The sequence below is a fragment of the Lutra lutra genome, chromosome 2 (genome assembly GCF_902655055.1).
Source record: "Lutra lutra chromosome 2, mLutLut1.2, whole genome shotgun sequence".
In the NCBI taxonomy this organism is placed as follows: domain Eukaryota; kingdom Metazoa; phylum Chordata; class Mammalia; order Carnivora; family Mustelidae; genus Lutra; species Lutra lutra.
Window position 1 is genome coordinate 5,350,925 of NC_062279.1, and position 144,179 is coordinate 5,495,103.

Below are 144,179 nucleotides of genomic sequence, written 5' to 3' on the forward strand. Positions count from 1 at the left end.
CCAATAAAATTATTTTTAAAAGAAGAATTCTTGATATGCTAAAAGATAAAGGTAAAACCATATAAAATGCCCAATTAAACTAAGAGAAGACAGAAAATGAAGGGGGAAAGAAACAAAGGAAAAAAATGGGCAGAAAAGTTACAAAATGGTAGTCATTAATCCAAATTTATGAATAATTTCTTTAAATGTGAATGTTCTAAATATAGCAATGAAAAAACAGAGACTGTCAAGAGGTATTTAAAGAAGAAAAACAAAACACAAGGAAAAACTAAAAAACTAAGCTGCACTAAATGTTGTTTTCAAGAAATTCACTTCAAACATAAATACTTGATAGGTGAATAGTAAAAGATAGGTAAACAGTGAAATGATATATCATGCTAACATTAATCAAAAATGACACGAAGTAGTTACATTAATCTCACAGAATACAGACTTGTGGAATAAAGACAGACATTACATATGACATAGAGGATCAATGACCCAAGAATACATAACAATCCTAAACATACATATACCTGACAACACAGTGTTTAACAGATGAAGCAAAATTGTACAGAATTAAAAGGAGAAATAGAACCTATTATAGTAGGATACGTCAACAGGCTTCTTTTAAGAAATGATAGATCAAGCAGTCAAAAATATCAATAAGGAAATAGATGACCTGAAGACAGGTATCATTAAGCTTCATGTAAATGTTATCTACAGAACACTGTATTCTACAACAAAAGAATAGATGTTTCTTAAGATCACCTGGAACATTCACCAAAATAGGTACAATTAAGGGCTACAAAGCACACCTTAAATTTGCAGGAACAGAAATCATCAAAGTATCTTCTCATACCACAGTGGAACTAATCTAAAAAATAATAGTGTAAAGAGAAATTGAAAATCCTGAAGTATCTAGAAAGTAAGCAACACACTTCTTTTTTCCCTTTTTCTTTTTTTCTTTTTCTCTAACTAGGACCTGTGCCCAGCCAGCATGGAGCCCAACACAGGGCTTGAACTCACACTTCTGAGATCAAGATCTGAGCTGAGGTCAAGAGTTGGGAGCTTAACCAACTGAACCACCCAGACATCCTATTAAACAACACACTTCTAAATGACATTGTCCAAAGAAAAAGTCCCAAGGTCAATTCATTTATTTTGTACTAAATGAAAATAAAAGTTATCAAAATATGTACATTGAAAACAGTGCACATGGAAATTTGTAGTACTAAATGTACATATTAAAAAATAAAAATGTCTAAGACCGACTAGGTGGCTCAGTCGGTTAAGGGCCCAATGTTTGATTTCTGCTCAGGTCATGATCTCAGGGTTGTGAGACCAAACCCCAAGTCATGCTCCAGGCTGGGCATGGAGCCTGCTTAAAATTCTCTCTCCCTCTGCCTCTGCCCCTCCCTCCACACTCCTACACTCTTTTTTCTTAAATAAATAAATACATCTAAAATTAGGAACATGAACTTCCTTTTTTGGAAACTAGAGAAAGAAGAGCCATTTATGCTTAAAAGCTAGCAAAAAACAAATTCCAAATCAAAGCAGATATAAATGAAAGCAACAGAGAATATCAATGTGTGATAAAAATTGCTCCTAGAAAAGAACAGTAAAATTGTCAGACCTCTTAGCCATGCTAACCAAGAAAAAGGGAAGACAAAAGTTACCAATGTCAGAAATTAAAGAGACAAATCTACCGATCTCTACAGATCCCACGTACCCTGAAAGCATCATGAAGAATATTATAAACAAACCCTATCCACTGATTTGATAACTTAGATGAGGACCAGTTTTTAAAAGGTACAAACTATCATAACTCACACAAAGAAAAATGAATAATCTGAACAAGTCTATATCTGTTAAAAAAATCAAACTCACTAATTAAACCTTTCAATAAAGTAAAACATTAGGGCCAGAAAGCTTCATTGGTGAATTCCACCAAATATTTAAGAAAGAAAGGAGAAAACCAATTCTTCACAATATCTTACAGAAATTAGAAGCAGAGGCGCCTGGGTGGGTCAGTTGGTTGAGCAGCTGCCTTCGGCTCAGGTCATGATCCTGGACTTCTGGGATCGAGTCCCGCATCGGGCTCCCAGCTCCTTGGGGAGTCTGCTTTTCACTCTGACCTTCTCCTCTCTCATGCTCTCTCTCACTCATTCTCTCTCAAATAAATAAATAAAAAATCTTAAAAAAAAAAGAAATTAGAAGCAGAAGTAACATTCTAATTTTAAGAGACATTTACACTGATATCAAACGCGGTGTCTAAGACAGGAAAAATACAGACTAATATTTTTCATGAATACTGATGCAAAATACTCAACAAAATATCAAGAAATAAAAACCAAAGTGTATAAAACTAACTATACACCATGACAAGGTATCCAATATGGGTTCATCAATCAAAAATGATGCTCTACTACATCAATGGCTAGAGAACAAAAATTATATGATCACATCAACTGCTTCAGAAAAAGTAGTCCACAAAATCCAATAGCCATTCATAATAAAAACTCTCAGCAAATTAAAAATAATGGGGAACTTCCCCAAATTGTTAAGGATCATCCACCATAAACCTTCAGCGAACACCACACCATAATATACTCCCAGCTAATAGCAGCGAGATACTGGACACTTTCCCATTTTGAGGAGCAAGGCAAGGATGTCCCCTCTCATACTTCAATTCAACATCTACAAGAGGGACTTCCAGTAGCACAATAGAAAATAAAAGGAAATAAAGTAAGGAAGACATAAAATAGCCTTTATTTGTAGAAGACATGCTTGTCTGTGTAGAAAACTCCAAACAGTTGACAAAGTAACTCCTGGAATTAATAAGCAAGAAAAACAAGGTTACAGGATAAAAAGTTAATATACAAAAGTCAATCGCTTTCCTATTTTCCAGCAATGAACTACTGTAATTTAATATTAAAAAATAAAACATTTACAATATATCAAATAAAATGAAATACTCACATATGAATATAACAAAATACACATAAGATCTCTCTATAGAAAACTACAAATTTCTCATCAAAGATATCAAAGACAAGCAAAATAAATGGAGAGATAATCCATGTTTCCGTGTTCACATATTAGAAGAGTCAGTATTTTTTTAAGATTTATTTAATTACTTTGGAGAGAGAGGGAGCATGGCAGGGAGGTCAGAGGAAGAGGGAAAGAGAGAATCTCAAGCAGCCTCCCCGCTGAGCTGAGCAAAGAGACTGATCTCATGATCCTGAAATTATGACCTGAGCCAAAATCGAGAATCAGATACTCACCCAACCAAGCCACCTAGGTGCCCCAGAAGAGTCAGTATTTTTAAGATGTCAGTTATCCCCAATTTGATCCATAGCTTCAATGCAATCTGACTCAAAATCCTAGCAAGCTGTTCTGTAGGTATTGGCAAACTTATTCTAAAGTTTATATGGAAAAGTAAAGCCTCCAGAACAGCCAATGAAAGCACAACAGTTGAAAGAAACCACCTAAATTGAAGACTTACCGTAAAGCTATACCCTTATCCTAGACAGCTTTATGCAAGACAGTGTGGTATTGGTAAAAGAATGCATGGAGAGAAGCAATGCAGCCCCACCAGCAGTGAGGACAGCCGGTGCTCAGACACTGGTTTATAACACCATCATCCCATGAAAGCAACCAGGGTTTTTGGGACACATGGGTGATTCTAGGGCTGCGGCAGGACGTACATAAGATGAACCTGAACATCTTATAGGGCAGAAAGTAAGAAAATGCTCAAAAAAAAAAAAGTCTAAATTGTTCAGAGTATGTCAAAGGGACAGAGGAACCAAGTGAACAAAATCCTGAGGCCAATCATGGAATAATTAGATCAACAAGTAATTAAAAACAAATTATACAATATCGCATTGAACAGCACCCGAAATTACAAAATACATGACTATGAGTTACCACGGACACAAATAAATGATTTACTAAATAAAAATGTATAAATAGAGGACAGACAGGGCTCCTCTGCAGAATTCCAAATGATATAAAAATATATTCTGTCATCAAGGAGATAAAGCCCATCTTACCATCCCTGACGTGTGGGCAACACAGCCTAGCTTCCTTCCATAATAAACAATATGGAAAACGGAGAAAAGAGAGAGAGAGGGAGAGAAATGTTATACTGGGGAAACAGAGCAAACTCTAGCTGAACCAGGTGGATAAAGGTCAATGTCAGTGAGAAGCTGCGCTGGTTCTCCACATTCTTCATCAGATGTGATAAACATGGCCCTTTACCACCTACGATGGTCTTCCTCCCTCAAACCCACCACCCCTGTCTTAATTATGAGAAAAACATTAGACAAATCCAACTGAGAGGCAGTCTGAAACACCCTCACCAAATGCCTCAAAACTCCCATACGTCAAAAACAAGGAAAGTCTGAGAAACTTGTCACACAATAAGCTAAGGAGACATTACAGCTAAATGTGGTTTGGTTTCCTGGCTGGGATCCTGGAACAGAAATAGTTAAAACCTGAAGATATCAGAATGAACCCTGGACTTAAACTAATACCAACACATCAATATTGGATCACTAGTCATAAAAAATGTACCATACTAGTATGAGATATTGGTAATAGGAAAAACTGAGTGTGGGGTACATTGAAACTCTCCATGTCCTATCCTCTTGACTTTCTCTAAATATAAAACTATCCTAAATTAGTTTTTAAAACAAATAAATGAATTAAATATGCTTACTATATTTGTGTCTAATGTCAGATAAACTCATACTTCTTAAATATCTTAAAGTTTTGGGGAGATATAGAAAAAGCTCTGTATTCAGCAGGTTTAAATTCTACCCCCATCATTCTTCACCTGTGTCATGACATGCAAATCTGTGTCTCCTCATTTTCTACCTCGTGAAGATGAAGTGATGAAGTGTGTAAATCCTATCTAGCTTTCCCTCTATAGCTGGCAGCTATACCTTCTAACTTCATCCTCTAACATTACTAGAAGAGTACTACTTTCTTTGGGATAAATAGTAAATATCCATCAACTGAATGCTCTACTTGTCTTTTAATTCTCATGAAGACTCATCAATTGACATTATTGATATAATAATAAAAAGTTGTTTATGCAGCTGACTCAAGATGACCAAAATAGTGGGATGTGATTAATTTTTAAATTATAGAATCACAGACTATCAGTGAAAACAAGCTGTTTTATAGGTAAGTTGACTGAGTCTTACGAAGAGAGGACACTGCCAACGTTTTTAGTTTAGTGGAATAAATCTTTAGGCATCCAATACATCCACCAAATTTTAAATAAAAAATTATCCATGCATTTCTTTAAAATATTTCATCATATGCTTATGAAACTCTTCCCCCTAAAATAGCAAAGAGATGGAGACATTCTTTGACAATTAACTCTACATGTGTATATATACACATACATACATGATCTATATATACCTTTTAACAGTTTTCTACGAAAACACCTGTCCAATTTACTCATCTTACTTCTGATTATAGCCTTCATGTGCATGCAACCATCACAGGCTCCTTCTTGGTTACTCAGAGATGAAGCATGAACACGACTTCAGCTTGGACCCCGGAAGTTACTTGCTCCTAAAGGTTATAGCCCACTTGACGCCCATTGGGGAAGCACTCTCTGGGTTTAACAGAATGACTGTTGGGCTGCATGATACAGTATTCATGAAATGTGTTTCCAACACAAACAGAATTAAAGCTCTTGAGGAAATAAAGGCAACAAAAGATTCATGTTTGCTCATTAAAACAAACTCCTTCCCTCCACCCTATAGAGAACACACACAATTACATGCAAATGATATGATTGTAAACTTCTGGGATAATCTATTCTTATAATTAAGCACCGTGCAACAAAATTTTAAACAGCTCTCACAAATCACCATGAATCATGCGGACCCTGTAGTGCACTGTTATCAAAAATAAAACTCCAAGGACACAACATAATTCTAAGCTTTAGGAGGAGAAGGGGGATATAACAGACCAAACATATATAATTTATAGAACCATGAGAAAGAACTCAGTGCTTTTTTTTCACTTTTTTTTCCCCTTTTTCTATTTTTTTTAAACCATTATAGGAAACCTCAGGCTTTCATTATCAAATGTGGAATCCCCAGGAGATACTGTGTTTAATATGGTTTTCAGAATCTGGCACTGGTCCAGTAGAACTCTCACTTAAAATTCCTACAATTAAATCGGCTAATGAGAATCATGTTAACACAAAATTGCTCATGCTTTCGTGTTGAGAAAGGATCTTCACAATCCTAGTTAATGGAGGTTAAAAAAAAAAAACAGAAGGACAAATTAATCCAATTACCTTGTTTAATCTTTCCTTATTCCAAGGAAAAAGAGTACATTTCTTTACAATCAACATTCAGCACATTTCCCTAATTAATGCAATTTGATAAAATGAAACAAATTCATGATGTCATTAGCTGAGTTCTGCCTAATGAACTTGGGTTATATGAAACATTAACTACAGAGCAAAATCCATTTCTGTGGCCAGGGAAACACACATTTATCATTTCAGTACATTTACTTTGGAAGTACCAATCATGAAGGCTTATCACTACAATCATCATGTCTTGATAAATCAACATAAATTTACATTTTGATCAAGGCCATCATTCAGCCCAGGCTGTAGAGAAAGGAACCCACTGCTTGGTAAAGTGGCCTAAGTTAACTCGGCCTCTTGACAAAATGATAAGGGGCTGCCTGCTGGACAACCATTATATTTTTTCATCTGGAACTGTATTTATCTTACCAGGTATGACAATAACCATCAATATGCTTCAAATCATGGAAAAGATGTTTACTTCCATCTTTGCATAAAGCAAAGGCTGAAAGTTGCTACAAGTTACGTGAAAATCACTAATACGCTTATTCATCCCTTGTATCTTCCATGGAGCCCTTTTCCCTTTTCACGCAATTTATACATCACATATGAGACAATCTACTCACTGGGATGATGAGAAGGTAAGTTCAACATTTCTACGTTCTTCATCTTCCAAAGGAAAAACAAGTATTATTGCAAAGTCACTTTATCTCTTGTCAGGAGATTATAAACAAAATAAAAGGAAATATTCCTTCTCCCTCCTTCTAATTCTCTTTCTGTTAGTGTAGCATGAATGATGTTTCTAGCCAGCTGCTGGTCATCATTTTCATTATTATGGGAAAAGTCAATACTTTGTTCAGATTTTCTTAGTTTTTAACTAATGCTCTTCTCCTGTTGTGTGGTCTCATTCAAGAAACCATAGTACAGCCTCTCCTGGCAGTTGGCAGCCTCTCAGTTTAACTGACCTTAGCAGGTTCAAAGAGAACTGGCCGGGCAAACTGAAGAATTCTGGATTTTCTGATGTCATTTTCCCTATGATTTTATGTAAGTTAAGGGTTTTCGAGATGAAGAGCATAGAGGCAAAGTACCATTTTCAGCACATCCTATCAAGACACTATCCAGTAGAACTCTTTGTTAAAATTCATACAATCGAGGAGTGTCTGGGGGGCTCAGTCATGATCGCTAAGCATCTGCCTGGGGTCCTGGGATCGAGCCCCGCATGAAGCTGCCTGCTCAGCCAAGAGTCAGCTTCTCCCTCTCTCCCTCCGCCCTCCCCCTGCTCATGTGTGCTTGCTGGCTCTCATAAGTAAATAAATATTCACATGATTGAACTGTCTAATGAGAATCACGTGGACACGAAGTTTATGCTCTCATGTTGAAAAAGGATCAGCATGACTTGTCACCATCAACACTATTCGTTACTATTGTTTACGTGGACAACTGGCTGAGGTAACTGCTTTCAGCTTTCCCCATGCGGAGTGTATATCCCCTCCTTTTCCACGCTGTACTCTTTGGAAGTAAATCACGTTGTGTGCCCCAAACTTAAGGAAAAGAGAGTTACAGTCCACCTCCCTTAGGGTAAAGCATCTACAGGGATTATTCTCAATTCTTCTGCTATGAGATTTGTCCGTCCTCCTCCATTAGCTGGCTTATTTAGTTACTTAGTGGTATCAGTATGGAGTCACGGGTATTTATAGTTAACTGTATAGTTAACTATAAACTGTTATAACTATATGACTGTTAACTGTATAGTTAACTGTTGGGTTTGACCAACAGCCAACTCATTCAGTTGGCTCTCACGCCCCTTTGACATATCCCCATCATTAGTGCGTATGCATGAGTGTGTGTGTGTTTGTGCGCATGCGCTCATGTCAGCTCTCGCTGTCAGGCACTACCGCATCCTCTAGGCATAGAGTCACGCACTCCTCCAAGGAGAAACTCAAATGAGACCTGCTCAGCCAGAGATACATTTTCGCACTAAACTGACCTAAAAATACTGCCTCTTCTCAGAGTGGCATTTAAGACATTGTTCCCTCCTCATGTCCTCCCTTATGGGTCCCTCTACAATCAGAAATCTGCAACAGGGGCAACCACTGTATCAAGCATTCAAATGTATATTTGAAATGCATTATTTTCCCAATCACCTCTGTTATGATGAAAATATGAAAATGTTATGAAAGGCTAATTATTGACTTCTAATATCTGCTGTATACTCTTCCTTTTACCTGCACACATGACCACCCTGAATATATATATCTTCCAGACTCCTGTAAGTGGGCAAGACCAAGTGACTGATTTCTGGCCAAGAGGATAAAAGCAGAAGTGATTTGTTTATTAATTTTAGGGAAGATATTTGCTTCCACCTCCCTGTCCCACAGCTTTTGGCAAGGCTGCAGGAGAGGTGGGGAATGACCCTGGATGATATGGCAACAAAGCAGAAGCAGCACTGGTCCCTGACTACACAAAGTTGCCAAACTTGCCCTGTGTTTTTAAAACTCTCTTCTATGGGGCACCTGGGTGGCTCAGACCATTAAGCATCTGCCTTCAGCTTAGGTCACGATCCCAGAGTCCTGGGATCCAACCCCGAGTAAGGCTCCCTGATTAGTGGGGAGTCTGCTGCTCCCTCTCCCTCTGCCCCTCCTCCCGCTTCATGCTCTCTCTGTTCACTCTCCTTCTTAAAAAAAAGAAAGGAAGAAAACAGAAAAACCACAAACTCTCTTATATGTTACAGCAAATGATGCATGAACTTGACTAATTTCCCTGAGTTCTTGGCACTTCAATGCTACATTAAAAGTAGTTCTACGTTGTGGTATAACCAACACAGCATCCCTTAGGCAGCCGTTTTTAGCCCTATGCCTGGTAGCACTGCCTGCAACTTTTGCCATGGATGTGTTTAGGCTTTTGAATGCCTCCTAGAACTTTCTCCTTCTAATCTAGTTAACTATTCCAAATTGGACTGAGACCCCATTGTTGAGTCTGACATTAAAGCTACTGTCAAAGTTGTCTGAACATTAGAATCATCAGAAGCTTTGAAAAGTATACACTCATTCTGAGATCCCACACTCAGACATTCTGATTTAACTAGACAAGGGTGCGGCTTGGACAGTAGCATTTTTAAAATCTCTTTAAGTGATTCTTACGTGCCATCAGGATCGAGCACCAATGCTCTAAATGCTGAGACCACCTACAAGAGCGCAGGATTAATCCCCAGGATTACCTACTTACCCTTCCATGCAGAACAGTATTTCGGGCAGTTGACTTAACACTGGCCTGCAGAGCTGAACAAGAACCTGTACTCATGGTCTCCACCACATCGGAAGTTCGCTGCTCTGTGCTTTGCTCTATTATGAAATTTTGATCTTATCGCTGCCTGCTTTTGACATGTTATTATGAAAAAATTTAACAGTAATAACCTGCAACTTAAGACAGTCATGTCTGTTCTGTAAGGCACCTGTCGATCCGCTGGTTCGAACTGAATCCTTGCGTCAGCTCCGCACACTCACTAACACCTGCTGCCTTCTGCAGGGGCTTTTCTGCACTGCTCTGCTCCATTGCCTTATGTACCTTCCTGAATAAATTTATCTAGAAGAGTCAGGAGAGAGAATACACATCATCAGATATCAACGCTGTTATAAAGCTCTGGTAATTAAAAGACTATTGTTTAAGAGTAGGTACACAGACCATTGAAGTACCCTGGACAAATTCTAACAGGTCCTTGCATCCATGGGAGCGTGTAGGAATGGATGTGGTACCACTAGTGGGAAAGGACTGAATGACTTAGGGTGGGTTAACTGGCTTGCAAATTGGCAAGTATAAAATTAGATTCCTACATTACTTGACTCAGAAAATGCATTTCTAAGGTATTAAAGATCAAGGTAAAACTTAAAAAAAATTACAGAAAACAGAGGGAGGAGTCAAGATGGCGGAGAAGTAGCAGCTGAGACTACTTCAGGTAGCGGGAGATCAGCTAAATAGCTTATCTAAAGATTGCAAACACCTACAAATCCAACGGGAGATTGAAGAGAAGAACAGCAATTCTAGAAACAGAAAATCAACCACTATCTGAAAGGTAAGACTGGCGGAGAAGTGAATCCAAAGCGACGAGAAGATAGACCGCGGGGGGAGGGGCCGGCTCCCGGCGAGCGGCGGAGCAACAGAGCACAAAATCGGGACTTTTAAAAGTCTGTTCCGCTGAGGGACATCGCTCCAGAGGCTTAACTGGGGTGAAGCCCAGGCGGGGTCAGTGCGGCCTCAGGTCCCGCAGGGTCGCAGAAGGATCGGGGGTGTCTGAGTGTCGCAGAGCTTACTGGTATTAGAACGGGGAAGCCGGCTACAGAGACAGAGCCGAGGAGTGACTCTCAGCTCGGGGTTGCCTTGAACCGGTCGCAGGCTTGGTCAGCTCGGAGCGCGGCCGGAGGCCAGGGTGACGGGAGTCATTGGGCGCTGTTCTCTGAGGGCGCACTGAGGAGTGGGGCCCCGGGCTCTCGGCATCTCCGGGCCGGGGACCAGGAGGCCGCCATCTTCATTCCCGCCCTCCGGAACTCTACGGAAAGCACTCAGGGAACAAAAGCTCCCGAAAGCGAACCCGAGCGGATTACTCAGCGCGGCTCCGGGTAAGGGCGGTGCAACTCCGCCTGGGGCAAAGACGCTTGAGAATCACTACAACAGGCCCCTCCCCCAGAAGAGCAATGGGAAACCCAGCCAGGACCAATTCACCTACCAAGGAGAGCAGTTTCAATACCAAGGAGAGCGGCGGAATTCCAGAGGAGAAGAAAGCAAAGCACGGAACTTATGGCTTTCTCCCCGAGATTTTTTATCCTTGCAGTTAATTTAATTTTTTTTTTCTTTTTCAATTTTTTTTTCTTTTTCTCTTCTTCTGCTAATTTTTTTTTAACTTTTACCGTTTTCTTTTTTAACGTTTATTAAATAGTTTATCTAATATATATATATATATTTTCCTCTTTTTATATTTTTTCTTTATCGGCTTTCTTTTTTTTTTAATAGTTTCTTTTTTTTTTTTCTTTCTGAACCCCTTTTTATCCCCTTTTTCCCCCTCACAATTTGGGATCTCTTCTGATTTGGCTAAAGCATATTTTCCTGGGGTTGTTGCCACACTTTTAGTATTTTACTTGCTCCTTCATAAACTCTTATCTGGACAAAATGACAAGGCGGAAAAATTCACAACAAAAAAAAAGAACAAGAGGCAGTACCAAAGGCTGGGGACCTAATCAATACAGACATTGGTAATATGTCAGATATAGAGTTCAGAATGATGATTCTCAAGGTTCTAGCCGGGCTTGAAAAAGGCATGGAAGATATTAAAGCAACCCTCTCGGGAGATATAAAAGCCCTTTCTGGAGAAATAAAAGAACTAAAATCTAACCAACTTGAAATCAAAAAAGCTATTAATGAGGTGCAATAAAAAATGGAGGCTCTCACTGCTAGGTTAAATGAGGCAGAAGAAAGAATTAGCGATAGAGAAGACCAAATGACACAGAATAAAGAAGCTGAGCAAAAGAGGGACAAACAGCTACTGGACCACGAGGGGAGAATTCGAGAGATAAGTGACACCATAAGACGAAACAACATTAGAATAATTGGGATTCCAGAAGAAGAGGAAACAGAGAGGGGAGCAGAAGGTATATTGGAGAGAATTATTGGAGAGAATTTCCCCAATATGGCAAAGGGAACAAGCATCAAAATTCAGGAGGTTCAGAGAACCCCCCTCAAAATCGATAAGAATAGGTCCACACCCCGTCATCTAATAGGAAAATTTACAAGTCTTAGTGACAAAGAAAAGATCCTGAAAGCAGCCCGGGAAAAGAAGTCTGTAACGTACAATGGTAAAAATATTAGATTGGCAGCAGACTTATCCACAGAGACCTGGGGCCAGAAAGAGCTGGCATGATATATTCAGAGTACTAAATGAGAAAAACATGCAGCCAAGAATACTATATCCAGCTAGGCTATCATTGAATATAGAAGGAGAGATTAAAAGCTTCCAGGACAAACAAAAACTGAAAGAATTTGCAAATACCAAACCAGCTCTACAGGAAATATTGAAAGCGGTCCTCTAAGCAAAGAGAGACCCTAAAAGTAGGAGATCAGAAAGAGAGACAATATACAATAACAGTCACCTTACAGGCAATACAATGGCACTAAATTCATATCTCTCAATACTTACCCTGAATGTTAATGGGCTAAATGCCCCAATCAAAAGATACAGGGTATCAGAATGGATAAAAAAACAAAACCCATCTATATGTTGCCTACAAGAAACTCATCTTAAACCCGAAGACACCTCCAGGTTTAAAGTGAGGGGGTGGAAAAGAATTTACCATGCTAATGGACATCAGAAGAAAGCAGGAGTGGCAATCCTTATATCAGATCAATTAGATTTTAAGCCAAAGACTATAATAAGAGATGACGAAGGACACTATATCATACTCAAAGGAACTGTCCAACAAGAAGATCTAACAATTTTAAATATCTATGCCCCTAACGTGGGAGCTGCCAACTATATAAACCAATTAATAACAAAATCAAAAAAACACATCGACAAGAATACAATAATAGTAGGGGATTTTAACACTCCCCTCACTGAAATGGACAGATCATCCAAGCAAAAGATCAACAAGGAAATCAAGGCCTTAAATGACACACTGGACCAGATGGACATCACAGATATATTCAGAACATTTCATCCCAAAGCAACAGAAGACACATTCTTCTCTAGTGCACATGGAACATTCTCCAGAATAGATCACATTCTTGGTCCTAAATCAAGTCTCAACCGGTATCAAAAGATTGGGATCATTCCCTGCATATTTTCAGACCACAATGCTCTAAAGCTAGAACTCAATCACAAGAGGAAATTTGGAAAGAACCCAAATACATGGAGACTAAACAGCATCCTTCTAAAGAATGAATGGGTCAACCAGGAAATTAAAGAAGAATTGAAAAAATTCATGGAAACAAATGATAATGAAAACACAACGGTTCAGAATCTGTGGGACACAACAAAGGCAGTCCTGAGAGGAAAATATATAGCGGTACAAGCCTTTCTCAAGAAACATGAAAGGTCTCAGGTACACAACCTAACCCTACACCTAAAGGAGCTGGAGAAAGAACAAGAAAAAAACCCTAAACCCAGCAGGAGAAGAGAAATCATAAAGATTAGAGCAGAAATCAATGAAATAGAAACCAAAAAAACAATAGAACAAATCAACGAAACTAGGAGCTGGTTCTTTGAAAGAATTAATAAGATTGATAAACCCCTGGCCAGACTTATCAAAAAGAAAAGAGAAAGGACCCAAATCAATAAAATCCTGAATGAAAGAGGAGAGATCACAATGAACACCAAAGAAATACAGACAATTATAAGAACCTACTATGAGCAACTCTACGCCAACAAATTTGACAATCTGGAAGAAATGGATGCATTCCTAGAGACATATAAACTACCACAACTGAACCAGGAAGAAATGGAAAGCCTGAACAGACCCATAACCAGTAAGGAGATTGAAACAGTCATCAAAAATCTCCAAACAAACAAAAGCCCAGGGCCAGACGGCTTCCCGGGGGAATTCTACCAAATATTTAAAGAAGAACAAATTCCTATTCTCCTGAAACTGTTCCAAAAAATAGCAATAGAAGGAAAACTTCCAAACTCATTTTATGAGGCCAGCATCACCTTGATCCCAAAACCAGACAAGGATCCCAACAAAAAAGAGAACTACAGACCAATATCCTTGATGAACACAGATGCAAAAATTCTCGCCAAAATACTAGCCAATAGGATTCAACAGTACATTAAAAGGATTATTCACCACGACCAAGTGGGAATTATTCTAGGGCTGCAAGGCTGGTTCAACATCCGCAAATCAATCAATGTGATACAACACATTAATAAAAGAAAGAACAAGTACCATATGATACTCTCCATAGATGCTGAAAAAGCATTTGACAAAGTACAGCATCCCTTCCTGATCAAAACTCTTCAAAGTGTAGGGATAGACGGCACATACCTCAATATTAACAAAGCCATCTATGAAAAACCCACCGCAAATATCATTCTCAATGAGAAAAACTGAAAGCTTTTCCGCTAAGGTCAGGAACACGGCAGGGATGTCCGTTATCACCACTGCTATTCAACATAGTACTAGAAGTCCTAGCCTCAGCAATCAGACAACAAAAGGAAATTAAAGGCATCCAAATCGGCAAAGAAGAAGTCAAACTATCACTCTTCGCAGATGATATGATACTCTATGTGGAAAACCCAAAAGACTCCACTCCAAAACTGCTAGAACTTGTACAGGAATTCAGTAAAGTGTCAGGATATAAAATCAATGCACAGAAATCAGTTGCATTTCTCTACACCAACAACAAGACAGAAGAAAGAGAAATTAAGGAGTCCATCCCATTTACAATTGCACCCAAAACTATAAAATACTTAGGAATAAACCTAACCAAAGAGACTAAGAATCTATACTCAGAAAAATATAAAGTACTCATGAAAGAAATTGAGGAAGACACAAAGAAATGGAAAAATGTTCCATGCTCCTGGATTGGAAGAATAAATATTGTGAAAATGTCTATGCTACCTAAAACAATCTACACATTTAATGCAATTCCTATCAAAGTACCATCCATTTTTTTCAAAGAAATGGAACAAAGAATCCTAAAATTTATATGGAACCAGAAAAGACCTCGAATAGCCAAAGGAATATTGAAAAAGAAAGCCAAAGTTGGTGGCATCACAATTCCGGACTTCAACCTCTATTACAAAGCTGTCATCATCAAGACAGCATGGTACTGGCACAAAAACAGACACATAGATCAATGGAACAGAATAGAGAGCCCAGAAATGGACCCTCAACTCTATGGTCAACTCATCTTCGACAAAGCAGGAAAGAATGTCCAATGGAACAAAGACAGCCTCTTCAATAAATGGTGTTGGGAAAATTGGACAGCCACATGCAGAAAAATGAATTTGGGTCATTTCCTTACACCACACACGAAAATAGACTCAAAATGGATGAAGGATCTCAATGTGAGAAAGGAATCCATCAAAATCCTCGAGGAGAACACAGGCAGCAACCTCTTCGACGTCAGCCGCAGCAACATCTTCCTAGGAACATCACCAAAGGCAAGGGAAGCAAGGGCAAAAATGAACTATTGGGATTTTATCAAGATCAAAAGCTTTTGCACAGCAAAGGAAACAGTGAACAAAACCAAAAGACCACTGACAGAATGGGAGAAGATATTTGCAAATGACATATCAGATAAAGGGCTAGTGTCCAAAATCTATAAAGAACTTAGCAAACTCAACACCCAAAGAACAAAGAATCCAATCAAGAAATGGGCAGAGGACATGAACAGACATTTCTGCAAAGAAGACATCCAGATGGCCAACAGACACATGAAAAAGTGCTCCATATCACTCGGCATCAGGGAAATACAAATCAAAACCACCATGAGATATCACCTCACACCAGTCAGAATGGCTAAAATTAACGAGTCAGGAAATGACAGATGCTGGCGAGGATGCGGAGAAAGGGGAACCCTCCTACACTGTTGGTGGGAATGCAAGCTGGTGCAACCACTCTGGAAAACAGCATGGAGGTTCCTCAAAATGTTGAAAATAGAACTACCCTATGACCCTGCAATTGCACTGCTGGGTATTTACCCTAAAGATACAAACGTAGTGATCCGAAGGGGCACGTGCACCCGAATGTTTATAGCAGCAATGTCTACAATAGCCAAACTATGGAAAGAACCTAGATGTCCATCAACAGACGAATGGATAAAGAAGATGTGGTATATATACACAATGGAATACTATGCAGCCATCAAAAGAAATGAAATCTTGCCATTTGCGACGACCTGGATGGAACTAGAGGGTATCATGCTCAGCTAAATAAGTCAATCGGAGAAAGACAACTATCATATGATCTCCCTGATATGAGGGAGAGGAGATGCAACATGGGGGGTTAAGGGGGTAGGAGAAGAGTAAATCAAACAAGATGGGATTGGGAGGGAGACAAACCATAAGTGACTCTTAATCTCACAAATCAAACTGAGGGTTGATGGGGGGAGGGGGTTGGGAGAGTGGGGTGGGGTTATGGATATTGGGGAGGGTATGTGCTATGGTGAGTGCTGTGAAGTGTGTAAACCTGGCGATTCGCAGACCTGAACCCCTGGGGATAAAAATATATGTTTACAAAGCTGTAAAAAAAAAAAAAAAAAGGAAAAAAGAGAGGATGAATAACCAAGTTTTGTAGCAACATGGACGGGACTGGAAGAGATTATGCTGAGTGAAATAAGTCAAGCAGAGAGAGTCAATTATCATATGGTTTCACTTATTTGTGGAGCATAACAAATAGCATGTAGGACAAGGGGAGATGGAGAGGAGAAGGGAGTTGAGGGAAATTGGAAGGGGAGGTAAACCATGAGAGACTATGGACTCTGAAAAACGATCTGAGAATTTCGAAGGGGTGGGGGGTGGGAGGTTGGGGGCACCAGGTGGTGGGTATTGTAGAGGGCACGGATTGCATGGAGCACTGGGTGTGGTGCAAAAATAATGAATACTGTTATGCTGAAAAATAAAAAATTATAAAAAAAAATTACAGAAAGCAATGTAGAATATTAAAATGGATACACTAAGAATATAGAAGAATTTCTTGAAAAAAATAGAAAAAGCACAAGGAATAATAAAAAATAGGCAAGTTATCATACATTAATAACTACATTAGAAGCTATCTGAAATGTATAAATCAACAATGTATTAGTAGTGTAAGTGAACAAAGAGTTACTAGACAAATAGATGCAACTCTATCTCTCTTATGAGTTTTTATGTTAAACAAAAAGCAAACTATCACAAAAGGTGGGTAAAATGAGTTGTCATTATTGTACATCTCAAAAGAATAACAAACCCATTCTGGAAAAGAAGTACATGTACAGTAAGTGTATAAAGGCATGGTAGTAAGGACACACTGATCTCAGAGGCAGCACTGTGATGGAATTTTGGAGGGTGGCAAAGGACATTTCAGTAATGTATTTGACATTTTATTTGGTAAATTTATTATTTGAAGAAAATAGAGAAAAAGGCAATGAACTATGTGGGGGATAAGTGCTTTTTTAGTCTATATTTTTCTCAGAATACTTGAAATAATGTAATAATTTTGAAAAATGAATTTGAAAAGAAAAAAGCAAAAGAAATACATAAAAAGAGGGTGAATATCTCAGAGTGCTTAGATTACTGGTGATTTTATTCTTTTCTTCTAACTCCCATATTTTCTAAACATGTTAAAATAAAGATGACAGCCATTGTAATGAGGAAAACCATTATTTTTGAAAGTGAATGTCTTTTACGAAATTTTTCCTTTGAAAAAAATGAATTAACCACTTTCTCTCTCTCTCTCTCTCCTTATTTGTCTGTTTCTCTCTATCTAGCTATCTATCATGTATCTGTCTCTAAGAAGAAGTGCACAGACAGGCTTATAATTTAAAGCATAAAAATGGATTTCCTAGGCGTTAGTGTTTTCATGAGAACAAATGTACTTTTCATTGCCCTGTTTTGCATATTACCATTGTCATTCTGACTTTTACGTTCTGTAGAGAAAACCATCTTCTGTATTTGAAGTACAAATTAATTAATCATATATTAAGAAAACCAATTACTCCCAAGCAAGGCCCTAGTGAGGCTGAAAAGATAGTACTGAACTAGTCTGTGTTAGAAACTGAAAAGTGTGTCTCTAAGATAAAGGGGTACTAAGACTTGCATTCACTTAAACAGAAATATGAATAATTCTCTTTCCTCCTCTCGCCATTCCTTTCTTTTCCAGAATTATGGGGGCATAGATAGCTACCCGGTAGCATGGTTTACCTGTCCGAACACACACAAGTCAGAATGCCCACGGCACTGTCACTGCAGACGTGCAGGAATGGAATGAACGTCGCAGCTCAGAGGCACGCCGTGGGAAAGCGCCAGCGGACGAAAGATCAGACGCATCTATGTCCACTCTGGGCCACTCAGTCTGAGACAGACTTCTACTTCCAATGAGTCTCTCTAAAATTAATAATGCCTGGTTTAGGCAGAGAGGGTGGTATAACAGTCCGGGGCGTGAGGAGAGGTGCTATGAAAATGCCTGAAATGCGGCATTACCCAGCCTCTCAGCGAGCTGTCCTGCACATGCTCCTGTAGCTCGTGTCACCGTCTCTCCACCGAGGTCCAACGGTAATGCACTTCCTCCTCACCACGACTCCTGAAATGCCAAGCTTTGCTGAGCTGCAAAATGATTGTTGATATTGTGCACTTGAGATCTGTCCTTGTCTTGACAAAATAAACTGATCATTTTCCGCGTGATTACACTGTATTCTATACTGCCTCTTTCAGGTTGGGCACTTAATTTTTTGAGGACTTTAATTGTATTTTTCACTCAGTTCCCATTGATTCTTTGTGTTTTTTTTGTTTTTGTTTTTGTTTAGTTTTTTACTAAAAAAGATAATTGAAAAATTGCACCAAGGGTGTTCATAAACTGGGTTGCTGGGTAGGGATTATTTGCTTCAAATAATGTTCTTCGATTCAGGCAGCAAGATCACGTGTGCTCTTTGCTTGCCACGGAAGTTCTTTTCTGTTGAGATGACGTGGTCCTGAAGTCCTGCTTTGTTTTGAGTGTTTCTCTGTTAAGTGTGGTCTGTCTGGGGCCTCGGTTTGACACTTAGCATGCACCGAAGGATCAGACACTCCTAGATGCTGGTCTTGGCCAAATCATCCACTGATAAGAATGTGAGGTAACCTGACTTAGTTCTTTAGGCTCCAGTGGTCGGGGTTTTGCTTAATCATGCCATAGTCATAATATTCAATGAATGGTGTATGTTTTTTATAATTATGTTTCTATATTCTGTATGTTTTTATTAAATCCACTGAAAGGTAATGTTATGGCTACTGAATCTTATGATAAAATTTGGGTTTAGGGGCACCTGGGTGGCTCAGTCAGTTAAGCAACTGCCTTTGGCTCAGGTCACAATCCCAGGGTCCTGGGATCTAGTCCCACATCATGCTTTCGGCTTGGTGGTGAGTCTGCTTTTCCCTCTCTCTCTCCCTCCTGGTGCTCTCTCTCTCCCCCTCTCAGATAAATAAATAAAACCTTTTTTAAAAATTGGGTTTTTATTTCATGTTTTTATTTAACCTTCCAGTAATTAATCTTAATTGTATTTTATAAAATATTAGTTGAACTTCATCAAAATTAAAACAAAACACTGCTCATTACACCACAGCTAATTTAAGAAGCACCACTGTATGCCACAGTCAAACTGAATTACTCATTTTCACTCCTTCCCCAACTCTCCCCATTTATTTAAAAAAAAAAAACCCTATTGGTACCAAGTATCTTACCTTAAATACAGTAGAAGGCAGTATTTAAGAAATGCTTCGAATCAAAGGTAGGGTTTAGACTGAGACCCTCTCTCATGCCCCTAGATCAATATTCCTCCCTAAGTTAGATTATCGGTTTTATCTGGTCTCAATGGCAAACTTCTAGAGAAGGGGAAAAAAAACTGATAAGAACAGGCAGGCTTGGATGGGGGCTGGATCTACAGGATACCAGAAGGAGGTATTTGGACTGAGGAAAAAAGAAGAAGCAACAGCGGGAGCAAATCACACAAAAAAGCTCTGGCTTCCGTTCCTCGGAACAATGTTGTGCAGGACTGAAGTCCGAATGCGGTGGTTCATCAGCATTTCACCCTCCAGACAGCTTCCTACACCTACAAATTATTATCCCACCTTGCCACTTCATTGGTTTGGAAAATATTCTTTTTATATTCTCCCTTATGATATGAGTAATAATTCTGCTAGACAGATGGTTCCAAACTGAGATCCCTCCCCCAGAGTCTTTGTATTTTGTATGTATGTGTTATTTCTGAAGTGACTTACTCATTCCAGAGCTGGAAGCCTGTATCTCCCTCTTCCTTCACCTATTTTTCCTATTCCCAAATGCCCTTCTCATCTGGAAACCATCAGTTTGTTCTCTGTGTTTATTTATGGTTCTACTTTTTGGTATTTATTTGGAATTCCACCTACAAGTGAAATCATAGGTATTTGTCTTTCTCAGTTCAGCACATTTCACTTAGAATAATATCCTCTATGTTCATCCATGTTGTCATAAATGGTGTGCTATCATCCTTTTTGATGGCTGTTTAATATTCCATCACCTAGGCACACCCCCCCCCCCACATCTCCCTTATCAATTTGTCTATTGACTGACACTTCAATTGCATCCATATCTTGGCTACTGCAAATAATGCTGCAATAAACCTGGGGTGCACATATCTTTTCAAGTTAATGTTTTTGGGGCGCCTGGGTGGCTCAGTGGGTTAAGCCTCTGCTTTTGGCTCAGGTCATGGTCTCAGGGTCCTGGGATCGAGCCCCGCATCGGGGTCTCTGCTCAGCGGGGAGCCTGCTTCCCCCTCTCTCTCTGCCTGCCTCCCTGCCTACTTGTGATCTCTCTCTCTCTCTCTCTCTCTGTGCTAAATAAATAAAATCTTAAAAAAAGAAAAAAGTTAGTGTTTTCATTTTCTTTGGGTAAGTACCCACCAGTGGAATTACTGGATAATATGGTATTTCTATCTTAATTATTTGAGGAACCCCCATACTGTTTCTCCAGTGGCTGCACCCATGTACATTCCCACCAGCAGTGCACAAGGGTGCCCTTCTCTTCACATCCTTACCAACACTTGTGATTTCTTGTCTTTTTGATTTTAGTTATTCTAAGAATTGTAAAATGACGTCTCATTGTGGTTTTGGTTTTATTTCCCTGACAATAATCATGTTGAACATTTTTTTTCATGTGTCTGTTGGACATTTGTATGTCTTCTTTGGAAAAATGTCCACTCAGGTCCTCTGCGATGAAGAGTTTATGCACAGCAAAGGAAACCATCAACCAAACAAAAAGAAAGCCTACTAATTTGGAGAAAATATTTGTACATGATATATATGATAAGGGGTTAATATCCAAAATATATGATGAATTTATAAAACTCAACACTAAAAAAAAATCAATCTGATTTAAAAGAAAATGGGTAGAGAACCTGAATAGATATTTTTCCAAAGAAATCACACAGATGGCCAACAGACCCAGGAAAACGGTGCTATTTCCTTGACTCTGGATCTCAGTTTCTCTTTCCCTGCCTCCATCCCTCTCCCTCTCTCCATTATTATCTACATCGTCCATAAAGGTTATGTTCTATCAAGTTTCCCTGTGAAAAATACTCTACAGTTGTATTTTTAGTTTGCTTCTGCTAAAGCAATAAGGGTTTTTCCAGTTCTAGATCCATTTTAAGGGTTTTTTAAAAAGGTGATGTATCATGAAGATACTCTAAATTCTGACCCTTGTATGCTACCAGCAGTCTAGGATTTTTTATTTCTCACTACTTAGTCTGTAGCCAGCTGTGGTCTCATTTGGTTGGAATCTTCTTTTGCCTTCCTTAGGATGGTGAGCATGTTTTCCTTCTATTCCTAGTGTCATGGACAATGTAGACCTTAGGGGTGGGAAGCTTGTACCTGGCATCTGTTCCCACCCCCTGCCTCACTGCCTGAGGTCTCATTCCCAGAGCCACCTCAGTATTCATCCCACTTTCCCCCTAGTTCCTACACGTGAGACCAAAAACTCTCTGCAATTCCTTTGTTCATTCTGAATACACACTTGAAAAAAATACACTTGAAAAAATGTGTTTCTTTTGAACTCAGCCATTTTATATTTTATCAAGAATGTCTATGAGGTTGGGAGAGCGAATGACCTATTCACGCCAGTGTAGTTCATTATATTAGCCTGTATCCGGCGGCAAAGATGTTACTCTCCCAAATATGTGGACGAGATGTTGAGACTATTTTAAATAAGTCTGTTTAATAAAGACCTTTTCTCCTATAAGATGACTTGCAGCATATGTGGGTTTGTGTTTTTAATAGGCAAGAAAAGGAAATTGAACAGTTAATCTCATGAAGCTCTCCACAAATGCTAGAAAATTGCTTATTTTCTTCTTCACACATGACTGAGCTACCATTAACAGTGTGACTGATATCTGTGCTTTGTCTTAGGAGACTGTGTACTTGGGAACAGCTCGCTTTTCACGTTGATAATTACATCCAGCAGAATTTGTTTCTTTATGAATGTGTGAGCCCGAGCGCTCCATTCCTGAGTCTGCTGTGCAGCACCAGACCTCCTCTAACAAACAACATGGCTGTTGGGGTGTGAGATCCATTCATGACTGGCCATGCCATTTTCCAACTGACTGCTTTCATTTCTTTAGCACCTGATTTGTTATTGTCGTGCATGATTTCACTTTCTCCTTATAACATATGGATGTAGGCCTACCATCTTCTATATTCTCCAAGGTTAGGGCTGAGGTCCTTGTATATATTCACTACAGTTTACAGAAAGGTTTTGCAAACTAGGTATTATTGGGACGTACGATGGGGAAATGGATGTACAGAGAGGCAGGAAGGAATATGTGATCTGAGATATACAGAATACACAGGGATTCTCCATGAGAAGCAGAAAGGAAAGAATGCACCAAGCAGAGAGAGTAGCACAAGCAAAGTGATCCTGGCAAACATTTGGTGGTGAGTGTCGATGCCATAATGGGGAATCCCTGACCAGAAAAGGGAGAAAAGGCAGGAAACCTGACTTCCAAGAAATTCCCACCCCCAAGTAAGGAATGTCTCCCCCTGCCTTGTTAACAACTGTGGATAAAGCTAGAAACTCAGCCCCAGGGCCCACAGGAAGAGTGTACTTCTGCTCTGATAAACTTTGACCCTTGGGTCGCTTGTTAGCTGTGCTGTGTGTCTGTCTTTGAATTCTTTCTTGTGATGAGACCAAGAATCTCTGGTGATATATTTGGGGTGGGTTGGGCTAGGGGCTCGGGGCCTGGGGTCTCCAACAAGCTCACATAAACTGTTTTTTCTACTGCAGAAAACTGAGCCCAGCTTTCTTCCCCTAAGAATATAGACCTTTCTGCTCACAGTGAAAATCAACATTCCAGAAACCAGATTTGAGGCACTTTGATGAATTATTCTACATTCAAAAAGCAGTGATATACCAATGAAGACACCCCTTCTTAATTTAGAATTTTATGCTTGTTTCTGAAATGACAATAATTTTCTGAGTGGTGGTGATAAGTTTCCCTACCAACAGTCACTCTGACCCTGAATTTCTAATAGATTGCTGATTTGTGCATTATGTTTGTCAAGAAAACAAGACCAATCACAGACAAGACAATCAGAGAAAACTGAATACAGCATTAGCATGCATTGAGGTTCGGCAGAATAAAAACTGAAATAAAACAAAACCACAGAAGCCTAAGTCCAACCCACAGTAGAAACGGACTTAGTTGTTTTGCTTCCTAACAACAGTTAAAACTTCTGGGACTAAATCCCCCTTTTCTGAGTATTGCTGCACCTTCAATGTATGTTTGCTTCTTTTTGAGCACATGTATATATCACACAGCGAGCACTACGTGACCCATACTTATGTGCAAGTGTCTTGGTACTAGTCAGCGAGGGCAAGGGATGCAGCTCTCTGGGCTGTATCCATCGGTCTGAAGACACGAAGCTCCCAGCCCAACTGCTGGTAGAGACAGCGCCTGGAGAGATGGTAGTAAAGACGCAGATACATGGGAATAGGACGGCGCGGACAGGAGGAGGCAGTGCGCCAGCAGGGGTGAGGCCATGGTGGTGTGTGACAGGGAAGTGGGCGTAGCTCTCGCTGTAGAAGAGGAGTCAGTGTTTTATACCTACTTCTCTAGAAGGAGGATCTGGACCTGATTTACTCTCTCTCTGCTTCACCTTATAAAGGTTTTAATACATTCACAGCATTGTGCAGACAACATCACCATCTATTTCAAAAGATTTTCATTATCCCTACAAGAAAACTTGTATTCTGGGGATCGCCCTGTAATCCCTCCGCCCCAGGAAACCACTGATCTACTTTATTGCCTCGTCTGGACATTTTGTATCAATGGAATCATGTATGTGACCTTTGAGTCTGGCTGCTTTGGCTTCACGTAGTTTTCAAAGTTCATTCACGTTGAGAAAGAGTCACTACTTAATAGTTATACACTTACTCCACATTTTGGTTTCCCATTGATCAGTCCAAGGTTTTTATGAACAATTATATGCAAGTTTACATGTGCACATATGTTTTTATTCAGTCTAGTGGTGGAGTTTCTAGGTCATAAGATAACTCTGTGTTGAACATTTTGAGGAATCGTACGACTGTTTTCCCAATGGCTATTACATTCCTACCAGCCGCATGTGAGACTTTTGATGTCTCCATGTCCGCACCACCACCTGTTAGTGTCTGATGTTTTTTAATCTGGCCATCCCTGTGGGCAAAAGGTGATGACCTTACTGTGCTTTGTTTTCATTCCATAATGACTAACGGTACTGAGCATGTTCTCATGTACTTACTGGCCGTTTGTAAATCTTCTGTGGAGAAATGTCTATTCACATCCTTTGGCCGTTTTAAATTGCGTTTTTTTTTTTAACCCTTAAGACTGCTAGAATTCTTTATATGTTCTAGATAGGCGTCCTGATTACAGACATATGATGCATAGACATTTGCTCCCATTCATCTGTACTAAGCTATGGATGTGCACAGACACTCAACCGTCAGCTAAAGAGAAAATATAAAAATGAATTTCATGGCCAAGTGGGAAGAATTCCAATACAGAATATCTAATTGAGCATGAAAAAACAAACTCTGATCTTTTTTGGTAGTATTATTTCTCTTCCCTTTTTAGGATTAGTTAAATCCTAATTAGTAGGTAAAAATTATTAATTTAATCTCTAAATTGATTTATTTCATTTTTCCCTTCTTCTGTTATCTTCCATATTATCAGGATACTAAAATATCTTGTTTTAGTGTTCTAGAAGACTGGGGTATCTTAGTCCATTGGAAAGGTATGTCAGCTACCAGCATCCAATTTTTAAACTAAAGAACAGACTGAAATGGGATTTTATTCCAACTAGAAGACAGAACTGTTTATTTAATGACTTGCTTCTAACATTGCCTGAGATACCTTCCAATGATATAAACAAATGAAATGTGGACAAGGGGTAGATTTGTCAACGCTGAAACGCTATCAATCCAGGCCCGTAGAGACACGGACATGCGTATGTGAAAGTCACTAATAAATGGACACAACCAAAACCTACGGAATACACAGATTATCTTAAAAGAGAGAAAGCTAGAAACAGAAGAAAGAAGTGAGAACTCAAACCCAAGGCTCTTAACTACTTGGAAGTAGGGCATTTGAAGACAAACTATAAAAAATTATGGACAGGAAACAGCCAATATTCCAGGGGGATAAACACACAGTTGAGACAACAAGTAAGCCTAGACAAAATAGTTTTCAAAAAAGATGGAGGGCACCTGGGTGGCTCAGTCAGTTAAACGTCTGCTTTCAGCTCAGGTCATGATCCCAGGGTCCTGGGATCTAGTCCCGCATTGGGCTCCCTGCTCGATGGGGAGCCTGCTTCTCCGTCTGCCCTCCCCCACCCCTGCCCCACATCCCACTTGTGCTGGAGTATGTGTGCAAGTGTGCTCTTTCTCTCTTCTCTCAAAAATAAATAAAATCTTGAGGGAAAAAAAGGAGGTAATGGGCAAGCAATGCTGGCCCCATCAGAGTCACCAACATAGCATTCTGTTCTGTTTTTTTACTTTGTCTAGTGCATTTTTAGGGATGCTTTCAAGAAAGAAAGGGAAAAAAGTTCCAATGGACTGTGGAGTGAATCAAAATAAGATAATTAAAGTAAGGAACAGAGAAGTTCACCATGAAATGGAGAAGATAAAGGAATGACTGGCTGGAAAAGTGGCCACAGGGTCCATCTGTAGGAATAGTTCTTGGTTGGTTGTGGTGGTCTACTTGGAGGCTAACAAGAATCCCGTTCAGAGGGTCGGATTAATGAAACCAGATAAAGAGGAGATAAATAAAGAGTGAAATCTTGAAAAAGACAAAGTGAGTAGACTTTGTGAAATACCAAGAAAGACTTCTGGGGAAGGATCCAGAGGCAGAAAGAAACCCTAGAGAATACATCAAGGGAAATAAAAAATGGGCTTGCTTAGTAATAACTGAAAACCAAAAACCACATATTTGACGCTGTACATTTCATCCTTTTCTGGTCTCAATGGATGATCCAAACTGGTCCCCTTGTTTCTCAGTTCACAATTCTTTCTCCTTTCCAATGTTGTCTCCACAATGCTCAAATTCCCTGCCCTGTGTGTTAAGGGTGTGTGAGTGTTCTGGAGGGTCAGAATCAATCTAAAACATACTCGACATGTGTAGAAGGTGATCTCTGTCCTGTTCAGAATAAGACTGAAGCCCATCTTGTCACCATCAAGGGTTCTCTTTGCTCGGTATACTTGGCCTTTTCTCTTTTCCTTCTCCACTTGGTGGAATTAATATGGTCCTGGAAGAGCCCCAAATATTTTTTCTGCAAGTGTTCATCCAGATCTTCTACCTGTCACCCTCAACATTTGTGCAACATTTGTGCTGGTGAGTAACTCACATCTCTGTGTGGGTGGAGTTGAGAGCTGATATAAGCAAGATGTGATGGCATGATTTCGTGTTCATGAGCAGCAGGGAGAATTTCAAGTCCTGATTTAGAAACACTGACAGGCACAAAGCAGAGAGGTGATGTATCCACACCAGAGTCATGGTCCAAAGGAGTGGCTTCATCTCCAGCCTCCCCTGTGTGTGTTCACACTCTACATCCCCCAAGTGAATGTGCCATCGCTTGACATAATACATCCACTCACAACAGAGTCAGAGGCTCCTTCTTAGAGTTTTGGGGGATGGAAAAAAGACAACGTCCGTGTTCCCATTCTTTTCAGCCTCTTCATAGTTTTGTGACCCTGAGAAAGTTCTTTAGTCTGTCTGCATTTCAGAGAGAAACCAATGTCATTGGTTTATTATACACAGGGAAACTTTCTTACTTCCCAGAGTTTGGGGTAGGTTTAGTGAGGTCATAGATGTCTTCACATGTCCAAAAAGACATAGATGTCTTCAAAATAGCTAAGGCAACTCACACCAATAAGCACATTTTTTTTTTTCCTAATCTGAAAACCAACCCTATCCCAAATTGATGTTCTTTTTTGGAAAGTGAATTTGGATAAAATGTGTACTAGGTGTTATGTCATGAAAATAATTGTGTCCATTATCTCATTTCCTATTGCAGAGCTACTTCCATTTTTTATAGAAAGTTAGTGCTACTCTACTCCTACGAACACCTTACATTCCTGGAGTGCTGCGTGTGAAGTGTTCACCCAGTGTTCTATACGTGTTACATAATAAATCCTTACAATAATCCATTACGGCAGATGCTACCAGTATCCCTTTCCACAGATGTTGAAACTTAGGCCCACCCAGGGAGGATAAATACTTTTGTGTGAGTTTCTAATGATGTTAACAAAATTCTATTAGAAAGAGGGGAGGGACCTGCCTCTGCCTACTTGTGATCTCTCTGTCAAATAAATAAATAAAATCTTTAAAAAAAAAAAAAAGAGGGAGGGAGTAAATGACTCACCAAATAACCTGTAACTCAGGGCCAGAGCATCTTATTCTGAACTCACTTTATAAATTAATTGCATGAAATTATCCAGATAGCATTTTTTGGACTACATGTCTCAGCTTCTTACTCAAAATAATGATATAATGAAAATTTCTCCATTATTTTATGAGACAGTTATAAGCATCAAATGAGATTTAAAAAGAAAAAAAGCTATAAATGTGTTCCATATATCTTAGAACCTATCTGTGGTGTTTTATATTATCCACTCAAAACTGAAGTACATGAATTTCACTCATAACCTGCGTTAATGGTCCCATTTGGAAGTAAAGCTGTCCCTTTGATTTTCACATTGTTATACCTTAGTGATACTTACTGTTTATCACTCAACTCCCATTCCTTATCTCTGGGACTACAAAGTGATTAAAATGTAGAGACCATAATAGGAGAGAATGACTCATCTGTGCACTGAACTACTTGAAATGAAAAAAAGTATTAAAGGTCAATTTAAGAAAATGTTTAGCACATGGGACATGAGGGAAATAACTATTGAGTTTATAATTTGATAAAGATATAATCAGGCACCGGTGACAAAACACACAGCGGCTAAAGGAAATACGAAAGTCAACTAAACGAGGAAGAAAAGTGTGAAGTGGGAGACACGCAGCATTCTAATTATTATTTTGATTTTGCTCAGTTGTAACTGCAATATGGTAGTAAATAAATCTAATAACTTAGGTGTGTTTATAAAAACTATCCTCTGAAATCGATGTTTGACTGGAACGGATCATTAGCAACAACAGCAATTGGTGGGATGATTAATCAAACATTTGCAGAGTCTTTAGGCTACGGAAATGCAGTTGTGAGCGTAATTGATAAGACATTCACATTTCATAGGCATCCTGTGAATGGTTGGGACTGTTTTATATTTTAAGTCTAATTTCCCTTCCTTGAGCTCTTTTCTACTGTACTCCACAAACATATCATTTTTTTACAGATACATTTTATTCAATTGGTTCTTCTCAAAAGATTAATCTTTTATCATTCATAAAATGGGAGGGAGATAAGTGGATTCAAGAATATCACATATGCGATTTTTGGAATGAGATTTCTTTTTACTTTCTTTTTCTCATAGGATTCATAGAAACTTAGTAATCTGTCAACTACTATAATAAAGTGAAATAGAAGAATATACAAGAACCCCTAAATTAGTAATAATTATGAGTGTGGTTCATACCTAGCCACAGCAAATGTGGTAATAATATGTTCAGTTCAAATATTTATTATACCACATCTTCTTTATCCATTCGTCTGTTGATGGACATCTAGGTTCTTTCCATAGTTTGGCTATTGTAGACATTGCTGCTATAAACATTCGGGTGCACGTGCCCCTTCGGATCACTACGTTTGTATCTTTAGGGTAAATACCCAGCAGTGCAATTGCAGGGTCATAGGGTAGTTCTATTTTCAACATTTTGAGGAACCTCCATGCTGTTTTCCAGAGTGGTTGCACCAGCTTGCATTCCCACCAACAGTGTAGGAGGGTTCCCCTTTCTCCGCATCCTCGCCAACATCTGTCATTATGGACATTGGGGAGGGTATGTGCTATGGTGAGTGCTGTGAAGTGTGTAAACCTGGCGATTCACAGACCTGTACCCCTGGGGATAAAAATATATTATATGTTTATAAAAAATATTTATTAAGGAGAGAGCTGGATAATGTAGACTGAATCCCAGCTGTGTGATGGAGGAGGCACGGGATTCCGTACAGAGTGCTGAGCCTGGCTAAGGCTCATATCTGATCGAGTCATCTTACAGACATGGTGTGTTGGATCTCTCCCAAACGCTGAGTGTCTGCTAAGGAATATTCTCCTCCTCCTCGGGCCAGGCACTCTGGGACATATGACAGAAAGTTTCTAGTTTTCCATCGAGGGGTAAGTCAAATGCGAAACAATAACAATTCTTATTGGATGATTTTACAAAAGTTTATAATACTTGCTATTATTATTGTAATTCATGAACTGATGATGTGTTTTTTTCCAATGTGCTATTAGCATAACAAGGAACCCCTCTCTGATAGCAATATTCCTAGCATGGTGAGAATCATGAAAGCCTGAGATGGAGACATCCCTGTGGGCCAACTTAACTGCAGAGTTCTCCTGGGAACAAGGGGAAATTCAAGCAGGACCCTGAGGCCTGAGTAGGTGGGCAGAGCAGATCAGGATGGTGGGAAAAGACTGAGGACCTCAGAACTGCATTAATCGCATAGGATTCAAAAACTTGGTTTGCTCACAGTTTTTTTTTTTTTATAATTATTTTATTTTTTGTAAACATATATTTTTATCCCCAGGGGTACGGGTCTGCGAATCGCCAGGTTTACACACTTCACAGCACTCACCATAGCACATACCCTCCCCAATATCCATAACCCCACCCCCCTCTCCCAACCCCCTCCCCCCATCAACCCTCAGTTTGTTTTGTGAGATTAAGAGTCACTTATGGTTTGTCTCCCTCCCAATCCCATCTTGTTTCATTTACTCTTCTCCTACCCCCTCAACCCCCCATGTTGCATCTCCTCTCCCTCATATCAGGGAGATCATATGATAGTTGTCTTTCTCCGATTGACTTATTTAGCTGAGCATGATACCCTCTAGTTCCATCCAGGTCATCGCAAATGGCAAGATTTCATTTCTTTTGATGGCTGCATAGTATTCCATTGTGTATATATACCACATCTTCTTTATCCATTCGTCTGTTGATGGACATCTAGGTTCTTTCCATAGTTTGGCTATTGTAGACATTGCTGCTATAAACATTCGGGTGCACGTGCCCCTTCGAATCACTACGTTTGTATCTTTAGGGTAAATACCCAGCAGTGCAATTGCAGGGTCATAGGGTAGTTCTATTTTCAACATTTTGAGGAACCTCCATGCTGTTTTCCAGAGTGGTTGCACCAGCTTGCATTCCCACCAACAGTGTAGGAGGGTTCCCCTTTCTCCGCATCCTTGCCAGCATCTGTCATTTCCTGACTTGTTAATTTTAGCCATTCTGACTGGTGTGAGGTGATATCTCATGGTGGTTTTGATTTGTATTTCCCTGATGCCGAGTGATATGGAGCACTTTTTCATGTGTCTGTTGGCCATCTGGATGTCTTCTTTGCAGAAATGTCTGTTCATGTCCTCTGCCCATTTCTTGATTGGATTCTTTGTTCTTTGGGTGTTGAGTTTGCTAAGTTCTTTATAGATTTTGGACACTAGCCCTTTATCTGATATGTCATTTGCAAATATCTTCTCCCATTCTGTCAGTTGTCTTTTGGTTTTGTTCACTGTTTCCTTTGCTGTGCAAAAGCTTTTGATCTTGATAAAATCCCAAAAGTTCATTTTTGCCCTTGCTTCCCTTGCCTTTGGTGATGTTCCTAGGAAGATGTTGCTGCGGCTGACGTCGAAGAGGTTGCTGCCTGTGTTCTCCTCGAGGATTTTGATGGATTCCTTTCTCACATTGAGATCCTTCATCCACTTTGAGTCTATTTTCGTGTGTGGTGTAAGGAAATGATCCAATTTCATTTTTCTGCATGTGGCTGTCCAATTTTCCCAACACCATTTATTGAAGAGGCTGTCTTTTTTCCATTGGACATTCTTTCCTGCTTTGTCGAAGATGAGTTGACCATAGAGTTGAGGGTCCATTTCTGGGCTCTCTATTCTGTTCCATTGATCTATGTGTCTGTTTTTGTGCCAGTACCATGCTGTCTTGATGATGACAGCTTTGTAATAGAGCTTGAAGTCCGGAATTGTGATGCCACCAACTTTGGCTTTCTTTTTCAATATTCCTTTGGCTATTCGAGGTCTTTTCTGGTTCTATATAAATTTTAGGATGATTTGTTCCATTTCTTTGAAAAAAATGGATGGTACTTTGATAGGAATTGCATTAAATGTGTAGATTGCTTTAGGTAGCATAGACATTTTCACAATATTTATTCTTCCAATCCAGGAGCATGGAACATTTTTCCATTTCTTTGAGTCTTCCTCAATTTCTTTCATGAGTACTTTATAGTTTTCTGTGTATAGATTCTTAGTCTCTTTGGTTAGGTTTATTCCTAGGTATCTTATAGTTTTGGGTGCAATTGTAAATGGGATGGACTCCTTAATTTGTCTTTCTTCTGTCTTGTTGTTGGTGTAGAGAAATGCAACTGATTTCTGTGCATTGATTTTATATCCTGACACTTTACTGAATTCCTGTACAAGTTCTAGCAGTTTTGGAGTCGAGTCTTTTGGGTTTTCCACATATAGTATCATATCATCTGCAAAGAGTGAGAGTTTGACTTCTTCTTTGCCGATTTGGATGCCTTTAATTTCCTTTTGTTGTCTGATTGCTGAGGCTAGGACTTCTAGTACTATGTTGAATAGCAGTGGTGATAACGGACATCCCTGCCATGTTCCTGACCTTAGCGGAAAAGCTTTCAGTTTTTCTCCATTGAGAATGATATTTGCAGTGGGTTTTTCATAGATGGCTTTGATAATATTGAGGTATGTGCCGTCTATCCCTACACTTTGAAGAGTTTTGATCAGGAAGGGATGCTGTACTTTGTCAAATGCTTTTTCAGCATCTATGGAGAGGATCATATGGTTCTTGTTCTTTCTTTTATTAATGTGTTGTATCACATTGATTGATTTGCGGATGTTGAACCAGCCTTGCAGCCCTGGAATAAATCCCACTTGGTCGTGGTGAATAATCCTTTTAATGTACTGTTGAATCCTATTGGCTAGTATTTTGGCGAGAATTTTTGCATCTGTGTTCATCAAGGATATTGGTCTGTAGTTCTCTTTTTTGTTGGGATCCTTGTCTGGTTTTGGGATCAAGGTGATGCTGGCCTCATAAAATGAGTTTGGAAGTTTTCCTTCTATTGCTATTTTTTGGAACAGTTTCAGGAGAATAGGAATTAGTTCTTCTATAAATGTTTGGCAGAATTCCCCCGGGAAGCCGTCTGGCCCTGGGCTTTTGTTTGTTTGGAGATTTTTGATGACTGTTTCAATCTCCTTACTGGTTATGGGTCTGTTCAGGCTTTCTATTTCTTCCTGGTTCAGTTGTGGTAGTTTATATGTCTCTAGGAATGCATCCATTTCTTCCAGATTGTCAAATTTGTTCGCGTAGAGTTGCTCATAGTATGTTCTTATAATTGTCTGTATTTCTTTGGTGTTCGTTGTGATCTCTCCTCTTTCATTCATGATTCTATTTATTTGGGTCCTCTCTCTTTTCTTTTTGATAAGTCTGGCCAGGGGTTTATCAATCTTATTAATTCTTTCAAAGAACCAGCTCCTAGTTTCGTTGATTTGTTCTATTGTTTTTTTGGTTTCTATTTCATTGATTTCTGCTCTGATCTTTATGATTTCTCTTCTCCTGCTGGGTTTAGGGTTTCTTTCTTGTTCTTTCTCCAGCTCCTTTAGGTGTAGGGTTAGGTTGTGTACCTGAGACCTTTCTTGTTTCTTGAGAAAGGCTTGTACCGCTATATATTTTCCTCTCAGGACTGCCTTTGTTGTGTCCCACAGATTCTGAACCGTTGTGTTTTCATTATCATTTGTTTCCATGAATTTTTTCAATTCTTCTTTAATTTCCTGGTTGACCCATTCATTCTTTAGAAGGATGCTGTTTAGTCTCCATGTATTTGGGTTCTTTCCAAATTTCCTCTTGTGATTGAGTTCTAGCTTTAGAGCATTGTGGTCTGAAAATATGCAGGGAATGATCCCAATCTTTTGATACCGGTTGAGACTTGATTTAGGACCAAGAATGTGATCTATTCTGGAGAATGTTCCATGTGCACTAGAGAAGAATGTGTCTTCTGTTGCTTTGGGATGAAATGTTCTGAATATATGTGTGATGTCCATCTGGTCCAGTGTGTCATTTAAGGCCTTGATTTCCTTGTTGATCTTTTGCTTGGATGATCTGTCCATTTCAGTGAGGGGAGTGTTAAAATCCCCTACTATTATTGTATTCTTGTCGATGTGTTTCTTTGATTTTGTTATTAATTGGTTTATATAGTTGGCTGCTCCCACGTTAGGGGCATAGATATTTAAAATTGTTAGATCTTCTTGTTGGACAGTTCCTTTGAGTATGATATAGTGTCCTTCCTCATCTCTTATTATAGTCTTTGGCTTAAAATCTAATTGATCTGATATAAGGATTGCCACTCCTGCTTTCTTCTGATGTCCATTAGCATGGTAAATTCTTTTCCACCCCCTCACTTTAAACCTGGAGGTGTCTTCGGGTTTAAGATGAGTTTCTTGTAGGCAACATATAGATGGGTTTTGTTTTTTTATCCATTCTGATACCCTGTGTCTTTTGATTGGGGCATTTAGCCCATTAACATTCAGGGTAAGTATTGAGAGATATGAATTTAGTGACATTGTATTGCCTTAAGGTGACTGTTATTGTATATTGTCTCTGTTTCTTTCTGATCTACTACTTTTAGGGTCTCTCTTTGCTTAAAGGACCCCTTTCAAGATTTCCTGTAGAGCTGGTTTGGTATTTGCAAATTCTTTCAGTTTTTGTTTGTCCTGGAAGCTTTTAATCATTCCTTCTATTTTCAATGATAGCCTAGCTGGATATAGTATTCTTGGCTGCATGTTTTTCTCGTTTAGTACTCTGAATATATCATGCCAGCTCTTTCTGGCCTGCCAGGTCTCTGTGGATAAGTCTGCTGCCAATCTAATATTTTTACCCTTGTACATTACAGACTTCTTTTCCCGGGCTGCTTTCAGGATCTTTTCTTTGTCACTAAGACTTGTCAATTTTACTATTAGGTGACGGGGTGTGGACCTATTCTTAGTGATTTTCAGGGGTGTTCTCTGAACCTTCTGAATTTTGATGCTTGTTCCCTTTCCCATATTGGGGAAATTCTCTCCAATAATTCTCTCCAATATACCTTCTGCTCCCCTCTCTGTTTCCTCGTCTTCTGGAATCCCAATTATTCTAATGTTGTTTCGTCTTATGGTGTCACTTATCTCTCGAATTCTCCCCTCGTGGTCCAGTAGCTGTTTGTCCCTCTTTTGCTCAGCTTCTTTATTCTCTGTCATTTGGTCTTCTATATTGCTAATTCTTTCTTCTGCCTCATTTATCCTAGCAGTGAGAGCCTCCATTTTTGAGTGTACCTCATTAATAGCTTTTTTTATTTCAACGTGGTTAGATTTTAGTTCTTTTATTTCTCCAGAAAGGGCTTTTATATCTCCCGAGAGGGTTGCTTTAATATCTTCCATGCCTTTTTCAAGCCCGGCTAGAACCTTGAGAATCGCCATTCTGAACTCTTTATCTGACATATTACCAATGTCTGTATTGATTAGGTCCCTAGCCTTTGGTACTGCTTCTTGTTCTTTTTTTTTGTTGTGAATTTTTCCGCCTTGTCATTTTGTCCAGATAAGAGTATATGAAGGAGCAAATAAAATATTAAAAGGGTGGCAACAACCCCAGGAAAATATGCTTTAGCCAAATCAGAAGAGATCCCAAATTGTGAGGGGGGAGAAAGGGGATAAAAAGGGGTTCAGAAAGAAAAAGAAAAAAAAAGAAACTATTAAAAAAAGAAAGCCGATAAAGAAAAAATATAATAATAGGAAAAAAATGTATATATATTAGATAAACTATTTAAAAAAACGTTAAAAAAGAAAACGGTAAAAGTTAAAAAAATTTAGCAGAAGAATAGAAAAAGAAAAAAAATTGAAAAAGAAAAAAAAATAAATTAACTGCAAGGCTAAAGAATCATGGGGAGAAAGCCATGAGTTCCATGCTTTGCTTTTTTCTCCTCCGGAATTCCGCCGCTCTCCTTGGTATTGAAACTGCTCTCCTCGGTAGGTGAACTTGGTCCTGGCTGGGTTTCTCGTTGATCTTCTGGGGGAGGGGCCTGTTGTAGTGATTCTCAAGCGTCTTTGCCCCAGGCGGAGTTGCACCGCCCTTACCCGGAGCCGCGCTGAGTAATCCGCTCGGGTTCGCTTTCGGGAGCTTTTGTTCCCTGAGCGCTTTCCGTAGAGTCCGGAGGACGGGAATGAAGATGGCGGCCTCCCGGTCTCCGGCCCGGAGGAGCCGAGAGCCCGGGGCCCCACTCCTCAGTGCGCCCTCAGAGAACAGCGCCAAATGACTCCCGTCACCCTGGCCTCCGGCCGCGCTCCGAGCTGACCGAGCCTGCGACCGGTTCAAGGTAACCCCGAGCTGAGAGTCACTCCTCGGCTCTGTCTCTGTAGCCGGCTTCCCTGTTCTAATACTGGTAAGCTCTGCGACACTCAGACACCCCCGATCCTTCTGCGACCCTGCGGGACCTGAGGCCGCGCTGACCCCGCCCGGGCTTCACCCCAGTTAAGCCTCTGGAGCGATGTCCCTCAGCGGAACAGACTTTTAAAAGTCCCGATTTTGTGCTCCGTTGCTCCGCCGCTCGCCGGGAGCCGGCCCCTCCCCCCGCGGTCTATCTTCCCGTCGCTTTGGATTCACTTCTCCGCCAGTCCTACCTTTCAGATAGTGGTTGATTTTCTGTTTCTAGAATTGCTGTTCTTCTTCTCTTCAATCTCCCGTTGGATTTGTAGGTGTTTGCAATCTTTAGATAAGCTATCTAGCTGATCTCCTGCTACCCGAAGTAGTCTCAGCTGCTACTTCGCCATCTTGACTCCTCTGCTCACAGTTTTTAAGGGTATTTGAAAATTCGGGTTCACTTGAGTTTCTTGTCTCAATCCATTATTTCTTCCCACAAGAGAGTCATAGGAGATGGTGTTCACATAGATCAGCCCTCTGCACCCCAGAGAAGGAGGCAACAGCATAGACATGATCCCCGCAAAACTTTAGTAATCCTGGACTCAAATTCTTTACCACAGGATATTCCTCTCAAGTGTGACGTAATGCATGAATGTATCTTCAGTTCACAGATTTCCTTTTCAGTTCTAAGTGATGTTTCAGTGATATATTGGTTTGGGTAATTTGAACATGTGTTTCACTCCATTAGCACACACATTAAATGAGATTCAGAAACTGAGTCCATACTCTGGGCCTAGCCCAGAGCCTTGAGTATAGCAGGGTTTTAATAAATATTTGTTAAATGCAGGGGTGAACTTACAAGGTGACCGCATTTCAAATTAACCTCTTCCAAGAACCTCCCATAATCAATCCCCTACCTTACCCCCAGGCATCTCTGCCTCTCTTCCATCCCCAGCACTTGGGGACAGTGTGTCTCCCATCACTGCCATGCTTATTTTCTGAATTTCATGCTACAAATTGGATTTTCATATATCCAATTCAATGGTAGCAACACTCTTAAGAGTGTGGACTCAGTTTCCGAATCTCATTTCTTACATGCCCCTGGCAGTTGGCAGATTGAGTTGTAATCCTCATTCTCACACTGAGCACCACGGACAAGGCAATTTAGTGACCTGTATTCATCACGGTGGGTCTGCTTACTTCGGGGGGGGAGGGCAGGGGGGTCTCCACACATGAAAGTATATCGTGTAAATTATAAGCTACAATAAAATTAGAAGATGTAATTAATCAAGTAACTCTATATGTAGAACGATGCATCAGTACACATCATGATTGTTGAGACAAGTAGGTAGGCTTCTTACTAATCTTTTTTAAAGTCTTCCTAGGTGATGCAATTAGGAAACTCAAAATATGAATCTGGTCACACACTTTGCCATTCATTCAATCAAAGATTTCATCATGTGGATACTTCCAGAAGACGTGATGCTGTGTGTGTAAAGCCCTGCGTAGTTATAAAGTGGTTATCAATGTTTAATGCTCGCTCGGAGAATGCATTATACCTCATTAACATTTAACAACACTATAGTGTTCTTTAATTCAAGATTCATTTTTTTACTACAACAACTACAATATAAATAATAAACCACTCAGATTTGGCACTTATAGGTACTCCATTCCCTTTTTTAAAATAGTTATTATCTGAATGCAACACTCAGGCAGCTGTGTGAATGTTTTATATTTAGCTGTTGACTCATGCTTGTACATAAATGGGCCTATAGGTCTGAGCTGGTATCTAATTCACAGAGTAGCAAAGTTTTGATAAACTTCGACATCAGTCACAAAACTGGAAATAAATAAAATTCCAAGATATACACTACAGATATATTTTTATATTTACCGATGCCAGTTACCCAGTTCTAGATATGATGCGTATGTGTATGTGCAGATACAGTCCAACTCTCCAAAGAGTTGGCATGAGCTATAACACAGTAAGGGTTAGTTCAATGAGAACATGTTCATTGTCAAGAGACTTCATCACAAGTCCTAGGAAACACATATGGCAGTTTCAGGAGTATATGTAAGTTTTGTCATGCCCTCCCAAATATTTCAGTTAAAATCACTAAAATAGTCACATTAAAACTCAAAAGATGTTTCAAATAACATAACTAAGAGAAGATATATCAGTGAATATTGTATTTTTGCTAATATCTGGAGGCAACAAAGTTACTAGGGATGATTGCATTAACTTTGCCCAGGATGACCCCTATAAATGAATCTATCTAAACCTGATATCAAATTATACAGCCAAACTTCTAGCTCTAACTGTTTGCAGATGCTGGTGGATCCCAAAGATACCTACATATCAGAATCGCAGGAAAGCCTCCTTTTTAAAATATAGAATTCTGGATATCTTGGCTCTGAGATTTTGATTTTATGCATCAAGAGTTGGTTCTGAAAATCTGTACTTTTAGAAGCTCTTTCATGAATTTTAACACAAAGTTAGAAATGAGAACTACTCGATTAAACTATTCTCAGAAAAAAATAAAAAATATAAGTACCCACTTATACCAGATATATATATCTGGTATGTATGTGTGTGTGTGTATACATAGACACACACACACACACACACACACACACACATATATATATATATATATATATGCAATATATCTGGTGTATACACTTATACAAAATATATATATCTGGTATAAGTATATATACATATATAGTATGAAAGAACAGAGAGATACAATATATCTACAATATAGATACAATATAATATAATACTATTATATATATATATATGTGAAAAGGCAACATTAATCCATCTGTAATAAGAGCTTACATCTGTGTTAAGCATCCTTGCTCATTTTCCTGGGAGAAAACACCTATATGTTGAGTGCTATCTGTAGGAGACAAATTCACATTAACTCTGTCATTGGTTTTCAAGGTGCTTCTGATGCAATTGAGAAAAGTATATTAGAAGATTGTTTCCTGTGTCTTCCACAACGCCTTCCTCTTCCTTTTCTACCTAATATACCTCTCTTCATATTCCGACAGCCACACAAATTATCACCTCCTCAAAGACCAACTCCCACATTATCTGCTTATCGACAACCCCTGGCCCTCCAGGGTGAGCCAGGCACTTTCATTTCTGTCCTCCGAAATCTGAACAAAGCACAAAGGACTGGAAATCTGGAAGTCCTGGAGATGGGGATGGGGGAAACAGCTGCAGGGGATGAAGGGGTGCACTTGCCTGATGATCGCTGGGTACTGATGGAACTGCTGAATCCCAATATTGTACACATGAAATTAATATGACACCATAGGTTAACTAACTAATTTAAATAAAAAACTTATTTTTTTAAAGTAGCTAGAGCGGCAAGGTTTATATTTATTGTTTAATTAATTAATTAATTAATTTTTAGATTTTATTTATTTATTTGACAGAGAGAGACACAGCGAGAGAGGGAACACAAGCAGAAGAAGTAGGAGAGGGAGAAGCAGGCTTCCCACTGAGCAGGGAGCCCGATGCGGGGCTCGATTGGGATCATGACCTGAGCTGAAGGAAGATGCTTAATGACTGAGCCACCCAGGCCACCCAGTAATGTTTATATTAATAGAATTACTTCTTAACCTCAGTCACCATTCACTCTGTCATCCCCACACATTTAATTCTTATATTTTTACTTTCTTTCTTAGTACGTTAAGTATATTAAGACTGACTGTCTTTCTCTTGGCTCTGCTCTAGCTATGTCCCATAGGTTTTAACATATAGTTGGTTTTTTACTGGTTATTCTATAGATTCCCAATAATATTCTATTTTGGTTTTCCACTTGACCCAAGTGCTATTTAAGGAAAATATTTTGAATTCCCAAGTAGTAGCATCATTTTGTTTTCTGATTATGTTGTGATTTTTTTAAGGTATTGAGCTGTAATGAGAGAATTTGTCAATGTCTTTTTCAACTTAGCTGAATATATTGCTTAATTTTACCTTATTACAGTTTCTTGCTTCTTAAAATGATGATTGGCACTATGAGAGAATGTATTTTCTGAATATTTTTAAAGATTTATTTATTTATTTGAGAGAGAGCGAGCACGGGCAAGCGGGGGCGGGAGGAGCAGAAGAAAAGAATATGCAAGCATACTCCCCCTGAGCATAGAGCCTGACTCAGCAGGATCTCAGGAACCATGAGATCGTCGTGACCTGAGCCTAATCCAAGAGTGGGTCACTTATCCGAGAGCCACTCTGTTGCTCCCCGCTTTTTTTGGTGTGTATTTTCTGAACTTAGAGGGTGCATACATAACATTATACATAATATACCTAGTATACACAATATAATAATAATTTACAGCATCCTGTTACTTAGTGCTTTTTGTTTGGGGGCTGTCCCTTCCCCCATCTCTGTAGTTGCCATCATGGGTGAGTCTCATAGACTGGGGCCGGCAGACCGTTTCCATAAAGAATCAGGCAGTAGCTACTTTAGGCTTGTCTGTCATCCAGGCTATGTTGCAGTGACTTAGCTCCTTCACAGCCCAAAAAATGAGGCTGGGAAACAAACAGAAGGACACCACCGTGTGCGGACGAGACTCTCTTCACAAAATCGGATGGCAGAAGACGCCGGCTCCTGAGCAGTGACTGGTCAATCCCTACTGCAAACTACTGTTTTCCCATACATTTACCTTTACATTTCCTCCTATTTTTGCATTAGGACAGTGCCATGTTATTGGGCATCTAGCTATCCAAAAATGCTGCATTTCACTTTCAATATAGGTTTTAGATACTTTCACTAATTGCTCAGTCTTGATCTCTTGATAGCCTTTTCTCCTGAATTCAACCTCTTGTGGGATTAAGGTTTGTGGTTTTCTGTTTTCTTTCTGTTTACTTTCAACACTTTTAAGTCACTTTTCAGTGGGGATAGATGAATTTTACTAAGGTATATTATCTTGGAATTCTGACCCCTAATAGGTAAATCTAGGTAGTTTATTTTTACAGATTGGACACATATAGCCACTGTTAATTTTATACTTTATATTTTTTTCTATTTTTCCTTTTAAGAGTTTTCACTGCTTGACCTGTGTTTTTTTTTTCATTTTGTTTTCATATGTTTTGTTTTCTGTTCTGTTGATCTAATTATAGAAATTTATTTTTGTTATAATTATTTCCATAATATTAATTCTCTATAACTATACTAATTCTTTATTTTCTCACATAATATCTATTGATCCGCTTTGGTGAGTAATGAGGATATTCATATGTTTCTAGGTCTTTTTTTCCTCGCCCTCCACTGTCAATTATGTGTAAGATTTTTTTCTCCTTTTTCCTTAGTGCATTCCTTTTAAAGATAAATAGATTTACATGACCCTGGCTATCTCTCAGTTTCTTTGCAAACTCTCAACTTTTGCTATTTACGCTTTCAGCTTTTGCAACATCTGTATTCCACATGTAACATGAGTATCCATTTCAAGTAACTCTTAACCCCACAGTTAAATATTTTTAATTGTCCCCCCGCCAATTTTTTTTTTTTAGTTCTTTGCCAGCAAAATTTTCTGCCTGGTATTTTCTACCAGAAAAGCTCCTTGCAACTCTACTCCCAGAATTCCTCCAATATTTTTGAGTCATTCTTTTCCATGAACGACAGTCGGGTTGGCTGTAAGAGGACTGGGTGATACTTGAGTTGATTTCATCGTTAGCACTGTGACTCTTCAGCACTGAAGGGTACCACCAGCTCGGTATTTTCCTTCTTACAAGTCAAATAGTATGACTTGATGCCCAAAGGCCTTCTGTCCTTAATTCAGTGAAGCAGTAATTTTACCAGAATTTCTGTGCCCTGTTCTTTTTTCAATGTATACTGTAAAGATTCTCATATTTCTTAAAAATAATCTTTAAATTACAATTGTAGTTATTATTATTATTATTATTATTATTTGCTATGGCTTTAATTCTCTATTCACGCTTCTTCTCCCTGTGCAATTTATTCACAATATGTTCTAACTATATATTTATTTTTAATTTGGTATACTCATGTTTCTGAGTCCTTCCCTCTTTCTCACACACTGAGTTCTCAGTGGTGCTGTTTCATCTAGATATTTTAGCTTTTGCCACAACGCCATCTCAGGGAGAGTTGTGTCCCTTCCCCTCCCTGCTGAGCTCTGCCAGTCCATGGCCCAGCTTCTGTGCGGTCTTCCCTAAGCTTTTGCACGGGGGATCTTTCTCCCATTTTATAAAAGCAATTGCTTCATTAAAATTTCATTCTCTTAATTCATGGCCACATATTTGGCCCTGATTGTCATCTGCTCCCTGGCAGTGTTCTTTGTTGCCATGTGTGTTTCCCTATCTTCATCCCCTTTGGCATGGGTCTTTCTGTACAGTGATCAGAGGCTAGCTCTTTTTTCATTTCTTGCCTAGTATTTCTTGAATGAGCCATTTACAAAAGAAAACAGATATGGATGAGGAATAAAGCCGTGCACCTGGCTAGAGAAATCTTTTCTCACCCCAGAGTTTGGTATGCGTGGGACATTTTAACCTTTACTTCTCCTTAGAGTGGGAGCAGCACTGCTGGCTCGCTCACAGTGCGGAAGCTCCTTCCCCCTGCCTTCCCGGAGAATGTGGACATGTGCCAGGTGTTCTAGAATGAATGGTCGACAAAGTCTAAGGAAATTTCCTGCACTAGTCCACTGTGAAGCAGGGCTGCACTTTCGGGTTCATCACCCGCTTTGAAGAAATACGCTTTGCTGGATTTTGCTGGGCTGTCACCAGGGGCCATGGTTATCTGCTTCCTGTCTGCTGGTGTGGCCTTTGTTCTTTTAGCATCCCTTCTGGAATATAGCTGAGAAACACAAACTCAGCCTGCCCTGAGCAGGACAGTTTCTCTGATTATTTTTATTATTTTTTGAGACAAAAAAGAGTGATTTTTCTTTTTATTCTTTATTCTTTGTACTTTTTCATATTTTAGAAAATTTTATATAAAACATGCCATTACCTACTTACAGGAAAAGTACAATAAGTAGTTTGAGGTTGGAAGTGGCTGTAAGAGGCAAAACTTCCCTGTGGTGTATTTATCATATCCTCTATGTATTATATCTTGAAGATAGTTCTCTTATGCCTAATATCTTATATTTATTAGTAGCTTTTGACCAGTGAAGACCACTAAAACTAGTACCTTTAAAACACTTTGAAAAAAATGCTAATTTTAAATTGTAAGAAAATTTTAAGAGTAACAAAAATAATCATATATTATATAAAATACAATAGTTATAAATTTAAAATTATAGAATAAAATTATTACAGTATTAAATTATAATCCTAACCAGAAATGAGACATTAAAAATCTCACATACCGAACACCTAAAACTAGTATTATACTAAGTAGAATTTAAATAAAAACCTTAAAAAATAATAAATAATAAAAAAATGCCACAGATGTTATCTAAAAGGAAATTATTCAAAATGGCTCACAAGCCAATAATGGAAAGGAGTATAATGCTGATGAGTTTCTTGATGAATTCAGTAAGTTCAATTTTGATTTTAGTTCAGGAAAAAATCAAATTTTTGTTCATAATCCTGTGTTATATCTACCTAAAAACTTGTAACATGAAGACTTTAGTTGTCATTGGGGTTGACAGAACGCAAAGGCGAACTCTATCACATGAGTGAGACAAGTTCCTCGGGGGGACGGGCAGTTGCTAGCCCTTGTCCCTCGCAAAACACTTTACACGAAGGAGAAATGGCCAGAACACACTTTGCTGGAATTCTGAAAACAGTCAAAGGCTCAGAGCAACCAAGCAAACCCCGCATTAAAAGAAAGGCCATGGTAACCAAGCTCCAGCCCCTCATGGTCCCACTGTAGTCTTGAAGGCCACGGATCATGTTCCCAGTGAGGGGTCATGGTCGCTGACTCCAAAGGCAGCAAAGCAGAAGCCAGTCACAGATTATTGTGCAAGGCTGTTTCCGTCTGTCTGGGGCTACTGGAGGACAACACGAGGTGCTCTTCTCTGTGTTGCCCACCTTGGCTCTCACCCAGGCTGAGGAAGCATAAGGCATTAACTGAAAATATTGTAAACTAGATGAACATGCTATAGATGCTTGGATGAAAGATACAGTTGAGACCCACAACAGATTATCTAAGTCCTGGGAGAAAGAGAGAGTCACTTGGGTCAGAACATCAGAAGCACAGCACACTAAGAAGGGATCTAAAAAGCCACAAGCATGTCCCAGGGCACTAGGTAGGTTCCAAAAAGGTCTTAGAAGTCCTTGTGCTTTCCCCTTGGGTAGATCTTAGGCTCCGTGCAGATCTGGCTTCGTGGTGAAGCGCAGCCCCGGCAAGAACCAATCTGCAAAGATTAGGAGAGATTTGTGGTGTTGTGTCTTCTCTCCTGGCATTCACAAAAAGCATGAGCAGAATGCCAGCTCAGGAGCAGAGCCTCAACGACCACACCCGGAAAGGAAGGCAACGTCTGCAAAAACCGCTGTGGCATCAAGTCCCTGCACAGAGTGGTAGACCTTCAAGACACAACACACAACAGAAAACTTCGGGGAATGGAAATGATCTGACTTCTACCACTGCCCCATTATAATGTCCAAACTCTCAGTTTTCAACACTAAACAAGTTATGTGGCATAAAAAGAACTAGGAAAGTTTGAACTAGGAATGAAATCGGTTGGTGAACAACACCCCTGAGGAAGTCCAGATATTGGGCTTACTAGACAAAGAATTAAACCACTGTCTTAAATATACTCCAAGAGCTGATGGAAAACAGAGAAAAGGAAGTAAAGAAAAATGGTCCAGGTAAAACTTCGTATTTTGTATTATTGTAGTTGGGGTCTGTGATGCTATTTTTTGTTTCTTTCAAATAAAAAGTCAGGTGCATAAAACATCATAAAAATTACAAATGCATATATACTGGGCATGCAATGTATAAAGATGTTGTTTGCCATGACAACAACACTAATGGGAAAGAGAGTTGAGTGGGAGTAGAATTTTCATATGCTACTCGAGGTAAGTTGGTAACACTCTAAACTAGATTACTATAAATTCAGGAGATTAAATATTAATCCCCATGGAAACTATAAAACATCATTAAAAGGAATTAATTAAGACATAAATAAATGACAGGACCCCATGTTCATGGATTTGGAAGACTTCATATTATTAAATATCAATTGAAAAATAAGCCACAGATTGAACACAATCCTTACCAAAATTGCAACAGCTTTTTTACCCCAGAAATGGAAAAACTGATCCCTAAACTCATACAGAATTGCAAGGACCCAAAACAATCAAAAGAAATCTTAAAAACCAAAACCAAACAAAACAAAAAAACAGAAGACTCACACTTCCCGATTCCAAAACTTAATACAAAACTACAATAATTAGATTAGTAAGGTACTGACAAAGGATGGATAGTAGAAAAATACAATAGAATTGAGAGTATACTAACAAACCCATGTATCGATGTCCATGTGATTTTGATAGAGTGCCTGGCCCATTCAATGGGGGAAAATTTGGGTCTTCAACAGTTTGTATCATGCAACCAGATCTCCACGTGGCCAAGAATGAAGTTGGACTCCTACTTCAAACCATATATAGGAATTAACTCAAAATGGGTCAAGAGCTTAAATATAAGAGCAAACACCATAAAGTTCTAAGGAGAAAATATAAGGATAAATCCTCGTGACCTCAATTTTGGCAACACATTATTAGATACGATGCAAAAGCATGAGCAACAAAACAAGTAAATTGGACATCTTTAAAACTTAAAACTTTTGCACATCCAAAAACACTATCATAAGAGGAAAATATTTGCAAATCATATATCTGATTACAGTTTATATAAAGAATTCCTGCGGCTCAAGAACAAACACAAGCAGCCAGATTTTAAAAATGGGCAAAGGATTTGAATAGACCTTTTTTCCAAAGAAGATATGCAATGGGTCATGCAGCACAAAAAAAATGTTCAACGTTGTTAGTCATTAGGGAAATGAAATTCAAAACCATAATGAGATACTACATCACATCAAAAAGGATGAACATAATTTTTAAAAAGAAAACTAAAAATAAAATATCAGTTTGATAAGAATGTGAGGAAACTGGAAGCATCACTCATTGCTGGTGAGAATGTAAAATAGCATAGTCACTTGGAAAACAGTTGGGTACTTCCTCAAAAAGTGAAACACAGAATTACCATCAGACCCCAAAATTCCACTCCTACATTATGTACCCAAAATAACAGAAAACAAGGACTCTGACAGATTCATGTACACCAATGTTTGTTGCAGCATTATTTGCAGTAGCCAAAAGGTAGAAACCAAAAGTCCATTAACAGATGGAGAATAAGCAAAATGTAGTGTATATATACAATGGAATATTATTCAGCCACAAAAGGAATGCCATTCTGATTTTTGCTACAATAAAGATGCTCCTTGAAACATTATGCTAAATGAAATGAGCCAGACACAATAGAATAAATATTACATGATTGCATTTATACAAATCTTGAAAATTCATGCATTTAGAAACTAAATATTACCTAGTAATATTACTAGGTAATATTTGGTTTACTGGGTACAGGGCAGAATGGGAAGTTACTCCTTATTGGATACAGAGTTTCTATTTGGGGTAATACAACCTTTGGAAATAGATGGTGGTAATAGTTGCACAATATTTGGAATGGAACTAGTACACAGAATTGTACCCTTTAAATGGTTAAGATAGAAATTTTTGTTTTATATATTTCACCACAGTAAAAAATATTATAAAAACAAATTATAGGAGTAAATTTAATTTATTTAATGACAAAATAAAGGCAATGATTTTTAGCCTTGTTACTGTTATACGGAACAAAAAATGGGATGTTTGTATAAAGTTTTGAAAGAGGTATTTTAAGACAAGTGTGATGGTTTCATAATCACCACTAACCAGCTGTTCTTTCAATATCTTTAAATATGAATATCTTCATCTGGAAAATCAGATTCTATAATTTCTATAATTCCCTTACTAAATTCCCAGGGCATTTTGTGTAAGGGAAGTTGTTCAACCGGTAATACTTTGAAAACAGTAAAAATGTTATCCATTTTAAGATAAGGTTATTCATTATGCAATTGTATGTTTTGCATAAATGGCATAATAGAGTCCATGGGCTGTATGTGATTTTTAAGCTAAGCAAAAAGATCCCTCAAGTAGAATTTTTGGAAAGAGATTATAGAAATGTATGTGTATTGATCTGAGTTAACCTTACAAACAACTTATCTGCACAAATTACATTGGTACATTTCTACAATAACGACACTTTGTAAACTCCGGTATCTAGCAAGAATACTAATTTTTCTAAGCATGCAGGGATCCATTGTAATCATTTAAATTCCTCAGAGAGCTTTGTTCTTAGACTCTTATTTCACACAAGATAGTTCTCACGTTTCCAGCTTAAACAAAATGGAAGATCCTGAACTTAAAAAACAAACAACGGCAACAACAACAAAACAGCCACGCCGCTGTCTGATACGTCATGCATTTGCTCCAAATTACCCGCGGCTTCTTTCCACCCCACAACCTCACATCACTGACATCTGTCCTCTTTTCTAAGCTTCTAATTTTACTTTTTTCCCCCCTCATGATGTGGCTTTACTTGCATAATGAATGGAAAATAGTGCCATAACAACTTATAAGACTGCAAAAACCATTTCATGTTTCTTCTAAAATAATCTATAATCTACCTATTTTTGCAAAGGAGTATGTTGTGACAATTAAAATTATGTTTCTCAGCATGGAGGTTCCTCCAAAGTTGAAAATAGAGCTACCCTACGACCCAGCAATCGCACTACTGGGTATTTACCCTAAAGATACAAACATAGTGATCCGAAGGGGCACGTGCACCCCAATGTTATAGCAGCAATGTCCACAATAGCCACACTATGGAAAGACCTAGATGTCCATTAACAGATGAATGGATAAAGAAGATGTGGTATATATACACAATGGAATACTATGCAGCCATCAAAAGAAATGAAATCTTGCCATCTGCGACGATGTGGATGGAACTAGAGGGTATTATGCTGAGCGAAGTAAGTCAATTGGAGAAAGGCAATTATCATATGATCTCCCTGATATAAGGAATTTAAGAGACAGAGTAGGGGGCCTGGGGGGAAGGGAAGGAAAAAATGAAACAAGATGAGACTGGGAGGGAGACAAACCATAATCTCACAAAACAAACTGAGGGTTGCGGGGGGTGGGGGTAGGGAGAGGGTGGCTGTGTGATGGACATTGGGGAGGGTATGTGCTATGGTGAGTGCTGTGAAATGTGTAAGCCTGCGATTCACAGACCTGTTCCCCTGGGGCCAATAATACATTATAAGTTAATAAAAATAATTTTAAAAAATAAATTTAAAAAATAAAATTATATTTGTAACTCTTAACCTTTTAGTAGGAATAAAATCATCTCATCTATTTAACCTAAAACCCATTTAGAAAAGAAGGTTTATCTCCAAGGGTACAATGTAAAATTACCTCCTGTTTATTTGTAAAGGACAATATGAGGTAACACTGTCCATGGTATAGAGGCAGGGCATCAGAGGGACAAGAGCACAAAGGGGGCCAATGGATCCAAAGGGCGAGGGGAAACAGGAAGAACAAACAGCAGTCTTCTGGTTAGGCAGAGGGAAGATACTGGTGAATAAGAAACACCATTTCTTAGGACCTGGATGGAGTTATCTTTAATCTCTTAAGGACTCCGCATGTCCCTCTGCCCCTGAGGTGACACATGGGGATAGAAAACTTGGATGATATTTGAAGACTTTTAAATAAGCCCCTCAATGGTCATAAGTCTAGGACATTTATTTTAATATTGCCCAGAATTTTGCTTCATTTATTTTAGGAAAGCACGTGGAAAAAACCCTTAATACTAAACTTTAATTTATTAAGAATTGTAAGTTCAAAATTATATCAAACATCAATGAAAGAAGTCAAAGATCTAAATAATGGAGACATATTCCACAGTTATGAATTGGAAGATTCGATACTGGTAAAATGTCATTTTTCTTCCTAAATTAATCTCTAGATTCAACACAACCTTGATCAAAACCCCAGAAAGCTATTTTATAGATATTGACAAACTGACTCTAAAGTTTACGTGAAGAGGCAGAATTCTAGAATTACAGACATGATACTGAGGAATAACAAAGCAGGAGGACTGACACTATTGCATTTCAAGACTTACTCTAAAACCACAGTAATCAAGACAATACGGTATCGTGCAAGGAAAGACACATAGGTCATTTGAACACAAAAGGCATTCCGAAAATAGAACCACTTTGAAAAAAGTGCAAAAGCAACTCAATGAAGAAAGGAAAATCTTTTCAACAAACAGTGCTGGAAAAATTGGATGTCTATAGGTAAAGAAATGAACTCATACAGAGAACTGGTATCTTTCACAAAAATTAACCCAAATATCTCACGGACATAAATATAAAATGTAATCTTATAAAACTTACAGGAGAAACTATGGGAGAAAATAGAAGTATCCTTGGATTTGGTGATGAATTCTTAGATACAACAACTAAAACACAATCAATGAAAGCAAAATCTGATGAGTTAACTTTATTAAATTTTTTTTTTACATTTTTTTAAGTAGACTCCACACCCAATGTGAGGCATGAACTCACAATTCTGAGATCAAGAGTCCCATGCTCTACTGACTGAGCCAGCCAGATGCCCCAAGCTGGACTTTATTAAAATAAAAAGTTCTGCTTCACAAAAGACAGTGTCAAAGAATCAAGAGACAAACAGCAAACTCAGATAAACATATACAAAATGCATATTTGATAAAGGACTTGTGTGTAAAATAAGTGAATAACTCTCAAAATTCACAAGGACAACAGACTCAACTAAAAAGTAGATGAGACATATAAATGGTAAGTTGCTGAAGAGTACAAAGAGATAGCAAACAAGCACAGGGTAAGGGGCTTGACATCATCCGTCACTGGGGAAATGCAAATCAAAGAAATGAAGTTCTAGAACGCACCCCTTAGAAAGTTAGGATGGAAAATCCGACAACGCCCAGTGCTGATGAGAATACACAGCAACAGACCTCATTCACTGCTGGTAGGGGTACAAAATGGCATAGCCATGTGGGAAGACAATTGGATGATTTCTTACAAACCAGTAAGCTTACCATACAGCAAGCACATTATGTGGTACCTTTCAACAGATTTGAAAACTTATGTCCACATAAAAATGAATGCTTCTAGGAGCACCTGGGCGGCTCAGTCAGTCAAGTGTCCAACTCTTGATTCTGGCTCGGGTCCTGATCTCAGGGTCTTATGGATGGAGTCCTATGTTAGGCTTTGCACTCAGCAGGGAATGTGAATCTCCCTTACCCTCTGTCCCTCTCCCCATTGATGTAGTCTCTCTCTCTCCCTAAAATAAAATAAAATTTTTAAAAAATGAATATTTCCAGTAGTTTTATCTAATTGACAGAACTGAAAGCAACCAAGATGCCCTTCAATAGGTAAAAAAATAAATAAATAAACAAAGTGATGGACCTCCCACACTGGGATATTACTGAATAGTGACAGAGAACCAGCTGTCTAGCATGACAAGACACGGATGAATGTCACATACATACTAGTAAGGTAGTCTGAAATACTCTACTTACATTTCTGTTCCTCTAACAAAAATACCATAGAATGGATGGATTAAGCAATAAGCATTTATTTCTCAGTGTTCTAGAGACTATGAAGTCTAAGAAGTTGGGTGCTGGCAGACTGGGTGTCTAGAGAGAACTCACTTCCTGATATGCTGATGGAGATTTTCTAACGGTGTCCTCACATGGCTGAGAGCAAGCAAGCTCTTGTGTCTCTTCTAAGGAAGGCACTGATCCCATCAGGATGGCTTTATCATTTCCAAAGTCCCCAATTCCTATTATCATCATCCTTAAGGGTTAGGACTTCATCACATAGAATTTCAGGAACACAAACATTTAGTCCATGACAGTAACATTCTAGAAAAGGCAAACTATTGCCCTGGTAAACAGATCAGAAGTTGCCAAGGTTCTATTTTTTTGTGCAGAGTATTCTATATGATACTCTAAGAGTGAATGTATGACATTATGCATTCATCGAAACTCATAGGACTTTACAGCATAAACAATGTAACTTAAAGTATGCAAATTTTAAAAAGTCACTGGTTTCCCCCATTGGGGTGGGGTTAATTCTGAAACTCTCTTTTTGTACATTGTATTGAACAATTAATGGTGGTGGATGGTGGGAAGCTAGATCCTTTTGTTGGAGTGGGAAGTTACAAGAAATCAAAGAGAGAAAGTTGCAACAATGCATATGGGAGTGGGAGAGAGCTGCAGACATCAGTATGGACTCATACACCGATTAACACAGACAGAGATGGCCACATTATAGAAATACGTCTTGATATGTGCAAATGTCAGACATAGCACACAAACATACTTTCCTTTGGTCTGTCAGATGAGAGGGACCCAAAATAATAAAACCCTAGTAGCAATAAGCACACGTAACTCACAGATCTTGTTTGTTAATACCCTTCTCCAACAAAGAACCAGGGATCTTTGGAGAAATGACTGCTGCTGGATCTCAGAAAGAAAATCTATGAGTATGCCTAGAGCATCTTACAGTGCCAGAGAGTGGGGAAGGACTCAAAAATTTCTCTCTATAGACACACACAGACACACACAGACATACACACACACACACACACACACACACACACACACACAAAGAAAAGAGAGCAGGTCAAAGAGATTCTGCAGCCAAATGAACACACTCACAGTAGCCACAACTGCAATAGTTTCAGCCACAAAATTAATAAAGTAGTACTGCATTATAATCCAAATTATAAAATAAATATCCATAAAACCACAGTTATGTGGTTTTATGTTATGGAAATTACCAAATATTTTCTTAAATAGAGGAGAACACAAAAATCTCCCATGTGGAAGAATTCACCATCAAAGAAACAGAACATGACTCTTCACCCCATCAGTGTGGACTATGTGCGGTGACTTCCATCTGAAGAGAAGAGTATGGAAAAGTCGGGGGAGAGAATTACTTTATATTGGAGAAACTGACAAATGCTACCTCAGCTGGGTGATCAAGGTCAACGTGAACAGTCATACATCATCTTCACAGTACATACCTACATACCTCTGACATAATGTGATGGGAGGGGCATCTTACCTCTGTGGTCTTCTCAGAGAACCCAGAGCCCCAGGTCTGATCATGAGAAAAACAGTAGACACATCTCATTCACAAAACATTCTACAGAATAACATGAACCACAGTCCTAAAAAATCTGTCAAAGTCATCAAAAACAAGGAAATCTCAATAAGTGTCAGAGCCGAGAGACTGAAGAGGCATGATAAGCAGGCATGTAATGTCGTGTGGAATACTGCATGAGATCCTGGAACAAATCACAGATATTAGGTAAAAGCAGAAAAAGGGAATCTGAACAAATCATGGACTTTAGCTAATAGTAATGTGTTAATATTATTTTGTTAACTCTGACAACATAGTACAAAAATGGAAGAAGTTGTGACAAAAGTATCATACTTATATAAAGTGTTATATTAGGGGTGTTACAATAGAAGAAACTGAGTGCAGAATATATGGGAACTCTCTGAAGTACCTTCACAAATATTCTGTAAATCTATAATCTTCTAAAATAAAAAATACTATTTATAACAAAGCAGAATTGTCCAGGAAGTAAAGTGCCAGAGTTCCTTAATTAACTTTATGCATAGAAGAGAAAAAAGAAAAGTTTTTCTTTACAGGACAAAATAAAAGATCACATTATTCAAGTGATGACTGTAACGTGCAACAGAGATTCTACGAGTATGATTACCTGAACAAGGCTTTACTTTTACCAAGTGACATGATGTCTCCAGCAGAGCAGTAATGAACAGCAGAGTGGCTCAATGACATTAACGATAAGTTAGGAACCATTCTATCATCCTCAACCTGAGTTCCATATCCTCAAGATCACAAGACTGAATTCCTTCCTATGGTCATCCCATGTAGAGTCCAAAAAGGAATAAATATTAAAAGGCAGGAAAGCACCAGATGAGCACATTGTTGATATTCAGGTAAACAACTGCTTTCCCTGACAATCTACTCCATAAACCTACCATCCACCACAATGAACAGATTTTTTTTTTTGCAGTGACCTGTGTAACAATGTGCCTCAAAAATATGTATAAAGAGGAGGAGAGAGGCAAGATGGCGGAGCAGCAGCAGACTGAAACGACATCAGATCCCAGGAGTTGAGCTAGACAGTTATCCGATCATTCCGAACACCTACAAACCCAACAGGAGATCGAAGAGAAGAAGAGCAGCAATTCTAGGAACAGAAAATCGACCACCTTCTGGAAGGTAGGAGGTGCGGAGACGTGAATCCAAAGTAACGGGAAGATAGACCATGGGTGGGAGGGGCTGGCTCCCGGCAAGCAGAGGAACCTCGAAGCACAAAATCACAACTTTTAGAAGTCAGCTCCACCGAGGGGCATCGCTCCAGAGGCTAGCAGGGGTGGAGCCCTTGCAGAGACAGTGTGTGGTCGCAGGATCCACAAGGTAAGACCAGGGGTGTCTGAGTGTGGCAAGCCCCCAGGTATTGGAGCGGGGAAGCCAACTACAGAGACGGAGCCAAAGAGTGAGCTCTCAGCTCGGGGTTACCTTAAACTGCGATCCGAGGGACATTCGGGCCACTGCTCTTCCAGCAGAGACCCCACAAGTGGCAGATCCGAAGAGACTCACCTTCCTGCTCTGGGAGAAGCAGCGCGACAGGAATCTGCTGGGTTTGGAGACTCCAAACGGGGACACGCACCAGAGACAGAAACGCTCAGTCACAGGCCAGGGGAGCTCGGAGCGCGGCCGGAGACCAGGGAGACGGGAGGGACTGACGGCTCATCCCTGAGGGCGCACTGAGGAGTGGGGCCCTGAGCTCTCGGCTCCTCCGGTCAGAGACTAGGCGGCCGCCATCTTCGTTCCCGTCCTCCAAGGCAGTATGGAAAGTGCTCAGGGAACAAAAGTCCCGAGAGCGAACCGAGCAGGTGACTTAGCCTGGCCCCGGCAAGGGCGTTGCAATCCCGCCTCCAGCAAAGACACTTGAGAATCACGGCAACGGCCCCTCCTGCAGGAGATCGGCAGCACCATCCAGCCAGACCGAGCGCACTGATCGAGGAGAACAGAGGAACTCCCGCAGGGAAAGCAACGCATAGAATTCATGGCTTTTTTCCCACGAGCCTTTAGTCTTGCAAAGTCACTTTTTAATTTTTTCTTATTCTATTTTTTTTTAACTTTCTTTCCTCTTTTAGTGTTTTTTAACTAGGTTATCTTAACAACATCCTTCTAAAAAAAAAAAAAAACCAAAAAACTCTTTTTAAACCTTCATTGTTATAGTCATATTTTATCCCCTCACTGTATTTAACCTTATTTGTTGTATATATATATATAGGGGTTTTTTTTTTTCTAAAAAATTTCGGGATACGATTTCTTCTAATAGATCAAAATATACCCTAATCTAGCACATGGCTTTGTTCTAGTTTCTAGCATGAGCACATTCCCTCCTTTTTTTTTTTCTTTTTCCAACCAACTTATCTTATCAATTCCTTTTTTAGAATTTTTAAAAATTTTCATCTTTACAGACATATTCCATCCCTTCAACATGTTTACACTTATTTTTGTGTATATATATAAGATTTTCTTTCTTTAAAATTTTGGGAGGTAGTTTCTTCTAAGAGACCAAAATACACCAATATCAAGTGGGTGGCTCTGTTCTAGTCACCACTGCTATATATATATATTTTTTCTTTTTTCCCCCTTTCTTCTCCCCCCAGTTTTGGATCTCTTCTGATTTGGTTAGCCTACATTTCTCTAAGGTCTTTGCCACCCTTTTAGTATTTTATTCTCTTGTTCATATATTCTTATCTGGTTAAATGATAAGGCAGAAAAATTCACCACGAAAAAAAAAAAAAAAAAGAAGAGGCAGCTAGGGACATAATCAATACAGACATCAGTAATATGTGAGATCTAGAGTTCAGAAGGACAATTCTCAAGGTTCTAGCTGGGCTGGAAAAAGTTAAGGAAGACATTAGAGAAACCCTTTCTGGAGAAATAAAATCCCTTTCTGGAGAAATAAAAGAACTAAAATCTAACCAAGTTGAAATAAAAAAAGCTATTAATGAGGTGCAAACAAAAATGGAGGCTCTTACTGCTAGGATAAATGGGTCAGAAGAGAGAATTAGTGATATAGAAGACCAAATGTTAGAGAATAAAGAAGCTGAGCAAAACAGGACAAACAACTACTGGACCACAAAGGGAAAATTCAAGAGATAAGTAATACCATAAGATGAAACAACATTAGAATAATTGGGATTCCAGAAAAAGAAAAAAGAGAGAGAGGGGCAGAAGGTATATTGGAGTGAATTATAATAGAGAATTTCCCTAATATGGCAAAGGTAACAACCATCAAAATCCAGGAGGCACAGAGAACCAATCTCAAAATCAATAAAAATAGGTCCACACCCCATTATCTAATAGTAAAACTTACAAGTGTCAGTGATGAACAGAAAATCCTGAAAGCAGCTTGGGACAAGAAGTCTGTAACATACAATGGTAGAAATATTAGACTGGCAGCAGACTTATCCACAGAGACCTGGCAGGCCAGAAAGAACTGGCATGATATATTCAGAGCACTGAGAAAAATATGCAACCAAGAATACTATATCCAATTATGCTATCATTGAAAATATAAGGAGAGATTAAAAGCTTCCAGGACAAACAAAAATTAAAAGAATTTGCAAATACCAAACCAGCCCTACAGGAAATACTGAAAGGGGTCCTCTAAGCAAAGAGAGAGCCTAAAAGTAGTAGACCAGAAAGGAACAGAGACAATATACAGTAACGGTCACCTTACAGGCAATACAATGGCACTAAATTAATATCTCTCAATAGTTACCCTGAATGTAAATGGGCTAAATGCCCCAATCAAAAGACACGGTATCAGAATGGATAAAAAGCCAAAACCCATCAATATGCTGTCTACAAGAAACTCATTTTAGACCCGAAGACACCTCCATATTGAAAGTGAGGGGGTAGAAGAAAATTTACCATGCTAATGGACATCAAAAGAAAGCTGGGGTGGCCATCCTTATATTAGATAAATGAGATTTTAAGCCCAAGACTATAATAAAAGATGAGGAAGGACACTATATCATACTCAAAAGGTCTGTCCAACAAGAAAATCTAACAATTTTAAATATCTATGCCCCTAACATGGGAGCATCCAACTACATAAACCAATGAATAACAAAATCAAAGAAACACATCGACAATAATACAATAACCGTAGGGGACTTTAACACCCCCTCACTGAAATGGACAGATCATCCAAGCAAAAGATCAACAAGGAAATAAAGGCCTTAAATGACACACTGGACCAGATGGACATCACAGATATATTCAGAACATTACACATTCTTCTCTAGTGCACATGGAACATTCTCCAGAACAGAGCACATCCTGTGTCCCAAATCAGGTCTCTACCACTACCAAAAGACTGGCATCATTTCCCGCATATTTTCAGACCACAATGCTCTGAAACTAGAACTCAATCACAAGAGGAAAGTTGGAAATAACTCAAATATATGGAGGCTAAAGAGCATCCTACTGAAGAATGAATGGGTCAACCAGGAAATTAAAGAAGAATTTTAAAAATTCATGGAAACAAATGAAAATCAAAACACAACTGTTCAAAATCTGTGGGACACAGCAAGAGTGGTCCTAAGAAGAAAGTATATAGTGATGCAATCCTTTCTCAAGAAACAAGAAAGATCTCACCTTTCTTGTTTGTCACCTAACCCTACACATAAAGGAGCTGGAGAAAGAACAACAAAGAAAGCCTAAACCCAGCAGGAGAATAGAAATCATAAAGATCAGAGCAGAAATCAATGAAATAGAAACCAAAAGAATAGTAGAACAGATTAACGAAACTAGGCACTGGTTCTCTGAAAGAATTAATAAGATTGATAAACCCCTGGCCAGACTTATCAAAAAGAAAAGAGAAAAGACCCAAATAAATAAAATCATGAATGAAATAGGAAAGATCACAACCAACACCAAAAAATTACAATTATAAGAACATATTGTGAGCAACTATACGCCAGCAAATTCGACAATTTGGAAGAAATGGGTGCATTCCTAAAAATGTATAAACTACCAAAACTGAACCAGGAAGAAATAGAAAACCTGAACAGACCATAACCTGTAAGGAGATTGAAGCAGTCATCAAAAATCTCCCAACAAGGCACCTGGGTGGCTCAGTGGGTTAAAGCCTCTGCCTTTGGCTCAGGTCATGATCCCGGGGTCCTGGGATCGAGGCCCGCATCGGGCTCTCTGCTCGGCGCGGAGCCTTCATCCTCCTCTCTCTCTGCCTGCCTCTCTGCCTACTTGTGATCTCTTTCTCTGTCAAATAAATAAATAAAATCTTAAAAAAAAATAAATTAAAAAAAAAAATCTCCCAACAAACAAGAGCCCAGGGCCAGATGGCTTCCTGGGGGAATTCTACCAAACATTTAAAGAAGAATTAATACCTATTCTCCTGAAACTGTTCCAAAAAAAAAAAAAAAAAGGAAATGGAAGGAAGATATCCAATCCAAACTCATTTTATGAGGCCAGCATTACTTTGATCCCAAAACCAAGACAAAGACCCCACTGAAAAGGAGAATTACAGACCAATATCCTTGATGAACACAGATGCAAAAATTCTTCTGCCACATGCAGAAGAATGAAGCTGGGCCATTTCCTTACACCACACACAACATAGACTCCAAATGGATGAAAGACCTCAATATGAGACAGGAATCCATCAAAATCCTTGAGGAGAAAAGAAGCAACAGTGTCATTGACTTCTGCCACAGCAACTTCTTCTAGAAACATCGCCAAAGGCAAGGGAAGCAAGGGAAAAAATGAACTATTGGGACTTGATCAAGATCAAAACTTTTTGCACAGCAAAGGAAACAGTCAACAAAACCAAAAGACAACTGGCAGAATGGGAGAAGATATTCACAAATGACATATCAGATAAAGGGTTAGTATCCAAAATCTATAAAGAACTTACAAACTTAACACCCAAAGAACAAATAATTCAATCAAGAAATGGGCAGAGGACATGAACAGATATTTCTACAAAGAAGATATCCAGATGGTCAACAGACACATGAAAAAGGGCTCCACATCACTCGGCATCAGGGAAATACAAATCAAAACCACAATGAGATCCCACCTCATACCAGTCAGAATGGCTAAAATTAACAAGTCAGGAAACGACAGATGTTGGAGAGGATGCAGAGAAAGGGGAGCCCTTTTATACTGTTGGTGGGAATGCAAGCTGGTGCAGCCACTCTGGAAAACAGCATGGAGGTTCCTTAAAAAGTTGAAAATAGAGCTATCCTACAACCCAGCAATCACACTACTGGGTATTTACCCTAAAGATACAAATGTAGGGATCCGAAGGGGCACGTGCACCTGAATGTTTATAGCAGCAATGTCCACAATATCCCAACTATGGAAAGAACCTAGATGTCCATCAACAGATGAATGGATAAATAAGAAGTGGTATATAAATGCAATGGAATACTATGCAGCCATCAAAAGAAATGAAATCCTGCCATTTGCAACAACGTGGATGGAACTAGAGGGTATTATGCTGAGCGAAATAACTCAATTGAAGAAAGGCAATTATCATATGATCTCCCTGATATAAGGAATTTGAGAGGCAGAGTAGGGGATTTGGGAGGTAGGGAAGGAAAAAATGAAACAAGATGGGATCATGAGGGAGACAAACTATAGGAGACTCTTAATCTTACAAAACAAACTTAGGGTTGCTGGAGGGAGGTGGGGTTGTGGAGAGGGTGGTTGGATTATGTTCACTGGGAAGGGTATGTGCTATGGTGAGTGCTGTGAAGTGTGTAAGCCTGACAATTCACAGACCTGTACCCCTGGGGCAAATAATACATTATATGTTAATAAAAATAATTAATTAAAAAAATTCAACTCTATTGTAGTTAAACTAGAACATCTCCTATGGCAAGCCCATCTTCCACAACAGCAGGGAAATCTGGAATGTTTTCCCTAAAGAGAGCTTTGGTAAGTCCCTAATAGTCTTGAAAGTTATAAATAACGTAATTTCAATGTTGCAGTGTCTTCCTCAGTTTGCTCAGGACTGGGGTGTTTCCAGAACCTGAACTTTCAGCGCTAAAACTGGACAGTCCCTAGCCAGCTGGGATGGGTGGTCAATGGATGCAGTAATTGTGGGTATTAAGTTTTTAAAGGTGTCTTAGTGGTAATAATCTCAATAATTGATATACTTAAATTTTATTAGTGTTATAAAGTGTTTTCTACAATATAGAAAAGACATACTTCCTTCTGTACTGTACAAAACCTCTGATAAGGTTCTGGGGTTTTGACTAATACAGAAAAATACTCCATCTGATTGAGGAAAACCAGCCCTTTCCAAATGGGACGCTCAAAGTCCTAGAAGCTTATATTCCTTACATGGTGTCTCTCTTCCAGTAAAACTCTCCTTTCTCACCCAGGACTCCTGAACCTTCATAGTTATCATTTCCTTGCTTTCCTTCAAAATTTACTACCTATGTCTGCCCCCCCTTAGCAGGAGAATTGTTTTGTCTGTGAACTTTTTAGAAATGGAATGTAGTCATTCTTTTTTGTTTTTTACATATTGCATATTTTATATTTTTATTTCATTAAAATAATGTACTCATTTAAAAAAATCTGTATAAAGAAACTGACATAACTAACTGGAATTAAAATTAAAACTTTAAAAAATCATCTGTATAAAGTGTGATCCCAAAATCATGTTTCTAAGCTCGCCAATCACCTGAGTAAACTGTAGGCTATGTTAGTAAAGGTAGGAGAAGTCAATGTGATTGACAATTAGCACTGCCTGCCACTGCTTATCCATGTGCATCTACCACAGAGAAAATACTGAGAAAAATAAACAGCCATGTATGTTATGGTTCTAGAGCGTTTCTAGTGGGCTCTGTGTTATGATAAAGATTCCATGTGCTCCAACCAAGGTTAAATCTAGGTTTGTTAACTGGTCAAAAAATGAAAATTGAATCAGAATACTCAACTATTTCAGGATGAGAGCTGGTCCGGTCCATGGCTATGCCTGGGTCCCCCAAGCCCCAAATGGGTCTACAGCGGCCAAGGATGTTTTTGTGGCAAAGCCTGACTAAATCTGGAAAAACCTATTTCTACCCCAGGCCTTTTATTTATTTTTTTATTTTTTTAAAGATTTTATTTATTTATTTGACAGAGAGAGAGATAGCAAGAGAGGGAAAACAAGCAGGGAGAGCCAGAGAGGGAGAGAGAGAGGGAGATGCAGGCTTCCCGCTGAGCGGGGAGCTGGATGTGGGGCTTGATCCCAGGACTCTGGGATCATGACCTGAGCTGAAGGCAGACGCTTAACCAACCGAGCCACCCAAGTTTTCCTCCCACACAGCCTCTTATACAGGGGGTTATTATGTCTCTTTGCCAGAAACCTTTCCACCAACAATCTATACATCTTTATTTAAGGGAAGTCGCCCAAGCATCAGACATCCCTGAATCTTGAGTGAAACTCAGCACCAACAAGGCTAATTCCTGTGGGAAAATGAAGAGCTGGGACCCACTTATGCTAGTTTTCTTGGGCTCTTAAAGCCTATTATCCTGAAACTTCTAACATGCTAGGAGGAAAAATACCAGAGTGCAAGAAATGTGAGTTTAAATACCGCATCTGCCGCTACCTAGCTATGTGATTCTAGGGACTTTGCTTATCCCGTTTGCTTTCAGTGTGCCCTGCACGCAATGAAGGGGGCAAGACCGAATGCACGTACTTTCTGGGTCAGGGCCTCTGCCCTATAAAATGATGCCAACTATCCTGTAATTGGTCATGTAGTGTAACTTTATCCCTCAGATTTCTACTAAGGCCAACAATAACTCATTAGCCTACAATGTGTTGACTAATTATTCTTTATGCTTAGAATTAATCAGAAACACATAACCTAAATCGCTCCACTTATCTGCAGTTCTAATTCTTGGTGATTTAATTGTTGTACAGCTTGCCAAATGAACTGATGCCTTGTAATTAAGAAAATTGTTGTTTTGGATTCTCCCTTCCAATTCCATGCATTTGTGCATACCGTTATAGGATGTAGGCTTCCCTGGGCTTCAACCCTTATGCCCACACTTCACGAGGCAAATTTAAAGCCTTTTAAATTTGTTGTGGCTGAAAATGTTAAGTGCTCAGCAGAGTTCATTCATTCTTCTTCCTGGACCAGCCAGACTACATCCTTTGCTCTTCCTGACGGATGTACCCAGAGGGCTGACTTCCAGATAATGCAATGTGAGTGAAAAGGGCTAGTGCCCTTTCTGGGCAGGCTCTTGTGAACTTAATCACAGCCACTACTGGGTTATTTCTCATTCTGCCAGCTGAATGTGCACGCTCTCAAGACCCCAGAGGGTGTCAGAGCTACAACACGGAGGGAGCCTCGATCCACACGCTGCCCTGCCCCCAACAGCCCACTGTCTACCAAGAATAGACGTGAGCTTGTGTTGGAGCCCTTACCAATGTATGGATCTTTGGTTTTCGCAAAAATTTAGTCCTTCTTAGTTATTACACTGTCATTGTAAATGTAATTAATAACTTCAAAACTAGGATAAGATACTCTTTCTTCTTTCCCAATTTGGCCCTCAGATCAGAACTGCTGCTTTTCTGAGGGTAAATCAGTTACTCTTCCAGAGTGCTCTAAAAGCATCCTGACCCGGTGACTATTAAATCCCCCACAATGCTCTGTCACCAAAATCACCTTCTTGTATTATGTTTACTATTTGCTTGTAACTACATCCCTTCCAACAGACAGTAAAATATGAATCAAATAGGTTGTTGTGCAGCAGAGGGATGTCCAGCACAACACACCTCACAGTGGAAAGACCTTGGATGCCGGGGGTTAAGGTGAAACCACTGCATCCATTACTGAGGGTGTTTGTCCTATGAGAGACAGCTGCCTGTTGCCTCGAAACCAGACCTGTCTGTTTGCAGTTGCGAAGGTGAATGGACGTGAGGTGGGGTAGAAGAGAATCATTAAGTTGGACGGTCTTGGTAAGTAAGCAATAGGAAGTGTTGGTAATGTATTATAGAATGAAAGTGGCAGAAGACAGTGGTTCTCAGGTGGAGTCTATGGAAAAACTCGCAACCGGGGAATTTGGGAAAAAAACAAATGATCAGGTTCCAACTCAGATATACTAAAACGGAAACTCTGGGGGTATAGCCCCTAAACTGTACTCTTTAACAAGCCCTGCAAGTGATTATGGTGTATCCTGTGTTTGGGATCCCCCTGCACGGGATCTCAGCCATGACTCACGAGCATGTGAGTAACAGGTTGCCATTCCTGACCCATGTTCTGTTCTTGTATCTATCACAAGCTAGCAGTGCATTCACAGAGCAGCAACTTACCCTCTTCTCTGCACTCATGTGTGATATTTAGCCAGTTTTCCTTAGGATTCTAAAATTCTAAAATGACATGAGCTATTGTCATTGTTACCTAAATGGATGTGCTTCCTGGAAGGCATTGTAAACATCTAAAATATTGCCATTTTCCTCATAACACAGCATTACTGATTGACACGTCTATAAGATTTCAACGTCCATCGACAGATGAATGGGTAAAGAGGACGTGGCACACATATAAGCTAGAATACTACTGAGCCATCAACAAAGAATGAAATCTGGCTAGCTAGAGCTAGAGGGTATTATGTTAAGTGAAATAAGTCAGTCAGAGAAAGACAAATACCATATGATTTCATCCACTGGTAGAATTCAAGAAACAGATGAACAAAGGGAATGGAAAAAAGGAAAGAGGGAAGCAACCATAAGAGACTCTTAACTATAGAGAACAAACAGGGTTGATGGAGGGAGGTGGGTGAGGGAGAGAGATGTGTGGGGCTGGATAGGTGATGGGGATTAAGGAGGGCAACTTGTGATGAGCACTGGGTGAACAAATCACTAAATTCTCCTGAAACCAATACTACACTATATGTTAACTAAATAGAATTTAAATAAAAACTTGAAGCAAAATAAAATAAAATGCAAAAAAAAAAAAAGGTTTCATGTACTTCCTTTGAGAAACAGTGGTCTGGGACCCCCTGATAATAAAGAACGAGCCTCCTGTGTCAGTGTTCTTGCAGAAACAGTGTATTCTGTATGTATGGATGACAAATACTTCATTACGGCTTGCCTAGATTTATCTGTCTTCCACATATGGATAAAAACCTCTATATCCAAACAGTATAGGTTCATATTACAGATATGTTCAATTTCACAAAGTTAACATATAAATCCATGTTTACTCACAGATATTAGACTGTACTAGATTATCCCATAACAAAGTACCACAACAGAAACAACAAAATAAACAATGTAAGATCCTGAAGTCTAGAAGTCCAAGGTCAAGGCATCGACAGGGTTGGCCCCTGGTGAGGTCCCTTTTTTGGCTAGTAGATAGGCCCCTTCTAACTGTGTCCTCACACGGTCTTCCCTCTGCTTGTATTTGAACTATAATTTCTTATAAGAACATCATCCTACTGATCCTATCTTATAAGAACATCATCCTACTGAATTATGGCCTGACCCAAGAAGGTCATTTTACCTGAGTTACCTCTTAAAAGGTCCTCTTTCCAAGTATAGTCCCATTCCAGGGTACTGTGGTTACGACTACAACATATTAATTTGTAGGGACACATAGCAGCCCATAAGTGAAGTGTCTAGGCAACACTCAAGCAGCATTTGGAATCAGGCTGCTCGTCCCTACAGACCTGCCAATGTTTCTAAGATCCTTCATTAGACTAAGGAATGGAGGAAAGGAGTGCTATGCCACATATGGTTGGACCATGCCTATGTTAACTAATATTTAAATTATTCTGACTGGCTTTACTAAAGAGTCAAACATAAAATGGTACAACAAAAATGCATAAAATGTTGATTACTTATAATAACGGTAACTATAATTTCCAATACCATCTTCTATTCTTTAGAATGAAAACAGGGTTCAACTTCCCATCATGAAAGAGAAACTACATGGGTTTCTAATAAAGATCACACCGACCATGGTTCATGCTGAACTGAGATTAATATATAATAAGTATCACCAAAAGAATATCAGTTAGCTTGAAAAGCATTGTTGTATGTCTATCTTATTCGTTTCTGAAATTCTGATTAAATTAGTATGCATATTAGTCAGGTGGATACTGTGTTATATGACAGTAAGTTGCATATAAAAACAGGAAAAATAACAAAGTGTCAACTACACAATGCCCCTAGATGATGAATCAGTGTTATTTTAATTGTACTAATATTATGATAATTATTAGAGTTTTGAAATCTCTACAACTTCTTTGGAATGGGCAAGACCTATTTCTGGCTGGATATTGGTATGTTAAGTTCTCAACAAAGCTAGCCATTTATATCCGCAATATCACACTAAATTTTTAACTAACAATTTACTAGCTCAGGAAAATTTTATAAGTTCTCCTTGGTAGGTCATATTTGTCATGGTAAAATGTATGTGTCAACTTGGCTAGACTATGGTGCCCAGTTTTTGGTCAAATATTAGTCTAGATGTTGCTATGAAGATACCTGTGGATGTGTTTAAGATATTATTTATTTATTTGACAGAGAGACAGTGAAAAGAGGAACATAATCAGAGAGAGCGGGAGAGGGAGAAGCAGGCTTCCTGCCAAGCAGGAAACCCAGGGCAGATCCCAGGACCCCGGGATCATGACCTGAGCCAAAGGCAGCCGCTTAATGACTGAGCCACCCAGGCGCCCTGTCTATGGATGTGATTAACATTTATAATCAACTGACTTTAATATTTATAATCTACTAAACTGAGGGAAACAGAATTCTACCTCCAGAATGCAAGACAGGAATCTGTAGGGCAAGCCAATGGGGAAGAATTAATGTGGCAATATTGAGTCTAAAGGCTGGAAACTGTGGCAGAATTTCCATTTGTGGAAATACTAACTGGCCCATCCAGCATCACTTGGATGAGTAATGGACCTTCACTGAAGACATCAATTCATGCTACTGCTTGCTGGAGCATATCTTTTACTAAAGTGAGAAGCATTGCTGGCCACTGGATGCTTCCTAGTCTGTGTACCTGCACACTTCCATGGCTCATATTTGCAACTTCTGATGTGAAAAAATATAAGAGGATCATTTCCTTGTCTAGAGTCATTTCATACCCATGGCATGCCTTCCCCTCTCACCGGTTGACTGGTCTCCCTGGCTCCTCAGTGACAGCTGCCAGGCACATTCTTTCCAGTCAAGTTTCGGGTGGCCCAGATGTGATTTGGAATGTGTCATATAGCATGTATTTTAGATTAGATCCTTAAAACTGGAAAAACTGTCCAACAGCATTCTTTGATATGGCAACAGAGAAACATCTTATTTTATTTTGTGGATAGAATATACAATTTTAATTGAAATCTTCCTAAAGTTTTTGTTATATTTTCCTTCAGAAATTTTTCTTCCCTCATGTGAAACCACAGATTGAAAAGATAGGTTGCCTCATGGATACAGTTAGTTATGCTGTAGAAAACAAAGAGGCAACCCCATATTCTATCAGCGAAAACTCTGCCTTTCTCTTCTCTTTCTGCTCCCTACAGATTGGTCAACATCACCACTGCCACACCTGCGCCAGCTACACTCATATCTGTCTTCCCAGCCCATCCCTTTCTGGAGACCTCTGCACATGCATACCTAACTACCTGCCAGGCACCCTCACTATAGGGGTCTACCAGGACCTGGAATCCAACATGTCACTCCAAACTACTCTTGTGTGTTCCTTACCTCGGGTTTGACTCCAGTATTGACCCACCTGATGGAAACAAACATTCGACCTCAAGTTTCCAGAATTACGTCCCAAACCCTTTTGCCTCCGGGTCTTTTATCTACGTATGTGTGTGTATGTGTGCGTGTGTGTGTGTGTGTATCCACATATATGGATGTAATTATACAAAATACACATATATATTAAAATATGCATGCATACTACTCTCTAAAAATGCTAAGGAAAGTCATAAACATCGCTTATTTCAGATCTGGTGTCACATCCTGAAGAAAGTTTCTGTAGCATCCCCTCCCCTCTCCAAACTGCTCTATAAACTCCTAAGCTTATGCCTTATTGCAGCAGACCTTAGATGGCATAAACATAATGCCCATTCATGTGTTCGAATCCCCTGGTGACTTAAAGGCAAATATAGGATCATGGTTGTCATTGTAAGTTCAGTTCTTAGCACCAATGATGATTTTGTGAATCAACAGGAATGTTTTAAACTTTAGAAAAGCCATTCACAAAAGTCATTCTTGTGACTATCATTGTTACTTTACACATTAAGCACTAGCCATTATTAATATTTTAATTTCATATGAAATAGCCACCTGCCCATCCCCTACCCATGCCTATGTGATAGGCAAGTCTCCTTTTATGTATGTGGAGTAGACAGGATTTTAAGATGGCCCCATAACCTTCATCCTACTGTTACTCCTGTGATTATATCCCTTAGTATTTGAAAGGGGGAGATTATCTAGTCACACAAATTCTATTAAAAGAGAAAGGTTTCTGCTTCTGGGGGCAGAACTGGAAGCAGATGACCTTTACCATGCAGAGGAAGTTCCCCTGTATTACCAGTCCTCTGGGAATTTTCATCATGAGTGGTGTTGGATATTGTCAAATGCTGTTTCTGTATTTATTGATATGATCATAGGAGGTTTTTTAACCCATTGATATGATGGATTACAGTAACTGAATTCCAAATGTTGAACAATGTCTGGAATACACCTCATTTGGTTGTGGTGTATAACTATTTTTATATGTAATTGAACTTGATTTCCTAATATTTTTTGGAGAATTTTTACAACTGTGTTCATGAGAAATAGTGGTCCTTTGGCCCCAATTTTAGTTATCTTTTCTTCTGCTTTTACTTTAAATTTAATCTGCTCTTATTTTTGTAGTTTCCTAGATGGAAACTTAGGTAATGGGTTATAGAGTTTCTTCTCTCATAATATATTCATTTGATGCTTCAAGTTTCCCTCTAAATACTGGTTTTGCTGCATATCACAAGTTTTAATGAGTTATATTTTGATTTTCATTTAGCTCAAAATATTTTTTTAAATTTTCTCTTGGTACTTCATCATTGATTCTTGTGTTACATAGAAGTATGTTACTTAACCTCCAACTATATTTGAAATTTTCAGCTCTTATTGACTCAATTTTTAACTAAATTGTTATCTAGTTTAATTTAATTGTTGTTTGAGAGCGTATTTTGCATGATTGTTATTTTATAGTCTGAAATGCAGTCTATCTTGGGAATGTTATGTGATCTTGAGAAGAATGTGTGTTATGTTGTTGTTCGATGGAATACGCTATAAATGCCAAATAGATTCAGTGACTGATGATGCTGTTGACTTCAACTACATCCTTAGTGATTACACTGTTGTTATTTTCCCTGAAAATTACATCACTCGTATATACTCTTTGGTGAAGTACCTGTTCAAGTTACTTGTCTATTTTCAGTGGGTTATTTTCTTCTTATTGAACCTTGATAATTCATTATAATATCCCAACATAAGTCTATTATTAAATGTATTATTTTCAAATGGTTGGTCCAAGTCTGAGTCTTTTCCCTTCATTCTCCGACCAATGTTTTTGGAAGAATAAGAGTTCTTAACGCTTACGAAATCCAACTTAACAAACTGTGGATTTATGGATCTTGAATTTGATGTTGTATCTCATACTTGCTAAATTAAGTTCACAAATGTATTCTCCTATGTTTTCTTCTAAAACTTTTATAGGATTGTTTTACATTGAGATTTATGATCTACTTGAGCCAACATTTTTTATATGGTATGAAGGACCAGAGTTCCTATTTCTACATACAGATGGATATCCAGCATTATTTGTGGAAAAGACCCTCTTTTCTATAAGAAGTTGCCTTTGTATTTTTTTCAAAAATCACCTGTCCCTTTATGTTTAGGTTTACTTATGAACTTTTTCTTCTGCTTCATTGATCTCTTTTGATTATCTTTTCATGAATACCACACTAACTTGATTAATTATCCTTATAATATTTTTTTAAAGATTTTATTTACTTATTTGACAGACAGAGATCACAAGTAGGCAGAGAGGCAGGCAGAGAGAGAGAGGAGGAAGTAGGCTCCCCGCAGAGCAGAGAGCCCGATGCGGGGCTCGATCCCAGGACCCTGGGATCATGACCTGAGCCGAAGGCAGAGGCTTTAACCCACTGAGCCACCCAGGCGCCCCACCTTATAATAATTTTTAAAATCTGGTAATGTTTATCTTCCCATTCTTTGTAAACTATAGGCTAGTCTAGTTCTTCTGAATTCCCATATATATTTTAGAATTATTTGGTTCATTTTTACAAAAACCTGACAGACTACTGCTTGGGATTTCATTGAATTTATAACTCAAATTGGGAAAAATTGATTTCTTATCTATATTTAGTCTTCTGACACATGAACACTCTTTATCTTTCCATTTATTTAGGTTTCCTTTGATTTCTTTAAGCAATGTTTGGTTGTTTTCATTTTACAAGTCCTTGAAATATTTTAATTCCTAATACTTTATCTCAAAGTATTTTATGTTTTTGATGCTATAATAAATGATACAGCTTTTATATTTCCATCTCTGATTTTAATTGTTAGCCCTTGGAGCTTGTAATTATATTTTATGAAAATTCAATTGATGTGTTCTGCTTTTAGACTTCAATCTAGCTGAGATCAGGCACCTGTTTTCTTCCTCTGACCTCCTCTGTTTAATGTGCCAATCAATTGTGTCAATGAATTGGTGAATGATTTATTTGATCTTTCACTGCACAAGGATTTTTAGACATTCTGAAATCTGGGACAATTAGCAGCTTTATTTTGTTTACTCCTCATTAAGTGTGATAGAGAAGTATCACTACTATCTAGCTCATCTGCCTAGATACATCCATAGCCTTGGAATAATAGTTCCACAGTTATCATCAAGACAAAGTAAGATTCCAACACTCTAGTTACTACAAAGTTTGGAGAGGCAAACATTTGAAAACAATGTAACTTTCATTTCTCAACTTCTATTAAAATATGTGTTCAGGATGTTAATGTAGACATAGAAGAACAGCAGGAGTTTCTCAAGAATCAATTATAACTCAACATGAGCCTGGAATAATAGCATTGCTACAATGTAGTATCATAAAATAATGAATTGCTCAAAAAAGGGCAGATGCATGTGGAAATGAAATCATGGAAACAACTGTAAAGAGTTTCAGTGGCCAAAACTAGAACAACTTGAGCAAACAGATTAAATTTTAAAAAGTATCAGATCATAATACACAGAATAAAATAGTCATGCCTCCATACTGATATAAGTAATTTCATAATTTCAAAGAATAACTTTTTTAAGATTTAGAATAATAGAAAACACCATCGGCACTGCACGGAAGTGCAGTTAATTACTGCAACAAGAGCCATTAATGGACGCCAAAATGATTTGATAAAAGTTTGAAGAGAAAAAATATAATTACAAAATGTAAAGATCTCCCCTAAGTTATTTAAATTAAAAAAGGAAAAACATAGTAACTTTACATAGAGAGATTTAGTAATATTACTTTAACTAAGGAAATAATTTTATTATTAGGAATAAAACATTTCTATTACGTACCCTGAATTGATGCACCAAGAAAGGCACATCACTTTGTAACATTCTTGTAAAAAATACATAACTTCAATTGAATCAGAAAATACTAATAAAGGGAATTTCTATACTTTTTATAGAATAAATTTCTACGTAATAACCAGTACCCTTCAAAATGTCAAGGGCCCAAAGACAACCCTAGCACCATCACCACCAAAAAAAAAAAAAAAAAAAAGAAAAAAAAAAAGGAGGGGCTGCCAAGAATCGAAGACTACAATGACATTAGACATCAAAATACAATGTGACATTCCACTTGAATCCCAGAACAAAAACAGGACATTAGGGGAAATCTGAGGAACCTGAATTACCCCAACTTAAATTTTTGATTTTTGATCACTGTTCTAGTTATGATCACTGGTTATGGTAAGATGTTTAACATTAACAAAAGCTAGATAAAGGGTATATGTGAACTCTGTATTATTTTTGATAATTTTCTATATGCCTAAAATCATATCCAGATAAATGTTATTTAAAAAGTCAATCAAAAGAGATGTATGATATAAATCAAGCAGTTCATTTTTGTCTGACAGACATGGTTCCAATAAAAAATAGTTGGTATCTTTTATTTTGCCCCCCAAAATTGACTTTATTTTGTTAGTTATTACTTAATCTACATTTTTTGAAGAAGCATCAGAGTCGATGTTTTGTAGAACTCTACTGCATCCCAAAAGGAGGAAAAGCTTACATAAATATTTTCGCACTCTGCCAATAAGATGGAATTTTCCACTCACAACTAACTCACACTCTAATTGTTGACATCCTCTTTCTCATCAAGAAAAATCTGTATATCTATCTCACTGTAAATTCAACATAATGAATCCTCTAATCGGATTAATGACACCAAGTGGGTGGAATGCAAGATGGGTGCAGGTTGGCCACCGCGTAACTCCACGTCCTGTTTCTCCCAGTTAGCCACATGCAAACGCAGGCTTCATTCAAGCATTCTACAAATTCTCGGGAAAATCATTGACATCTGATTCTTATGTGAACCAAGCTATTGTCCTGTGCAAAGAGTATGGAGAAATTTTCAACACCACAGACAATGTGCATGCACCCAGACAATGCTTGAAAGAAGCAACAATCTCAGTAGTTTTTATGGGTCCCTTGAGAGCCAAAAGTAACTACAGAAAAGTTGCAAGAAACCTCCAGGGAAAACCTGAGAACCGCGTAAGCCAACAGCTGTTTATACAATGCTTCAGTGCTTGGCAAACTTTAGCAGATTTTTCAGAATTGAAAATGCAGAAATTTTACGTCTTCATGCTGAGGTTGTTTAGAAAGAGATAATATACTTCTCAAGGCATTTTAAGTAACACAGCAGATATGGAAGAAAACAGCAGAGGGAAAATAACTAGAATCCTAACATCAGCATGGAATTTTATCAGTGTGAGCGCTTATGATCTGGGCACACTCTGTCTCTCTCTTTGTCTCTGTCTCTCTTACACACACACACACACACACACACACACACACAAAATGAAGTTTAAAACAGTGAAACAGGGGCGCCTGGGTGGCTCAGTGGGTTAAGCCTCTGCCTTCGGCTCAGGTCAGGATCTCAGGGTCCTGAGATCGAGCCCCGCATCAGGCTCTCTGCTCGGCGGGGAGCCTGCTTCCTCCTCTCTCTCTCTGCCTGCCTCTCTGCCTACTTGTGATTTGTCTTTCTCTCTCTGTCAAGTAAATTAATAAAATCTTTAAAAAAAAAAAAACAGTGAAACAGCAAATGCAGATTCATAACCTTCCTTGCTAGATTCTTGCAATTATCATGAAGGAACACATCTCCAAGCAACACCTGAAGGTTTCTACCTTATTTATACTAAAGTGTGGAATATTACACTCTAAGTTTCCCATTTCTTCATGAATATTCAACTCTTTAGTATCAGTTCCATTCTTCCCATGAGCGTTTTAATCTGGTCAAGTATTTCTAACTTTTTTTTTTTTTTTTTTACTCAACTCTCTCCTAATCTCACACATACCTTAGCTACCTACCATTCTTCTTCCTTCTCTCCATGGTGAACACTTCCCATATGGTTCACTCTCCCCGTTTCCGCACTAACACAATTCTCAGGCTTTCCCACCGGGTACCTACACTTGCTCTCTGTTATCAATATGCATTTCCACCATCTAGACAGATCTTGAGGACAACACCCAGTTTTTAATCCATGTGATTTTTTTAGCAGTGACCACCACCATTCAATGTCTCTTTGTCTGGTCCCTTGCTCTCAATCTCATATGCTGTTCACCTGCTCAGTGATCCAGTAATGTTGCCAGATACAACTCTGCCTGGCCCACCCCCCGACTCCAGCCTATACCCTCTCTCCTAACAGACTCATCAGTGCCCATGGCTAGAATTATCACTTGCATACAAAACCCGACTAACTTATCATTTATTAATCCATAAGTTACACACTGAGTGCCTGTTACGTACCAAATACTGCTCCAGGTGTCAGAAAGCAAATTACATGAGCCCAGCCCTCATACAGCATCTCCAACATCTCCTCTAAGCTCCAGACCCACATTCCCTGTCTGCCTTCTTTAGCTCTCTATGTAGATATCTCAAGGTAGCTCACATTTTACCTACAAAGCCCTTCAAAATTTATACCACTGACACATCTCTGCCACAAATAAGTTATAGAAAACACCATAATTCCTTTCTTTCAGTGTTCAATAGTGTCCTAATTCTACTGTATTGTCTTGTCCCAGCCTACTGTATTGTCTTGTCCATCCTCCCTTTATACCATGATCTCCCTCATGACACCTGCCCAAGACACACTGCCTGGTTTCAGCACTGAAAACACGTCCCACACTCTTCTGTTTTACAGCATTTGAAATGAGTAGTCTCTTCTCCCTCATACAAATTTTAACTCAGTCATATTATCTTTAAGACGTTCATTTAACTCTTAGGTTAGGTCAAATCTAGCTATATTCCATACATATCAATTAATATATCATCCCTTCATACCAATTAACACCATTTTAGTTTGGCATTGTTTTGGATGCTGTGATTAACTGATTAATATCTGTTTCTCTTTATGATACCTCAATTTCATGATGGCAAGAACGATGTATTTCTTTGACATTTATAGCAACATATTTTAATACATATTATCATCTGGGAAACTTGTGTTGCTTAAAAAAGTAAATAGGTGAATAAATAAGGTACTATAATTTTGAGTTTAAATTTATAGTTATCTAGAATTCACCCTTTCCTTTCAAAAATATCTCTGAATTTTGCCTTAGACAATACTAAAATAAAATATTAGGCATCAAACATTTCGTTTCTCTGATTCTAAGATCTAAAGAATTGGACTCAATTAGATATACTGCCTTTTCAGAAATTTTTCTGCATGTGATAATAGCTAAAACCTCTTAAAAAGAGAATGTAGTTCTGGGATCATCACAGATAAGAATGTATCAAGGACTTTATTCAGCCCATTCCAACTTCTGAAAACCCTTGGAGGTCAACTACAGGCAACAAAAACAGAACAAGTGCGGAGAAGGATGCACTGCGTCAGAAGCTGGTATGTCTTATTTCAGCATTCATGGAAAGGGCTGCGATAAAATTTCCAGAGTACCCCAAGTGAAAATATTATATTGTACATTGTAGTTTTCAGAAAAAGATGCTACTCTTAACTGTAAATATACCTGATTTGAATGTTTGTGGGTAGGAAATACATGGTCTTCCTTAATTCCCACTTTAATATCATTTATCCTTGAAAGTAACTCTAGCTCATAGTTTATTTTTTAATTTTTTAAAGACTTTTTATTTATTTGACAGAGAGAGACACAGTGAGACAGGGAACACAAGCAAGGGGAGTGGGAGAGGGAGAAGCAGGCTTCCCACTGAGCAGGGAACCCGATGTGGGGCTTGATCCCAGGACCCTGAGATCATGACCCAAGCCGAAGGCAGCTGCTTAATGCCTGAGCCACTCAGGGGCCCCATTTTACACACAGTTTAGTCTCAAGACCTTTCAAATACACATAAGCTTAAATGTGATCTTTATGCAACTTATTTATTAAAAAACAAAACTTTAAATAAATGAATATAAATGATGAAGAAAAGAATTTAGAAGTTTCAATACCTTTACTAAAACTAAGATCTAAATTTAAAACATAGAAGGCCAAATAAACAGAGATCTTTAGTCAAGTTATGATAGAGAGTAGCTGATAGTTTGGTTCATAAACTCTACTGCAGATGTTTAATTACATAACTCTGAAATATCCAGAGATTTGGTGAAGAGGGTCAATGATGCTTTTATTTTTAGAGTTTAGTGTTGTCAAATGATATTGCGACTTTTTGACAAAAGTAGATGCATGTAACAAAATAGAAACTGGAAAGGATATGACTGCAAGGGAATACCTTTGGAAGAGCTTTGTTGTTTTCTATAAACCAAAAGTCAACAAAACCTTGCAGGCGTTGCAAATTCCAAGTCCTGACCACAAGCTGTTACATTGAACAGTGGCCTTGTTCGGCCAATATGTATTGTTTTGTGCACTGGGGGCATGGGAGCTGCAGAGAATGCATGGGCGTGCCCACTCCTCCCTTGTTCCCATAGGTCTCTTCGTCAAAGACAGAAATCTTGAGGTAGAGATGCCTTCCTTATGTATATCTGGGAGCTCCATAAACATTCAGATTTTCCACAAGAAATACCAAAAGGGAAGAAAAACCAAGACCAACAAAATGGTAAGTGACTATGACGGGGGTAACTACACTAGGGGTGAATATAGCATTACACACACCGATGTCCCATCATTACACTGTGCCCTGAACTTGGAACCAATTCACACTGCATGTCAATGATGCTTCAGTTTTTAAGAAAGCTATATTTAAAACATTTCCATTGTTACTAGATGAATCTAGAGTTACTCAACAAATCAACAAGTACTTGCATATCATCTATTCCATGTGACATAGACTCTTGTCCAGATTTAACATATGAAATCTCTAAGTGATGAGTGTGGTTTATATTAAATGAAAGGAAGCCATTTCAATCTTGAAACACTCTATTATATCCTCCCTTTTATACTCTGGTGGCTACATGACATTTTTCATGGAACCATGCCCCACAAATTAGTGAATTTCAGGTTTCCTTCCCCCAAGAAATCCTAGAAAGCCCAAGTACTTCTTGCAGAAAGCCTTCTACAGATAAAGATTTTCCTGCTAGCAAATGGCATTCATGTCTTTGTTATTAGGTATGTTATCTGTATATTGTCAAGGAGATTTGACGATGTTACTATACTGTCCTTCCTTTAACTTACTCAAGTAAAGAGAGAGAAAAGACTTTGGCCTGCTGCTAACATCCTTTACCAACATAGGAGGATGTACTACTGGCAGATTTGAGTGGGCTCCACTTACTTGATCAGATTTCATCGAAAACTTATCTTCTAAGAAGCTTTAGTAAAGAAACCTTGATATGTTCTATAATGATGACAGCATTTCAGAAACATCATCCAGAAACTACAGCTGAATGTACTAGTCAGATACTGTATCATCATAGAATTGAGAGACATAAGATGGTCTAATAGAGAACATATCAGATTACATAATAGTTTGACTGGTCTCTTTCCCATCAGAATGACTGGTCCATGATGGAACAGATAACACACGTCATACATTCTCTTTCAGAAGAGGTGGTTTATAGTATTTGTTTACATATGGGAGCTAGTTAAATTTGGTGACTTTTCATGTAAAAAAATGCTTGTGGAAAAATTCCTTTACTAAAGAAATTGAGTAGGATGTTCAAATTATTAAAACCTCATTTCACAATTTAAGTACCTTAATATGGTAGATGGTGATTTAAATTATCTGTTTGTGCCTCTAGAATGGCATAATTTTGCCACTCCCCATTGCTTAAAAATGTGGTAACAACTTCCTAAAAAAATTTCTTTAACCAGAAAAAGTTCGATAGCAATCTGTTCATCTATAAGCCACACATGGGATATTAAGAGAGGTTTAACAACAATAAGGAAAACTGAGATAAACAGAGCAGTGTCCTATTTATGATGAGAAAGCTGGGTGAAATAAACACCCCCCTCTTGCCAGCAATCACCACTGGAGGAACCCCACAGCAGGAAGGTGTCCCCGTACTTGCTACGTTGCTTCTACCATCTAAGAGACACCTCGTGGCACCCATTTTCTAGTCTACCAGTCCTGCTATGTTTTGGACTTCTTAGGACAATGTGAGTTCTCCTACCTTTGGTTGCTTGCCTACAGCCTTCAGCCTGCCTGTGTCCTGACAGAGGGTATCCCTCTTGTCGGATCTGGGCCATAGTTTCCTTCTCACACTAGCAGATGTGGCCTGCTAGTGTCAAGCTAGAGTCCCCTGCCTACCTAGCCCGTTGCAACCCAACAGTCTCAGACCACCTGTGCTGCAGTGGAAGGCTGCCAGCCTGCTAGTCCTTCTAGCCAGCTCGGACCAGTGTATGTGTACCAGCTTAAGGCAACCCAATGGGTTTCCTCCATCTGTGGGGCTACAAACATGCCTTTCCCATTAAGGTCTGAATCCTGGCACGGAAAGCTGACCCTCTCTAAGCCTGTCCTGTCCTTGGGCATCCTCTCTCAGTCCCGGGCACTCTTTAGTGTCCCACCTATCTCACCTTACTACCTAACCTCCTATCAATAGTCAATAATTCTATATACTGAAACCTCTCTGTTCCAATCACTATGTATTTCAATTCCTGACTACCCTAACTGATGCATTTCCTACAATGAGAACATCTCTGGCATCTGTGATGATAAAACAAGGGTTAAGATTCTTATAAAAATAACTTGAGGAGAAAAAGTCCATGAGTCCACCATCTGCAAAATGCAGGGGGTTAAGTTCCTATTAGAGACCCAGAATGATTTAACAGCAAAAATATTTTTCAGCATAGAGTACATAATCACTTTCAGTGGATTTGTCCCCCAAATCCTCTAAATAAGTACTATAAATAACCGGTAGGCTTCACTTCTTGGGGAAATTCACTCATGCAGAGCCTCTCAATTCCACATGGCAAGGATGTTACTCTACCCATCATACCTGAGAGCAGTGCCGCACTGCATGTGCTAGATCAGACTCCTCCTTGCACACCTGAGCAATGTGCTTCTTTCCTCATCTTATCTCTTGCATCATCTCCCCACCGCATTAGTAGATCATGAACATCATCAAATCAACGTGTAGTAATAAGGCCATCCTTAAAGAAATATGAACTTCAATATTAAATATGAATATGAAATATTAAACTCAATTGTAAAAGGAGTTAAAAGCTGCCTCTTAACACTTCTTCCTTCACCCACCATATGTTAGCTCTCCTGGTCTATGTCCGTGATCTCAACTCCCCCTAATCTGCACCCTTCATCCTCTCTTAAATTTACACTTACTAGGCTTTTGTCCTTTCCCTGCTCCTCCCTGGGTCTTTGACAATCTCCCCCTCACCAAAGCTAATGGACAATTCTCAGACGACTTTTTCGTAAGCTTCAACACCCTTCATGAGGTGGATTACTCCCTATTTGAAACACATTCTCTTTAGCCTACAGAATACATTGCTTTGTTCAATACAGTATTTTATTTCCTTCCTTCCCCACAGTCCCCTCCTTCTCAGGCTACTATTGAGGACTCTTAACTAACCTTATGCATTGGAATTTTTAAGACTCATTCCTGGGACTTATTTTTTTCTTATTTTATGCACTTACAAGGTGAACACATTAGTTCCGTGTACCCCCAAAGACTTGCACATTTATGTGTTTAGTCCTGACATCACCTCTGAACTCCAGACTCATGTTACTGTCCTTTGAAACAAGTCCACTTAGCGATCTGTGAGCATCCCTTTATGCACCTGGAAAAACCACTTCCCTATATCAATATGGTGGGAACAATAAACTAAAATATGAAGCATTTATAATCCCTCGGACCGTAAGTCAGCTCTTCACACATCCTGCATTGGAAACCACGATGAAACATTCAACACTTTAAGAAATATTTGAAAATGTGGTTATCATTTAACTGGACAGTTATGAATTTCATATCTTATTCTGTATGATGCGACAATAATGTTAGTCTCTCTAAATTCCAATGCCAACTGATGACGTTTCTTGGGAAAATGCTGGGAATTAGGAAAGAGCCTGTGGCACTGGTGAGTCCCGCTGCTTGGCAACTGAGAGTAGAAAATAAACCTTCTAATTACCCACAGGTAGAAGAAGCTTACAACCTCTGAATTTCTGAAAGAGAAGAGAAAGAGAAATCGGAGCAACTGAGTCTGAAATTCAATCCACCATCCACCTCCCATTACGCTGTCTATTAGCTGAGGTGATCCAAATGGATGGCAGAAGCTAAGGGACAGTATCTCAAAAGCACTTGAATGTTGAGTCCCAGCATCTTTAAAAAAGGTGACAAAACTAATGCTGCAAAGTGTTTAAGTAGCTACCATGAACACGGTATTGCAAATGGCTGACATTCTCATTCTTGGCTTTTCCAATGAAATTTTGGAAAGAATCAAGGGGTTACTTGTGTTTACAGATTCCTTTAATGGTGGCTTCATTCACTGTAAGTCTGTTGATCACCTACTATATTATGCTTACAGCTATGTTAAAGAAAGTGTTTTTTTTTAACTTGTAAAAAGAATATACATATATATATATATTATAAAATTCTGATTCCTGTCACTATAATCCTTGGGAAATATAAGTGATTTGGACAAATAAAGCAATAAGATATAGAAATATTAGTGATCTATTTCCTGACTCTAATTTTTTTTTTCCAATTTGTCAACATCCCCCCCAAAAAAGAGTAAGAGGATTTTTGGAGGAATATGAAAGGATTCAGTATTCTTGATATTGAATATAAAGCCAGGATATTTCTTTGCCATGTTAGTGACCTACCTATGATAATAAAATAGGAGTGTTGACTCTGCGTTCTTAATCTGAAAAGCATCCAATGTAAAGAAAGGGTTGAGCACTCAAAAGCAGGTACATGTTGGCATGAAGCTCAACTTCCCCATTATGGTTCACATTTCCTACTTGAGTAAATCAGGCAAAATATAAATATGAATACTAGAGCAAACCATGTAAATTCTAAGAAGGGATTTAGGCAGAGACTAACAAAGGTGGAAACAAAACCCCTCATCCCACCCCCACCACAAGGGTGAACAGCAAACCATGAAGTTCGTTAAAGTCTCATGGAAAACTGTTAAAATAGGAAAACACAAGACATACTCTTCTCTACTTCAAAGTGCCAAGCCTTATTTTCTCTGCTGTGGATTTTACAGCATCACCCTAATCTGGTTCTCTTTACTATATTACTTCAACTACCTACTGAGGCTTCCTTTTGAAGCTGCCTTAATTTGCTTAATGAAAACTGTGTCAAACTGCTGAATATTTGTGCCACATTGAACAGCTCAAATCATCCTTAAATCTAAAGATTCATTTCCCCTGCCATTACCTTTCTGGCTGTGTCCTGCATAACGATGCGAGCTAGCAAAACCTTCTCGGGCTATCATCAGTGCCCCACGTGGCTTTGTCCCTTGCACACTTTTCAGATTTGAATGTATGTGCTTCATTTCTCAGATCTAGTGAACTCAGCTGAGATCCAGAGAAATTCGGGAAACTCTATTTTTAAGGGGGAAAACTGAAATAAATGAAGGATGCTGTGTCTCTTTTTATTGCTAACTAATTAGTACAGACCAAAGAGGGACCTTATTGTTGCATTATTAGAAGAGACATGCCCAAATAAATACAAAGTCTGCTTAAATTATTCAGCTCTTCCAGGACCTCTGAATTCATTTTAACTGCTAAAAGCACACTTATCTATGATGACTGACTCAAATTGTTCTTTCTCATACATAAAACAATTTTAATGCATTTCCCTTTTTTCTTTTTTTTTTTCAGGATTTTTTTTCCCCACTTAACTACATGACAGGACATTTTGAGCCATTATTGAAGTCTAATGGATTGATTGATTCTGTTTCATCTTATTCTTTTTAGAGGCAAACAAGGAGACTCAATCAAACCTCCAATCCTGAATTCTATATTTGCATGAAGAACTCTGAGTACTATGACCCACTTTCAATTGGAAGAGAAATAAATCTATTTGCACCACAGTCACATAAGAAGTAATACTGTCCACCTTTCCAAGGCCTTTGGGATGACTTTAAAAATCCATCTTTGAATTCCAATGATTAGCTAATAAAAGTCAAGGTTCATGAATATCAATTGAGCCATCAGTATCATAACCTAAGTCAGACCAGCATATACCTGGCTGAGAACTATAATCTTACAAAAACAGGAAAAGAAAGAAAGAAGAAAAGAAAAAAAAAGAAAGAAGAAAAAGAAAGAAAGAAAGAGAGAGAGAGAGAGAGGGAGGGACGGAGGGAGAGAGGGAGGAAGGAAGAAAGACAGAAACTCAGAAAAATCTCTCTGCTGTATTGTTATTTGCAAAATAAGTCAACAGGGCTGGTGCTACCCTGCTTCTCTTCTTCCTGAATCCTCACTAATCTACAATGTTATGGTAAAAAAAAAAAAAAACAAACAAATAAACCTGAACTTGTGACTGGAAAAGAAGGATCTAAACTTGCTTGAATTCAGATGATTGACTTCTGATCTCAGACACTCAACTTCTAAAACATAGTATTAATAAACACCTCACAAGAATTTTTAAAGTACCAGTGAGGTGCCTGTGAAATCACATATGGAGTATAAATATGCATGTAAATACATATTTACATGCATACTTATTATATATTAATATATTTTAATTAATATGTAATTGTTTTGTATAATTATATATTATATAATATATTATATATAATTATTTTAATATATAATTATAATTATATTATATATATATTTATATATACATACACACACACATACTAGTCTGAAGATTTTTGGAGGAAAGAATTCATACTTGACTCACTGTGGCGCTGCATGACAAGTTACAGCAAAGTGACCCCCCACTGTTTTTTTGTTTTCAGCATCTGATCTTTCATCAGATATGTCCCTTCTCAGTCTTCTGAACGTGAAGAGCAGAGTGGGATGATTAAAGCATGGGCTCTGGCGTCCCACAGGGCATCCTCATTTTATACCTGAGATTATGATCACAAGTCATAGTTGGAATTAAATTAAATAATTCATGTATAACACACAGAAAAATGCCCAGCGCACAATCAGCACTCCATAAATGTTAGCTCTTATTATCTTTATAGGCAAAATTTTAGTGCAGGGTCCCGTCATTTCTCACTGCTGTGGACCATTGTAAGTGTCATCCATCTGGAGTCATTACCAAACCCCCTACCAACCCACCCCCCATCACAGCTTGGAAAATTAACAAAATTGGAATCTGTATGTTTCATGAGACTCCCTTCTACAGCATCATGGTAACTATTTAGCTGGTAAGTACATTGAACTCTTGTTCAGAGTTATACTCTAGTAAAATAAATGCACACTTTGAATACATAGCTCTTCTAGAAATGATAACCACTGCTTTCCTCCTTTCTACCTGAATCTTCAGACTTGGACAAGAATCTGACATTTAGCTGAACTAACAATGTTTTAAGCTGACGTCCGGATACTAATGTCAAATAGCATTACTACAAATGCAGTAAAGAGGGAAAGTCAAATTAATACATCTAATAGAGTAAAATCTCGATTTCCATTTTGTTTTAATCTGACTTTGGCATTTCAGCTAATGTTTTCCATTTCATTTGCTCTCTCTAACTTGTATCAAGGTTAAAGTGAATTTCTATTGCACTTACTTCCATGAGCAGAACTTTGTAGACTTTGCTACGTAGTTGCTCATTCTCTGTAGTTGAGCAACTTTGGAATTGGTGAATATTAATAGAATCTCAGAAACACAGAGTGAGAAGAGACCTCAGAAACCCCCAAATTCAACTCCCTCATCTTACAGGGGAGTGAATCAAGTTCCACAATGATGACCGCAGAAGCTTCTTAGAGCTGTATTTGTTTTAAGGACAAAGCTGCTGATTGCTTGCCAATGCCCCGTCCCTTTTCTACTTCACTTTCCACTCTTACTTGTAGAAGACATCGTCAGGAACTCTAGCTGAGTCATTCATCCACAAAAGACTGATAATGGTCACTGGATATAACACACTACCAGGAAAACAGCACAGGAGCACCTCTGCATATGCTCGTCTCTTTATTCATATTTTCTGAGCATGACATCTACTCACTCATCATGTGGTTATACATCAAGTGTTTAAATATCTGTACGAAAAAGACACATGCATACCTACGACATGTTTTCTTTTAAAATTGAGAAATATTAGATTCACAGACTATTAACACTAGAGATGATGTTACAGATCACCAGCTCAAATTTACTCCTGGAATCAGTGGGCTACTTTAAAAAACAAAGGTGATGTGGTTTCTTGCAGATCTCAAATAGGAGCTATAATGATGGGTAGGAGCACAGAAAGTGCTGGAAAGAAAGAACAGCCAAAAAAACAAAAACAAAAACAAAAACAAAAAAGGAGGCAATACTCAGCTGGCTAAAAGGCACCTCAAGTCCCCACCCAGACACCACATGAAAGACTTCTCTAAATGCATATATATACAGGAAACCATCTTAATCCTCATGCCTTCTGGTAGTCATGAGATAGAGTCCACATTTCCAGTCCACCTGTAGTCTTGCCAATGCCATTTTTAAAAAGAAAAATAACCTCAAATAATATAATAATATTATGATTTTTCTGGCAACATCTGAAATTAAAAAAAAAGAAAGGGGGAAAATTCTATTTCTCTTATTTCTTTTCTTGCTATGCACTGTGTCACCCCCAAGAAACTACGGTAACATTCATTCATTCATAACTAGTTCATTTTATTTAAAATAATCAGTCCTGAATATCTTGGAACCACAATGAAACAATTAGGAATCCTTGTTTCAAAAAGACATTTGTCGAAAATTAATCTCAGTTGAGATTCGGATTTTAAATAAAGCTTTTGTGAAGTGTTACTCAAGAAAATAATAAAAAAGTAGGTTCTAAATGGATTCTTATTAGAAGATTGACTAAAGTCACAGGGATGCACTTTTCCAGATGGTAAAATGCCAGATATCACACTGCATTCTTCCTCAGTATCTTCTCCATTTGATTTATATCCAAAATGCTTTGGAGAAGTAACAGTGACTCCTCAAACAGCATAAATCCAGACCCATGAGGTTTCTCTGGGGTTTTCTAATGGATCTGTGCTTGGTTCTAAGTTGTCTGAAGGTGGGTTTTTAAGCATTTACTAAAATTGACTCTGGAATCAGATGTGTTCTTCCTCCCAGAGTACAGCCATCCCTGCTTTGAATACTGAAATGAAGAGCGTTGCCTCCGACAACAAACTTCTTGATGTTATGACATTAGATTGCAACATGCTTCTATGGACTGAGAGTGTCTGCTCAGGGAGAAGAACTGGCAGCACTGCGGTGAAAATGTGTCTTTCTCTCCTCTTGTAAAAAATAAATCAGTAATAGAATGTAATGTTCATAACAAAACTACTATTTCAAGAAAAGAAAAACTGATCCTTCCATTGAGAATTCTGCATTGACTTACGTCCCAGGTTGAGTCTCTCATATTATGTCTTCAATATTTTAGCTTATACTTTGAAGACAAGATACTGGGGACCTGAGAGGAAACCCACGGAGGACTGGTGGGGTGGGATGAAAAGTTCCAAGTGTGTCCTGTGTTTTTTAGAAAGAAGCAGAGGATACCAAGTCAACAAGTGTTTTGCTATCAACTGTTGACACATCTTTTATTTTTTTAAAGATTTTATTTATTTATTTGACAGAGAGAGAGATCACAAGGCAGAGAGGCAGAGAGAGCGGGAAGCAGGCTCTCCACTGGCTCTTCTCTCAAGCAGAGAGCCTGATTCTGGGCTCAATCCCAGGACCCTGAGATCATGACCTAAGCCGAAGGCAGAAGCTTAACCCACTGAGCCACCCAGCCACTCCTTGACACAACATCTGAAGAGGGTGACCTCCTCAAGAGGCACTGACTCTTCATTTGGAACACATCTGTTTCAGCCATTATACCAAGGAGGTGGTTTTCTAAGTTGCCCCGGCCCTGACGATGCTAACCACCAAAACTATGGTTCAGAACTGTGGCTAGTCTTTGGGTTCAGTTACTTTTGGAAATACTATTCTATAATTGTATCCAAAAACACCTGTTTAGAAGAGAGATGTGAAATTGGGGATTGTTTTCCTTCCAGAGGCATGTAAAGTTTTATGATTTAAGTAATATTCTCTTATCTCAGGGTCAAAATACCAGTGCTCCCTCACTATCCACTCAAGTGCCTGTGTGACTCAGGACAGAAGGGAAGTAGGCTGAAGCTGCACAGTAACAAACTGTTTCCAGACCGTGCCAGGAGTATTTTCTCTCAAGGCTGCAGTTTCTAAATACAGAGGGAAGTCACCTTTGAGGTTAACTCATGAAAGCAAAGCCATGCTCAGTGAAATCAAGATGAAAACATCACACCTCCTCCCTTCAGTGCCATGTGCTCCTCATTGCAGATGCCCAGTTTCCAGAACTCAGCTGAAACCTGAGCGATCGCCTGCCTTCACGCGTCTGCTGGGTTCTGAAGGGGACAAAGCATCTTCATGGCTGTTTCCCCATGTGCCTAAATACACGGCGACGGCGGAAGTCCTCAGTACAACAGCATGTGACAGCTGGGACAGCAGGGGTTCTCCGAGGGAATCACTTAAGCCTCACACTGGGAAGGAGAACACCACTCCCAGAAGGGACATGCAGAGGGACTGATGTGCGCCTGCCACCTGCTCGGTGAAGACCGAAGGAACTCTGAGCAACCGTACAGAGTGTCCTCGATACCAGGGGCTGCTCACAACCTTATTATCATGAAGGGAAAAAAAAAATCAGCTCTGGAATGATTTCAAATCCTTTAAGGGACAATATAGGGGGTGGGGGGGGGACACAGTTCATAGATCAGATACCCAGATAACATCTGACTTAGCAAAGAAGAAAAGTGACCCTAAAATAGGAAGTCAAAAGCCAAAATGTTATCCACAAATAACACAAAATCATATGGTTTCTGATGTCTCTAACAATAACAAAAACAAGAAACAGGTCTTACAGAAGTCCTTCGACTGACGGAGGAAAAGGGAAAGCAGTTCCAGTTCACTGTGTGTGTTGGAGCTGGTCTTGCTCTAAGACAAGGTGAATGTGCTGTTCGAGGGCGAGCACTCCGACAACTCACCCGCACGTACTCATGTATAAACAGTACTTACGGAGACCTCTCAGCCCATCAAAAGCAAAACCAGCAGATCAGAATGTTAAAGTTGTTTATAAAATGACTGGCAGTAATACTGAAATCAGGAAAGCATAAAACGTCTGAAACATTGTTTTTAAATGTCATTTGAATACTTAGCTTGTGTTTCCCAGAAAGACGATGAATGTGTACAAGCAGCAGGATGCCTCCCGCCCCTCTCTGCAGTGGCCACAGAGCTCACGCAGGCAGAGAGCTGGCCCCATCAGACTCAGCAGGCTTTAGGACAAAGCCCTGAACAGGAGGGGCCCTTGGTTTCCAGGACATGGGACCTCAGATGAGTGATCAATGATAGTTAAAGGTTTTTAGAATATTCTCTAGGAAACTGAGAAGTCACCCAGGTTTTTAAAAATAATATAAAAATTTCAACAATAAATAGAAATTGTATGTTTCACATATATATTATACGTAATATATGCATGCATAAGTACACACAGGCATATACACAGAAATTTAAATCTAATGAAGAGTGAATATTATTTTTGACAGCACATGGAGCACCAACAAACAGAACAAGGTAGAGGGCAGGCAAGAACATCTCTAATTCTAAAGAATCATCATACAGATTATGCTCCCTCACTATCGAAATCAGTAATAAAGCAGAGCCTTGAAAAGTGTATAGCTAGAAAGTAAATTACATACTACCTTCTAACCCTTGATTTAAAAATGAATACTGTTAGGGAGGAGTCAAGATGGCGGAGAAGTAGCAGCTGAGACTACTTCGGGTAGCAGGGGATCAGCTAAATAGCTTATCTAAAGATTGCAAACACCTACAAATCCAACGGGAGATTGAAGAGAAGAAGAACAGCAATTCCAGAAACAGAAAATCAACCACTATCTGAAAGGTAGGACTGGCGGAGAAGTGAATCCAAAGCGACGGGAAGATAGACCGCGGGGGGAGGGGCCGGCTCCCGGCGAGCGGCGGAGCAACGGAGCAAAATCAGGACTTTTAAAAGTCTGTTCTGCTGAGGGACATCGCTCCAGAGGCTTAACTGGGGTGAAGCCCAGGTGGGGGCAGCGCGGCCTCAGGTCCCGCAGGGTCGCAGAAGGATCGGGGGTGTCTGAGTGTCGCAGAGCTTACCGGTATTAGAACGGGGAAGCCGGCTGAAGAGACAGAGCCGAGGAGTGACTCTCAGCTCGGCGTTGCCTTGAACCGGTCGCAGGCTCGGTCGGCTCGGAGCGCGGCCGGAGGCCAGGGTGGCGGGAGTCATTGGGCGCTGTTCTCTGAGGGCGCACTGAGGAGTGGGACCCCGGGCTCTCGGCTCCTCCGGGCCGGACACCGGGAGGCCGCCATCTTCATTCCCGTCCTCCGGACTCTACGGAAAGCGCTCAGGGAACAAAAGCTCCCGAAAGCGAACCCGAGCGGATTACTCAGCGCAGCCCCGGGTAAGGGCGGTGCAACTCCGCCTGGGGCAAAGACGCTTGAGAATCACTACAACGGGCCCCTCCCCCAGAAGATCAACGGGAAACCCAGCCAGGACCAAGTTCACCTACCGAGGAGACCTGCGGAATTTCAGAGGAGAAGAAAGCAAAGCACGGAACTCATGGCTTTCTCCCCATGATTTTTTAGCCTTGCAGTTAATTTAATTTTTTTTTCTTTTTCAATTTTTTTTTCTTTTTCTCTTCTTCTGCTAAATTTTTTTACCTTTTACCGTTTTCTTTTTTAACGTTTTTTAAATAGTTTATCTAATATATATATATTTTTTTCCTCTTTTTATATTTTTTCTTTATCGGCTTTCTTTTTTTAAATAGTTTCTTTTTTTTTTTCTTTTTGAACCCCTTTTTATCCCCTTTCTCCCCCCTCACAATTTGGGATCTCTTCTGATTTGGCTAAAGCATATTTTCCTGGGGTTGTTGCCACCCTTTTAGTATTTTACTTGCTCCTTCATAAACTCTTATCTGGACAAAATGACAAGGCAGAAAAATTCACAACAAAAAAAAGAACAAGAGGCAGTACCAAAGGCTAGGGACCTAATCAATACAGACATTGGTAATATGTCAGATCCAGAGTTCAGAATGACGATTCTCAAGGTTCTAGCTGGGCTTGAAAAAGGCATGGAAGATATTAAAGCAACCCTCTCGGGAGATATAAAAGCCCTTTCTGGAGAAATAAAAGAACTAAAATCTAACCAAGTTGAAATAAAAAAAGCTATTAATGAGGTGCAATAAAAAATGGAGGCTCTCACTGCTAGGATAAATGAGGCAGAAGAAAGAATTAGTGATATAGAAGACCAAATGACAGAGAATAAAGAAGCTAAACAAAAGAGGGACAAACAGCTACTGGACCACGAGGGGAGAATTCGAGAGATAAGTGACACCATAAGACGAAACAACATTAGAATAATTGGGATTCCAGAAGACGAGGAAACAGAGAGGGGAGCAGAAGGTATATTGGAGAGAATTATTGGAGAGAATTTCCCCAATATGGCAAAGGGAACAAGCATCAAAATTCAAGAGGTTCAGAGAACCCCCCTCAAAATCAATAAGAATAGGTCCACACCCCGTCACCTAATAGTAAAATTTACAAGTCTTAGTGACAAAGAAAAGATCCTGAAAGCAGCCCGGGAAAAGAAGTCTGTAATGTACAAGGGTAAAAATATTAGATTGGCAGCAGACTTATCCACAGAGACCTGGCAGGCCAGAAAGAGCTGGCATGATATATTCAGAGTACTAAACGAGAAAAACATGCAGCCAAGAATACTATATCCAGCTAGGCTATCATTGAAAATAGAAGGAATGATTAAAAGCTTCCAGGACAAACAAAAACTGAAAGAATTTGCAAATACCAAACCAGCTCTACAGGAAATCTTGAAAGGGGTCCTTTAAGCAAAGAGAGACCCTAAAAGTAGTAGATCAGAAAGAAACAGAGACAATATACAATAACAGTCACCTTAAGGCAATACAATGTCACTAAATTCATATCTCTCAATACTTACCCTGAATGTTAATGGGCTAAATGCCCCAATCAAAAGACACAGGGTATCAGAATGGATAAAAAAACAAAACCCATCTATATGTTGCCTACAAGAAACTCATCTTAAACCCGAAGACACCTCCAGGTTTAAAGTGAGGGGGTGGAAAAGAATTTACCATGCTAATGGACATCAGAAGAAAGCAGGAGTGGCAATCCTTATATCAGATCAATTAGATTTTAAGCCAAAGACTATAATAAGAGATGAGGAAGGACACTCTATCATACTCAAAGGAACTGTCCAACAAGAAGATCTAACAATTTTAAATATCTATGCCCCTAATGTGGGAGCAGCCAACTATATAAACCAATTAATAACAAAATCAAAGAAACACATCAACAAGTATACAATAATAGTAGGGGATTTTAACACGCCCCTCACTGAAATGGACAGATCATCCAAGCAAAAGATCAACAAGGAAATCAAGGCCTTAAATGACACACTGGACCAGATGGACATCACAGATATATTCAGAACATTTCATCCCAAAGCAACAGAATACACATTCTTCTCTAGTGCACATGGAACATTCTCCAGAATAGATCACATTCTTGGTCCTAAATCAAGTCTCAACCGGTATCAAAAGATTGGGATCATTCCCTGCATATTTTCAGACCACAATGCTCTAAAGCTAGAACTCAATCACAAGAGGAAATTTGGAAAGAACCCAAATACATGGAGACTAAACAGCATCCTTCTAAAGAATGAATGGGTCAACCAGGAAATTAAAGAATTGAAAAAATTTATGGAAACAAATGATAATGGAAACACAACGGTTCAGAATCTGTGGGACACAACAAAGGCAGTCCTGAGAGGAAAATATATAGTGGTACAAGCCTTTCTCAAGAAACAAGAAAGGTCTCAGGTACACAACCTAACCGTACACCTAAAGGAGCTGGAGAAAGAACAAGAAAGAAACCCTAAACCCAGCAGGAGAAGAGAAATCATAAAGATCAGAGCAGAAATCAATGAAATAGAAACCAAAAAAACAATAGAACAAATCAACGAAACTGGTTCTTTGAAAGAATTAATAAGATTCATAAACCCCTGGCCAGACTTATCAAAAAGAAAAGAGAAAGGACCCAAATCAATAAAATCATGAATGAAAGAGGAGAGATCACAACGAACACCAAAGAAATACAGACAATTATAAGAACATACTATGAGCAACTCTACGCCAACAAATATCCTTGATGAACACAGATGCAAAAATTCTCACCAAAATACTAGCCAATAGGATTCAACAGTACATTAAAAGGATTATTCACCACGACCAAGTAGGATTTATTCCAGGGCTGCAAGGCTGGTTCAACATCCGCAAATCAATCAATGTGATACAACACATTAATAAAAGAAAGAACAAGAACCATATGATACTCTCCATAGATGCTGAAAAAGCATTTGACAAAGTACAGCATCCCTTCCTGATCAAAACTCTTCAAAGTGTAGGGATAGACGGCACATACCTCAATATTATCAAAGCCATCTATGAAAAACCCACGGCAAATATCATTCTCAATGGAGAAAAACTGAAAGCTTTTCCGCTAAGGTCAGGAACACGGCAGGGATGTCCGTTATCACCACTGCTATTCAACATAGTACTAGAAGTCCTAGCCTCAGCAATCAGACAACAAAAGGAAATTAAAGGCATCCAAATCGGCAAAGAAGAAGTCAAACTATCACTCTTCGCAGATGATATGATACTCTATGTGGAAAACCCAAAAGACTCCACTCCAAAACTGCTAGAACTTGTACAGGAATTCAGTAAAGTGTCAGGATATAAAATCAATGCACAGAAATCAGTTGCATTTCTCTACACCAACAACAAGACAGAAGAAAGAGAAATTAAGGAGTCCATCCCATTTACAATTGCACCCAAAACTATAAGATACCTAGGAATAAACCTAACCAAAGAGACTAAGAATCTATACTCAGAAAACTATAAAGTACTCATGAAAGAAATTGAGGAAGACACAAAGAAATGGAAAAATGTTCCATGCTCCTGGATTGGAAGAATAAATATTGTGAAAATGTCTATGCTACCTAAAGCAATCTACACATTTAATGCAATTCCTATCAAAGTACCATCCATTTTTTTTCAAAGAAATGGAACAAATAATCCTAAAATTTATATGGAACCAGAAAAGACCTCGAATAGCCAAAGGAATATTGAAAAAGAAAGCCAAAGTTGGTGGCATCACAATTCCGGACTTCAAGCTCTATTACAAAGCTGTCGTCATCAAGACAGCATGGTACTGGCACAAAAACAGACACATAGATCAATGGAACAGAATAGAGAGCCCAGAAATGGACCCTCAACTCTATGGTCAACTCATCTTCGACAAAGCAGGAAAGAATGTCCACTGGAAAAAAGACAGCCTCTTCAATAAATGGTGTTGGGAAACCTGGACAGCCACATGCAGAAAAATGAAACTGGATCATTTCCTTACACCACACACGAAAATAGACTCAAAATGGATGAAGGATCTCAATGTGAGAAAGGAATCCATCAAAATCCTCGAGGAGAACACAGGCAGCAACCTCTCCGACCTCAGCCGCAGCAACATCTTCCTAGGAACATCACCAAAGGCAAGGGAAGCAAGGGCAAAAATGAACTTTTGGGATTTTATCAAGATCAAAAGCTTTTGCACAGCAAAGGAAACAGTGAACAAAACCAAAAGACAACTGACAGAATGGGAGAAGATATTTGCAAATGACATATCAGATAAAGGGCTAGTGTCCAAAATCTATAAAGAACTTAGCAAACTCAACACCCAAAGAACAAATAATCCAATCAAGAAAAGGGCAGAGGACATGAACAGACATTTCTGCAAAGAAGACATCCAGATGGCCAACAGACACATGAAAAAGTGCTCCATATCACTCGGCATCAGGGAAATACAAATCAAAACCACCATGAGATATCACCTCACACCAGTCAGAATGGCTAAAATTAACAAGTCAGGAAATGACAGATGCTGGCGAGGATGCGGAGAAAGGGGAACCCTCCTACACTGTTGGTGGGAATGCAAGCTGGTGCAACCACTCTGGAAAACAGCATGGAGGTTCCTCAAAATGTTGAAAATAGAACTACCCTATGACCCTGCAATTGCACTGCTGGGTATTTACCCTAAAGATACAAACATAGTGATCCGAAGGGGCACATGCACCCGAATGTTTATAGCAGCAATGTCTACAATAGCCAAACTATGGAAAGAACCTAGATGTCCATCTACAGACGAATGGATAAAGAAGAAGTGGTATATATACACAATGGAATACTATGCAGCCATCAAAAGAAATGAAATCTTGCCATTTGCGACGACGTGGATGGAACTAGAGGGTATCATGCTTAGCGAAATAAGTCAATCGGAGAAAGACAAGTATCATATGATCTCCCTGATATGAGGGAGAGGAGATGCAACATGGGGGGTTGAGGGGGTAGAGAAGAGTAAATGAAACAAGATGGGATTGGGAGGGAGACAAACCATAAGTGACTCTTAATCTCACAAAACAAACTGAGGGTTGATGGGGGGAGGGGGTTGGGAGAGGGGTTGGGGTTATGGATATTGGGGAGAGTATGTGCTATGGTGGGTGTTGTGAAGTGTGTAAACCTGGCGATTCGCAGACCTATACCCCTGGGGATAAAAATATATGTTTATAAAGCTGTAAAAAAAAAAAAAAAAGAAAGAAAGAAAGAAAGGATGAATACCCAAGTTTTGTAGCCACATGGACGGGACTGGAAGAGATTATGCTGAGTGAAATAAGTCAAGCAGAGAGAGTCAATTATCATATGGTTTCACTTATTTGTGGAGCATAACAAATAGCATGGAGGACAAGGGGAGATGGAGAGGAGAGGGGAGTTGAGGGAAATTGCAAGGGGAGGTGAACCATGAGAGACTATGGACTCTGAAAAATGATCTGGGAATTTTGAAGGGGTGGGGGGTGGGAGGTTGGGGGCACCAGGTGGTGGGTATTGTGGAGGGCACAGATTGCATGGAGCACTGGGTGTGGTGCAAAAATAATGAATACTGTCATGCTGAAAATATAAAAAAATTAAAAAAAAATGAATACTATTATACTGAAAATAAATTTTAAAAAGATTAAAAAAATACACTCTGTAAAAAAAAGTCATTTTTTAATTTTATTTTATGTATTTTCAGCGTAACAGTATTCATTGTTTTTGCACCACACCCAGTGCTCCATGCAATCTGTGCCCTCTCTAATACCCACCACCAGGCTCCCCCAACCTCCCACCCCCCGCCCCTTCAAAACCCTCAGATTGTTTTTCAGAGTCCATAGTCTCTCATGGTTCACCTGCCCTTCCAATTTCCCTCAACTCCCTTCTCCTCTCTAACTCCCCTTGTCCTCCATGCTATTTGTTATGCTCCACAAATAAGTGAAACCATATGATAATTGACTCTCTCTGCTTGACTTAGTTCACTCAGCATCATCTCTTTCAGTCCCGTCCATGTTGCTACAATGGGCAGAAGATATGAACAGACACTTCTCCAATGAAGACATACAAATGGCTATCAGACACATGAAAAAATATTCATCATTACTAGCCATCAGGGAGATTCAAATTAAAACCACACTGAGATACCACCTTACACCAGTTAGAATGGCCAAAATTAGCAAGACAGGAAACAACATGTGTTGGAGGGGATGTGGAGAAAGGGGAACCCTCTTCCACTGTTGGTGGGAATGCAAGTTGGTGCAGCCTCTTTGGAGAACAGTGTGGAATTCCTCAAGAAATTAAAAATAGAACTTCCCTATGACCCTGCAATTGCACTACTGGGTATTTACCCCAAAGATACAGATGTAGTGAAAAGAAGAGAGAGGAAGAGAGATGATCTTAAACAGGCTCTCTGTCCATCTCAGGACCCTGAGATCATGACCTGAGCAGAAATCAAGAGTTGGACGCTTAACCAACTGAGCAACCCAGGTGTTCCAGAAATTTACAAGTTTGATTATATTTGTCCGAAGACCTGAATGGAAAAAAAAAAAAAAAAAAAGAACAAGTGTGCAAACCATGAACACAAAAACTGGAATAGGAAATAGATAATTCACCCCAAAAGAAGGAACAATGTAATAAAGATGTGGGAAGGAAGCACTGACATAGAGGACTTCATTATGATCAAAACTGATAACATAATAAGAGTAAAAAAGGATTCATAGAAATGGATCTAAAAGGGGAAAAAAACATCTGGGAATATTATTCAAGAAAAGATAGGAAATACAGAAATAAATAAAATGTAAATGTTTAAAATTTAGGATTTACAGATAAATAGACATGGCCCCAAATAATAAATATATATATCAATATAATTTGATACATATAAATAGACAAATATCTTTAAGGCAATTAAAATGCTAAAGATCTTTATCTACACAGACACATACAAACACAATATATTAAATGTTACTGCTTTTAAATTTACAAAGAAAAACTAACCTCTATAAAATTAATTTTTACAAAAAAGTAATCATCATTTATATGCTTTATCCAATTTCTTTATACAGCAGGTAGGATATTAATTTTTTAAAATATTTTATTTATTTATTAGACTGAGTGAGCGAGCACAAGCAGGGGGAGCAGCAGAGGGAGAGGGGGAAGCAGGCTCCCTGCTGAGCAGAGAGCCCAAAGCGGGGCGCGATCCCAGGACCCTGAGATCATGACCTGAGCCAAAGGCAGGCGCTTAACCCACTGAGCCACCCAGGTGTACCAATATTCATTTTTAAAATAAAAAAGATGAAGAATCAAAGCCCTATTTCACATCTGAACTTTAACTTAAATTGCTAATACTGTCCTGGAATATTTCATCTGGCCGTGGATGATGGCATACATCAATGGTTAAATAACATTCAAGAAAACAAGAGTACTTTACTATCAGGAAATCTGCCAATGAGATTCAAATTGTTAAGACATTAATAAATTACATGATTATCTCAATAAACACAGAGAAAGATTCTAATGCAATTCAACATTTTTGTGATTAAGCCCTCAAAAATAGGAAGGTTCCTTAACCTGATAGTTTTTATACCAAATTACAATGTAACAACTCATATAAACATTTTATCATAACTCATGTCTTTTGAAGACAAGATCAAAGTGTATTCACTATCACTGCTGTTTTTGTAACATACAATTGAAGGTCCTGGACAACACAATGCAATATACTGAAACAAATGAGAAGTATGAAAAGAAAAAGACCAATTCTATTTGCATAGGATATCATCATGTATCTAGAAATTTAATAGAATCAAGAATCTCTGTAAATCAATAAAGGAATAAGCAAATCTGATGGATACAGACAACCTTACAAAAATTAATTGTGGTTATTTAAATCAGAAAATAAACTGCAAGGTAAAACAATATTCATAAAGGTTTAAAATGTATCAATAAATTAAAAGTAAAAATACAAGTTAAATGTTGAAACTAAAATTCTATTCAAAGGGGAAAAAAAAGATACTTAACCAAAGAGATATAGAACTTTTGTGGATAGAGAGACTTAATAAAAGATGTCACAATTTCAAACCTCTCTACATTAATGTATTATTTTAATGTATTCTGGATCGAAATTTTCATAGCAGTTTTTAAGAATTTAAACATCTTTTTCCAAATGTATATAAATATTTAATGACTAAACTAAGAGAAAGATAATTATCATATGATCTCTCTGATATGAGGAATTTGAGAGGCAGGGCGGGAGGTTGGGGGGTAGGGAAGGAAAAAATGAAACAAGATGGGACCGGGAGGGAGACAAACCATAAGAGACTCTTAATCTCACAAAACGAAGTAAAGGTTGCTGGGGGGAGTAGGGATGGGGTGGCTGGGTGATGGACATTGGGGAGGGTATGTGCTATGGTGAGTGCTATGACGTGTGTAAGCCTGATGATTCACAGACCTGTGCTCCTGGGGCAAATAATACATTATATGTTAATAAAAATAATTAAATTTTTAAAAAAGCTGGAGACAAAAGGATTCAACTCAAAAGGGAGGAATGCTGCATTTATGATCAAAGATTAAAGGATTTTGTAAAAAATTTTAAAAAGGTATTTTTTATTAAAAAAAGATTTAATGACTATAGCAATTTTTTTTAAAGATTTTATTTATTTATTTGACAGAGAGATCACAAGTAGGCAGAGAGGCAGGCAGAGAGAGAGGAGGAAGCAGGCTCCCTGCTGAGCAGAGAGCCCGATGCGGGGCTCGATCCCAGGACTCTGAGATCATGACCTGAGCCGAAGGCAGCGGCTTAACCCACTGAGCCACCCAGGCGCCCCGACTATAGCAATTTTGATAAAGAAGAGCAATGAGAATAAATGTGTCCTACCAGATAGCAAACTATATTACAAAGTATAATAACAAGAAATATTGCAGTACTACCCCAGACAAAGGTGGCTAAATGGAATAGAACAGACAGTTCAATTTCATATCCATGTGCATATGAAAACTTTGCATGCGATTTTTGTACATCTAAAATATAAACAGCTCAACTAATGGTATTGGGATAAAAACTCTGAGTGGAAAATAAGACTTTATACCTATCTTATACATTATGCAACAGAAGATCTTCATAAATTAAATATCCTTATATGAAAGCTAAAATATAAATACAGTAGCAAAAATACCAAAGAATATCTTTGTACCCTTTGACTGATGAAGAACCTTTTTAAGATCACAAATACATCATTTATAATGCAAAACACTGAGTACATAAAATAAGAATTATCAGTACAACAAAGTTGTTTGAAAATTTAAGAGAAAAGGCTGGCTATATCAGAAGAGCTTATACTAAAAAAAATCTATACCTTTTCTGAAAATGATGGGAAAACAAAATGAGCAGAGAGCACAATAGCCTTTTCATATTCAGGAAAATTATGACTAATTTCATAAAGTAATGGTTACTCTACTACCCAGATAATTAAAAAATAAACAATATTTTTCTGTGCAGATTATAAAAATTTACAAAGTTAAATAATTCCAGATGTTGGCCACTGTAGGAAAACAAGCTTTGTGTATTTGGAATAAGACTGAAGCCTACTATAGCCTTTCTGGATGGCGCTGTGGTGGATCTTAAGGAGTACACACCCAGACGTTCACAGTTGCTCAGTCATCCTGTGCACAGACATAATGCTGAGTTACCCTCAGGCACACACCCACAAAGAGAGCTGTCGATGAGTACCCACCGCACTCTCGTGCCTGGCATTGGGGAACTGCATCTACTACGTGTTCATCACTAGGAAATTTCATCAATAGAGCGCATAGTTCATTAACTGCTAAGAACTGTTCAGTTCCATAGATATAGTAAATTATTTGCTAGTACTATAGAATATTTTTCAGTTATTAGAAACAGTAAACTGAAAGCTTAGAGATTTGTATAAAGAGATCTTGAGTTAATAGAGTTGAGTTAAAAAAATGCATGTGTGTACATGTGTGTGTATTAACACTATTCATATAAAGTTTGAAGATAAGCATATACAACACCACAGAACAAAACTACATATAATTTCAAGTTACACATAATTGAGTAAATGCACAAGGTCCCCTACAGTGAGTTTCAGTGGGATATGGAAACGGGAGTAGTGATTATAGATGAAAAGAAAAAAAAAAAAACAAAAGGCAAAAACAAAAGGGAGGAAGCACTTCTGAAATAAGGGTGTGAGGAAATCAGTGGTGTCCACAGTGAAATAGTCACAGTTTGTGAAAAAAAAAAAAAAAAAAACAACATATAAAAAGCAACCATTAAAGGCTGGCTATTTCTGTGAGGGCATAGAGCAACCAAGCCAGTAGAAGAACATTTATTGAAGAAAACCTATTGTACCTCACCAAGAACATGTGAGCCATGACCCAGTTCCTCTCACCCACCCCCACAGCCAGTGTGACAGAAGCTCTAGCTCAGGCAGAGAAGAGAAGACTCCCACTCAACTCAGTTCCCAGTTTAGTGCCTGGGGAAGGGCGGGCCACCAGCACTGCTCACATTCCCCATAGCTGCAAGCAAGCGTGGCCATGAGACCTGGAACTCCCACCCTGCTCCCAGTGTCCATCTGTACTATGGACATGTACTACCCAAACATGGCTGTCTGAGAATACTGGGGTCCAGCTGGCCTACACGAGCTCACAAATGGGGGAAATTCCATGGTGAAGAATGAGAGATGAGGGGTGCCTGGGTGGCTCAGTGGGTTAAGCCGCTGCCTTCGGCTCAGGTCATGATCTCAGAGTCCTGGGATCGAGCCCCGCATCGGGCTCTCTGCTCAGCAGGGAGCCTGCTTCCTCCTCTTTCTCTGCCTGCCTCTCTGCCTGCTTGTGATCTCTCTGTCAAATAAATAAATAAAATCTTAAAAAAAAAAAAAAAAAGAATGAGAGATGAGAAGACAAGGGACTACCATTTCCATTTAGCACCCAACTAATAGAACAGGGCATCATTCCAAGAGAATGAGAAGAGGGAAGAAAAGACAGAAGAGAAGACAAAGAGGAGAGAGAAGAGAGAATAGAAGAGGGAGAAGAGAAGAGGTCTGCTGTCCCTGCTGCCACCCTTAGAGCACTGGTTATTGTGCAGGGCTACTTAGGGGAAAAGAAAGTTCATGGGGGGAATTGGGGGAAGAATGAGATTGATGTTGAGTAAGGGTACACACTTCTAGCAAGTAGCAATAAGACAGATTTAATGTATATATAATGAATATAGACAAGAAAAGTGCATTATTATATAATGGGAGAGAGGTGCTAAGTATCACTACAATGGCAATCAATTTCAATATACAAATGAACCAAATTAACATGTTATACCTGTTAGATTTTTACAGTGTTATATGACAAATATAGTCAACTAAATAAGGCTCCTAAGAGCAATAAGAAAGTCCATAAGTGTTCCACAGGCCCTACCTACTGGACTGACTTGATTTGGAACAGAGCTTAGGGAAGTTCAGTTCCCACGGGCATTGTCAAAATTGCTAGAGATCGTGGTGCAATTCAGTAGAAGCTGCTATCCCTCTACTAGCAACAAGTGAGAGTCAACCACTAGAAGTTTAACAGGGATAACCAGAGAAGAGATGGCTAAGAGGAGCCCTCTGGGGTAACCTCAGTGATTGGCATCAAAGCCACCTCTCCAAAGTGGCTGGTTTTAACTGGATAACACCGTGAAAAAAAAAAAAAAAAACACAAAAAAACACAACATGCCCAGGCTATTGTTTAAAACAATGGAGCCATCAAAGAAAAAGCAGCTAAAAGCACAGCAACCCTTGGGCCGTGGAGCGCGCACCCGGACCGCGTCCTCTAAAAGTGACACAACAGTAAACCATGAAACCCAGCCCCGGCCCAGTGTCTGGAGCTGCGACAGTATATTAACGGAAACGTCCAGTTTTAACTGTCTCTTTCCTGACCCCCTCATTCACCTTCTGGCTGGTCTGCTGTTACACTCAGCCATCAGCTTCCAATAAGAGCCACGTAACAGTGGATTTAAGACCCAAAAGATATTCATGCAATATATTGTATCAACAAAATGAGGCACAAGAAAATCCTCCCATGACTTAAATAAAGGAAAAAAAAAAAAAACTCTTGACAAAATTCAAAATATCTTCACCAAAAACAGAGAAAACTAACACAGCAAACATGAGTTCGTCTGTAAAAAATCTTTTAAAACCTACTAAAAATGATTAGCACTAATAAACAAATTCAGTGAGATAAAGAATATAAGATTAATACACAAAATTATACAAAATTAATTTAATTTCTATATTTTAACAATGAACAATTCAAAATAAAATTATAGAAAATCTCCAAATACAATTGCATCAAAATGGTAAAATAATTAGGAACAAATTTAACAAATGAAGTATGAAATTTGTACTCAGAAAATTATAAAATATTGTTGATAGAAACTAAAGAATTAAATAAAAAGAAATTTCATGTTCATTGGTTGTAATTCTTGATTCTGTTAAAAGAACAGTGGTCTCCAGAATGATCTACCTATTCATTTTCAGCAAGAATACCAATCAAGATAATTCAATGAGTAAAGAATTGTTATTTTGACAAAAAGTACTGAGACAACTGGATTTCAAAGGTATGAAAATAGACTCCCTCCTCAAATCATATTCAAATATGAACTCAAAGTGTATTAGAGACATAAACATATGAACTAAAATGATAAAACACTTACAAGAAAACAAAGAAGTAAATATCCTATTCTTAGGATAGAGCACCATTTTTAGATATTACATCAAAAGTATAAGCAACAAAAGAAAAAAATAAAAAATTGGGACTTAATCTAAAAAAAACCTTTTGTGATATAAATAATATCTGAGCAAAGTGAAAAGTAAAGGTGCAATGGAAGAAACTATATTCAAATCCTTTATCTAATAAGGCCTTATATCTGATATTCATAGAGAACACTTAGAACTCAATAATAAAATGCTAAATAGCTCAAATAATGGGCAAAGGAGCTAAGTAGACATTTCTTTGAAGAGGTATATGAATGATCAATAAGCACACAAAAATTTGTTCTAGGAAAATAACAAATCAAAACCACAATGAGAAATCACTTCATACATGCTAAATGGTTATAATAAAAAAATGCAGATATTGATAAAGAAGGACATGTTTAAGTAGTAGCAGCGGGGTTTCCTATTGTGTTAGTAAGGAGCATGGAAGTTTCCACCCTATTCTAACAATAAGTGAAAAGCTGAACAGGTTCATTCATAAGGGAGAAGAGGATATAGGACATAGTGCTGCCTCCAGACTGGAGAGAGAGATAGGCATATGCAAGGAATCAAGACTGCCTGGAACAGAGACTCACAAGCAGCAGGAACCAGCACCAGGATAGGAAAACCTGAAATGTAGTTCAATGTGAACTCATTGAGAAGAGCTATATTAATTTCAGACAGAGCAGACTTCAAGTAAGGAAATATATCAGAAAAAGAAGGGCACAGCATAATGATAAATGGGCAATTCTCTAAGATGTACAAACCCTTAACATGTAGGTACCTAACAAGAGCATCAAACTGATAGAGGCAAAACTAATACAACTGCAAGGAGAAACAGATAAACCCGCTACCATAGTTGGACATTCCCACACCCTTCCATCAGAAAAGGGCAGATCCAGCAGGCAGAAAATCAGTAAGGACAGAGCTGAGTTCAACAACACCATCCATCAACTGGATATAATTGAAATCTACAGACTATTTCATCGCTACAGCACAAAACACATTTTTTTTCTCAAGTTCACATCAAATATTCAACAAGACAGACCATATACTGGGTCATAAAAGATGCCTCAGCAAGCTGAAAATAATAGAAATCATGCAATATTATCTCTCAGACCACAATGGAATTAAACTAGAAATCAATAATAGAAAGATAACTAGGAAATTTCCAAAATACACAATGATTAAATAATGCACTTCTAAATAATAAATGAGTTAAAGAAGGTAGCTCAAGAGTAATTTTAAGATATTTTGAAATAAATGAAAATGAAACACAACTTGTCAAAATTTGTGGGATGCAAAAAGAGCAGGGCTTAAAGGGAAAATTGTATCATTGAATGTTTATATAATAAAATTAAAAAAAAAAACCTCAATCCAATAATCTAAGTTTCAACATTAGGAACTAGAAAAAGAATAGCATATTAAGTCAAAACTAAGCAAAATAAAAGAAATAATGAAACTAGAGTAGGAATCAATGACCCTAAAAACACAAAATCAATAGAAAACCAAAGAAACTAAAAGTTGGCTGTTTGAAAAGATAAATAAGATTGAGAAGCTTCTAGCCAAGCTAACTATTTTAAAAGAGGCCAAAAATTGTTAATAACAAAAAAAAAAAAAAGAGAGAGAGAAGGCATTATTACAGATGCCATAGAAATTAAAAGGCTAATAATGGGATACTATGAATAACTAAATGCCCACAATTTGATAACTAATATGAAATGGACCAATTCTTGAAATATACAATCTTCCATAAATCACACAGGAAGAAATAGATTTTCTTTTTTTTTTTTTTAAAGATTTTATTTATTTATTTGACAGAGAGAAATCACAAGTAGGCAGAGAGGCAGGCAGAGAGAGAGGAGGAAGCAGGCTCCCTGCTGAGCAGAAAGCCCGATGTGGGGATCGAACCCAGGACCTGGGATCATGACCTGAGCCGAAGGCAGCGGCTTAACCCACTGAGCCACCCAGGCGCCCCAGAAATAGATTTTCTGAATAGGCCTGTATCTATTCAAGAAATCAAATCAATAATAATCTCCCAAAAGAGAAAGCACCAGGCCCAGATGTGTTCACTGGTGAATTCTACCAAACATTTCAAGGGGGAAAAAAAACCAATTTTCTACAATTTCTTTCAGAAGACAGAAGTACAGAAATAGTTCCAAAATCATTCTCCAAAGCCAGCAATAGTGCAATGCTGAAACCAGACAAATGCATTCCAAGAAAAGACAACTACAGCCTAACATCTCCCACAAACATTGATGAAAAATTCCTCAACAAAAATTCCTTAACAAAAATTAAATCCAAATAAGGATAAAAAGAATTATACCACACAACTAAGTGGGGTTTATTTCTGGTATGCAACACTGGCTCAATAATAAAAAATTACATCTATAATCTATCACAGAACAGGCTGAAAAAGGAAAAATCACAAGATCATACCAACTGCTGCAGAAAAAGCATTTGACAAAATGCAAAACCATTCATGATAAGAACTCTCAGTAAAACAGGAATACAAGAGACTTTCGTAACTTGTAAAAAATGTCTACTAAAAACCTACAGTTAACATTGTACTTTACCATGAGAAACTTGAAACTTGAAACTTTCCCATAAGATATGGGACCAGGCGAGGACGTTACTTCTCACCATTCCTTTTCAACATTATTCTGTTAAGTTAATGCAATAAGCCAAGAAAAGGAAAGGTATAAAATTTGGAAAGTAAGCTATAACACTGTTTTTATTCGTACATGTCATGATCATGTAAGTAGAAAATCTGAAAAAATCAACAAAAAAGAATCCCGGAACTAATAAGTGATATAAAGAACTGAAAAAATGCAAGGTCAATCTGCAAAATCAACTGATTTTTTACATATCAAAAATGAACAGGTGGAATTTGAAATTAAACAGACAGTATCATTTGGATTATAGGAAAATGAAACACTTAGGTATAACAAAATATGTGTAAGATCTATATAAGGAAGACTACAAAATGCTGGTGTACAAAATCAAAGAACAAAATAAGTGAAGAGAGAATCCATGTTCATGGATAAGAAAAGTCAATATTGTCAAGTTCTTCCCAATATGGTTGGCAGGTTCAAGGAGATCTCAGTCAAAATATTTGCAACTTATTTTATAGATAACTACAAAGTGATTCTAAAGTTTATAGAAAGAGTTAAAATAATCCACAGAACAGACAACAAAATATTGAAGGAGGAAAATGAAGTTGGAAGACTGACAGCACCCAACTTTAAGACTATAAACCTAGAGTCATCAAGATAGTGTAGTATTGGCAAAATATAGACCAAAAAAAAATCAGTGGAACAGAATAGAGAACCCAGATATAGACCCTTGTGAATACAGGGTATTGATTTTTGACAAAGAAGCAAAAGCAGTACAATGAAACAAATTAATTCTCTTCAACAAATGATGCTGCAACAGCACGCCTGGGTGACTCAGTTAAGTGTCTGCTTTCAGTTCAGGTCATGATCCAGGGCCCTGGGATCAAGTCCCGCATCGGGCTCTCTGCTCAGTGGGGAGCCTGCTTCTCCTTCTACCCTTCGATCCTGCTCATGATCTCTCACTTTCTCTCTCTCTCAATCTAATAAATAAATAATCAAATAATCTTAAAAAAATCTTAACAAATGTGAACAACTGGACATCCATATGCAAAGCAATGAATCTAGACACCAAGGTTACAACCTACACAAAAATTAACTCGATATGGATCACAGACCTAATTGTAAACTGCAAACCATAGGACTCCTGGAAGAGAACAAAGGAGAAAACCTAGACAACCCCAGGTCTGATGATGCCTTCTCAGAGATGACCCAAAGACATGACTCCTGGAAGAAACAGTTGACAAGCTGGACTTTAGTAAAATGTTAAACTTCTGATCTGGAAAAGATAATGCTAAAAGAATGAGAAGCCAAGACACAGAGTGGGAGAAGATATTTGCAAAAGACCATCTGATAAAGGACTGTTATCCAAAATATACAAAGAGCTTTCAAAACTCAGCAATAAGAAAACCAATAACCTAATTAAAAAACAAGCCAAAAGACACACCACTCACCAGAGAAGACACTCATGTGGCAAATAAGCGTATGAGATGGACTACATCACGTGTCAGCAGGGAAACGCAAAACAGAATAATGCAATACCATTACACACCCACTAGAACAGGCAAAATCGGAAACACTGACAACACCGACGCTGAAAAGGATGTGGGGCAACAGGAATTCTCCTACAGTGCTGACAGGGATGAACATGGTGTAGCCACTGTCAAAGATACGTTGGCATTTTCTCACAAACGTAACTGTCCCCTTAGCACACACTCCAGCAGCTGCGCCCTTGTTATTGACTCAAGGGGCTGAAAACTTACATCTACACAAGACGCGGCACACACAGATTCATAGCAGCTGTTTAGAGCTGCCTAAACCTGGAAATCAAGATAACCTTCAGCAGATGGATGGATAAGCAAACCGGGACATCTCGAGACAATGGAGTATTACTCAGCGCTAAAAGAAATACATAATCAAGCCATGAAAAGACTGGAAGGAAACTGAAGTGCATATTACTAAGTGAAGGAAGCCAATCTGAGCAGGTCACATACTGGACGGTTCCAACTATATGATGCTCGGGAAAAGGCAACACTACGGACACAGTAAGATCCCTGGTTGCCGGCGGCGGGAAGGCCGATCACGGAGGATTTCTGAGCAGCGAAAATACCCTGTGTGTTACGATAGTGGTGGCCACTGTATTCTAGATCTGTTCAACCCACAGAGCAAACGTGACGGTAAACTATGGACTTTGGATGATAACAATGTGTCAATGTAGGTTCACCCTTGGTTTAAAAAAAAAAAAAAAGGTACAATTTTAATGAGTGACGTTGTTAATGGGGAGGCTGTGTACTAAGGGTACAAGGAGGTGAATGGGCCATCTCTGTACCCTGCTCTTAATTCTTCATAAGCCTCAATCTTCTCTTAAAAAAAAATTAAGTCTTAAAAAAAACTGTGGCAACAACAGCAAAACACAGTTTATTCACAAACATATACAGAAACTGGAATCCTCATTCATTTCCTGTTGGAATGTCAGATGGTACAGCTCCCCCAAAATTACACGTCGACTTACCAGGTGATCCAACATTTACACTCCTGGATACAGACTCAAAAGAATGAACAACATGCACACCTACAGCTCAGCTCATTCGAGGGGAAGAATAAAAACATGACCTGAGACCAATATGCCAAGTTATTCTTCTCAAGCTTACCAAACATACAAGTCACTCCAAATGACCCACATAAAGGACAGGGAAAAGGGCAGAAGTAGGTAAAGTATTTCACTATAACAATTTAGTTTTATCCTCATTTCACCTCCTGTCATTTTAAAGACTAGTCAAAACAAACTTTGCAGTTTAATTAAAATAAAACATGTAATATGAAATTATTTCTGATCCTCTATCTGTATTGATTCATTGAAATCATCTCTAATAGCATTTATATAAGTGATGGTAATTATTTCAGCACATTGGGAGTGCAATAATTTTTAAAGACTTACACAATTTATTATTTATTTATTTATTTAAAGATTTTATTTATTTATTTGAGAGAGAGCATTTGAGAGAGAGCAAGCAAGCAGGGGGGTAGGGCTGAGGGAGAGGGAGAAGCAACTCCCTGCTGAGCAGTGAACCCCTCAGGCTGGATCCCAGGACTCAGGGATGGATCATGACCTTAAGCTAAGGCAAACGGTTAACAGACTGAGCCACCCAGGTGACCCTACACAACTTATTTTAACAGTAAGTATGTATTATTTCTACAAAACCAAATAAGGTGCTATCTGCAATTCTATCTTTTCCATATCTCATGCTGAAATTAGAATATTCCAAAAAGTCAATCCATGCCTACTATAGATCTTCTTTGAATAATCTGAATTCTCACTTCCTATAAGATAGCCTGTAAAGCCTGTCTCACCTTTATAATCTCCACTTCATTTTAAACTATACTTGCCACGTTCTCTTTGCTCCATCTACCTTGACCAGACTAACAACATAAAACTGTGCAGTGCACAACCTGTGCATCCAGACACACTGGTACTGAATCGAAGATTCCTTTTTTTCTCATATTCTTTCATTCTTTCCATCAAGGGGGTTCTGAGAAGCCTGTTCTTTCTGCTTAAATTAAGAGAAGTTAACAAACTACACCTGATGTTTAAATATGGCTGCTGTTTAAGGAGTGCCCCCGTCGTGATGAGCACTGGTAATGTATGGAGATGTTGAATAACCATACTGGACACCTGGAACTAATATAACACTGTATGTTAAGTGTACTGGAATTTAAAATAAAATAAACAAATACATAAGTAAATAAGCCAAATCCTCCACTACCTGTTCATTCATGTACTGTCTGTGGCTGCTTTCCCACTACAGCAGCAGAGCTGAGTATTTGAAACAGATCCCTCAAAGCCAAAAGCATCTACTATGTGGACCTTTACACACACACAATATTTTCTGTCTTCATTCACCTAGTAAAATACATTTATGCTATGTTTATCATTAGATAACAATTCAGCCCAAAATAACACTCAGAAAATCCTAGGCACCTCACTCACCTAGGTTAAACTCCAGCCATTAATATGTATTAATCTTGTTCTTTAAGAAAAATATTTCATGATACTGTGACATATGAGGGGAACTAGTCAGCTGGGAACAGACTTCCCGTCCCAGGGCCAGCGAATTCCTAGAGATAAAAAGCATCTTGAATGAGAAAGGGAACACAGCTTTCCAACCAGACCAATCAATTCTGAGCCCATACTCCCAGTCATCTTCTTTATGTAACTCTCAAACTCCAAGCCAGTATTTCCCCTGCCCTAAGTCAACCCAGGGCAAGCAGCAGAGGACAGAGCCCCCCACGCCTGCAGCCCGAAGAGTGCTGACATTATTCAAACTACCCAAACCTCTTCCCTGCCTTGCCTGTCCCAGGGAGGACACAATAAAGGCTCTGGGGCATGCTTTCACTGGGTCCTGACCAAAACTGGGGCTGCCCACATGGTCCCGTGTGGTACTGCCTGCCCCCCACCTTCAGGAAAGTAAGTCATGAATTCGTCTTCAATGGCCTCAGGTGCTCCCTGTCAGCCTTCCCTTGCTTCTTTGAATTAAAATCCCATGTGCACATCTTTATAACCAATAGTCCCAAGCACCATGTATTTTGTCTTGGTGACACTTGCCATATTTTAGTTTGACATCTTTGCGTGACAATTTGTTTAACAGCTGTGTACCTGACTTGAATATGAGTGTCAAAGTTTATTTCCACTCCTCACTTTATTCTAAGCATCTAGCATAGGACTTCCCATGTGGAATATGCAGACCTCTTTTTTTAAAATAAATGCATGAATTAATTGGCCTTAATAATAATAGCAAGATGTCATGACATAACTTTTGAAGTCCAGGAAGTAGTTCACTCAGAAACAAGCACTCATCCTTAGCTGCTTTCTTAAGGAAATAACAACAGCGGCAAATTCTTCTACTAAAGAGTCCACGTAAGTTGGTAAGAAAATGAACTAAGCCTAGGAAAGCTATAATTTAAAAATTATCACAAGAATTTTATTCTTTTTAAAATTGAAAGTCTATAAAATGGTCCAACCTCTAAGGCAGTATCGCTATATTCTAAATCCTAAGAAGCCTATTTTCTCATTAAAGATTTATTTTTTCAAAATTCTGGGGTGTCATGCAATTGATATGCTTATTTAACTGACGTTTTATTCTTCCCTCTCCAATTTACTATTTAAAAGATGGTGTTCTTAAAATGATAGTGTCTTTAAATGAAAATGTTATATTTAAGAAAAAAAGAGAATATACAAAATTAAACATGAGAAAAACTGAAGCAATTAAGTTTTCGTTAGTAGATTAATTTCAAAAAAGAATTTTACTCAGGCTCCATATGGAATGATGACTTGATGAAATGGGAACAGATACATGGAAAAGAGGAGAAAAGAGAGACAGAGGTGCTCATAGATGGGCTGTCTTTGGTCAAAAACAACTGGACACACATCAGTGAGTGCTGACATTCTCAGTTAAGGGCTACTTCATCTTGGTGATGTGGGAACAGAAGGCAATCTGAGGACAAAGCAGAAGCTGACACCCCACCCCAGCCCGCACTTGGGATATATGTGACATTCCTCCTACACTCCTGGCTGCCCTAAAGCTAAGGAAAAGGAAAACAAGTAGTTAACTTAAGGAGATCACAATCCTTCAAGACAGGGGTGTCCTTCAGTTTACAAATGTTTTAGCAATCTACAAGAACAAAGCATTTCTATCAGTAACCTAGCATCCAGAAGGAAATGTGATACAATTAAATGTCCTTATAACCTGCCGCACATTGACAGATACTTGTAGAGGACGGAGGGCAATGTTCCTCCAGGAAGCTCCCAACTCTCCTCATGTGAACGCCTTGCTAGAAGGGAAAACAATCTTAACTTGACTAAGGGAAGCCTCTGGTATCCTGAGATCTTCTTTAACATATGAAAATCCTTTTGGGGTGAAATCTCCCTTTTCCTTACAGCCCCCAACTCCCGAGAATATAGTCAGCTGCCCCTCACAGCCACGGGGCAGCCCTTTCTGCCCAAAGGTCACGTCCCCATGCTTTAACAAACCACCTTTTGCACCAAAAATGTCTAAAGAATTCTTTCTTGGCTGTGGGCTCTGGATCTCACGCCATACTTCACTTATATTCTAAAACCAAATCAGTGGCCCCGAGCTGTTCTTTGAATACCTTTTTCTCTCTGCATCTAATAATGGGGGCTTAAATTTGAGCATTAAAAAATATAAGTATTTTTCAGCACAATGTAACAGCATTAAAAGTAGTAGCACCATCTTAAAAGAGGATACTCTGGCTTCAATTTTATGTATTATTGAAGACAAAATGTTTTGTTCGATGTGTATTTCAGAATTCTTTATAATAGTCATATCTCCCAGTAGAGAAATCTCCCAAATGTTTGTCCTAGGGGCGCTAATATATTTCCGATATATATTCTAGCTTATTAAACATTTCACAAGGGAAAATACTATTGGATCAATGAGTATCTTAGAGGAATATGAGAGTAAAAGTTAACTCATAAATAAAGAACTTCTGCAAAGTTATCAATAAAGTGAGTGAACTGTTTCACATGATTATCTAAAATCAATCTTTATGTGCTAAGCAACCCTAGAAACCTAATTTGAATGGCACCACTGAGATTCCATGAAATGGTTTGACAAACATCGGTTTAAAGCAGGTCAGTCTGGGCCATGTACTCACCTACTGGCTTAATACAACACAAGTATCTCCCATTCTTAGATCTAGTGGAGTAACCAGCTGCCTTGCAAACGTCACTGCTCCACCTGCGGCCCTGGGCATGAATTCTGACACAACTCAGCTATTCTGGTGGGAACGAATAGCTGTGTTTTAATTCAGTACCGTCACCTTATACGTAGAACTCATGACTCAAGAGCAGATAGTAGGCAGACTTGAAAAACAAAAGACAGAACAGAAAATGTGTGCTAACCTTTGGGTTCAAATGTAGCATACATATAAGTAAAGGATACAAGTGTGTCCACACACATACATCCATACAAACCTCCCACACGAAACACTGAAAGGGATGCTGAAATTCAGAGAGGAGAGAGGGAGTTCTCTGAGAACCATGCTGTAGAAATATTAAACAGACTAAAGACTGTGACCTTTGCATGGGGAGACGTTACACACATTCCACAGAAGAGAGCTCCTATCACTCCAGTCAGTGTTCCGAACCAGGCAGGTGCAGAGGGAGTCTGGCCAAGCTCATTATGAATAATTCATATCTCATCTATCTTTTGAAGAGGTGTTAAATTGCCCTTTTGGCATGTCTGTGGTTTCTGAGGAATGTGTTCACACCTCATTATCACTCAGTGATGGACTCCTGAGAGAGTATGTAATTGTCTTCAAACCAAGGTCTTTGTCAGTCCAGTAATGCATGATTTCAGGACAATAGGAGTTCCCTTGTGACCACAAAGGTTCAAAAACAAAAACAAGAACGACTCCAGAGAAAAAGAGGACAACAATAGTTTTCCCCTTAACTTTTGGAGCAATTTCACTTTTCTCTATTCGCTTCAATTAGAATTCACTTATTCCACCTTCCAGTTTCCTCAAAACTGAACTCTTTGAAATGCAGGTATATGGGAAAATATAGTTTGTTTCTCTAATGTGGCCAAAAAGTGCTACAAGACCTACTTTCCAAATTCACTCCCCTTCGCACAACCATTCACTTACGAAGCAATCATTAAGAGCCATTTACTACTTTAGGCAATTTCACATGTTATTTATTTTACCTTACTAAAATTCCAAAAACCTAAAGAAGTAGAAATTATCTCTCCTTTTGCAGGCTTGCCATTGATTTCTTCAAATAACATAGCTACTAAATGGTGGATTGAGGGCTCTCTTCAAAATATGCTCCAAGGACCTTCAAGTTCTTAAATCAGTGTGCTTCCTTTCAGTTCAAATGCCATACTCTCTTTAGAAATTACCACAGTGATATTTTCAGACCATTAAAACCCTTGTCTATAAGCAAAGCCAAGGAGATAAGTCAAGAGGAACACGCCTGGAAGCATGTTCAGTTGGATATATGATTTTCTAAAGATAGATTTGCCAGATAGGTCCGCCTACTGTGTAAGTGGCTTGACTTGTACAATACGTGAAAGTGGGAGACGAGAGCAGAGAGGATAAAGGCAGACCGCTTAGCAAGCACTGCAGCGCTCCAAATTAGAAATAATAAACTGGTTAAACTTTACTGAGGTAGAAAAGAGGAAAGGGAATGGTACTGAGGAGTATTCAGAAATTCCCAAGTCAAGAGGTTCTTATAATATATGAGATATGGAAGATTAGAAAAAGAAGGTATCGTGTCCAGACACTAACTCAAGGACGGTATTATTATTATTTACTGGGGAAAAAATACTTGGGGACAACCAGATCTAGCAGGGAAGACGATGAGTGTGTTTTTGGATATAACAGTTTGAGTCAGACCAATACTGTGGCGCTCAGGAAGACTAGAACAGATGATAACACACAGGAGAGTCATCTGAATATGGGTGGAAATTAAGCTATTAACAACAACAAAAGGACTTCATCTCATGTGAAGTCGTGGGAAACCAGGAGTAGCATGAGAGCCCCAGCACCTACGCCAAAGCCAAGAGCATGTGGAAAAGCATGACCAATCCACTTTAGCACTGATTTGTTTACTGGGGGAGAAAAAAAAGATGGTCCATCACCATGTACAAAGCATCTGTCTCAGCGCTAGGTCCATGAAGGTGTAGAACCATATCCCTTCCCTAAGAGAGTTCAATGATATAAAGAGAAAACCATGCATCTACTTCAATCACACTTTCAGTCATTCGTGATGCATGATTCATGACTATTATACACCTGAAATCATTACAGGAATTAAAGGATGAGTTGTGATGCCAAAGAAAAGGACACGATCCTGACTGGGAATAAAAGCTTACTCCTGTTGAAGATATAAAAATAACCACCATCACAACACACAGGCAGGGTCAGTCCCATCAAGGTTATACACTGGGTGCTGCTAAGAAACACTGCAATGAAAGATGAACCATGGTTGCAGTAATTAATAATGGTACCCCATAGGGAAAACTGTTCAAACCCCAGCTCCTGGCAAACAGAAGGGTAAGGGGAGCTGCACACAGACGGAAAAGAAGGAACAGACACATGTGGACATGAAGGAGTAGCATAATGAGAATTCCAGTAGCTCCCCAGAACTGGAGCCACAGGTGTATTTGTGGGGAAAAAGGGACAGCAAGTGTTGCAAGGTAGGATGGGGAGAGGGTTGCGTATTAGATGAGAGATGGCTCGTTGATATCACATTCAAATATTCTGAGATTCACTCAACTTTAAGGATCCTCTCTGTGTACACTGCCTACCAAGACAGCTCTAACGCTAGCTCCATGGTTCGGTACATCCCAGCCTTGCTCAGTCCCGTCCTCCCACCCTGCCTGGCTGTGTCCTCCCAGGCGCGGACTATGTGCCACAGCCAGCTTTCACGGGACCCCAACTACAACTCCCACGGACACTAATAAACTTCAGGTATAACATCTCCCAACTGCCAGGGCAAATGGATACTTTCCAGCCTGCGTCTTTATTAACTTCTTGTCGATACTCACCTCCTTGCCCGAGTTCCTCTTTGGCATCTCTGACAACACTGTCTTTTTCTTTCCTTGTTCGTTTACAGTCTCAGTTAGGAACTCTTCTTTCTTTCACCCTCACTCAAAACACTGCCTCCACTATGTCTATGCTCCTCTCCATTGGTACACTCTGAATGTCCTTTTTCACTTTTATGACTTCAATAACCATCTGTTTGCAGATAGCACCCAAATGTATTTCCCCAACCCTAATTTCATTACGGAGGCTCACACTGAGATACAGCCGCCTGTCCTCCCATTCACACAACACAGATCACCCACAGAAGCACGAACGCTTGGACAAAACCCATCAAGCCAAACTACATCAGTTTCCTTGGTTGCAGGAGCTCGACTTTTATTTTCTAATAGGACGAAGAGGAATAACAAGTGAGCGCATGGTGTGTGTGTGTGGGTGGGTGGGTGTGCTTTTGGAGGTGTACCACAAGAAATAAAATAGTCAAGTGTGCCTCCTGCAGCTGTCCGGTGGGCTGTTTGGATTTATGACAATTATGCTTTGAAAATAAAAGGATTAGGTGATTGGAAATGTTTTCTGGGGAGAGGTGAAGTACGTGGGTTTCTTTAGACAGTCTTACTTATCATACAACCAGCATCAGTTCAAGGACACAGTGCATTTGCAATTCAATGTAGGAATCATGGTCTGAACACAGAGAGAGTAGAAATTTCCTGGAATCTGAAAACTTAAAGAGCATACCATATTCTATTCCACATTTCAATCTCCTTTACAAATAACAGTAATAAAAAAAAAATCCTAGTTTCAACATTGGCTTTGTGGGAAAACCGCTAATTAAATAGGTACCTATTTTTTAAGTGAAGAACCAAACAGGCATTTTGAGAAGTGCCTTTTGGTTACTTATCAGTAACCAAAAATTAATAGCAAAGAGAAATTAAAGCTGGGGCATCCCAGTCTCATTTAAGCCTTTGGGATACATTTACTTAAAGGATAAACCTAAGTCATAAAAGGGGAAAACGTGTAGAGATGTTAACACCTAAAGAAAAAATGGGAAAGAAAGCGTGTCAAGTCACTTCACCACTTTGAATACTAAACACAGAAATATGGTTTAAGATGGATTTTACTTATTTGAAGATTAATATGGTCACCCTTGCAACTTTCTTAATTAAAAATATGGATGGTACTTGTCACCTAAAGTGGCAAAGTCATATGACAACCAGTTTACATAAATGTGTAGGGAAATTAAAATAATAGCAATTAATAAAGGCTGCAGGAGTGTGTGTGTGTTCATACACATGACACTGATAAGGCACAACACAACGGGAACGGTCGTACACGGCTCACCTGACGTTCTACTTCAAGAGTCTTATAAAAATTCATGCTTTTATTTAGTAGTTCTATTCCTCAGATCTATCTTTAGAGAAATTTTTATGAACAAAGATATTCACTATAGTTAAATGGATACAACTGAAACATTTAAAACAACTTACATACTCAATTTTAATACATTACCTATATCACAGTGCATGTCATGATGTGTTATGTAGTCTTAAAATCTAAAACTAAATATTGGTACATTAAGTTAATAAAATTTGCATAAAAATATGTAATAATATTTTTGGTATGTAGCATAGGGTAGCGACACATATTTTCCGATCTGTGGTTTTGCTAGATTATTAGCTTAGGATGTGACTGGAGAATTCTCACAACATTCCCCTTAAAGAACTCACTTCTCTTTTTTCCATTGTGCCAAATACACTGTCAAGATCTTCATACAGCTTACTCCACTTTATTTTCTGTGACTCAACAAACTTAATGCCACGTAGCACTGACATATTCATGCACCATACACCTCACTACAGACAAAGGAAAATGAATGTTCTGGTTAATATCTGGGCTTAGAGTAACAACTAGGGCTGAACAAATTACTCCACCTGGTGGGAGGACACACACACCTTCAATATTTCGACTAGACTTCTGTTGCGGTCTCCCCAAGGAGCAGAAGCATATCGTGAATTGGAGATTCTTGTGAAGGGCGGGTAGAGGTGTGTCATGATGTGGAAGGAGGGGAAAAGAAACAGATTTATGTAAGACAGGAGCTGGAGTGAGAGGACGTCTTGGGGCAGGCTTCCATCAACCCTGAAGCTGGGATGACCCTTCAGATGTGTCTCAGGATGGGACAAGGGGGCTGAGCATGTAGAACCCCACCTCAGTCAGTCACTGGACGGAGGCCACTCAGGGACAGAATGAACTTGCACATGGGGACTTTCTTCGGCCAAGGCAGTACTTACAGGAGGCTGACCCCCAGCAACATGGTAAATGTATTTATCGCCATTCAACATAAATGTGAACAGCTTCTCATGATTTTTTCTAACCTGGACAGTTAGAAAATGTTCCAAATTGCTGGCCATATGCCTTGACCAGGAGCATATGTTGGTCTGGTCTGGAAAACAACACATCTGGCTCAGGAGTTGCAAACCAAACCACTAGGTGATGGAGTTTCCGGTATTCCACTCCTATCCTTTGGAAGTGATTAAGTCTTTGCAAGCAGAGATAGGATGGAAATCATGACCCCAAATCCTGTAGGTCTTTCAGGGCGCACAAATTTCTACCGTGAGATTTGGACAGTGGTGTTTCTGATTTGCTATCTCAGCTAGGATTGCAGACATTTTCACTTGACCCTCCACACAACCCAAGAGTCCAATGTGCATTTGCACTCCGTGCTAAGTACGCCAATGCCAATTTAGAACAGACTGGGTTAATGACCAATGGAGCATCAGCAGCCCTGGGATCTGAGCCATTTTCCATCTATTGCCTAGAATTCATATGCCCTTTCTCTCTCCTTGTATCCATGTCAGCTCAGATACTAAGTACAACAATCCTCCAGATACGTGGAAAGTTCTTTTCTCCAGTGGACCATTCTGAATACCACTGGGAAGGCCCAGGAAAACCATTACCTTACAGTACTACTCCTCCTGGGGACTTAACTTATGTAGAAACTCATCAAGCAAGATTGGCTTTTTATGGAACAACTGTTCTCTGTACCCCATCTACCACTGGATACGGGGTCCTCTCTCCCAACCAGGCAGTGCGTGATCATTGGTTGAGCTGGCTCCAAATTCCATCCAAGTCACTGTTTTCTGTATCACATTTAGTACCACTGTAGCAGACTACAGTTCCCAGGAAGTCAACAGTGAAGCATAGATCAGCATATGGCAGAAAGGTTAAGATTAGAGTTGCTTTTAGGATGAACACCTTTGGAAGCAGGACCGGGCGAAGGGAGAAGATGAGCTGGTATGTGAAGTCTGGGCAGGCTTCCCAGACCTATGGGGAGAACCGATGGTGTGACGCTCCTTCAGAATTGTCTTGCCTGAGAGGGAAGGGTCAGGCTTTAACAGACCTACACCAATGAGCTCTTGCACGCCAGCCTGGGAGGTAGTATGCCTTGGTTCAAGACGTGTTCTGTCAGCTGCAGTGTTCTCCTGGGGGACTAATGACAACCTGCGGCCTTCTAGGGGGCAGCACAACCACCAGCCAGAGCCTTGGCTGTCCTTTACAACTGAACAAGTCATACGTCTTTATCTCAGTCTGGAAAAAATGAGTTTACACTTTACGTCTACAAATCATACTGCGTAAATTCCATTCTATTCTCAAATCTTCTTTACTCACAAATCCAACTCAGTAAATATACGTATTTTTTTCACTCTTGAAATTTTCATTGCTTTTAGTCCTGTGGTAGTTTGCAAAGATGACGACCACAGTTTCTCCGTCCTTTGACCAGCACGCCCATCCTCAGATGGAGACTCAGACCACGCTCTCCCACTGTTGCATGTGGCCAGCCGTGCGACTGGGTTTTACCAACAGAATGCAATGGGAATTATACTCTGGGACTTGTAAGCCTGGGCTGTAGGAATTTTGCCAGAATGTACTTTGTTCTTGGAAGGCACGTACAGAACTGAACTAACTGGAGCCTTGTGGACTGAGGCAGCACAGACGAGATGCCCGGGAAGGGAGAGGCCCCCCAGGAGCATGGTAAAAAAAAAAAAATGGTACTATGATGTCCTATTTAAACCTTCATGTAGGGCTGCATAAGTGTATAGAGACAATTCAAATACTTTAATGGAAATTAATTAATTAATTAATGTATTAATTAAGCAATATAGTGGCTGTGCTTTAGATTGCACTGTTACGTGTAACTTACTTGCCCGCCTAGATTTAACCTTATGGACTTCTACAACAATAAATAGTATGAAAAATTCAATTAGCATGTATTTTAATAGGCAACTTGTTAAAATATTTATGTATGATATAATCTCCTCCAAAATAATTCAAGTTTTCTCGAAATCTTTAAAAAATTCAAAATATGGTTTCATTTTTTAAAAGGCAGCAGTGCCTCTAGATAATGGGCCAAAAAGTCAGATGTTAGACAGCAGTTACAACAATCTTTCTTCCCACGTTAGGATTATGAAGTACTGCCTAAGGTTGGTTTGTGTTATGATTTTCATTCTGCAGAAGTCAAGAAACTCAAAGCTATAGTCCCTCCAAAACCTTTAAAAGATTCAAAATGGTTATATTAAAATTTAGTCCCATATAGAAACAGGAGGCATTGTTTTTACTTATAAGAAGGACTGAAATTACCATGGGATTCCTACAACTTAGACTCATAAAACTTTAGTGCTGGAAAAGATATTAATGTTACTACAATATGACTTTCATGTTGGTACATGGCAATTCTAAACTGAGATGATTTTTGAAGCAATTTTAAACTGAAATTATTTCTGAGTTAACTATAAATACCTAGGTTGAAAACCCAGTTTTTAAGACATAGTATTCTCCTTCAATTTCTGAGTCCAGTGATATCATTATAAATGGCCATCCGAGAGTGAAAATGAGTATATTCTTAAAATCATCTGAATTTAACTTTGTCCAAAGTATCTGCAAGTTGAGCGGTAGCAAAACCTTACACTGGAACAAATTTTGGATTAAAGAAGTGAGGGAAGCAGCTGCTTCACCTGTGAATGTTTACAAAGCAGTAATTGGTCCCGCTGTGACAGCACTTCCACTAAACAATCGTTTGAAATCATAAAGCTTTTGTCAAGGTAAAGTATAATAAATAAGGTGCATGTAGGCATGAGTAATGTGCAGTTGGGGGTAAGCTGAGGGACCTGGTCTATCTTACCCCAGGTAGTCCTGTGGCTGGAAGGAAAGGCATCCAACGCAGAACGCAGCAGACATTAATGTAATGCAGATCACAGAAAACAATACAAAGTTTTCATGTAGGTTTTGTCCTGAAAGCCAAGAATTAACAAGAAAACAAAAAAGAAAATATTAAAAAGCCATATAGAAAGGGTCTTCATGATAGTATCTACATAGAAGTCCCTCATTTATCCAGTCACAAATAAGCATTAAGCTGCTTCTCTTTGCAGCATAAGTCCCTAAGTGCTAGAAATCAGCAGTAAGAAGGCAGAGATGGCTTTGCCTTGGTTAGGCTTATGTTTCTATCAGAAAGTCAAACATAACAAAATCATCATGAATAACAAAAAACATCATGAATAATTATAACATATTCAAAATATGGTTTTGACAAAATACGGTAATGACAACATGGCATTAGAGTAAAAATCAACACACAAAATGTTGCCCTAAATAATTGTACATCCATTAGATGAGGCTCTCCGCTCTAGCAGGTGGACTAGATGTAAAAGGACCAAGTCTGCACGCAGTGAACTTGGAAAGGAGATGAGGACCCACATGCACGAGGTGGTGCACGAGGTGGGGATGTGGAGTGATTTCGGCATGTAGAGAAGAGGCATAGGACTTGGGATGCTGGACAGGGTGAGTTCCACAGAACGGCTGGGGGGTCTCTGCTCTCCAACCCAGCAGCACCTTGAGGACTGTCACTGGACACGCCATTAGCCTCATGGGGTTGTTCGGAGCTTTAGCTGTTAATTCTCATACCAAGAATTTGCTGATGACAGCATTCGTGGCAGGGCTGTGTAGCAGAAATGACATGAGCTACATATGAAAGGTTGTATCTACTAAATTCTTTTTTCCTTATCCTGTTTGGTTCAACAGAGCTTGAATCTGTCTTTCCTCTGTTTGGAAAAATCTTGGATAATATCTCTTCCCAGACTGCTTCCTTACGCATTCTCTCTCTCTTCTGCTTTTGTGGCTCCTATCATACACATCTAAAAATTCTCTAACAGGTTTCTTCTTCATATTTTAATTAAAAGAAATCAAATGAAAAAGACATATTACTTCAAGGAGAGCTCACATTTCACCAGAAACCAGAAGAGAAGAGATGGGAAATTAAGTATAGGGGGGCATCCTAGAATTCTATACACAATGAAAATATCCTTTGAAAACAAAGGCTAAAGGGGTGGGGGGAGAATTTATCACAAGCAGAAAGAACCTAGATGAAGTACTAAAGGCCATGAAAAATAAATGCTCCTAATCAGAAGCGTGGGGCTGTGAGAGGAATGACGAGAGCTAGAAACATAAGCTCAGGGAATAAACATAAGTAAATAATGAAAATATAGAACAATAATGGCAATATCCATGGTGCTTAAGCAGCTGTTCAATTAAAATCTGAAAATATTAGTTGAAGTAGCACATGAACAGGTTATGATGGGTAAATGCAGCTGAGAGATTCTAACATCATGGCATTTTCTGGAAAGTAAAAGGAGTAGTAATTTAGACAAATAAACTATGTGCTGACTCTAGCATTATCACTAAGCAAATAAAACAGGCTACTATCAAGCTAGTACAGGGTGGAAGCTAAAAATTTATTTGTTGAACAGGAAAGAGAAACAGAAACAAAAACAGGCGTCAAACAGAACACAGAGGGGAAGGGAGGAGGGCTAAATGCAGACGTCCTGAAAAAGTGCATTCGAGGGGCGCTGGGTGGCTCCGTGGGTTAAAGTGACTGTCTTAGGCTTAGCTCATGATTTTGGAGTCCCAGGATCGAGTCCCACATCAGGCTCCCTGCTTGGCAGGGAGTCTGTTTCTCCCTCTGACCCTTCCCCTTCTCATGTTCCTCTCTCTCTCTCTCTCATCCTCTCTCTCAAATAAATAAATAAAATCTTTTTTTTTTTAAAAGTGCATTTGATGCAAATAAACCTAATATTCAAGCTAAATGCAAAGTTAGGCAGATTCGATTTTAGCAGAATGGTGGCTACTGAAACACAAGAAATCCAAGGACATGAAGTTCTTGGAAGTAAAATGATGGAAAAAGGTACCATTCAAACCTAAAAGGGATGTCAGGCAAGAGGTTTTACTGGATGTGCCAAAATATTTTATGCTGATCAAGGAAACAACTCAGTAAGATGAAATATAGTTTCAACTTAGTATGTACTGATAACATAAAATGAAACTATTTAAAGCCAAAATGGAAAGATTTAAAGGAGAAATAAACAAATTCAGCGTTGTGGTTTAATGATTTCCTGTCATTCAATCACTACTGGAAAGAGAAAGCAGAGATCAGAGAGAAGACCTGACTTAACTGACTCAGGCATATTGTTAGTCTCAAGAGAGCACACATTTTTTTAAGCACAAGAAACATGTACCAGAATGTTCTATATGCTTAGCCATCAAGAAACTCTCAATGAACCCCAAAAGTTTGAAAAAGATCTACAATCTATTTTTTGACCACAGTGTACCTGAGATTCCAGTAATAAAAAGATAACTAAGGAATCCCTAAAGTTCCAAAATCAAGTAATGTATCTGTAAATAACACAGGGGCCAATTGGAAATCATAATAGAAATGTGAAGCCTTTATATAAATAATGACACAATTTTTAATGAAAATATGTCAAACCATGTGTGGTTTGAATACCTTGCTTTGATGGAAGCTTAAAGAAATACCCTGCTTAGATGGAAACATAAAGACTTTAATGCATGTATTAGATCACTGATTTTTCAGCCTTCCTTTCCTAAGTATTAATTTGAAAATCTTGGGAAAAGAATAGCAAATTAAGTCCATAGAAAATGAGAAATAAAATATTAAAAATATGAACACATATTAAGGAGATAAAATGATATATAATAAAGAGTATCAACAATTACAAAGATACCGTTTTTTGACAAAGTGACACAAATTTCTAGAAAGACCTATAAAGAATAAAGATTGCCAAAAAATAATAAAACAAAACCAGAAAATGATGACATCATTCCACAGAATACGGAAGTGCTATATACATTAGTATATAATATTATATATATAAATATTACATACAAATTGTTAAATCATATGAACAGTAGAAAGATAATAGGCTATTAGAACTAAGATTTAAATTTAAATTCAGTATTACTAACAGTTGAAAATTTGGATATAAATGAAATTTTTTCCAGGAAAAAAAAACTTAACTTTCAAAGCCATGCACAAGAAGAAATTAAAAATCTTAATGCCCTGTATTAAATAATTAAGTTTATAAATTAAGACCATTCTGTGAAGTAAATTCTAAGCCCTAAGACCTTCATCGGTGTATTTTTCAGACCTGGATAAACTCCTCTAGTACATAAAATCAGGGGATTCATGAAGTATTTTACCTTAAACAGAATTCTAATTCCAGATAACATTCACTAAAAAGGCCTAAAACAATGCTCAAGGAAGCCATGTATTTCAAATAAATGTTCACAATAAAATAAAGTATGATTTCCTTGAGAAAAGACAGGTGTCTGGGTCAATATACAAGGTTTACAACCTTGCTATGGCCAAGAGCCAAGGACACAGGATCTGACTCTCTAAGGTTCTCTCCACCGACACGAGTGATTTTCAGCAACAATAATAATAATTTGGGTAAGAGGTTATAATAAATTGAATTAAAAAATTAATCAATGACTACATAGTAATAGTGAAGGAGAGAAAGAAGGAGGGGGTGTAGAGGGATGGAGAGAGACAGAGAGACAGCATTCTCTCTTACTGCTTCTAATAAGGACACTAAACCTATCATATAATGGCACCCGCCACGGCCCTCATTTATCTTTACTTCCTTAGGTGCCCCCCACCAAACACAGCCACGCTGGTGGTAGGGGGGTTAGGACTTTGTCCTGCGACCATAGGGAAACACCAACATTCAATCCATGACATGTTTGAAACTGGGAAGATCTGAAGGTCACCATCTAAACTTAGCATCAGCAGTCACGGAATGGTGTGACACTATGGGACCCCGGCGGTTGGAAAAAGCCAGTACACACTACCAAATATGCAGCGTCCTTATCTGGAATGTCCTCCCCGAACCTATTCATGAAGTAAAATCCACAGGTGGAACATTCTATAAAATGAATAGCCTGAACTATTAAAAAAAGAAGAAAATCAATGTCATCAAAAGCTGGAAGAAGGCAGAAAGAATTGAAGAGATCAATACATTGGACAGACAGAAACTAATGCTGTCTGCAGGGGTGTCTCTGGAAACTGAGAATATGCCTTTTAATCTTAAGGAGGGACTGAGCTGCATATCAAATATCCACTACAATTCCCAGAATTTGGTTGCTTCGTCAATTAGGCAATTTTATAGAAAACATCGTTGGGGCCCCTTGGCAAATGCAAATAGGGGCTTATATAATTCTACAAATATTGTTCAATTCATGTTAACTTAGACATAATAAGAGAAGGCTGATTATATATGTTCTTATTTTTAGGAGATTCAGAATGAAGTAATTTTAAATGTCAAGTGTGCCAAATGCTAGAAAAACAATAATTTGCTATTTCAAGTTCTGTCAAGCATATTGATTCTCGGTGGCCGAGAATTCTCTGATTCTGAACCTTTTATACATTAGCGGGTACAGGGCCTCTCCTGACATTTTCTGTTTTATTGTTCTTTATGCCCCAGTGTGAATGATTTGATTTTGTAATTGAAAGCACGTCTTTATAAATAACTACTTGCTGGTAATCAATATGTAATATAGGCAACCTATGAATGTAACATCAAATCATGATATGGCCTTTGCTCTGGAAATAAACTGTCTAGGAGAACAGTTATTAAAATTAAACAACGAAGGGCATAGCAAAACAACAACAACAACAACAACAAAACCCCTCCTTTAGCAAAGTCTCTTGATGACCTAACATGTACCAGTCACAGTAGTAAGCATGGAGGGTACAGCAACAAAAAAAAGAAACAAAGATTCCTGTATTACATGGTTATAAAAGATCCACTTGCCCTAACTCTCATGCTTGCCCAATAAAATATTGGAATCCCCCTCAAAGAAAACCTGCTTGTATAGTGCCTATGATAAAAATAATCTGATTAATTTACTTTTTGAACAATGTCATAAGTACATGTTTCAGCAAATACATTTCTCTTCTGCATAACTCATTTTCCCTGATTTTCATGTAGGAAGAGCATCTGAATGGTTTAAATACGAGACTCTCCATTAAGAAGAGTAACTCTCTAAGTACGTAATATTATTGTGCTTTGGGGAATCATAAACTGCATCTCTTAAAAAAATAGTTTCTTCGTGTTCTTGGGGAAATTACTATGCTGACTGATTAGTACTTTAGAAAAAAAAAATTGGAGAGGGATCAGACACATTTCAGGACAGTAGCGGAAGATGAATGACACAGAAACCACACTTTGCTGTGACCCGTGTATATTTATCAACTTTTTAATTAGCATAAAATGTATTTTATGTATTATTACATAAAATAATACATAATACATAAAATGTATTATTTGCCTTAGGGGGACAGGTCTGTGAATCATCAGGCTTACACACTTCACAGCACTCACCATAGTACATACCCTCCCCAGTGTCCATAACCCAACCACCCTCTCCCAACCCCCCGCCCCTGGCAACCCTCAGTTTGTTTTGTGAGATTAAGAGTTTCTTATCGTTTATCTCCCTTCTGATCCCATCTTGTTTCATTTATTCCTTCCCTACCCTCAAACCCCCCATTTTGCCTCACAAATTCCTCATATGACCTCCCTGATAGGAGGAATTTGAGGTATTTATCAATTTTTTAATGGGGAAAATCACTGGACCAAATGCAATTTTTAAGACTCTGTTCATGTATAAAAAGATTAAACATTTCCCACACCCTCACTTGAAACATGTTGTTTCAATGTTCTTAAAAGAGTTCTCCTAGGCTGAGCTCTAGCACTACTGAATGTGAGACCAGAACATTTGGTATTGATGGGGGGCTCAGCTTGAGAGCAAATCTGATTTCATTTTCGACATCCTGCTTTAATCTGTTCCAGACTGCCAGTGCATACAAAATTATGCAGATCATGGGGCTCAGATAAACGGTTTTTCTCACTCGCCCGCGAGACTCTTTCTTAAACTAGGTTTACGTAGGATCACAGCATATGAAAAAATGCATTACAATAGTGTAATCATTCCAGTGGATGCCCTCAAGAGCTCTTCTGTTTTTCTATTTGACTCCTCCTCTTTAATTTGCCCCCATTTTCTAGAACTTCATACAGGACGCATGAATTAACTTTAGAGTTGTGATACTGTGCATCCTGATTTGGGGCTATAAACATGTAATCATCACACATTTAATATCTCAAAGATGAATATGCAGTACTACAAAATGGCCTTTACTAGCTATTAAAAAACACTTTAAAATATCAGCTTAAGCCTTTTAAGTACATCGGTAATGCTGGGTTTGGTGGTATACAATTTGGGGACCTTAAATCAAATAAGGCTTGAGATAGAGAGATTTTAAAATATTTATGTGCTTAAGTATCATTAATATTAAATATATTTATATATATTTATATATATATTATATATATAATATAATATTATATATTATATATTAAATATAATTATTATATTAATTAATTAATATATTAAATATAATATTAAATATAAATAAATTAATATATATTAAATATATTTTGTATGTATTAAATATATATAAATATATAATATTTATATATATTATATATAATATATTATAAATATATTAAATATTAAATGCACATATTGAAAGAACACCTTGAACTATGCTTTGATATACTACGTACACTCTTCAAACGAGACCCCGACTACAAGAAATGTATCCTTCACCTCAAAAGTTTCCTCATGACAGTGGGAAATCCCTCCTCATACCCATCTACTGATGTAAGTTATCTACTGATAACTACTGATCTTTCTATTCCTAGGGACTGTGTAGCATTTCCCAGAATTTCATGCAGACACGACCGCACAGAACACATTCTTGTTGAGCTCTTCCGTTCAGAGTAATGATTTGACATCCACTCGTGCTGTTCCAAGAATCAAGAACTCACCCCACTGCTGAGTCAGATCATACTTCATACACATATATCCCACCTTCCTTATCCATACGCTTGTTGACGGACACTCAGACTGATGCCAGTTTGGGGTCACTACTACTAAGGCCGCTGTGATCATTCAGGTGTAGACATCTTTGCGTGGAAATATTATCGAGTTTGTTTTCTCAGGTAAATAACCAAGAATGGACTGGCTGCACCACAGGGTAAAAACGTGTACATTGAGAAATTTCTGCAAAATTTGTACCGTTTTACAGTCCTGTCAGCTACGGATGCCTGCTCCAGACTTTCCACGGCCTTCCGTAGTCTTCTCAATCGAAGCTACTCTAACAGCACGCAGTGGCACCGCAGGGTAATGTGACCAGAATTTTTCTAATGAGTAGAGTCAGTGAGAGTCTTTTCATGTGTTTATTTGTCATCCATATGTGTTCTTTGGTGGAAGATCAAATCTCTGGCCTTTTAAAAATTTCTTTTTCTTTCCTATCATTGAGTTTTGAGAATTGTTTATATACTCTAAATATATACTTTAATTCTCATGAGTTCAAATTACCAATGCGTTCTTTTTATGGATAGTTTTTTGGGTGTCATATTTATTTTTTTTAATTTTTATTTTTTTTATTTATTTGAGAGAGACAGTGAGAAATCACGAGCAGAGGGGAGGAGTAGAGGGAGAAGCAGACTCCCCACAGAGCAGGAAGCAGAGCATGGGACTCAATCCCAGGACTCTGGAATCATGACCTGAGCAGAAGGCAGACACTTAACCGACTGAGCCACCAAAGCGCCCTGGGTCCCTCAGTGTCATATTTAAAAATATTTTCCTGATGTAAGTTCACAAAGATTTTTTTTATATGTGCTATTTTTATGGTTCTATATGTTAAGGTTTTACATTTCGGTTTATGATTCATTTTGGATTTTTTTAATACAGTGTGAAGTACTCATCAAAATTGCCTGTTTTGCATGTGGGTATCCAATTGTTCCTACATTCTTTGCTGAAAACATTATCCTTCCTCTGATTTGCCTTTGTATCTTTATAAAAAATCAGTGTCTATTCAGGTAGAGATCTATTTCTGGACTCCTTAATCAGTCAGTCCCATTTATCAATCTGTGTAGCCTTCTGCTAGTTTCACAGTTTCTTATTAGCTTGTGATTTTTCACTTAACTTATAATAAGTCTTAAAATCAGGTAACGGTAGTCTTTCAACTTTGTGCTTTTTCAAAGTTGTCTTAGTTATTCTAAGACATTAACTTGGTGACTAGAATTTTGATCGCGTTGATCCTACAGATCGAGCAGAGCTGGTATCTTCACAGCACCATGTCTCTGACCGGCAGTGTTACTTCTAATCCCCTGCCCTAGCTGGGGTAGTTTCCTCACAGGCATGAGTGGACGGTACGCAGCTGATACTCACGGGAACCTTCTGCTGGTATCTGGAGTTATTTTCCAAGGCATCTGTCCCCTCTGAGTTACTCGGTCCTGCACAGGCAGGCACCTTACCCCTCAGCTGCATCACTGCACTACAGAGACTCTGTCTGGGCCCCACTGAGTGCCCTCCTCTGGCACTGCACTCTGAAACTCTTTCAAAAAAGGAAATCACCTCATTTTTTTCTGGGCTTCTGGTGGTCCTTGTCTGTGGTTTGAGACCAGTGCCTAAAAACCATCATGTCCTACTCTGTGTTCATATGGAATATTTCTTTGGTTCATCTGGGCTCTGCTACTCCATTGTGGCTCCAAAGACTGCTTTGCTCAAATCAAGCATTGCATTTGAAGTAAAAGGTCATTAGACATATTAAATTGCTTCTCCCCTGCACTTACAGGATAAGTGATTTTAAACTATTCAACGACTTATTTTATCTGTAAAGTAAGACAGTAATAATTGCACTTGCTTAACTGCAGAAGTTTCACAGGATCAAATGAGTGACTCTGTAAGGAAAAACAATGGATTGCAACACCCTGTGTAGCTAATGGGTGGGATGAGGATGGGGACAAAGAAGATGCTTATCACTTGTGCTCCGTCTCTCACAAGGCAGAGGGATCTGCGACCTTCCTTTGCGTTCCCTGAACACACATGCTTTCCTTCAGCACCCAACACACTCTCATCAATTACATAAGATTAAACATGTTATCTAGTGTAATGAGAAGATTAATGCTACTTTAATAGCTTGTGGCCATTTTACTTAGATACATTTGGGGGATGGAATGATTCCTTTGGAAATTGAAGAAAATAAATAGTTTGAAAAATGCTCTATGGTCCAGGAAAGAAAACACACACACACACACACACACCCCAGAAGTCCTTTCTTTCTTGGCAAAAAGAAAGTCAAAAGCCAGAGGAGAAGATGGAGACAAAAGGAAAGCTAGCAGCTAAACAGAGTAAAGACTGGATATCTGAAATTATTCCATGATACTAATTGTCTTTAAAACCCCACCAAGTACCAACGATCACCCTCACTTTTGCAGAGGAGAAAATTGGGGGTTTTATTGGTTTGCTACATGTCACAACTAACAATAATGCGGAGATGATTCTCTCTCACTGTTTTCCTCCCTTATGAGATAGAGACACAAATTATGGAAAGAAAAACATCAAATGGCTTTAAAAATTCACCTGACTTTCAAGAAATCCCTGCTTGTCTTCATTTTACTTGAATCGAAACCAATCCATACGTCAGAAAAGAAGGTATTTCTTTTTTTCGTTAAAACCTATCAACAGCAGAAATTTATCTTCCTGTATATTGGCTTAGCAGACTCTAACATAAAATAGGCATATAATCAATGTGGAAGAAATAAACAAAATTTTATGTTGTTGAGGCTTATGATCAATACAGACTTGTCTGACTTTTAAAAATCAAGATCATGCAAATAATTATAGTTTAAATCTCTTTTGAGATTATTTTTCTGAATTATAAGTGAATATCTCCCACACCAATGAGTGCTATATTTTGACTTTATGTAGAACTTTATTTTCTTCTCCTGACACAAAACATACAAATTTTGGCTTTAAAATGCCACAATGTTAAACAAAATATTCACTACAAATCATTAGGTGAACATAACATTATGTGGCCTCTGAACTTGGTTATAAATATCCTCAGATACTGTTCTGCTCCTATTATGGGTCTGTGTTCTTGAGTTTTTAATTTAAATTCTCTGAACTATGGTTTTCTCATTTGTAAATCTGCCTTACAATAATGTTTTGATGATTCTGGGACATGGACGATGTTTATTCAAAATTGGTCCCCTTTCTTCCTTTTATGAAAAAAATTCTAAAATAGAGAAAAATTGCAAATAGCCTAACAACTTTACAGAGCAGGATCACTGAACAGCAACTTCTTTTTGGAAATTATGCCTTCCTGGATGAGAAGACTACATAAGACATGATTATTTCTCATTATAAAACCTAAATAAATAAATGAACAGATATGATAATAAAGATAGAATATATGAAAAACTCAACTAATAAGAAAAAAATAATGTTGGTTGCTAAGTACTTATTAGTACTTAGTACAATCACCCTTTTTGTAGTTTTGATACATAGAAACTATATTTTGGGGGGCAATTAATATCACTATCTATGACTGAGGTTTTGTAAATTACCACTACTTTGCAAATACAGGAAACATGTGAAAGCAGGTATTTGCCTTATAAAACTGTAGAGAAATAGGGGCATCTGGCTGGTTCAGTAAGTTAAATGTCCAACTAGGTTTCAGCTCAGGTCATGATCTCTGGTGCTCGAATCAAGACCCAAGTTATCAGGCTCCCTGCTCAGCAGGGAGTCTGCTTAAGATTCTCTCTCTCTCCCTCTCCCTCCGCCCCTCCCCCCTGCTTATGTGTGCATGTGGTGTCTCTCTCTCTCTCAATATATAAAACCTTAAAAAAAAAAAGTAGGGAAATAGTTACATGAAATTTTCCACTTGCTACTTCGTAACTCAATAGGCACATCCATAATTGCTTTTTAAAATTAATAAATTTTCATTAATTTTATTAATAAATTGATTTTATCAACAAAATTAAATTAATAATAACTTTATTAATTAATAAATAATAAATAAAATTTATAAAAGTATAAACTTAATAAAAATTAATAAAACTTTGCCAAAATTTTTGCATTTAAAAAATGGCAATCTTCCTTCCATATCTCTAAAGCTAAAACAGATATAATTACCCTAGAGTACCCACAGCATTCCAAATATATATATTTGTACCTACATTCAGTTAAACTATTTAAAAACTTCAAACCTGAGATTATATATTGCCGTCTTTCTGAAAATGTGCCTTGTTTCTCTTAAGTGTCTTGTCTACTAAGTTCTCATTAAAAGTTAACTGAAAAACATAATATTTTAGACTATTAATATGTGAGTAGAATTCATGGAAATAATTTCATCTTAACTTGCAATGACAGCTCAGTGTTTTAAAGTTAATGGCCATGTTTTTTGAGAAGAAAGAAGCTAAGTGCTGAAAAATAATAAATAGAATAATTACAAAATTAGGTAATCAAGTTTAAGGCATTCATTAAGGTAAGGAAAATGAGTCACAAGAAATTGTTCAAGCAAAGAACCATTCATCTCCACACAAAGACGTACACTCAAGGTTCACCACAGCCCTATTCATCATATCCAGCCCCAAAGTGGAGACACCTCGGATGCCCACCATCTACTGGAGAGAGAAACACATCCAGTGTGTTCCATACAATGGAATATTCTCTGGAAATGAAAAGGAACACAAAATTGATAATGCAACATCATGGTGGAACCACAGAGACATTCTCCTAAGTCTCTGAAACCAGACATAAAACTCATATCTTCTCTGATTCATTCATATAAAAATGTCCTAAAAATACCAATCTCTTGAAACATAAAAGCAGATTAGTCATTATCTGGGACTAAGACTGGGAGCTTCAAACAGGCACGAGGGGTTGAGAAGGTAATGTAAAGCAGAATGACGGTCACAGTTGCACAACTCAGCGCAGCTACAATCATTGACTGGTATATACACAATGGAAATATTCAATGGGATGTAAAGTACTCCTCCATAACGTTGCTTTTTAAAAAGGTAAAGAACAAGTGGGAACGGCAATAGTTCTATGATTAGCTACAAAAACCACTACAGGGTTCGAGTTTGCTTGAGTGGGTTTTCACCAAAACCTGTGTTGTTAAATACACTCAAAACCAATGTTAAGGGATTATAAATACAAACTTGGGAGTTTTTAAGACATACTTTATCATTAATTAATTCACGTGTGATCTAGAAATGTCATAAAAAGGGATGTGGGAAGACACTAATTTGGAGAATATAATTTCTACTCCATAAAATGTACTTTTTTTGCTCCAGGAAAATATTTTTTTAAAGGTTTTAAAGAGAGATCACAAGTAGGCAGAGAGGTGCGGAGGTGCGGGGAGGCCTGCGGTGGTGGGAAGCAGGCTCCCCGCTGAGCAGAGAGCCGGATGCGGGGCTCCATCCCAGGACCCTGAGATCATAACCCGAGCCGAAAGCAGAGGCTTAACCCACTGAGCCATCCAGGCGCCCCTCCAATAAAATATTTTTGAAACTAGCATCCCAAATAGTGAGTACTAAATAAAAAGAAATGCCTAATAATGTATATGAGAACAATTTCTTTCACTAGATGTATGAGAATCTCTAAGATATTGAATTTCAACAAGTAGAAAGAATGTTCAAGTAATCAATGCCAGTGACTAATACAGGAAACAAATACCCATACTTTAGAGTAAAACCTCTGAATTGCCTTTTTTTAAAGTTTATAACAATCAGATTATATTGAGTGATTCTAGATCCTAAGTACTATGCAACAGCACAGTTTTGTCTCACAGCCATGCTATTAAAGAGATAAATGTTAACTTTTTAAATAACCTTCCCTTGGCTTCTCCTTATACCAACATCTCACACAGCCATAATACTCTCATTTGTACCAAGAAATTAGCACAGTAAAATACTCACAACTGTCTACAGATTTTAGTCAGATTTCACCAGCCTTTCCACTAATATACCTTATTTTGTTCCATTATCTAATCCAGGGTATTACGTTGCATTTAGTTGTCTAATCTCCTTAGTGTTCCACAATCTGAGATATGCCTAAATCTTCCCTGGTTTTCCATGACCTTGACATTCTAAATAGCCACTTAAATGAGACAGTCCTTCACCAAAAGCCTTCACAAGACCCTGGGTGAGAAGTAACAGGTGAAAATACTTCAAGAGTCAGATATAACAGATACAAATACACAAACATCAGTGATTATAATTTCTGGCTCCTCTGCTCATAATAGAAATTATACCTGGTTGGAAGAGTGAAGACAGATTTCCATACAGAAATAGAAGGCAACAGAATATTTGACTGGATCATAGCATAGCTACTTTAAGTAAACTTAGGATATACAGATAGGGAGAAATGCAATGGATAGCTACGCCTTGTCAGGAATTCTGTAGAAATCGGATCACTCTATTAACGTATATGTATAAAAACAAACGGTGCCAATGAAGATTCACAATATCAAGGACAGATTGCAGTCTGGTTTCTGAGTTATCTTTCAGGTAAAGAACATCATTAAAGTGCTCAAAGAACATTTTTCCTAATTTTAATATCCTGTCCCATTTTTAGGGTTGCCATTCTAGAATGACAGTAGACACAACTAACTACAATGTGAGAAACCCCTTCTACCGAAGCTGTACCTACTGTGTGATTGCCAACCGTGCACATGGGGTTGGCGTTTCACCAATTCACTCACCTATGAGGCTGGTGAATGAGGCATTATCATCTCGTTCAATCTCTAAAGAATCCTGAAAAAAAAGTTATTTTCTTCATGCTTTGAAAGCTGAGGAAACCAAGTCTCAGAGAGCACACTGAGTGCCCATGCCACTTGGCTTGCAAGTGATGGAATCATTGCAAGGGACCCAATATGGAATGTTGGCTGCAACTCCAGTCCCCACTGAACGTCACAGAATCTACCTGGTCTGGTGATGCTGGTACAAGGCACTCATCAACTTTCCAGTATAATAATATTCTTTTTCTAATTCATAAATTACACTTTTTAATAGGTGCTTCTCTTGGGTGTGTTTTCCCCATTTGTATGTAAGATAGAATCGCACTATGACACTGAAAAAATGTAGTTAGCAGGGATGTCTTATTTTTTATGGAACTCTTCTTTTCCACTAATGGCCTGAATATCACAGAGTATCCCTCTCCTTCTTCTACCTTCTCCCTGCATGTGTTTTGCCATTCTCTTGTCTGGAACGAACTGTCTATAATCAACACCTTCCTTTTGCCCCAACATGATGACTTCTTCCATTATCCCCCTAAATCTGAGTCCAGACTCTCTGTCATCTTTCAGATTTTCTTGTCTTTCCTTCTAAAGCCTCCAAAGCCATGGTTTTTGCCTGCATGTTTTCTATTTTTCAACATCACTGGTTCTTACCAACTTTTTTTTTTTTTAGCTGCTCGTGTCAAGTCCCATGATGTCCATAAACGGCACACACAATGTTATTTATTGTTACATAACCAAATAGTATTTCTCAGGCAAAACTCAGGAAAGAAATCCTAGAAAATCAAGAGAAAGATCATTTTGATAGATAATAAGTAAAAAACAGATAATCACTGATATGCTCTTACTCAGGAGGAATACTTTTTTTTTTTTTTTTAAGATTTCTATATTTATTTTAGAGAGAGAGAGTGAAAGCTTGTGGGGGAAGAGGCAGACGGCGAGGGAGAAAGAGAATCCCCAAGCAGGTTCCCTGCAGAGCACGGAGCCCGACCCCACATGGGGCTTGATCCCAGGATCCTAAGATCACAACCAACAACTGGGCGCTTAACCATCTGTGCCGCCCAGGTGCCCCAGGAGGTACAGTCTTAAAATGGAATATGAAGTGCAGGGTTTTATATGCTTTTAATATTTACTTACATAGGAAGAAGATGAAATACTGTGAAGAGTGGGAAAATACATGTTCAAAAAACAACCTATGTTCCGTCTGGAAAACAAAATAAGAAACGATTCACTACTATCATAGATTGAGTAGTACTGTCTCAATAGCAAGTATGCAAATGTGAGATCACAACAGAAAATATGGTTTAAAGACAATTACACTGAATAGAAACTACCTGTCCAATTTGAGCAATTCTTCAGAATTAATAGTGGAGAAAAGGATATATTCATGTGAACACTACCATATATATGCCACAATTATTACTTTACAGAGAATAGTTAATGTTAATTAGAGATACCATGCGGAATTATAAATTAATTTTTAGTTAATATGCATTCATTTAATTAAGTGACATCATAAGAGTCATTAGTAAAATTAAAATCAGCATGGGTCACCTGTGTGACTCAGTTGGTTAAGCATCTGACTCTTGGTTTCAGCTTAGATCATGATCTCAGGGTCCTGAGATCAAGCCCCATGAGAAATCCTGCCAAAGCTCCACACTCAATGGGGGAGTCTGCTGGAGATTCCCTCTGTCCCTCCCCCAACTCATGCGTGTGTGTGTGTGTGTGTGCTCTCTCTCTCTCTCTCTCTCTCAAATAAATCAATAAATCTTTAAAAATTTTAAAATCAGCATGTTCTTAGATATAACAACAAAAGTTTAAGCATAAAAGAAAAATAATTTGGGCTTCATCAGATTAAAAATTTTTATGATTCAAAGGATCTACTAAGAAAGTGGAAAGACAACCGGGAGAATGGAGGCATTCTCCAGGCAAATATTCATAATTTACTGCATATATCTAAAAGGGAACTGTACCTAGAATATAAAAACAATAATTCCAACTCAAAAAGGACAACCCAGTTTAAGAATAGGCAAAGTATTTGAATACATATTTCTCAAAAAAAGATACGCAAACTACCAATAAGGACATGAAAAGATGCATGACATAATTAATCATGAGAGAAATGCAAATCAAAACCATAAAGAGATAGCCCTTCACATGCACTGGTGTTAGGTAGAAACTAGACTTGAGCAGTGGAAGGCAGGCCCCAAGGCAGAGTCTTAAGCCCTTGAGGGAGGAATGAGAAAGACTTGAGCCAGAGGCAAGGATGTTGATAAATAAACAAAACATTAAAACCCAGAGCACAACATGCAGATATTACGCTTCCAGGACCTCGAGGCTAACAGACGAAGAGCCACAGGTGCAGAACATGTGCTCTCCTCTTCCCCTCCTGTCCCAGGGGAACCCCCAGACTCATTATAAAGCATTTGCATTGAGGTTACAGAGCTCCCACCCTCATAAAAAAAAAGGCTGCCCTGGCAGTTCCAGTACATATCTTGTAGGGTCAAAAACTCCCCTCCCAACCTGTGGGAGAAGTGCCCCAAATGCTTGCAGCAGCCTCCATTAGGGACCACCCACTATGCCCCAGCCCCTCCCAGCCCAGAGAGACCCAATAATATCCAATCCCAAAGCGACCGAAAGCCAGTTCCGCCTCCCAGAACCTGCCTGCTCCCACCTTTGAGAGAGTTCTTTCCTTTTAATAAACTGCCCCGTGCTTGTACTTTCCTTCGGGCTGTCTTTATTCCAGCACAGAGCCCACATACGTTTTCTTGTGGGGAATCCAGACTGAAACCTCCATTCACATGATAGAGACTCTCCCAACCATAATGCGAGTAGGACTACAACAAAAAATTCAGATAGTAATAGGTGTTGCCAAAGATGTGAAAACATCAGAAGTCTCCCTCGAAGGGGTAGGAATGGAAAATGTTGCAGACACTGAGGAACAGTCTGACAATTGCTCAAATGTTGAAACAGACAGTTACCACATGACAGGGGGACCTCACTTCTATATCCGTACCCAAGATGAATAAAAATGTAAATATACACACTCATAAAAATTTTACGTGACTGTTCACAGAAGTATTATTCATAATAACCGATACGTAGGAAAAACCAAAATGCCCATTAACCTGATGAATGAATACACAGAAGGCGTGTATCCACACAGTGGATTAAAAGTGGTACAAACACGCACTGGAATGGTCTGGGGCCATAAAAAGGAATGAAACACTTATGCATGATACAATATGGTCAGACTGGAAAATATGATGCTGAGTGGAAAAAGCAAGTCAACAAAGATCATTTAGTATATAAGCCCATTTACATAAAATGTCCAAAATAAGCGAATCTAGACAGACAGAAATGATTTCCAGTTACTTAGAGGTGAGAGAACGGGTGTTGGGTGACAGATGAAGAATACAGGGTTTTCTTCTGGAGCTCATAAAACGTTCTAAAACCGTGGTGACGGTTGCATGCATATGTCTCTATAGAAAACAACTTCAAAATGCACATTTTAAGTGTCTGAATGTTATGGCCTCTGAATTCTAGCTCAATAAAGTTATAAAAAATTATTTCAAAAATATTTTATTTCAGAAAGTTTTTAAACTCTAATATGCAATTTCAAATGCAGCATAATGTAAAATAAAGATCTCACTAATATATTCTAATAGACATTTTGGTTAACTTCACCAAAATTATTTCAATGGATCTAGCTAACAAAAGTAACAATAAAAAATAACAACAGTTAAAGCTTTTGAACTCTTCGATGGCGAGCATTATTCTAAAAATTATGCACATATTAGCTCTTCAATCCAAATAACCACCTGATAAAATAGGTTCTATTAATTACCTCTACTGACAACATGAGCAAGCACATCAACACACAAAGATGTTAAGTAACATGTTTCACAACTTTAACCGGTATAGTCTCAGGACTATAAAATATATATATACATATATGTATATGTATGTATGTATATGTATATGTATATATGTATGTATATGTATATATGTATATATGTATGTGTATATATATGTATGTATATATGTATGTATATGTATATATATACATATATACGTATATATGTATATGTATACAATACGTATATATGTATATATATATGAAATTTGTCTTTTTATTCAGAAGTGTGGTTACCATAAGTTTTTTTTTCAGCATTTCCAATTATTTAATGTCATGGTGTATTTCTGTATTTGACAGAATTTGCATGTGATCTGGGTACATAGGCATTAGAGAAGTTCTATTAGATGAGCATCTATTATCGACTCCAACTAGCTATGTCAATAATATGATACAGGGTTTTCTAAATAGTAAGACATCCCTTTTAAAGAGATCAGTATAAAAACAGAAGAACAAATGACAAAAGTAGAGAAAGATTTCATAATCTAAACAAAAACTGAACAACAACCCAGAGTTTTATGTCAGAATGAGTTATCAATCAAATATAAGGTAGAATACGGACACATTCAGTCCTACACTTATCGCTCATATATTCCTTTGAGAAAATTATTGGAAGAGGTGCCTCTCCAAAATGCATCAGAAAGCCAGCAAAGCTAAGTCATAGGATCTAGGACCTACGAGCGCCACAGCAGGACAGCAGCAGAAGGAAATTTATAAGATGGGAATGAAAAGAAATTTAGGAATGGCAAAAATTCAGCAGGCCCACAGAACAACTGGTCTAAACCGAAATCAGAATGGAATTATCCGATGAGGGAGGAGTCAAGATGGCGGAGAAGTAGCAGCTGAGACTACTTTGGGTAGCGGAGGATCAGCTAAATAGCTTATCTAAAGATTGCAAACACCTACAAATCCAACGGGAGATTGAAGAGAAGAAGAACAGCAATTCTAGAAACAGAAAATCAACCACTATCTGAAAGGTAGGACTGGCGGAGAAGTGACTCCAAAGCGACGGGAAGATAGACCGCGGGGGGAGGGGCCGGCTCCCGGCGAGCGGCGGAGCAACGGAGCAAAATCAGGACTTTTAAAAGTCTGTTCCGCTGAGGGACATCGCTCCAGAGGCTTAACTGGAAGCCCAGGCGGGGTCAGCCCGGCCTCAGGTCCCGCAGGGTCGCAGAAGGATCGGGGGTGCTGAGTGTCGCAGAGCTTACCGGTATTAGAACGGGGAAGCCGGCTACAGAGACAGAGCCGAGGAGTGACTCTCAGCTCGGGGTCGCCTTGAACCGGTCGCAGGCTCGGTCAGCTCGGAGCGCGGCCGGAGGCCAGGGTGGCGGGTGTCATAGGGCGCTGTTCTCTGAGGGCGCACTGAGGAGTGGGGCCCCGGGCTCTCGGCTCCTCCGGACCGGAGACCGGGAGGCCGCCATCTTTATTCCCGTCCTCCGGACTCTACGGAAAGCGCTCAGGGAACAAAAGCTCCCGAAAGCGAACCCAGCAAACCCAAGCGGATTACTCAGCTACTCAGAGCGGCCCCGGGTAAGGGCGGTGCAACTCCGCCTGGGGCAAAGACGCTTGAGAATCACTACAACAGGCCCCTCCCCCAGAAGATCAATGGGAAACCCAGCCAGGACCAAGTTCACCTACTAAGGAGAGCAGCGGAATTCCAGAGGAGAAGAAACAAAGCACGGAACTCATGGCTTTCTCCCCATGATTTTTTAGCCTTGCAGTTAATTTAATTTTTTTTCTCTTTTTCAATTTTTTTTTTCTTTTTCTCTTATTCTGCTAAATTTTTTTTAACTTTTACCGTTTTCTTTTTTTAACGTTTTTTAAATAGTTTATCTAATATATATTTATTTTTTCCTCTTTTTATATTTTTTCTTTATCGGCTTTCTTTTTTTTAATAGTTTCTTTTTTTTTTCTTTTCTTTTTTTTTTTCTTTCTTTCTTTCTGAACCCCTTTTTATCCCCTTTCTCCCCCCTCACAATTCGGGATCTCTTCTGATTTGGTTAAAGCATATTTTCCTGGGGTTGTTGCCACCCTTTTAGTATTTTATTGCTCCTTCATAAACTCTTATCTGGACAAAATGACAAGGCGGAAAAATTCACAACAAAAAAAAAGAACAAGAGGCAGTACCAAAGGCTGGGGACCTAATCAATACAGACATTGGTAATATGTCAGATATAGAGTTCAGAATGACGATTCTCAAGGTTCTAGCCGGGCTTGAAAAAGGCATGGAAGATATTAAAGCAACCCTCTCGGGAGATATAAAAGCCCTTTCTGGAGAAATAAAAGAACTAAAATCTAACCAAGTTGAAATAAAAAAAAGCTATTAATGAGGTGCAATCAAAAAGGGAGGCTCTCACTGCTAGGATAAATGAGGCAGAAGAAAGAATTAGCGATATAGAAGACCAAATGACAGAGAATAAAGAAGCTGAGCAAAAGAGGGACAAACAGCTACTGGACCATGAGGGGAGAATTCGAGAGATAAGTGACACCATAAGATGAAACAACATTAGAATAATTGGGATTCCAGAAGAAGAGGAAACAGAGAGGGGAGCAGAAGGTATATTGGAGAGAATTATTGGAGAGAATTTCCCCAATATGGCAAAGGGAACAAGTATCAAAATTCAAGAGGTTCAGAGAACCCCCCTCAAAATCAATAAGAATAGGTCCACACCCCGTCACCTAATAGTAAAATTTACAAGTCTTAGTGACAAAGAAAAGATCCTGAAAGCAGCCCGGGAAAAGAAGTCTGTAACGTACAATGGTAAAAATATTAGATTGGCAGCAGACTTATCCACAGAGACCTGGCAGGCCAGAAAGAGCTGGCATGATATATTCAGAGTACTAAATGAGAAAAACATGCAGCCAAGAATACTATATCCAGCTAGGCTATCATTGAAAATAGAAGGAGAGATTAAAAGCTTCCAGGACAAACAAAAACTGAAAGAATTTGCAAATACCAAACCAGCTCTACAGGAAATATTGAAAGCGGTCCTCTAAGCAAAGAGAGACCCTAAAAGTAGTAGATCAGAAAGAAACAGAGACAATATACAATAACAGTCACCTTACAGGCAATACGATGGCACTAAATTCATATCTCTCAATACTTACCCTGAATGTGAATGGGCTAAATGCCCCAATCAAAAGACACAGGGTATCAGAATGGATAAAAAAACAAAACCCATGTATATGTTGCCTACAAGAAACTCATCTTACCCGAAGACACCTCCAGGTTTAAAGTGAGGGGGTGGAAAAGAATTTACCATGCTAATGGACATCAGAAGAAAGCAGGAGTGGCAATCCTTCTATCAGATCAATTAGATTTTAAGCCAAAGACTATAATAAGAGATGAGGAAGGACACTATATCATACTCAAAGGAACTGTCCAACAAGAAGATCTAACAATTTTAAATATCTATGCCCCTAACGTGGGAGCAGCCAATTATATAAACCAATTAATAACAAAATCAAAGAAACACATCGACAAGAATACAATAATAGTAGGGGATTTTAACTCTCCCCTCACTGAAATGGACAGATCATCCAAGCAAAAGATCAACAAGGAAATCAAGGCCTTAAATGACACACTGGACCAGATGGACATCACAGATATATTCAGAACATTTCATCCCAAAGCAACAGAATACACATTCTTCTCTAGTGCACATGGAACATTCTCCAGAATAGATCACATTCTTGGTCCTAAATCAAGTCTCAACCGGTATCAAAAGATTGGGATCATTCCCTGCATATTTTCAGACCACAATGCTCTAAAGCTAGAACTCAATCACAAGAGGAAATTTGGAAAGAACCCAAATACATGGAGACTAAACAGCATCCTTCTAAAGAATGAATGGGTCAACCAGGAAATTAAAGAAGAATTGAAAAAATTCATGGAAACAAATGATAATGAAAACACAACGGTTCAGAATCTGTGGGACACAACAAAGGCAGTCCTGAGAGGAAAATATATAGTGGTACAAGCCTTTCTCAAGAAACAAGAAAGGTCTCAGGTACACAACCTAACCCTACACCTAAAGGAGCTGGAGAAAGAACAAGAAAGAAACCCTAAACCCAGCAGGAGAAGAGAAATCATAAAGATCAGAGCAGAAATCAATGAAATAGAAACCAAAAAAACAATAGAACAAATCAACGAAACTAGGAGCTGGTTCTTTGAAAGAATTAATAAGATTGATAAGCCCCTGGCCAGACTTATCAAAAAGAAAAGAGAAAGGACCCAAATCAATAAAATCATGAATGAAAGAAGAGAGATCACAACGAACACCAAAGAAATACAGACAATTATAAGAACATACTATGAGCAACTCTACGCCAACAAATTTGACAATCTGGAAGAAATGGATGCATTCCTAGAGACATATAAACTACCACAACTGAACCAGGAAGAAATAGAAAGCCTGAACAGACCCATAACCAGTAAGGAGATTGAAACAGTCATCAAAAATCTCCAAACAAACAAAAGCCCAGGGCCAGACGGCTTCCCGGGGGAATTCTACCAAACATTTAAAGAAGAATTAATTCCTATTCTCCTGAAACTGTTCCAAAAAATAGAAATAGAAGGAAAACTTCCAAACTCATTTTATGAGTCCAGCATCACCTTGATCCCAAAACCAGACAAGGATCCCAACAAAAAAGAGAACTACAGACCAATATCCTTGATGAATACAGATGCAAAAATTCTCGCCAAAATACTAGCCAATAGGATTCAACAGTACATTAAAATGATTATTCACCACGACCAAGTGGGATTTGTTCCAGGGCTGCAAGGCTGGTTCAACATCCGCAAATCAATCAATGTGATACAACACATTAATAAAAGAAAGAACAAGAACCATATGATACTCTCCATAGATGCTGAAAAAGCATTTGACAAAGTACAGCATCCCTTCCTGATCAAAACTCTTCAAAGTGTAGGGATAGACGGCACATACCTCAATATTATCAAAGCCATCTATGACAAACCCACCGCAAATATCATTCTCAATGGAGAAAAACTGAAAGCTTTTCCGCTAAGGTCAGGAACACGGCAGGGATGTCCGTTATCACCACTACTATTCAACATAGTACTAAAAGTCCTAGCCTCAGCAATCAGACAACAAAAGGAAATTAAAGGCATCCAAATCGGCAAAGAAGAAGTCAAACTATCACTCTTTGCAGATGATATGATACTCTATGTGGAAAACCCAAAAGACTCCACTCCAAAACTGCTAGAACTTGTACAGGAATTCAGTAAAGTGTCAGGATATAAAATCAATGCACAGAAATCAGTTGCATTTCTCTACACCAACAACAAGACAGAAGAAAGAGAAATTAAGGAGTCCATCCCATTTACAACTGCACCCAAAACTATAAGATACCTAGGAATGAACCTAACCAAAGAGACTAAGAATCTATACTCAGAAAACTATAAAGTACTCATGAAAGAAATTGAGGAAGACACAAAGAAATGGAAAAATGTTCCATGCTCCTGGATTGGAAGAATAAATATTGTGAAAATGTCTATGCTACCTAAAGCAATCTACACTTTTAATGCAATTCCTATCAAAATACCATCCATTTTTTTCAAGGAAATGGAACAAATCATCCTAAAATTTATATGGAACCAGAAAAGACCTCGAATAGCCAAAGCAATATTGAAAAAGAAAGCCAAAGTTGGTGGCATCACAATTCCGGACTTCAAGCTCTATTACAAAGCTGTCGTCATCAAGACAGCATGGTACTGGCACAAAAACAGACACATAGATCAATGGAACAGAATAGAGAGCCCAGAAATGGACCCTCAACTCTATGGTCAACTCATCTTCGACAAAGCAGGAAAGAATATCCAATGGAAAAAAGACAGCCTCTTCAATAAATGGTGTTGGGAAAATTGGACAGCCACGTGCAGAAAAATGAAATTGGATCATTTCCTTACACCACACACGAAAATAGACTCAAAATGGATGAAGGATCTCAATGTGAGAAAGGAATCCATCAAAATCCTCGAGGAGAACACAGGCAGCAACCTCTTCGACGTCAGCCGCAGCAACATCTTCCTAGGAACATCACCAAAGGCAAGGGAAGCAAGGGCAAAAATGAACTATTGGGATTTTATCAAGATCAAAAGCTTTTGCACAGCAAAGGAAACAGTGAACAAAACCAAAAGACCACTGACAGAATGGGAGAAGATATTTGCAAATGACATATCAGATAAAGGGCTAGTGTCCAAAATCTATAAAGAACTTAGCAAACTCAACACCCAAAGAACAAATAATCCAATCAAGAAATGGGCAGAGGACATGAACAGACATTTCTGCAAAGAAGACATCCAGATGGCCAACAGACACATGAAAAAGTGCTCCATATCACTCGGCATCAGGGAAATACAAATCAAAACCACCATGAGATATCACCTCACACCAGTCAGAATGGCTAAAATTAACAAGTCAGGAAATGACAGATGCTGGCGAGGATGTGGAGAAAGGGGAACCCTCCTACACTGTTGGTGGGAATGCAAGCTGGTGCAACCACTCTGGAAAACAGCATGGAGGTTCCTCAAAAGGTTGAAAATAGAACTACCCTATGACCCTGCAATTGCACTGCTGGGTATTTACCCAAAAGATACAAACGTAGTGATCCGAAGGGGCACGTGCACCCGAATGTTTATAGCAGCAATGTCTACAATAGCCAAACTATGGAAAGAACCTAGATGTCCATCTACAGACGAATGGATAAAGAAGATGTGGTATATATACACAATGGGATACTATGCAGCCATCAAAAGAAAGGAAATCTTGCCATTTGCGACGACGTGGATGGAACTAGAGGGTATCATGCTTAGCGAAATAAGTCAATCGGAGAAAGACAACTATCATATGATCTCCCTGATATGAGGGAGAGGAGATGCAACGTGGGGGGTTGAGGGGGTAGGAGAAGAGTAAATGAAACAAGATGGGATTGGGAGGGAGACAAACCATAAGTGACTCTTAATCTCACAAAACAAACTGAGGGTTGATGGGGGGAGGGGGTTGGGAGAGGGGGTGGGGTTATGGATATTGGGGAGGGTATGTGCTATGGTGAGTGTTGTGAAGTGTGTAAACCTGGCGATTCGCAGACCTGTACCCCTGGGGATAAAAATATATGTTTATAAAGCTGTAAAAAAAAAAAAAAAAAAGAAAGAAAGAAAGGATGAATACCCAAGTTTTGTAGCAACATGGACGGGACTGGAAGAGATTATGCTGAGTGAAATAAGTCAAGCAGAGAGAGTCAATTATCATATGGTTTCACTTATTTGTGGAGCATAACAAATAGCATGGAGGACAAGGGGAGATGGAGAGGAGAGGGGAGTTGAGGGAAATTGGAAGGGGAGGTGAACCATGAGAGACTATGGACTCTGAAAAATGATCTGGGAATTTTGAAGGGGTGGGGGGTGGGAGGTTGGGGGCACCAGGTGGTGGGTATTGTGGAGGGCACAGATTGCATGGAGCACTGGGTGTGGTGCAAAAATAATGAATACTGTCATGCTGAAAATATAAAAAAATTAAAAACAAACAAACAAAAAGAATGGAATTATCCAAGAGAGTGGTTTATTTAAAACCATATTTAAACTGAGAGAAAACCCAAGCATTTGAAATAAATCAAGGAGGGTTACTTTTCAAGCAGATTCATTATGAAGAATAGATTAGTGATAGCTACATAGAAAACACACAGATGCACACACACACACACACACACACACACAGAGGCATGCATACAAACACACATATACACACACAGAATGACAGAGTTACGTATTACATAAACAAAATCTGTCAAATTAAATGAATTTTAGTATATTACATGACTCAGTTATGAATGATATTTGCATAGCCATAATAGTAAAAAAATTGAACTTTCTAGTAAAAGTAATGAAAAATATGAAAGGATGGAACTGGAGAAAATGTGTGTAGCTGTTTTTACAGAAAATGCTGATGGGACAAAGTGTTAAAAACCAAAGTCCGGGGCACCTGGGTGACTCAGAGAGTTAAGCCTCTGCCTTCGGCTCAGGTCATGATCTCAGGATCTTGGGATGGAGCCCTGCATCAGGCTCTCTGCTCAGCAGGGAGTCTGCTTCCTCCTCTCTCTCTGCCTGTCTCTCTGCCTACTTGTGATCTCTGTCTGTCAAATAAATAAATAAAATATTAAAAAAAAAAACAAAGTCCGCATCTCCCACTGTAGGAAGTCAATTATAATACATATAACTAAAAATCCAATAAAACAATATAATTATGTTTAGAAACATGGATGTGTGTGTATATATGTGGATAAGGTAATACGGATGTGTGTGTATAGGGATATGACAATATGAAAGTGCATATATATGTGGATATAGTAATCCAGATATGTGTGTACAAACATACATACGTGTGTTTACCTACACAGATGGTAATAGAATTGATATTGGTATGGTATGGTAATATAGACACATTACAGCATGTTATGTGGATATGGTAATATAGATGTGTTACATATCTATACAGATAAGGTAATATGGTAATATGGATGTGTTTATATATATGGTATATATGGTAATATGGATATGGTATGGTAATACAGATATTATGGTAATACAGATGTGTTTGTATATATAAATACACACAGATGAGGTAATATAGATGTGTGTGTGTGTGTGTGTGTGTGTGTGTGTGTGTGTATAGATCACCTATCACAGGTGAAAGGGACTACCTTTGAAATTGATTGTGGGGAAAAAGACTAGGAGAAATATGTATTTTTTCCATTACATCATTTTTATGACTATATGTCTGCTACATATATACACATTCGATGAAAAGTAAAAAATTGTAAAAATTATAAAATTTATTTGGAAGAGTTCTCAAAGAAATATATGCTCTCGTAGAAATAGATAGTTTTTATCTTTTCATTTACCTACATTTTGGTTTCCTTTTCTATTCTTTTGATTTGCTTTTAAAAAATAAGATCCTATAGATAAGCTTCAGGACCTATCTCTTCTATCACTTTCGAGATGTTTATTATCAGGAGGATGTATGTCACTCTTATCCGTAATTTTATATATGATATATCAATGTATCATACAATTTTTAAAATAGCTTTTAAACATCTATGTAAATGTTAAGCAGTTTGAAAAGTGAACTGAAGATCTTCTAAAAGAATTAACAGATCGTATTATGGATTTTGAAAGCATATCTGAAATATTTAGCACCAAAGTTAAACTATGATTTCTTTATATTAGTATATAACAAATTCTATGTATTTTACTTATAGCGGGCCACAATTTGTCATTTTATACCTATTAGGTCTTATTTTATGCAATGAAAATATCTTGCTGACTTCATTTCTTACTCAGAGCAGATCAGCAGCCAAGAGGGATGTGAGAGCAGCAAGAAATAACAAGCCATGTGACAGGTAAATTACCCAACAAAGGCTCAAGAAAACTGTTGTCTAGAGTCATTTCATGCACAGGCAACAGCCCTCAGTGCTGCAGTAGGAACTGAGTTACTGCACATGGTCTTGGATGTCCACAGAGGTAAAAGAATCACAGTTCCATACACTCAAGGACCAAGGGCCACAGGAAACTGTGCAACAATGTTTAAAATGAAGGACTGACATTTTTAAGTGGCTATTTTCAGTGTAAAATCTTCAGGGTAATTTTTCCAAGGATGTTAGCAAACAAAAATATCTATAATTAGGAGTTTCAATTGAAGAGAAAGTTTCA